The 142,567-nt window shown below is 42.8% G+C and overlaps 6 protein-coding genes, 1 long non-coding RNA gene and 9 other non-coding genes across 17 annotated transcripts; 2 read left to right on the plus strand and 14 right to left on the minus strand.

Annotated features, from left to right (window-relative positions):
• Positions 1 to 586: 586 nt before the first annotated feature.
• Positions 587 to 658, minus strand: trnaq-cug (transfer RNA glutamine (anticodon CUG)). Its single transcript has one exon. It is a non-coding gene; the product is annotated as a tRNA-Gln (tRNA).
• A 4,979-nt stretch (positions 659 to 5,637) lies between these two features.
• On the minus strand, positions 5,638 to 62,007 carry megf11 (multiple EGF-like-domains 11). Its single transcript, XM_069685994.1, has 23 exons — positions 61,952 to 62,007; positions 61,410 to 61,510; positions 57,057 to 57,149; positions 30,421 to 30,667; positions 30,177 to 30,297; positions 29,622 to 29,758; positions 26,699 to 26,911; positions 26,051 to 26,225; positions 20,446 to 20,566; positions 19,814 to 19,977; positions 19,620 to 19,722; positions 16,823 to 16,969; positions 15,343 to 15,477; positions 11,875 to 12,003; positions 11,147 to 11,275; positions 10,393 to 10,521; positions 10,105 to 10,233; positions 9,765 to 10,001; positions 9,475 to 9,647; positions 9,325 to 9,388; positions 6,932 to 6,976; positions 6,059 to 6,265; positions 5,638 to 5,831 (listed from the first exon to the last, which is right to left on the minus strand). Exons 2-23 carry the CDS (start codon positions 61,468 to 61,470, stop codon positions 5,656 to 5,658), a joined length of 3,135 nt encoding a protein of 1,044 aa, XP_069542095.1. The 5' UTR covers positions 61,471 to 61,510; positions 61,952 to 62,007; the 3' UTR covers positions 5,638 to 5,655.
• A 28,713-nt stretch (positions 62,008 to 90,720) lies between these two features.
• Positions 90,721 to 99,612, plus strand: map2k1 (mitogen-activated protein kinase kinase 1). Its single transcript, XM_069685717.1, has 11 exons — positions 90,721 to 90,960; positions 95,825 to 96,035; positions 97,084 to 97,230; positions 97,346 to 97,423; positions 97,594 to 97,645; positions 97,822 to 97,946; positions 98,291 to 98,498; positions 98,678 to 98,742; positions 98,853 to 98,911; positions 99,032 to 99,077; positions 99,161 to 99,612. Exons 1-11 carry the CDS (start codon positions 90,878 to 90,880, stop codon positions 99,272 to 99,274), a joined length of 1,188 nt encoding a protein of 395 aa, XP_069541818.1. The 5' UTR covers positions 90,721 to 90,877; the 3' UTR covers positions 99,275 to 99,612.
• A 9-nt stretch (positions 99,613 to 99,621) lies between these two features.
• LOC138612463 (uncharacterized) lies at positions 99,622 to 100,620 on the minus strand. The gene is made up of 3 exons (XR_011309708.1): positions 100,187 to 100,620; positions 99,927 to 100,000; positions 99,622 to 99,748 (listed from the first exon to the last, which is right to left on the minus strand). It is a non-coding gene; the product is annotated as an uncharacterized lncRNA (long non-coding RNA).
• LOC138613705 (small nucleolar RNA SNORD18) lies at positions 99,820 to 99,886 on the minus strand. Its single transcript, XR_011309838.1, has one exon. It is a non-coding gene; the product is annotated as a small nucleolar RNA SNORD18 (small nucleolar RNA).
• LOC138613703 (small nucleolar RNA SNORD18) lies at positions 100,070 to 100,139 on the minus strand. Its single transcript, XR_011309837.1, has one exon. It is a non-coding gene; the product is annotated as a small nucleolar RNA SNORD18 (small nucleolar RNA).
• Positions 100,621 to 101,175: 555 nt separating the features above from the next.
• On the minus strand, positions 101,176 to 101,242 carry LOC138613706 (small nucleolar RNA SNORD18). The gene has a single exon (XR_011309839.1). It is a non-coding gene; the product is annotated as a small nucleolar RNA SNORD18 (small nucleolar RNA).
• Positions 101,243 to 101,433: 191 nt separating this feature from the next.
• On the minus strand, positions 101,434 to 101,503 carry LOC138613702 (small nucleolar RNA SNORD18). The gene has a single exon (XR_011309836.1). It is a non-coding gene; the product is annotated as a small nucleolar RNA SNORD18 (small nucleolar RNA).
• Positions 101,504 to 102,339: 836 nt separating this feature from the next.
• Positions 102,340 to 106,485, minus strand: rpl4 (ribosomal protein L4). The gene is made up of 10 exons (XM_069685718.1): positions 106,412 to 106,485; positions 105,511 to 105,682; positions 105,305 to 105,411; positions 104,916 to 105,054; positions 104,522 to 104,646; positions 104,143 to 104,272; positions 103,138 to 103,294; positions 102,858 to 102,941; positions 102,551 to 102,671; positions 102,340 to 102,462 (listed from the first exon to the last, which is right to left on the minus strand). Exons 1-10 carry the CDS (start codon positions 106,412 to 106,414, stop codon positions 102,391 to 102,393), a joined length of 1,110 nt encoding a protein of 369 aa, XP_069541819.1. The 5' UTR covers positions 106,415 to 106,485; the 3' UTR covers positions 102,340 to 102,390.
• Positions 102,745 to 102,811, minus strand: LOC138613707 (small nucleolar RNA SNORD18). Its single transcript, XR_011309840.1, has one exon. It is a non-coding gene; the product is annotated as a small nucleolar RNA SNORD18 (small nucleolar RNA).
• Positions 103,021 to 103,090, minus strand: LOC138613701 (small nucleolar RNA SNORD18). The gene has a single exon (XR_011309835.1). It is a non-coding gene; the product is annotated as a small nucleolar RNA SNORD18 (small nucleolar RNA).
• LOC138613709 (small nucleolar RNA SNORD16) lies at positions 104,722 to 104,821 on the minus strand. The gene has a single exon (XR_011309842.1). It is a non-coding gene; the product is annotated as a small nucleolar RNA SNORD16 (small nucleolar RNA).
• On the minus strand, positions 105,118 to 105,217 carry LOC138613708 (small nucleolar RNA SNORD16). Its single transcript, XR_011309841.1, has one exon. It is a non-coding gene; the product is annotated as a small nucleolar RNA SNORD16 (small nucleolar RNA).
• A 562-nt stretch (positions 106,486 to 107,047) lies between the features above and the next one.
• zwilch (zwilch kinetochore protein) lies at positions 107,048 to 111,572 on the plus strand. The gene is made up of 18 exons (XM_069686055.1): positions 107,048 to 107,097; positions 107,294 to 107,336; positions 107,432 to 107,524; positions 107,899 to 108,041; positions 108,153 to 108,343; positions 108,474 to 108,553; positions 108,630 to 108,785; positions 108,927 to 108,998; positions 109,087 to 109,180; positions 109,273 to 109,325; positions 109,421 to 109,523; positions 109,618 to 109,697; positions 109,799 to 109,955; positions 110,090 to 110,118; positions 110,201 to 110,337; positions 110,432 to 110,527; positions 111,149 to 111,264; positions 111,364 to 111,572. The coding sequence occupies exons 1-18, from the start codon at positions 107,048 to 107,050 to the stop codon at positions 111,450 to 111,452; spliced, it is 1,782 nt and encodes a 593-aa protein (XP_069542156.1). The 3' UTR covers positions 111,453 to 111,572.
• Positions 111,573 to 112,077: 505 nt separating this feature from the next.
• Positions 112,078 to 115,744, minus strand: lctlb (lactase-like b). 2 transcript variants are annotated; one of them, XM_069685757.1, is made up of 13 exons: positions 115,657 to 115,744; positions 115,402 to 115,562; positions 115,221 to 115,308; positions 115,015 to 115,124; positions 114,794 to 114,922; positions 114,611 to 114,706; positions 114,466 to 114,520; positions 114,197 to 114,358; positions 113,849 to 114,126; positions 113,632 to 113,758; positions 113,340 to 113,539; positions 113,166 to 113,229; positions 112,078 to 112,193 (listed from the first exon to the last, which is right to left on the minus strand). In XM_069685757.1, exons 1-13 carry the CDS (start codon positions 115,742 to 115,744, stop codon positions 112,078 to 112,080), a joined length of 1,674 nt encoding a protein of 557 aa, XP_069541858.1. The 2 variants fall into 2 exon arrangements, with proteins under 2 accessions (XP_069541858.1, XP_069541859.1); XM_069685758.1 differs by lacking the exons at positions 113,166 to 113,229; positions 113,340 to 113,539; positions 114,611 to 114,706; ... (2 more) ...; positions 115,402 to 115,562; positions 115,657 to 115,744 and having other exon boundaries at positions 114,794 to 114,883.
• Positions 115,745 to 117,110: 1,366 nt separating this feature from the next.
• snapc5 (small nuclear RNA activating complex, polypeptide 5) lies at positions 117,111 to 119,634 on the minus strand. Its single transcript, XM_069685759.1, has 4 exons — positions 119,463 to 119,634; positions 118,896 to 119,023; positions 118,723 to 118,803; positions 117,111 to 117,725 (listed from the first exon to the last, which is right to left on the minus strand). The coding sequence occupies exons 2-4, from the start codon at positions 118,983 to 118,985 to the stop codon at positions 117,534 to 117,536; spliced, it is 363 nt and encodes a 120-aa protein (XP_069541860.1). The 5' UTR covers positions 118,986 to 119,023; positions 119,463 to 119,634; the 3' UTR covers positions 117,111 to 117,533.
• Between the last annotated feature and the right edge of the window lie 22,933 nt (positions 119,635 to 142,567).

Consider the following 142,567-nt stretch of genomic DNA (forward strand, 5'->3'; position numbering starts at 1 on the left):
GAGACAGCCTGTTATGAATGATGAGGGATATATGAAAATGATTGAGTGAGATTGAGTCAATATCCCTGCTAACAAATGCAGATAAAATTACTTTAAAATGAAAAAATGTTGAGCCTAAAAAACTCTAAAAGTAAAGTTGGTCATATGGTATGTCAGCTTATAGACTGATCCCATATGGGTCACCATTAAACAAATAAAATTAAAAAAAATCAAGCTGTAACATCCATTAAATGTTAAATGATTAAATGATGTCATTCTCGTATCATCAAACTTCTAAAATGTTTCTTTACTAGTTCAGTCACATGATTCAGAATTTATCTAAATACAATTAAACTTTGCCAGTGTGTGGACTCAGTAGATGTTGGCCTACTTGTTTGGTAGTAAACCTGCATTTGCACTGAAATAAATGAAGCAATCGAAGTTATGTCAGAGGCATTAGTCGATGACAGACAAATGAAAATTGCTGCTTATTATGAAGTTCTTATAAGCGTCTGTAGCAGTCATGTAGAGTGTGATTTCTTCAACGAGAGTGACCTTATCCAAAGCACTGCGTGTGTCAGGTCACTAGTAGTAAATACAAACAGTAAGGTCCCACCGAGATTTGAATTCGGATCGCTGGATTCAGAGTCCAGAGTGCTAACCATTACACCATGGAACCTATTCACTTCACTTAAGTCAACAATACGTCACACTCCAGTTGCAATTTCCATTGCTTTATATCAATCATTTTATCTATTTCAGTCTTAGAAATAGGGAGGTCCCCTAAAGCAAGGAAACCTACCGTAACTCGCCAAAAGTGACATAACTTGAGCCTCTCTCAGACACGCGGTCACCATGTCTGCCCCCTGGTGGTGAATGGGAGTTACAGCGGCGTTCATTGCAACATCTTTTCCCGTTTTCTTCTGCTTCAGCTAATGAAAAAAGATAATTAAAAGTCTGCCGGAATAATTCAGTTTTGAGCAGTGCAGGGTAAGTGAATAATGTGAATGTGAATGTGAAGTGAATGAAATAAGCAGTCTAGTAACACAGATTCCTCCTGAACTCTCTTATCACACTGATTTAAGTAAGTATTTTATCCATGTGATACATGTTCCAGGCGTACTTTGTAAAACAGCTTATTTGTGTAGGGTAATGTGTGTCAATGTACATTTTGATCTGAATTCTGGAGCAGCTGTAGACACAGAGGAGGTGAAAATGATCAGCCTGTCTGGGATGAATACTGATTATGCATTAAGAATGGCTAAGTAAAGATCCAGGCTCTGGTCTGATGGATCCTCACAGTTTCCTGAAGCAGGACGTGACCACAATAAAGAGCTGCAGCTGAGCTCAGCTTACCCACAGCAGAGCAGTCAAATGGTAAACGTTTAAATAAAAGCACTGTTACAGAGCATTGATTGAAGTCTTGATACATTGTGACAGTACCGAGTTAAACACAGGTGCTCAGTCATTTGCCAGGTATTATAAAATTGTTTTATGTTCACTCAATTTTCCCTCACCCCACATAAACCTCCCTCCCCGGCCCGGATGTCAAACCGAATTGGAAGTGACAGGTTATCCAGCAGCAGTGTGGTCAGCATCCAGGTGCAGCCTCGTGAGAATAAATCCAAGGTGCAACTCTGTCAGAGCATTTAGAGGTAGAGCCTTTTCCCGGTGGCAGCTTTGGTGGAAAACAGCTTGGGCTGAAAGATGCCGCTGACAGGCTGAGTGCAGCAGAGAGGATTATGCCTGAGGCCTGCATTATAAGGTGGAAGTCCCCACAGCTCGCCTCAGCATTATTTAACATATTAATAATCAGCAGAGACAGTCATACTTCCAATGAATACGTCGTACGGGTTATTTCTTTCAATGTGTTGCACCTTAGAAATGTGTGCTATTTTTGGTCATGTCGGTCACTGCAATTTGATATCATCTGTTGCTTTAGTAGACATGAATATGTGCAAGTACTAATTTCACTGCAGTCTTACCAAGCTGTTTGGGAATACAAAACATCAAGTTCTGTGCAATGTTTCGTGTGCTTCAATTACAAGTAGAATGAGGTTATTGATCTGTAGTGTGCAGATTCACACTATTCCCTAAGCTAGGTTATGTCAATACAGTGGATGCAGGGTTTGCCGTCTTTGCTTGAGGGGTGTTTCTGCATGCTGTCTTCTTGTTCGTGCTTTAACTTGTATTTTATTCATTATATTCTTCTGTACATGTAACTTATGCATTTCAAAAATAAAGCATATTGAGGTAACTTAATGAAATGTGCTGGGAAAATAATATGTTTTATTTAGTAATAGGTTATGGGTTGAATTAGGTATTTTTCAACTGGGAAGATTTGCAAATTGTGTTGTAGTTTTTACACCAGACAGCTTCCCAGAATCAGTCGTCTTTCATTCAGAAGGTCGGTGGTTCGATCCCCAGCTCCCTTGGGCAAGATACTGAACCCCAAATTGCACCTGGTGGCACAGCCAACGGTGTGTGAATGCCTCCGCCAACAGTGTGTGGAAGGGTGAATGTGACATGTAGTGTACAAGCCCTTTGAGTAGTTGCATGACTAGAAAAGCGCTATATAAATACAGTCCATTGACCATTTGCAACATTTTGTTTTACTAAAATGCAGTTTGTAAATAGTGAATTAAGTGAAAATATGCAACAAACTCTGAGTAAGTGAAGTATATAATTTATCAGACTAAAGTTGGCAGAGGAACAGAAGGAAGGTGTTTTATACCTAAAATGAGAAAGAAAGGGAAACAAACGACTTCTCTCACAGCTGGAGCGGCTGAGATGATTGAGTACAGGTGTGCACAGATGTGTCAGTGAAAATCATACTTTCAGCTGTGGAGGGAATACAAGTTTACAATTACAGTTTAAATGGAAACTAGCATTGAAAGCTATTCCACACTGATTCAGAACGGCTGTCCAGCAAGTGAAGGCTCAAGAAATCCTTCTTCTATTACAATCAGTCAGCCAAAGAAGGAGCAGCAGCTCTCCAGTAGCAGTTATCATACTTGATTTTGAACACAGTGGTTTCAGCCCTTTCAAGTAGGATGTCATGCTTGGAGACATTTGATTTTCACACAGTTTGAACTTGAACTATCTGGCCCATTCTCAAATCGACCTTTAATTTGTCCTGTCTGTTTTGATGCCGTCTGTACCTCTGCCCCCTCTGAGCTGAGGGAAATCACTTGTCTGTGCGTTGAGAGGATATTCAACAAACTGCAAAATAGAAATCTCTCCTAAGTGCTGATCTCTCTGTAATGTGACCCCGTCTTTTCATGCTTCTCTTTTTTTTATTCTAGCTCTCTCTGAAGTACCTGTTTGTATTTAGTCCATTAGCTTCTTGACTTCCTGGCTGCATTTCCTTTCAGCGGGGCATCGCGCAGGTCTGGGCTGTCAGCCGGGCGGCATGTCCATCATCTGTGGAGCTCAGGAAACCTTCATTTAGACTCCAACATTCATAAAAATAGATCCCAGGTTTGAAGATACCGGAGTAACCCTTTAAATGTCTTTATAAGTTATGCAAACAGTCAGAACGAATTACCTACAGATGCAACATCAGCAAGCAAAATTTAACAGTGCAGAAACACAGAACTTTAAGTACACATCATGTGTTCAAATGAATCAGCAAAATTAACTTAATATGCCCCCTATAATATATTCATGTACTATATAATATACAAGCAGCTCATTCATGTTACAGTCAAGTTGGAAATCATTTCAACTACTTTATATATGACTACATAGAAATCTAAACTATGAAGGAATGCATACTATTTTTATTCATCATCTTATAATTCATATTAAAATGTTGTCTCTAATCTAAAGAATAGCTTAGAGCCTGTTGAACATGAGCATTTTCACATCCCTATTCATGAAGATAGAATATGTTTACCAAATTAAGCAGCCATTATTTTGATCCACCACAGACATTTGGTGACTTTGTAATGCAGGCAGAAGCAGGTCGGAGACTGTAAGCAGTGTAACCCAGGAACAGACTTAAGTAACATATCTGTTAAAGAGGACACTGTGCACCGTGTTGTGAAAGGTTTCCCCTCTAACACTCGACATGAGAAGTGACTGAGACGTGTTTCTGATGGCAGAATAGGCTTTTAATTTGAAACTTATTTACCAAAACAACAAGCAGCGTTGATATGACAGCAACTGGGAAAAACCTTACTCAGAGGAAAAACAGTCACATAGAATATGATCCACTGTCACCACACTGGTCAAAGATGGCGTAATGTCCAGCACTAATGAGACGCTGTCTGGGCATCGATTGTCAACATGTTATTGCTTCTACAGAGGGTGAAATGGAATTCACACAGTGAATGAATTAATTTAATTTTATATAGAAATAAGTTAGCCTGATACAAACATAAAATAGATTAGAGTTGGACTTTTTACACAGAGTGACCTTTGTAAATGCTGCACAGGGTATTTGTGGGTCTGGTCAGATGAAACCTTGTTTTTAATTTACAACCTGACAGCGAGAGCGAGAAAGAACATTTGAAATAACTTCAAAAACGGTTCACAGAATGACACTGATCATCTCACAAGAAGATAAAGTGTGTGTTATCTACATCGGTGGGTATCCATTATCTGATCATGCTTATCTTTTTTTTATTCTAGTGTCACATTGATAGAAAATTCACCATCACTCATATAAATAAATAAATAAATAAATTAGCTTCATAAATACCAAACATAAAAGGTCAAAGCAATCCTTTCTTAACACCCAATACTTAAAAAATGTAAACTAAGACATCTGCAAGGAAAAAAAGCTTTCACATAGAAAACAAACACAAGATCTGATCACTTCATCAGTGTGGGGGGAAATCTGAAGACTTATACTGCATGTGAGCGTGAAACACCGGCTTCCTTTACACTGACACTTACAGGAAGCCACACAGGGATCACCTTAGTGCTTACTGTGTGTGATCAGTACTGGATAACAATGAATTAGGACCTTTATGATACTTGAAAATGTGTCCATGCTTCATCAGACTTCACTCTTTTCACATTTAATACTTAGAATATAAAGTTTTCTAATATTTGCGTGAACTGTCTGTCGCTTCAGAGCAGAAGATCATCGCCAGCTGCTGCACACAGCGGCGATTCAAACGCTCTGATGTCTGTTTGTAGTAAAGCCTCACCTGTTGTGAAATAATCGAGGCTGCTATACCGTCCTCCCTGCGGAGAAAATCACTTCTGTTTAGGGGACATTATAAACACTTGGCCGCCCTTGAACAGTAAACCTATATCACGGGCTAAAAATGAGCGTGATGATAGCTCTCTCCCTGTAAATAATCCGTCCAGCCAACCCCTGTACGCCGCCCTCAGCGCTGCTTGGAATCACTGTGTTCCACTTCAGGAGGTCCATAAAGCGGCCGGGCAGCCGTTTGAGCGATCAGTTTTATAAGAAAATAAAATGGGTGAATGGTCGCTGGTGTGTGGGACACTCTTTCCTCCCCCCTCCCTCCATCAGGGCCACAGAAAGGGTGCGAGTAAGGGAGCCAAAGAGCCGAGGCTTTCCCTCCATCTCGACATCTCAGTATCTAAATCGAACACACACGGAGACAGAGGGAGGGCCGTTGCTGAAACGTTGGCTGAACGTCGCCCGGATGCTGGCACGCTGTCAGAGCCAGGCAGGCGGTGGGTGTGTGTGCCCCTCTAGAGGAGGGAGCTGGGGCTCTCTGGGGGTGGCGGCGGTGTGTGTGTGGGGCTGTGACGCATGGGAAGTATGTCGTAGTGACTGGGGATGTGGCTGCTGCGGGGAAGGTCATAGGGGCTCTGGGAGAAGCCGGTGGCCATTCCATTGGGTCCCTGCAGGACGCTCACTGTTGGCTCTGTGAGAGTTGGGGAAGAAGGACGGGGAAAAGTAGGAGAGAGAGGTGAGACACACTGAGGTGGAAAGTAAAAGGAAAAAAGGTGCATGCAACAGCGAGGAAGCTCTCATTTCCTCTTATCATGCTTTCAAAGTCTGCACCGGCTCACACCGGGGGGACATGACCAGAGAGGGCATAAGCTGCAGGACCCCGCAGAGCTCCACACACCCGAACAACAACACACTCACCGACATCATAGACATTCCTGCTCGCGCTGCCCAAGAGGGTGGCGGTGCCTCCAAAGGGCACTTCACGATGGGAGGGGGACTTCATCTCCACGTAGCTGCTTTCCGTGTGCTTGCAGGCCAGCCCTGGAGGGTCTCTAATGGTGGCGTATGGATTCTCACTGTTCAGGGAGCAGGAGCTGTTGCTGCACATGGTTCCTTTGATGTAGTCTGCAGAAGCCACGAGACAAGGACGCAGCTAGAATGATTACACTGTAACTGACTATCTTAGATTTAAACAGACATCAGAGTGTGGCCAGGTGAATTGTAAGGAAATTGGTTGCGATTCTGAGGAAGTTGTACTTCTTTCGTCTTCGACAGGTGACTAATGGAGGTATATAGTAATCTGAGTACAAAGGGGAGAGAGTGGAAGGCTCATCTCATCCATAACAGTCTCATCAGTCTGATAAGAGGGCTCATTAGAGACCGCAGCAGAGCTCCTTCAGACCACTCTTCGCACCCCTGGGTCCCTCACATTCACCAGCGACTGCACAGTGTGCGAGACAAAATGACGTATCGGGCACCAAGCCACAGAGAGCAATTACCGTTTGGAACAAAAACCTCAGCCCACCATGATCTCGTCCAAAGTGTGGAGAGTTTTCACATAAATCATGGAGAATATAAGGAGACGGGATTTTTAGGTCACTGAAATAGCACTCTCCCAGGGGAAGAGAAACCAAGAGGGGGAATTGATACATGGGTTGTTGAGCATAAAAGGATTTTGTAATATCGATGCTGGTGAAGCTGAGAACACACACACACACACACACACACACACACACACACACACACACACACACACAGTAGCACTGTTTAATTACACCATTAATTATTTACCTTTACTGGAGCCTCTCTGTGTCTGTGTCTCCCCCTGTTGAACATCTGCAACACATGTCAAATCATCAAAGTCAAACATCTCACATGAATCCTCCGCAAGTGAAAGGAAATATCTCATTAAAGAACAACGATGAGAGTATTTCTGAAGAAGAATATGTGGAATGTAAAAGTGAGGAGCTACTGTACGTTTCACCCTGAGGCCTCTAAGCTCAAATCATCAGCATCATAGTCAGAGTGGTAGATTTGCCAGACAACAGCACATGATGAAGAGAAGACAAGGGGTTTAAAGTCGCCATCAATCTCTGACAAAAGTGAATAAAGATGGACGCCCAAGACTCTTTTTGGAGAGGTCTGTTAGATTGATCGTCGTGTACTGAGATTATATTTTTATGCCTTTATTGAGAGAGAGAGAGAGGACAGTGGATAGTGGTTGAAACAAGAGAGAGTGGGGAGGACACGCGGCAAAAGGCAGAGGGTGGGAGTCGAATCCAGGCCGCCACATTGAGGACAGTGACCTCTGTATACAGGACATGAGATGTAACAGCTGAGCTAATCCAGCGCCCCTGATCTTTGTGTTTTAATTAGGGATGCATATTATCGGCACATTATCGGTATTGTCAGATAATGGATTGAAATTGACATATCGGCATCGACAGATATGTAATTTGTCAGCTGACATTAACTCTCTTCTCTTCAAGCGTGAAGAAGGGTGCAAGATGTCTGCGGTATGGCAGTTTTTCAAAGAAACGGACAGCAATGTTGATATGTAAAATTTGCCCTAGTTGTGGCTCTTGTCAGGATTGTCTCAGGGAGAGCTTCATCCAAGCCTGTCTAAGTGGTATGAATGTTACAGTTTTATTTGAAAGAAAATGTTACATACAAATAAATCTGGCATTTTGTACATAACCTAAGTTTAAGCACTTTTCTTATATTGCTCAGTGAATGTGAACATTTTAAAAAGCACTGTGTTATTTCTGCATCTGCCAGTGGGCCACCGCAATAAGAGTAGGCATGATATCAATTCCACCACAGGGGAGACTTGATGTTTGATGCAATTAGGTGGAAAAAAAACTTGGAGAATAACAGTATATTGGATATTGGCAAAATGTGCAGATATGTTTATCCGACTTTAAGTCAGGCATGACAGAGTGAATCATACATGTTTATATTTTTTGCTCACTTGACGAGCACTTATGAGCCTGTTATAAATGCACTGCAGAGTTTGCAGACTAGCAATACAGTATTAAACAGTCTCATTCAGTTTGCACAATATACTATGAAGTAAATATCCCTTATTAAGCAAGTAAAAACACAATATGAACATTGAGTTTATAACACACTAAAATGTAGTAATAAGCAGATATGGACATTTTAAAGCTCCTGTGAGGAACTTTCAGTTTGTGTTGATTTAGGCGCCCCCTGTAGACGGAGCCTCTTATCTCTTTGCTGATTTTGTCCTGTACGTGCTTAAGTGGTGGTGTTTAACAAAAGTCTCACCCTGCTTTCATGAACAGTCATATGATTCACTCACTTTAAATTTTTGCCCTGAAAAATGTAAACAAGGGCAGCGTGCAGTTAATCGTTTCGTCTGACACCTACTCCCCTGCCAGCGGCTTCAGGCATTAAAAATAACTATATAGAAATAATCAATCTTGTCGCTTTTGTAGCTCATATAGAGACATCAAAATTTATTTCAGTCTGTTTCATAACCAGCAGAAAACTCCTCACAGCAGCTTCAAGTGGTGATTTATAGACAGCAGAAGCCCTAAATTCTCCTTTAAAGACATATTTTGCATTACACAATTTATGTCTAACTATTCATTCATTCATTATTGAGTGCCGAAAGGAGGAGTTATAGTTGTGGACAAATGCAAGAAACTTTAACATCTGCTTAAAACTCTATTAAAATGTGTTATAAATTGATGTAAAATTTCAAATAAATCATGTATTAAATGTTTTGTACTGCTTATAAATTCTAAAAGACGTGTATTTGAACCAAATATTTAAGCTGTTATTAAGTATTTTTCTGTCAGGCTTCATTTCCTATACTTCACAGCCTGAGCGTGGAGAGTATCCGACCTAATGTTAGCCATCATATAGTAATGTGCCACACGGGGAAGTGAAAGAGGACTAATGAGCCCACAGTGACCTCTCTCACCTCTGCACGGCTGCTTCCTCTGTCCCAGCCGCATATCTGATCACCATCAGAGCAAAGGTTATGTTTAACAAGAAACCTCGGGTTCATCTTCATTCACGGCGGGGAGCCTTGTGTCAGGGATCATGCCTATATGAGGTTTGACCTGCCGACACATGCTTCCCTGCCCTTGAACCTATAATACTGCAGTACAAATAAAAAGGGTGTATGTGTTGTGGCGAGAGAGAGGAATACTGACCTATATCATTGAGGTTGCAGTAGGCTCTCCACTCTGAGCCGTTTCTGTTTTTCAGGGTGCTCGACTGTGAAAGGAAGAGCACAGTTTGTTGTTGCTCTCAGACTGTTGATTGTGTCTGTATCTAAAAACACACTTGGAGAGCGGCCGTACCTTGAGGGTCAGAGTGCCGTCCAGGTTGCTGGAGATGGTCGAGACCACGTTACACTGGGCCACAGTGTGGTAGCTCGGGTTGGAGAAGCACTGACCGCTGCTGCTGCCGCTGCCGCCCGCGCTCTGATTGACCTCCGCAGCACTCGTCCTCATGGCGACAGTGCTGCCACACTCTGAGGGTTCAAACAACAAGTTTAAATAAGCTCCTAAGTTTGTTAATATTTTGGTCTACTTGATTCAAAGTACCAATAGGCGAGCACATATTTTGAATAGTCTTTTATATATCTCACCAGACAGGGAATAGTCGGTGTTGGTGATGTGCATGGCCTGTGTGTAGGACACACTGGGCTGGATCTCGTGGCCTTTGTCCCTCTGCCTCTGCCGGTACCACACAAACAGACTCAGCATGGCCATGATGATGAGGAGCAGAAAGATGATGCCCATGACGGCTCCCGCGGACTGTCGCTCTGAGCCTCGCGCCGGGCTAATCTTTGTGTACGGGTTCAGCTCCTCCATCATCAAAGCTGCTACAGGGAAAAGACCGAACATGGGCTGTGTTAACACTGTGCATACATCTGCGTCGGAGTGATGATACAGAGGAGAGCTTCGATCATCCCGATCACCTCTCACCTTGATCACAGCGGATGCCTTTGTACCCGGGGCTGCAGTAGCATGTTCCCGTCACATAGTCACAGGTAGCATTGTTCAGGCACTCACACAGCTGTTGGCATCCATATCCAAATGTACCCGCAGGACACTCTGCATGGGAGAGAGCTGCATTACTACATCCATCAAAATTAAAGCACTTAGAGAGTGGGAGCCAAAGTGTTTATAGAACACACACACACACACGTTTATACACACACTCATCCACAGGATCATTTTGCTCAGAGCTAAAATGTGCTGTTCCTACTCAACTCTGCTCGCAGCTCGTCCCAATGAAGCCCGTTCGACAGGCACACTGGCCGTTGATGTGGTCACAGTCTGCACCGTTTTGGCAGCGGCAGACTTCAGAGCAGTCCCTGCCGTAGAACCCTGAAGGACAGCCTGGGACAGAGATGTATAAAATGTAAGGAGGTGGGGGGAAGACAGAGAGGGGGAGGTGGGCAACATAAAGAGTCAAGGTTATATTGCAGGGGAACAGGAAAATCAATACCATTCAATGTCTCTGCAGCATACTCAATAAGGGACAATGTGAGTGGATGGAAATGAAACATTTCCTGCTTCAGCAGAAAATCTGGTTATGGTGATAAAAACACATAGAGGTGGAAATACTGAAGAGTGCACAGGACAAAGTTAGAATCTATGTGAGAAAAAGGGGCAAAGCTGCTAAAACAAATGCTATTTTCATGCAAAAGAGCACGACACACAAAAAGGACTGAATAAACCCCTCGGGGTGATGGATAATGGAATTCAAATTGGTGGACTGATGTTGATGAACTGCACTATCCCTGCGTGAATGACTGGAATGTATAATAAGCAAATTAATGAAGTGACCATTAGTGTTATTTGGATTTTGCTCTGTACAAAAAAAAAACCGTGAATGAAAATCTAATATCATCCAGTTGTTTTAAAAAAAATAAAAAGTCTTTGTTCCTATCATGTGCTGCAGTTCTGCTGGTCTGCCAGTAGAGGTCACTGTGTGTCTACTAACTGGACGGGAGACACTCACGCTGCGTGCAGTAGAGTCCAGTCCAGCCGGGGCTGCACCTGCACTCCCCATCGTAGGCACTGCACTGGGCTCCGTTGTGACAGTTACACGAGTTGAGACAATCAGGGCCCCAGTGCCCAGAGGGACAGGCTGCAGACGCCAGAGACACAGTCAAGCTCATCGTCACACACACATAATGTATGTTAGGCATGCATACATGCAGCACAAAACACACATGATGGAGGAATAATATCCCCCAGTCATAGACAGATCCCACGGTAACTAAACGCAGAGTCTTGCAGAAAATCCAGAGTGATCAAGCTGCAAAGGCTATAATTAGGAATATGATGATCAGAGAGATGTGTCAGGCTGAATAACCAAAGTAAAGCTCTGCTAATGTAACATCCATCTAATCATAAGTTATTTTACTTCAGGTAGTTAATGCAATAAAAACTACCACACATCAATTTCCCGTAGCAGGACGTCTCAAAGCTCTACTAATGATCTTAGGCCTACAGAGCTCTAACTCAAAGAGCATAATGTATTACAACAATCATTTTAGCAAGCTATCTGCTTTACATACGCTGAGGGTGAGGGTGAGGATTGGAATGTGTAGGGCCGTGAAAATGATGAATGTGTATGAAGGTAAACATTAGGGAGAAATCAGGAGTGGAGACAGTCAATGAGAGGGGGGAAATGTGAGAGAATAAGGACATTAAAGACACAGCGAAGGAGAGGAGAGGCCGTACCATGAGAGCAATCCTCTCCGATCCAGCCGGGGAAGCACTGGCAGGAGCCGTCGATGGGGTTGCAGGTGCCGTTGTTGGTGCAGAGGCAGATCTCAGCGCAGGCCCTCCCAAACCTGCCGCTTGAACAGACTGCAAAAAACCCCCCAAAAAACACAAACCATAATTGTACAAAACAACCCTGATCTGCATATTATCACTCACACGCAAAGACGAGTAAAATCCATTAACATTATGACACCAAACTTAGTGTGAGTGCGTTCATACAAACAAACTCATTCCGTGAGAGGTTGTGTAAACACGTTCCTCTAATGGATGATATTGTTCTATTTGAGTGGACATGAAGTGATCTGTTTAAACAAAAGGAGGAGTCAATCACTGCCTCCAGTGGCACAACTGCCCCATTTCCACTCACAAGAGTGGAATGAGTGATGTGCCACAGAATTAAAATAGACCATGTACACAGACCACTGTATACATTTTTTATGAAATTAATATTTAAATGCTCTCTGGCACTCGTCAATAAAAGATGTCATTTCCAATGAAACCTCCATTGTGTTTTCTTGTTGGGCTGCGAGACAAATTGAACCAAGGTGTTTCTAAGCGTCAGGATCAGGGAGCGGCAGCAGCAGCAGCAGATACATCAAAGGTCTCAGATAAAGAGAATAGCCCGGCGTCAGAAATATCAGATAAGGCAGCTGGCTGTGAGAGAGATGGGTCTGACTCATTTTCATGTGGGGTGATTTTAATGATTACATTTCAACTGGCTTTCCCCTCTTCTTGAGAGCTCTTTCAAGCTCCTTGAAGCAGGTTGTCATTAGGCCACGAGGTTGGCTCCCCCATACTGCCGCTTCAGGGGATTCAAGCCTCAGCACACCGGGAGAGCTTCATTAAGCCGGGACTTTGTGTGCTGGACGGAGGACAAGTGAGGACGCCAACGGGGCTCAACAAGAGGAGAATGTTCATGTTGTTGGCCACCTTCGTCCCTCGCGGCCTAACGCCTGCTCACCAGTAATTATAGTCTGACAAATTAGGACTGGCTCTCCTTTTCTTCCTTTTTCCTCTTCCTTCAGCGAAACCTATTAAACTTTTATTTTGTAAGACATTGCTCAAAGGCATGAAAGAGAATTCAAAAACTCCCCACTGTGATTCTGTAATTTATTAAAATAAAGGTAAATTATTAGAAGTAAAATCTACAGCTCAGTCGTACGTCTTCCTCAACAGCGATGGAGCTACTGCAACCACCGACACGCGCAGCATGGTCACACAACACTCAAACATGAGTCAATATTGGAACAGTTTACTTTACTGTTAAAAAGCTGAGTGTGAGGGGACAAAAAAGTAACATGATAATTAGACTTTTAGCTCGTTGACCCAAATGTTTTACACGCAGTCTCTTTAAAAGTTTCTTTTTGAATGTTCATGGCTTTAACGCACCTGACATACAACAAGACTACACGCTGCGGCATAATAACACGCTTATATTTTAATCTAAACATTTTCAGTGAAGCACTTAAACTGTCAAAGCAGGATGTGATAATCAATCAATCAACCTTTATTTATACTCGAGATATCATTAAGGGACAACCCTCTTTTACAATGATATCGAGTCCTTTACTTTTTTTTAATTTAACCTTTATTTAACCAGGAAGTCCCTTGAGATAAAATCTCTTCTCCGAGGGAGACCTGGCCAAGACAGCATACGAGTTACAGATCCAATAAAGATAAAACAATAACAAACAAGAAATACGATCATCAAATACACAAGGAAAGGATTAAGACCGGCTCAAATGAATGGGCTTTTAACATGCGTTTAACATGGCTTTACAGAAGCAATTAAAAGACAGACAACAAAGCGTTAAAAGAATAAGATGAGAGATGGCTAAAAGGTTGTTTAAATCACTGAAAGGGGGACTTTAACAAAAAGATAAGACAATTAAAAGACAACAGGTGTGTAAGAAAACACTAAAATTTACTAAAATAATTAAAGCTCCTGTGAGGAACTTTCAGTTTGTGTGCGTTTGGCGCCCCCTGTGGACAAAGCCGTACCTCTGATCTCTTTACTGATTTTCTCCTGTACGTGCTTAAGTGGTGGTTTTTAACAACAAATCTCATCCTGCTTTCTTTAACAGTCACATGTGTCACTCACTTTAAATGTTTGCCCTGGAAAATGTAAACAAAGGCAGCGTGCAGTTAATTGCTTCTTCTGACACCTACCCCCCCCCCAGGTATTAAAAATAACAATATAGAAATAATCAATCTTGTCGCTGATGGTCTGGTTTGCTTTTGTAGCTCATATAGAGACATCAGAATTAATTTCAGTCAGTTTCATAACCAGCAAAAAACTCCTCACAGGAGCTTTAAGTTGATAATTAAAATTTAAAATACACTTTGGGAGGTTTAAAATCAGATTTCTAAAATGTCCAAAAGGTAAAAATGTGCTAAGTTCAAGGAGATGTTGGAGATTGTTCCAGGAGTCAGGCACACTGTAACTAAAAGCACTCTCCAAGTTCTGTCCTAACTCGAGGAACATGAAGCAGTAACCGGTTAGAAGAGCGTGTCTGATAAAGCCCAACCGAGAGGTGAAGGGCTTCTGTGAGCTAACATGCTAATTGTCCAATAACGGCTTTATAGACCAAAAGGTGGAAATTAAAGTCTCTCCTGGAGAGGAGACCATCCAACCTTGTCATACAAGACACAATGATGTGTATCATAGGCATCGCCGGTAATAAATCTCAACACATAATAAATATTTAAGAGCTAAACTGTCAACATGTGAAGGTTGTCTACAGCCTGAAATCTCGGCCTGATATGTACGCATGCTGCAAACTTTTTCCTGTTCTTCCTACGTGCTTCAAAAAACATCTTTGAGGCAATAAACAAAGAAAAGGTTATCTTGGTTGCCTGCAAATTAAACCTAACAAGAAGAACAGGCGAGAAGATGTGTTGCTTCTTTCACATGCAGCTTCTCTTTTAGGAAGAGGAACACCAACATTTACATGACATATTCTTTGTCTTAAAAAAGTGCGCCTCAGCAATATTCAGGATCCTGTTGAAGGTTGATTTTTTTTTTTTCTGTGTGGTCTGGAGTGCACTGATAATAGCTATTATTCAGAGTTTGAGGGCTAAGATGCCTGTGGGAGAGGCAGCAGGTCATCCGTTGATCCTATTAGAGCCACTAAGCACAGCGAGGTGAAACCGTACAGGTGTCCTCTCAAAATGCTGCGACAGGAGTTTATTGCAATACAAATTTACCCTCAAGTATTTAGATATATTTTTTTAGTAATCAGTGTTTTTTTCCTCACCATTTAAAAGCATATTTTCTCCGACCTGTCAAGACAAATGCCAGGACATATTCCCATATAAACTGTATTTATTTTCTGGTTGTATCGACTAAAACTTCACAGTGAATTAATCTTATAGTAACTGAAACGGTGGGAAAAGGTCAAAAAGAGTCCGAGGGCTACTTGCCTTGGTTGCACAGAGAGCCAGAGAAGCCGGACAGGCACTCACAGTGGCCCGTGACATGATGGCACGGCCCGGTGCTGTGCACACACTGCGGGCACGACTGGCTGCAGCGGTGCCCGTAGAACCCCGGAGAGCAGACTGCAGAGCATGGCGGGAGAGGAGAGGGAATCAGTCGACAATGTTAGATGGAACAAGAGGCGTATATAATAATGAAACCGAGCATGACGAGAGTGATCAAGGGAGTACAGTAAAATCAAGGCTGGAAGAATTAAAACAGAAGACGCGGAGAGACAGCAGAGGGAGGGAGAAAGCAGGGAAGTCGGCCTTTATTGTAATCACTCCCATTTCATCTGCTGCCAGAGACTGAATAGTAAAATAGTTGGAGAATCGTGAAAGTCTGTTTTATGTAGAGGCTCGAGAGCTGCTTGATGATCTATAAATGTCAGGAAACGCACAACCGAGTGTTAATAATGCGGATTTTATTGAAAGAATGGGAACCGTAAAGAGATACTCAAGGTGGTAGAAAGGTAATTAGAATAATATTTTAAACAAAGAGCACTAACTGTGCAAGCCTGATAGGAGATTCCAACTTATATTAAAAAACATTACATACTTCAGAACATGGAGAGTCTTAAAAACATTATGTTCCCATTTTCACAGCCGGCGATTTTAGAAGTCTCCTTCTCTTATATCACAGCCCTCAGGCGGCAATCAGGTATTTACAGAACAAGAAGCCTTTCAGGGACGGACACAAGCAGCCTGGTTAATGTCTGACAACCATGCAATGTTAAGACTAGACTAGACTAGAAGGTATAAAGCAGCAGGTGTGATACACCTTTATCAGCCTCTGGAGACGCATGTAATCCTCCAATTAAATTTTCTGCAGGTAAAAAGCAAAACTGCAGTTATGAGGGTTTTTTGTCTGTGTAAACATCAGGATGAGTAATGACTTCCCCTCTCTAACGCACACACGCTCACACCGCTTGTTTAAGTCTCTCAACTCACTCGCTCAAATTGATGTTTACACGTTTGTGACTTTAAGTTTCACTCCCAATCAGTAGGCTCATCACTCGAGAGCGGCCGCAGACAGACCCCATTCAGAAAGCAGAGCTCGCACTCCCAGCGAGCTCACCCTCTGATGAGCCTCGGCCGAGGACTGCGAGTCTCCCACTGCGAGTTGGTTGTCGAGGACGGGCAAGAGGGGGCGAGGAGCGAGTGTGTGTTTGTCTGAGGGGGCCGCTGTCGGGGTAAAGACACTGTGATTAAGTGATAGCTGTGATGAAGGGTTCACACTCGAGGAGTTTTGACCGACAACTGAGTGCTTCCCCCTCAGCCGGAAAAAACCCTTCAACAAATCTCCAAAGATCAAAGCAAGGTCAGCGCTGTGATGGAGTTCCTGCACAGCTCTCTGTGTCATGCTTTTATTTCGTAAGGGTTTGAACAAAGAGAGGTTGCAGGGAGAAAGATAAGGAAGGAGGCTCACTTCTTTTGCAGGAGGTCCCTCTGTATCCAGGTGCACACACACACGTGCCGTCCTCTGGAGAGCAGGAGCCTCCGTTCTGACAGGAGCAGCTGACCGAACAGTTTGGTCCCCAGAAGCCTTGCGGGCACACGTTATCACAGTGGATTCCTGCAGACACATCACAATGACCAACAATCAGAGAATGCACACTAAGAAGGCAAAGACCGGTATGTGGAAATTTTCTAAATAGGCTGCCATCTTTAAAATTACATCATCAGAGGACGGCGAACACAATGCCTGATGACAGTGGATCAGTGGAGGGTTATTCACCCAGCGTGGATGCGCAATTGATTTGAGTCCTAAATGAAGAAGCTGCAGTTTGGAGCGTTTTTTTTTTAGTTCGGCTCATCCTTTCAGAGTCTATTTCTCCTTTCAGAATGTATTTTATTTTTGATCAGACCGAGGCTCCCTGCCAGTGCTCTGTGTTGATTAACAGGGTTGAGTCTCCAGACAGGCCCAGCTTGTCTCCCATTCTCTTTCAGCACAGTTTGGGTAGCCGAAAAAGGAAGTACTGAGGCTACAAGAGCTCAGTGTGGAAGTGTCTGTGTCTTTGGTGCAGCTCTGCATTAACTAAGTCAAACGCAGCATCCATACAGGGCCCTCACTGTGCACATGAACGCTTTAGCACATCCGTGACAGCGTCATGTAAACTCTAAGCCATGCTAAGGGACAAAATCACATGTACTGTACATACACACCCGTTAGAGTCACACACAAACTCGGTAACCTCTCGAGCACAAGCCCTTAGTTTGAAGCCTCATTTTAAATTTCCTTTGAGTGAGAATATCTAAGAATGGTGCGGCCATTAAAGCAGCACAAGAGCAGTACCTTTGAATTAAACCTGGACTAAACTCTGGGGACTAATGTTATACAGTAATCAGGGCGCCTTAGGACTGGAACGGAGGTGCAAAGGAGAGGAAATGTTGGTGCTGATGAGGAGGGGGCACAGAGGCAGTGATTTAGTCAGAAGCCAAGCCATGAACTTCAAAAGGAGGGCAAGGCTTGTGCGAGTGTGTTTGAGGTTCTGCTAGGCCAGGAAGAAAAAACACTGCGACTGCCTTTACTGTCAGAAAATGAATGCGGACAGAGAATCACATTTTTCAGTCTAATGGTGACAAACAGAGGGGCTTTGGCTGCCTAGTGAGCGAGGAGAAGAAGAAAGAGTGAGAGAAGCCCGAGCTGAAGTGTCTTCAAAGGAAGCTTTTCGCCGAGAAGTGCCAGAGGTCTCACTATCCAATTTGTACAGAGCGAGCCGAGAAAAGCAAACCTCTCCCTGTCAGTGCATGTAAACACACACTCGCATTACCTGCTCTATGACACGGAGCCTCTTCAGAAATAAAAGGTGAAGCCTTCTTTAACAGGGACCAGCATCAAGTGTCTGGTCACAGCTTTACATCTTTGTGGGCTGATGTCAGGCTTACGACAGTTAAGCAACAACGGCGCGGGTCAAAGACGACGTAGCAGTGCACACACTTCGAGAGTCAGGCTTCTTGACAGTTTGAGTAAAACCCGAAGCAAGTTGACAGCAAGGTAGGACGGCGTATAAACTCTGGAGCTAGCGCGCTCGGTGATGTGACAATGTTTACGGCAAAAAATAGCTCCAGTGTTTCTGTAAATAGACATTTTATTCCATCCTTGACTTTGTCCTGTGATAAACCCACATCTTCATCTCTCTGGGTGCTCCTTCCTTCAGAGAGCCAATTGATAAGCCTCCACGAGTCGAGGATGTGTGCGCGTGTGTGTGTTTGTCTGGCCCACTGGGCTGCACGTTGCCCCCAGCCCTGCACCCCTGTGACTCAATTACGGCTGACAGATGGTCCCGACCTGTGCAGGATTCAGAGCATGAGAGGCCCGTTTTGCCGCCTCCGTTCTTGCAGATAATAAAACCCACATTGTTTCCCAGAATAAATGCCCTAAGCTCAGGAGGCTGAATGGAGTGGGCTGCTGAGAGCCCACAGGCTTGACCTTTCCTGCTGAAATCTGTTCCCTCCCTGACTGCACCTCTCCACCCAGGCTCAGAGTCCAGGTCCTCCGCCTAGCCCCCTTTATTTGACATTCAGATGCCACGCTTCATTTTTCGAGCATAATGATCCCCACCCTCGCTGTGACATTCACACTTTCCTACCTCCTTGTCTTTTCCCTGTAAGCAAATATTTGAAATGACAAGAAACACAAAAAGCAAACATATGTTCAAGTTAAACTAAGAATGTGAGTCTGGAGGGGATCGGAGTTGAAACGGAGAGCCTATACGACTACGACTGAATCCCCGGTGAATAAATACAGCAGTTAGTTCAGTCAGATTTCACAACAACCTGGAAGTTAAAATAATCACCCGAGCCAGAATAAAAACATCATAGGCGGTGTTTAGGACTCCTGAGAGCGTCCTGGCCTGATGATTTGATTCTGTCTCCAAATATTTATCTTGCGAGTCACTTGCGGATGCTGTGTATAACCCATAATGGATGCAATATAAGCATGATTGCATACCAGCTTCCAGTTTGTTAGCCAGAGAATTCATTTACACACATTTCACATTCACACACCCCGCCGGCTCAGAAGCAAAACAAATTGAACATTTAATTAACAAAAACACTGCTTAGACATTCTGTAAACATACTGTAAAACACAAACCACAATTGCCCGAAAGCATTTTTTCCTGTTTGGTAAATAAGAATGTCTGACTCGCATTTGATGTCTTTGATTTTTCAGCTGAGCAGCTACAGTTTAGACCTCAGCTCTAAGTAGCGTCAATACTGACCTGTCCAGCCGGGGTAGCAGCGGCAGTAGCCACTCACCGGATCGCAGCCATCAGCGTGGCTGCAGTCACACCGCTCACGGCACTCCAACCCATAGGTGCCGTCCTGACGACGATAAAAACTCACTGTTATCCCCTTAAAACTCTACACCGGGCACCACAAAATGAGTAGCGCTGCAAAAAGGTTCAAGACTTACGGGGCAGGACTCGCCGCAGTGCTCTCCCCTCCACCCGGGAGAGCATGTGCAGGTGCCGTCTACGGGGTCGCACGCGGCACCGTTGGCACATAAGCACGTCCGATTACAGCCCAGGCCCCAGGTGCCGCTGGAGCAGAGGATGGAGCAGTCCACACCCTGCCAGCCTGGGGTCAGAGAGAGCAGAGATACAGCTTATATTTAAGCACATAAACAACCTAAATTATGTTATAGCAAGCACAAAATCACAGCACAAAAACCCTGTATATATTTGTGGCGCTAAAAAAGTGATTGATTGATTTATCTATGAACAGAATGCACAATAATAATTACAATGTGATGACTATCTGATCCCCACAAGAACATAATTTATTTAGATAAGCTTATTTGATATATAATTCATTAAAGAGATAACTAAACACAGCAAACAATGATTAAATGAAGGGCAGGGGTCATCTGGCAGTCGTGTATTAAACACTATGTAAATGAAAACTACAGTCTCAGGCACTGAATGTAAGAGGATTCAGTACCTTATGTTAGACTGTGTACTCCTTAATCACACACTCACAGTGTAGCATTTTGTACAAAGCTCAGGAGCCGCTCTGATCCTTCATCATGAGTCAGTTATACCGTACCTTCCCGGCAGACGCAGGAGCCGTCGACAGGAGAGCAGGATGCGTGATTGTGGCAGGAGCAGGTGGACATGCAGCTCGGCCCGTAAAGACCAGGAGGACACACCGTAGCGCAGTCCTCCCCCTGAGGTGGAGATATTACAAAAACATGAGGCGAAGAGTCAGCATGGAAATAAAAGCTGACCCTGGCAGACTTGGTAGGAATAATATAGCCTGAAAAGATGGTTCCCTGCACCGCTCTAAAGCTTACTGACTGTTTATTGAGACCAGTTATACTGTATTTGTATACAGGATAAGGAGCAGAAAAAAGGGATGATGTTAGAGAGGAAGTAACTCACTTGAACCCACTAAGCTCATCCTCCCAGCCTCCACTTATGCTCTCAATGTATTCTGACAGCACCTGCTTCTAGCAAAGCACCATTTTTCACAACCATGCTCCACCCCATGTCTCCACTTCTCTCTTTTTAAGCCTCATAGGTGGTCTCCACTTTTATTTGTGGAGACTGGCAGGACTCCAAGGCTACAGCCTCCGGCACCTGCACTCCAACCAAGCAATTACCCTATCTGGCCCTCTGTCCAACCAGCTTTTGTAAATAATAGAAATTATTTGTGGGGTTTTTTCTGCAAAATAATGCAGAGATGTTTTAAAGAAGCAAGTGAATGAGACCTCAAGAGCAATAATGCTCCAGGGTGCAGTGATCAGTGATCATAAGTCTCCCCACAACCCCGAAGTTTAGAGTACAATCCTCACTTTTGTCCCGGAGTGTTTAGTGTGGACATATCTTAGCAATGCAATCAATCTTCTATTCTTCTAATGTGTTTTTGAATCACGTTGGTAAAGTTTGTTTAGTTTTAAGAATTGTATACATATTTTAAATTCATTATTTTTCAGAGCCTCTCCTTCCTCCTGAAACGAACAAGCCGTTTTTCCATTCAAAGGTCAGACCTTATCCACGATTGGCTGACTGTATATGGAGTGACGCGTAGCCCCGCCCCCACGTGTGCGATCCCACGTGAGGGAGCGGCCACACCGCACTGTCACTCCAAAGTTGTAGAAAACATGGCTGCTCTAGGAATCTTTATTCAACCTTAAAGCCAGAATCGCCAGGAGGTATCAGAGTGGTAAGCTGAAACCTTGACAACAACTTGACTACAAGCTAGTGCAAGAAGGCCGCCTGAGGCGAATGACGGTGAATGATGATTGGTTGAATTCAGCCAAAGCAAGGTTCTGCGTAGAAAACAAATTGAATTCTGGAAAAACAGAATTCTGCAGTTTTCACTTTTTCACTGTGAACAATAAACACCAGAAAATGTGAAACCAATGCAAAATATGAGAACATCCATTTAAAAGATATGGCTCCTTTAAGGATCATGTCCTTTTCCCCCCAACTAGCAGAAAGGGGATAATAACTAAGGAGAATATTGTACACCTCCTAATGAAGCTCTTTATGAAGCAGCTGGCGACACCATGCGAATCAGAGGAAGCACATGGCTTGGTACACCCTCCTCAGGCCAGCAGTGGGAGTTAGCGGTGCAAAGAATGGATGGAAAATGACAAAACCAAACTGTGGAGGAAAAAAAGGGGTTTATGCAAAACTCCCAAAATAAAGTCCATGGTGAACTGGGTCGAGAGGGAAACAGCAGGATCCTGCAGACATCCCTGACAGACTGTGGCAGATTCTCAATCTACTATTAATAAGCGCACCAATGGCAGTCTCTCTGTCCCTTACCTTTGCATTAGCATGAAACACTTGGTAGAGGACATAGAATATACCCCGTCCCTGTCCTCTGCAGCCTAAGGTCATTAGAATCTCCCTGCTTTAAAGGCTGAGCACAGCCCACCTCCACTCGTCCCGTCCCTCCCTGCGCTGGAGATCACAGCCAGTCTGCGGATCCTCACACCCTCCTTGCCAAACCCCGGCTTTGAGTGACAGGTGACACAATGATTTAGAGTTCCAATTAGCGGCCCAGAGGAGTCCTGAGTGGCTCTTGCTTCGCTCACCAGAGCACCGGGGGACTGCTGGCTGCTCGCTGCTCTCATTATCATTTTGAACTCAGTTTAAACAGGAGGCAGGAGGAGATGTGCCAATGGACGCCGGGGGCAGAACACACATCTTAAAACATCTCTCCTCCCCGTACACCACATGAAAGCGCCCGTCTGTGAATGAAATTTTTATCAATCGGTTGCAATAACCTTTGTTCTGCTGAAAATGACAGCTTCAAGACTGCTAACAATAGCAGTTCACTTACAGTTGTTAAGTGTGGAGAGAAGTTCGACCAGCCGGGGGGGCCGGCGGGGGTAAGGGTGGGCGGGGGGCGGAGGGGGTTCAGCCTGTCTTCAGAGCAGAGGCAATTTACTGGTGACTGGACTCATGGATAAAACGTCATGCAGCCACAAATGACCACATGGATTTTGCTGCATCCTTGGCTGCGTCACATTCCACTTGGTTTCACCCTCATGGTGCAGAGACCGGTGGTTGGTCTGCTCTCAAGAGGGGAAAGGCAGCTCTCTCATTAGCCGACTGATTCATATTCCTTCTGAGCTGCGAAGGAAAGAAGTCTGTATGTGGAGAATCATTATTAATACACGGGCTGTCAGTCCATCGCACGAGAGCAGTAGGACCTTACATAACTACACAGCCGACGGAGGCAGCAACCAGACCTGAGCCGCCCAGCGGCAGCCAGGTCGTCCTTGGCCGAGGCACCAAATTCATACCTATTAGTATCTTAATGTAATTGGAGAGCGTTTTTTTTTCCAGATAGCCTCACGCTGACACAACATTGATCAGCCTGGTATCCACTGAGACTAGATGCAAATGGCACCACTAATTACCAATCAGTCTCACTCCCTAACAGTTCATCTAACTGCTGGATGAGTGACTGCAGTTTAAAATTCATGCAGCAAGACAGAAAATGAACCTCTGGACCTTTTGATGAGGCTGGGAAGCCCTGAGAGATGGGGAAATGATTTGTTTTCACCACCTACAAAGGCAGGCTGGAATCCATGTCTAATGCAGTCATATTTTAGACGGAGCAGCATCTACCGAATCTGCAGAAACTACAACGCTACTGTGAGTGCACGCTGCAGATTGCGAGGGACAATGCCTGAATAGGTAACATGTAATCACTTTGTCCCTGTCAAAAAGAGCATGTCCAATTACTAGAGCTAAATCAAGCGTGCAGGCTCCAACACTTTGCTTGGTTTGCCCCCCAATGGGAGTCCCGAACAAAGATGCAGCAGGGAGGCTTAGCCCTATCAGCTGTCCCCTGGGGAAGTGACTTCGCCAGCAATCACACCCTCAATGCCATCATCAGCCATGTTTTAAAAGCCTGACTGCGTTAAAACGATGATGCGCTACGCATATGACAAAACGCTTCACACTTACAGGTAACAGTCATGATCTCAGCTCTACGTTTCTTTGCTGTCTGCACAGCAGCAGCTTTGTTAAAAGTATCAAAAACTACCTTGAGTATTCACCCCTGCCGCTCCCTTCAACACACACACACACAAACACACCAATCCTCAATATGAGGTGTGTCTGCTCCCATCTGACTGCCTCCTTTTCTATCTAGCTCTCCTGCCCTCTAGGTCTGTTTAATGGATCTGGCAGCCCTTCCCAGCAGCCGCCAAAGAGAACAGGTGGAGCAAATTAAGACACAGTCTGCGGCCCCGCTCGGAAGCTCAATTCACCACAGTGGCCCGCTGTAAGACACAGGCAATTTCCACTGAAATGTAATGTTGGCAGAAATGTACCCTCTCGGTCTCTGTTGCTGTGTAACTCCAGATTGCGAGACAAGAAATACAATGGGGAAACTGATTGAAGTTAGCCAACTAATTTGACAGTTGTAAAAGGCGACGATATGGCTGCACAAAACCTACTCAAACGGAAAAGTATATAGGTCAAAGATTAGACTCTCACCCAATTTGTCTGGAAATATAGAGCCAAAGTTTCTCTCTACTTTCAAATGCAACAAGTTCTGGATATTCCCCGTCTTTGTAAAACATGCTCAACTGATTATTAATGTCTACAAAGTTCTGGACCAGAGAATGAATCATTCTGCAAGGAGCTTCTTGGGGTGCAATAGCGCACAATCCATAATAAAGCAATAATAAAATATCTCACCTTGCTTCTGCCCGGCTGTGTACAAAAAGCTTCTAAAGTGATACTGGGAGCACTTCCAGAACTTTACAACCACGGTGACGCAAACATTTTTACTACACCCACAAATAACAGGAAATATAAATCAAAGCAACAACCTTCACAAGTAACGTGGAAGGATTAACTATTTCACAGCATGTGGCGGGAGTTATATTACAGACAATACAACAGGCCTCATATATGGATCTGCTTTTATCATGTAGTGAAAGGACAGGTTTCTGTAAGTATAACCGAAGATTAGGAGGAGCAAGGTTACAAAGACAATTAACCTATGGCAGCTTCATGAAAAATGAAAGTAACCAATGGCATAATTATGAGTTGACACTCCGTAATTATAGCAGTGATTAAATTAAAATAGAGAGCTGAGTGGCAACATGTTAAATGATGATGGAGGGTTTTAATGAGTTTTAAATGTGTTTTGTGATTTTTCCTTCTTTTTTGTTTTCTGTGCTGCAAATCTTTCTAAATCGTCCTCTTCTTCTGTCTCTTTCTTTACTTGTTTTCTCTCAGAGAATGCTAACTGTGTTTGCTTGTGTAATTTAAATTTTTTTTCGCATATTTGCTCCCTTAAAGTGGAAATTTAAGTGAAATAGAAATAAAATACATAATTATACATCTATAAAATGTGTAATATCTAAAATAACAATAAAAGTAGGGATGCACGATATTATCGGCATGTTATCGGTATCTGCAGATTATGTCTTTAAAATAACATATCGACATCTGTAGATATGTCAATTTTCTGCTGATATTTTCCACCGATAATACAATGATTTAATTCTGCCTAATGGCTCGATGATTCCCTTAAAAAGCTTGACGTAATGCTACGACATTTACTCGGCACGACTGTGCGTGCACACTGCCTGCACCACGCCTCTTCCATCAAGCGTGAAGAAGGGTGCAAGATGTCGGCTGTATGGCAGTTTTTCAAAGAAACGGACAGCAGGGTTGATTTCATTTTATGCATTTGTTCTGTGCGACAGGTAAAATTTGCCCTAGTTGTGGCTCTTGTCAGGATTGTCTCAGGGAGAGCTTCATCCAAGCCTGTCTAAGTGGTATTAATGTTACAATTTTATTTGAAAGAAAATGTTGCATACAAATAAATCTGGCATTTTGTACATAACCTAAGTTTAAGCACTTTTCTTATATTGCTCAGTGAATGTGTACATTTTAAAAGCACTGTATTATGTTATTTCTGCATCTGCCAGTGGACCACTACAATAAGAGTAGGCATGATATCAATTCCACTACAGGGGAGACTTGATGTTTGATGCAATTAGGTGAAAAGAAACATGTTCCTAATATATCGGCATCAAAATCGTTGGAAAATATCGGCATATCAAATATTGGCAAAAAATCCAATATCATGCATCCCTAAATAAAACATTACTATAAAAGCATCCACTGACGTATGCACAATTATAGCAGTGAGAGTGTCTGCTACTCACCATGAACCCAGGGGCACATATACAGGCACCTGTGACAGGATGGCAGTCCGCTCCGTTGGTGCAGCTGCAAGACAGCATGCATCCCTCTCCATAGTATCCAGGCGGGCAGGTCTCATTACAGTAGAGCCCCGTCCATCCGCCAGAGCAGGTGCATTCACCAGAGAGCGGGTGGCAGCTACAACATAATGAGAAAAAACAGGACAACAACAGGAAGAAAACGAGTGAGGCGAAGTTTCGGTATCAACACTTCGTTGGTGAGCAGGGTCAAAGTGGGAAGTCGGCGCCAACAGCAATTCATCCATCTGTGTGTCTACGTGCTTGTTTCAGATAGATGAGGTGTCTCTTTTCTCCTTCGGTCTGTAATGACTTCTACGGTCGGTGCCCAACTCCAGCCGGAATCAGAGCATTAACATTGCATTAACTATGAATGCAGCTGAGAAATTATGAATGAAGCAAAGGTCGCGATTAAAAGCTAACTGGATGACATGGCGGTGGTGTCCAGACTTTAGAATGAGGCCTGGCTTAGAAATAGGATGAAGAAAAACCGGGCTGGAGATGAGTTTATTCATATGGAGCTGCAGGGGGGCTTTGCTGCAGGGCTCGGGCAGAGGGAGACTGTGTGTGGTATTGCACTGATGTCTCACTTACCTCACGGTGTTGCTGGTATTACAGGGGCAGTACTTGTCACAGATGAGGCCGTAGAGGCCCGGAGGACAGAATCTCTCTTGGCAATTAGGGCCTTTAAAGCCCGTTTCACACAGACAGGCTCCATTGATATGGTGACACTTGGCTCCATTCTGACACTCACACTTCTGGTTACACTGCGGACCGAAGGTGCCCACAGGACAGTCATCCTGACACCTGGGGGAGAATTACACTGTCTTTTAAATTGGTGCAAAATGTCAGAAGCATTAAAAAATTGAGTAAGAATGGTTACAGGAAATTCAGATATTACAAAGGTTAAAACGGCTCTACAGGCTATACACTGAGACTATGAGAGCTGAAAGAATGAGTCGATAAATCAAGTAGCAAAGTGACAGAAAATAAAATAACAGGAATCGTAATTATAGATTAAGTGTTAGGCTTCCTAATGGGGCTGAAATTGTCAGTACGTGCCGTTCAGCTGTTACAAATTTACGATAATAAATCTGACTATTTTTAGGGGAAACATTTTTCACTTGATTCTAATTTAACTTTCATATCAAAATCAGCTCAGTGGTCGGCCCTGGCTTCTTCCACCTTACCTCTCTTGCACTTGCAAGATTTGGAGACCAACTACCCTCTCACCTCCACTACTGAAACTCTCTCTGTAGCAGTCAGTCAGTGAGCCCTCTCTAGCCTGCAGCTGTTTCAAAATGCAGCAGCAAAGACCAAGAAGAGAGACCACATCTCCCCTTCACTAACCTTTCACTAGTTAGCAGTGGAGTAAAGAAATTATTTAATAAGGTTCTTCTTGTTGTTTTTAAAGCACTGCATGGACTGACTCCAAGTTATACCTTTGCAGCAAGCTTTTTTTAGTTGTTGGCCCTAAATTGTGGAAGAAGAATTCGATATTCTCCCTCAGTTTTTATTATTAAACCTTGTCTTAAGATCCATCTCTTTCCTTTAGCCTTTATTTATAGGACAGCTGAAGAGAGACAGGAAATGTGGGGAGGAGAGAGTGGGGGATGACATGCACCGAATGATCGGCAGACCGGGAGTCGAGCCTGAGATCAGTGTTGACGAGGACTGTAGCCTCTGTACATGAGGCACCTGCTCCACCAACTGAGCCAAACCAGCACCCCTTCCGTTAGCCGTCATCATGGAGACATGCCTGTCCGAGCGCTAGCTTTTATTTACTTGTGTAGGAGCCATAATGTGCTTTATTCCTATGTTGATTATCATCCTCCTTTTATGGTTAATCACTTCTGGTAATTGGCACCTGGGTGTGGTTACACCTGCTCAGCCGTGTGGCAGGAGGCAGACACAGAGGGCGAAAGGGTTTGGAAATTTTCTGTCACCGCCATCGTCATCGTCATCATTGTTTATAAGTGTTTTTTTGCTTTTCATTTAATTATCTTTTGATAGTCTTTTGTTTAATAAAAACAGCAACTTCTGTGGATTGTTGTTTGGAACGATACGCGTCGCAGTAACAAGCCCAAGCGGCATTTTTCAATCATAGTCGCTTTAATAACTTGTATTTAGTTTTTTAGCTTGTGGAAAGTTTTTTGTGTTTCCACTTTATGAGTTAATTGCTTTTGAATCCTTAATTTTTTTTTAAAATCCAGTCTCACTATAACTGGAATGAGTGTAACTGTGCACATTAAAACAATCATTTTGTCAAAAGCAAGGTTTGCAGAATTATTAGAAAATAGCAGCTATGTCATTTTGGAGTAAAATTCCTCAGCTCCTTCTGTAATATGTTACAAATCTTATATTATTAATAGTGTTTTTACTTCATAATTTAAATTCTGAATATTTCACTTGAAAATAAGAAATTAAAGCCAGGCTGATGTGGTCAAATCTGAAGTGGTACATGACAGGGCGGTCTAAAAGCGGCGCCCTGCTGACAGGACTTCAGTATCTCTGCAGGGGCTGAAAAGAATTAGTAATCGTCATCAACCACAGAAATTAGACTTGCTGGAGTTTCTCCATATGAAGCACTGAAGCATACAGAAAATGGATTTTTCCTTCACTTAAACATACTGACTTAACTCTACAGTCCTGGTGGAGTATCAATCTCAAGAGCCTAACAAAGCTATTACAAATAGCTCAATTACATTATAAAACCGGCGAGTTATGTTTCGTTTAAATTACCCCGCCTTTAGTTTTATCAGGGGACAATGGTATTATTATAGCAGACAGCAGAGGGTGTGGGCTAACACAATCTCAGATTATTCCTGGCAGGTTAATTCACCTGCCACTGACAAAATGAATGAGGGTAATTTTGCAAAATAATAAAGTAAAGGAGAGGTCCTGTCGAGGAAGTGTTTCTATCCAGAGACAATTGCTTTAGCTGAACTAATAAACCCGGGCTGCTCTGGGCTGCTCTGCCAGGCATGGGGAACTGAAAAGATCTGTGGATTTCAATGAGACCTTAATATAAGCCCATTACTTATAATTAATGAGCAGGATCCAAACAGCGTGTAGCCCATGGTGAGATCAATGGACAGGCTGGGGGAGGAGGAGGATGAAGGCTGAAGACATGAAACCTCGCTGGCCGGCATGAAGTTCAAGATTAATTAAACATAAACACGACTATTAAAAGCTTCAAATCCACCTTCAAATGGACTAATGGGAAATTCTTAAATGCTTATTCCTCCGGAGTGTGAGATTATTCAGATATTTTCTTTTTCTTCAAGAACAGCCAGGTTCGCGTCTAATTGGACGTCAACAAAGAGAATAGGTCAATGAGTGACTTTTTAATGCGTATGTGTCTGCGTGAAACAATACGTTTTCATTAATATCAATAAATCATGCTATTGTCTGACCCAATTCCAAAACGAGGAATGCAACATTTCTCAGAAGTTCACAATAAAGGCTTCAGTGCGTAATGATAGAGCAGTGTGTGCCAGAGGTGTCTGCCGTGTACCTGCGTCCGCTGAAGCCCGCCGCACACTTGCACTGCCCGGTGACGTGGTCGCACAGCCCGCCGTTACGACAGGAGCAGTCCTTGCTGCAGTTGATGCCGTGCTTGCCGAGAGGGCACGGCTGGGCACAAACCGAACCCTTTGAGAAACAGCCGGCGGAGAAATATATGAGAAACCTAAATGACCTAACAGCTCTTTAAGAGTAACAAGTTATTATCGCTGTGCTCAGATGCACACATGTGGGAGTCACAGTCAGAAAGCCTGAACCAAACCAGGAACATCACCGTAAAACACTAATCCACAAAGACACTTTGTATTGATGACTGCATGCTCACTTGACATCACTTTGTGAACTGGGGTTTCAAAAAGCATGCACAACCTCTCCACTAGGATATTTAAGTTGTTTCTCATTTATAATTGAACACAGCATATTGATCCTCGGGACCATGCTCTCAACATGTCAGTTTTTTTACAGATATAAACGCTTTTCCAAGACCTCCAGCAGTACTCAACCCTTTCTCTCTCATTTCCTTCCCACCTTTGCGTGCGTGACCTACCGTCCACCCGGCCGGGCAAGAGCAATCTCCGGTGATGTGATGGCAGGTTCCTCCGTTCTGACAGGGGCAGCGCTGCTCACACTGAGGCCCGTGACTCCCCGAGGGGCAGCGCTCTCCACAGCTGTCACCACACACGTCAAGAGTCAGATGTGTCAGACACATAACTTGTGTTCGCCTGCAGTTGTTTGCATCAACCAAGACAGGCGAAGTTGAAAAGGAGTGAATTTGTCGCAGCTATACTCACAATGCCCCGGAGTATCCCGCTGCACAGATGCACTCTCCTGTCTCGTGGTCGCAGGTGGCACCGTTGAGACACTGGCAGGGCAGTTGGCATGCCTTGCCATAGTATCCCTGCTCGCAGAGCTCCTCACAACGCCATCCTTGGTACCCATCAGTGCAGACACAGGCACCTGTGATGGGGTTACACTTGGCCTCGTTCTGGCACTGGCAGCGATTACTGCAATGGGGTCCCCAGTAGTCGCTCTCACAGCCTGCAGGCACACAGAGACGTGGCATCAGACTGAGCCGAGCAGGATTTATCCTTGAAAACGTCTGCAATCATATGTCACGTAAATGCACGCGTGACATAATTACCCATAAACAGATTCCTTTAATACGTGGAAGAGTTCATCAAGAATATTGAACGTCCCTGGAAATTACTGCTCACGAATAATAACAAAGAAAACTTTCCCACAGAGCTCCATAAGCTTGATTTTCTTGTCATTCTTCTTCAGCAATCTTGCATGAATTCATTTCAAGAATGTAGCTGAAATCAAGTCTCAGGATATGTTTTTAAGTCTGTCTGTTCAGCCAAAGCCTGATGTTGCTTGTTCCTTGGTGCCACTGAGCTCCGACGTCGTCCAAAAACTATTAAAACCTCATCAATGTGCCACACTGTTGCACTCGTTCGATGATTCCACATCACCAAGAACATTGGCAGTGTGTATTTGGAGTTAATACGGCATATCAAGTCTGCTGTAGCTAAATAGCTCACTAGTGCTCAAAGAAAGAGGCTGAATTCTAGTTTTAGCGTATAATGCTATTAGCTAACATGCCCAGCTGCTTTAGCCATGTCTCAATTAGCCTATTTACAGTTTCCATAGGAAGTAAAGAGTTGGAGTTTAAATGTACGAACAAATTGTTATGTTGGTGTTTTTGTGGCATTCTCGTTCTCATGAATAAATCCAGAGTACCAGCAGCCTTATCTTTTAAATTCCTTAACTGTCTTCTCTCTGCTTTTAGCTCAGGGCATGCTTAGATACATTTGCAGCCCATGACCCAAAGCAGGACACCGTCCACGGCTGGCCGTCTATCACAGAGCTTACATTGTCAGACAATCATTTCCACATTCAGAGTAACAGACACAAAAACACAGGAAAATATGCAAAGTCCAAGCAGAAAGGACCTGAGAGAGAAATCAAAATGTGTGTGTGTGTGTGTGTGTGTGTGTGTGTCTGTTTCACACCTATAAACACTCCTCTGATGGGAGCAAAGCTTCTGTAAGACAAATTTGAAGCCAGCAACACGGCACGACAAAATTCATATCTCCTGTCAATATGATCCTTCCAAAGCATTCATCAAACTGTAACCAAGTGACTAAAGAAACTTCTGGCTGAAAAATACACCAAATGCAGAGCTGACAAGCATTACAGCTGCCTCACTCACAGGCTGCTAAATCAAATTAAGTCTTTAAAAACAAACATTTGTCTTTATTTAGGTCACTAAATAGATGTATTGGACGTGTCAGTGTAAACAATATCAAATTAGAGAGATAAAGGTTTATCACGTATCCGTCTTATTACAGTTTGAGGCGATGTAATGAAGTATTAAAACTCTGGAAGAGAACAAAACAAGCGAACAGATACACAGTGTGTCGTTACAACCACGTGTAGCTAATGTATTAGCATGAATATGAGTACTGTGGTTGACATGAAGCAACATTAGCATTCACTTACTAGCATTCAGAGTTGCTGTTCTTGTCTTTAAAGATATCATCTCTAAGATTTTCATGTAAATAAATGTCTGTTAAGTCACCATCTATCCCCGAATGATGATTGAGCCTATGGCCACTGATGAAAGCCTTTGCATTTGCAGTATATAGTATTATTACAGACTGGGTGTCTGTGGCAACATTTGCGGTAAAAAAATCACAAGCGGCGCCCAGTTAGTGACGCGTTTTCCATCAGCCAGCAGTGGTTCGTCTGCCAGAGAGGGTAGGCGGAGCTAAGCGGCTGCTTTTCCGGTCTCTGAAAGTGTTGCGAGTAAACAGTAATCTACTATGGCTGAACAAACAAAGAAAAGATTGATGACTACAGATACAACTTCAACAATAAGAGAAAATCCAAAGAAAAAGAAACAAATTGGACGCTCAGATGAAGTCGAACAGTCTAAAAAGGAAAGCGACCGTCAGCGAGGAAAATTAAGAGTTAGAACCGTAACAAAGGGAGCCAACCGTGGACGTCTGGTTATCTGGGACGTTAGCGCCCACTATTGTCTTTTATCGCCACCAAATACAATAAACTGAGAACTTCGAGATTATACCTTAAAGATAATTTTTCTTTTGGTCTCCAAATAACCTTTGAACATTTGAATCTTTAGAACTTAGACAGCTTACTTTGATGCTATCCTGTATGCGCTAGCTAACCTTAGCTAGCTCTGCCTTTTATTCAGTGGTTAACAGTTAGCATACAATGAGTTAGCTGAGCCTGTCTGCTTAAAACAATTGTCTGAATGTGATACAGAGACTAAATATTGTCATTGTCAGCTTAGCTGCATATTATTGCCTGAATTAATAGTTTGGTTTACCAGGAAATAGTGAAAAATGAATATCACAACCTGAGAGATATTCTACTCAATAATAAGTAACACAGAATTTTTCCCTTTTAAAAGGGGTAAAAAATGATTTGGGACATTTTTGCTTAAAGAACACAAACAAACTGATAATGACAATGAATGTATTATTAAAATCCAAATTTAACTACTAATAATTTCCACGCAGATTAAACCATATGGTAAAGTCAATGTAAAACAATATGCAAAAAGAGGCCAAAAAGTTCTGTATAGTGTGTTGAAGCTTAGCGACTTTGGCGCTGTATAAGCAACATTTTTCACATTACACATTGAGTAATAAGATTCAGAGTTAATATGAGAAATATTTGTGCAGTTTTAACATGTTTTCACTCACACAGGAGGATCATTTCCTGGTTGCAGGGCGACTTAAACTCTGTAGAAAAATTAAAGCTCAAACAGGCGTGAAATACACCCCAGTTCAGTCCCTAAGGAACTGTTGAAGACGTATACTGAAGAGGATGAAGTATATGTGATGGGAACATACCACAGCTATCATTAAAAGGCCTTAATAACACCTTGAAATTCATCTGCACAGAGGGAACCAAATGTGCAAGCTGTTCACACCTCCGAGGGACGGGAGGGAAGAGCACAAGAGGATGCAAAGATTAAGAACACAAGCAAGGAGAGATATTTCATAAGTAACAGTTTGTTACTTCTATGTCTTTTAACACCTTTTTTTAAGGTGCAACTTCTGCAGTCAGCTGTCAAAAACAGCCAGTGGGAGAGATCTTAAGGAGCTGGAGGTATGCTGTTTTTCTACTGACAAAACGCTCAGTTTTCAAACGCTAAATGTACTTTAAAGTGACTAATTGTATTGAACTTAGAGTAATAGTGCAGAGAGGTTCAATTAGATGGAAAGAACCCTTGAATGAGACAATGTTCATCCTCTGTGACGACTCTGCAAATACAGAAGCCCCAGAGGTGTCGTCTCTCAACACAAGCAGCAAAATTAGCTTTCCCCGCTGTGTTGTAACATTGTAACTCAAGAAAATTGGTTAGGTTATATAACATAGCTGCTCTACATGGGTACATTTAAATGGCAAAGTCATGTTACTAAGTGGTACCTAAGGGAATGATGTAAAACAAGCAATTCCCACATTCCTCAGGGGATAGCACGGTGTAAAAACACTCAATATGTCCCATAAAGTGCAGGCAAATAGCTAATCCTCAAGGTTAAATGAACAAGCAGCTTTTATGTGAAGAACAATCGGCAGTGATCCGGGGTGGTAGGCAGTCTTCACTCTCACCAGGGTAATTGTTCTTCCGAGGATCTGGAGGTGATTTAAGTGATTGGTGAGGCCTCATGTCTCTCCAGCAGCAGCAGCAGCAGCGGCAGCACTTGTACCGCCTCACATAAAAGCCCAGCTTGAGGTCCAGGCCGGCCGAGCAGCCAGGACGCTGAATATTCCACTATTGATTCTCACATCATCGCAGAGTGAGTTGTGAATGTAAAGACACTACGCCCCCTCCTTGTATGCTCGCTCTACCAGAGCTGTGATCAGCCCGAGCGGGAGCTTAATGAAGCCTGTTCCAAGGCCGGCACTGAAGCCTGTTTTTCCAGGTACACAGCAGGAAGATGATCAGCCCGGCGTTGGTACAGACAGGTCTGCCCTGAAGGGGGTCTTGAAACACTTGGCTGTTGCAGTATTACTTCTGTGGCTGGACAGACTAGAGGCCACATTACAGGGCTCATATTGATTTGATCTAATCTGCTCCTGGCCTCCAGTCTGGCATGAATGAGTTCCCTGAAGGTTGAGCTGCTGCCACGCAAACGACCCTGGCACATTAAATGTGAGGTGTGTGCGGGCGGCCGAGGTAATGGATGAGCAGTTTAGCTGGAACTTGGTTTAGCACTCTATAAGCACTCATCAGACCTCCCTCGTCTCCCAGTGATCCCTCAGCACAGTGCAAAAACAGCCACTCTGTGTATTACTGCAGGCACCATCACCTCTAGTTTCAGCTCCGAGTATTGACCGCGCTAATACAGAATGCATTTTATACATGTTTAACTGAAAATGTGATGTCAGTAAAATACCCAGAGCGGCAGAGAAAAACTGAAATAAACCAAAATCTATCCAGCGCTTAATTTGCAGACTTTTCTGCTGCTTAGGATGCTGTTACCATTTGAAGTTTTAAACCTTCTTTAGCTTGCAGTTAGAGGCCTCAGCACATTGAGAGCAAAGCCCATTATCCTGCTGTCTCTCTCCTGCACAGAGGTTTCTCAAACTTTACCCAGCAGTCTCTCACTTCTCCGCTCCGACAGCGTTTAACTGTGATTAAGGAGTCAGAGTTCGTGATGAGCTGCGGGCAAAAAACAGAGAGGAACAGTAGAAGAGAGTCGTACGTAGCATGAAGGCTGCAGCTTGTCGAGTATACAGCTAAATTGCGTGAGGTGATGAGGACCCCCTGTGGGTTGTGGTGTGTGGGCTGTGAATCCCACACAAGTCTGAAGCTGCGATCCAGCCTATTAACTGGACCGGCCTGGGTCAGCGAGCCTAACCAGAGGACACATACACCAGCCAGCGCCGACTCTCAGAGCTCATAATGCATAACAGTTGCAATGTGGATAACCTCACACACAGGGAAAGGTCCAATCCCAAGGTGCTGAGTATAATCCCCTCGGCTAGAACAAAACAGATCACAACGAGGGGGAAACTTCTGAAGGTGAAGTCCAAAGAACTGGCGGAGAGAGCCACGATGGCGGTGCTGAGCTTTGAAGTGTGCTCAGGAGTTTGCATGATCAGGGACCGGCTGCAACAGGATTAAATCTAAACAGCTTTCATGCAGAAGTTCTCCTGAACGTGGCCTCTTCTGCAGAGCGTTTGTCACCGTTCCCTGTTTGAGGGGAGCCTGCCACAGAAAGCTTCTCTAAATGAGGGCCTGAGTCGAGCTCTTTAAAAACAGAATATCCCCTTTTATACTTATGCTGCTTTATTCGGTGGGATGCAGGGGGAAAAAAAGTAAATTGGAATCACAGCTGGACTGGTTTAAACGCAGGCCACTCGAGGTGTTTTGTGCAGACAGACGCTTGCTTCTTTGCCAGCTCTTACTTTGAAAACCACATTATTGCAATTGGAATATTTGGCACGCAGCCACATTTCACTCCCCGGTGCCCGAGTCGCGGGCTGTCACATAACTATTATTAACACACGCTGTTGACACTTGAGGAATAACTTAACTCGTACAGAGAAATTATAAGGGAAAACGCTCCGGCTCCCAAGATGCTTTTAGTCCTCGCTTACTCTTCAGCAGAGCTGGTGGCGAAGCAAAGCTGCGTGACTCATTGTCTTTACGAGACTCCCGCGTTGCCTCATGAGAAGAGTGCACCTCAGAGTTTCATACTGTCTGATCCGCACTTTGTACCAGCTGCTTTGTTCTTTTTTCCTTGACAGATCTGAATTTTCAAATTACACTCCATGACCAGAATTAATATCAGCAAGTCACTATTTCAAAACGGGATAAAGAGACGGGCTTTAAACTGTTATAATGATAATTTTTTAAAAGGAACAATGAAACAATTCTGCCTACAATTTAGCTGACACAAGCCGGCGTTATATTCTGCTCTTCAGTCAAAATGAGCTATTTGTAAAGGGAGTTATTCAATAAAAGCGCGACTCAACATTCAGCTATTCATCACGGCTCCCTGACTCAATGACGCAGACTAATAGAGTGAAAAGCAGACAGGACTGGTACCCGGGTCTGCAGGGAAAGTGATGATTGTTGTGTAAAGTGGTGAATTTGCATTGAGTGATAAATGTCTCTCAGCTTTGTGAAACTTGCAGCAGTAAAAGCTGCCAATATGCAACCAGACAGGCCCCGATGTGCTCACCATGTTCTGCTGACACCTCTTACACTGTTATTTATTCCCCCTCAGAAAACCCAGGCACGACAAGTAAACAGTTTAGGTACATCCCTGTGAGCTTGACAAATCATTTTCTAAATATACAGAAGAATCTGCCAATAGTCATGGGGGCAGTTTTGCTGAAATGGAATAACAGCGTGCTGCAGATTGTGTAGCTGGGCGTGTCGTTTGTCCTGCACTAATTCATCTTAGCCGAGCCGTCGTGTGTTCACGTTCTCCCTCGGGGGGGGAGAGAGCAGCTCAGGGCCGAACCCGCAACACCACACAGAGACAATTCACTATAATGCACCACATGCTCCCTCCTGATAGCCCCGTGCAGCTGGATAAGAGGTAACAAGATCTGACTGTTGCCTGTTTGGAACCAGCAAACTAATGAGTGAATAGCTTAATTCTTTTAGGACTATGCATTACTGATTAAAAAGACCGGCCTGGTTGTTCATCCCGAGGAGGATCTGATCATTTGTCTAACTTCTATCCAGGATGTGAACCCGGATCGATACGGCTCCTCTGCAGCACAGCTCTAACCGGGTTAACAGGGCCGCTGGTCGAACAGGACAGACAAGGCCGAGTCGTCTCACACTCTAGTCTAAACAAGCACTTAAGAGTGATGCGTCTTAAAAAGGGGGCGGCCCTCCCTCGCTGATAAAAGCGGCCGTGTGGAGCGGCAGTGCGAGCAGGCTGTGAGCGATGCCTTCGCCTCGGCGCAGTAAACCAGTCACTTGTTCAACAGAACCTGACACGGCTCATGAAAGCTTCTGGATCAGCAAATTGTTACACAGCCCACTGCTCCTTCCAATTAATAATTTACCCTTCACCCTGTCCTGCAGAAAACAAACCCTCGCTCTGTAGCCACAGGACAGCAACAAAAAAGCAATCAGAGCAGAAGTGGACGTTTATCTACAGTACACACTGATGCGCAGTGACTGGAGAATAAATAAAGCCATGATTGTACTGCGACACAGACATACTAACACACAACAGCAGGAGAGTCACGTGCAACAACATCGCAGCTCAGAAACAATGTCAACCCGATACAATCGACTGTTACCACACTTAATTTGGACACATTGATTTCCTATATTCAATTATTAATTCTAATTAGGATGAAGTACAACGTGCCATAGGGCCGCGGCAGTCGATGTGAAGGGCGCTGTCACACAGTGGAGACTGATGCACTTTCATACAATAACAATGGGGACAACCCCATCAGCATCATGACAAAGTCAGAGAGTCCACTGGGCGGTGTTTCATGAAAGTTTGCTGTGTTGTTGCAGCTGTGTGCGTAAAAAATTCAGATTCTCTGTGCACAGACATTTTCAATAACCAGGGATGGAGAGGGGCATTTACTTTGACTGCAACTTAAAATACTTGTACATAAGTTTAGTCTCTCTTTTTGATGCTTTCAGGGCCTAAGATTGTACATTCATATCAAAGCTGTAGTTACCTTTCAGACGGAGATTGTACCTATAAAACATGATCACGTATTAAAGTATGATGCATCGTTACAGACAGAAATATCAAGCAGTATGTGAAGCAGTTTGTATCTGCTAAACCTCATTCTACTACAATATTAAAGGAAAGCTTTTATTGTAATAATTATGATCCAATAATGCCACACCAGAAGGGGCCTGTCTGCACAATGTGTTCTTCTAACTTTGACACTTTAATAAATGCACTCTTAGTGATCTTGAAGGCAGGACTTTTACTTGTAACAGAGCATTTCTAAAGCATGAAGTCACTGCTTTTACTAGAGTAAATGATCTGAATCTACTGCAGGTAATGGGTTAGCAAAAAGGTAACAAACTACAAAATCTTTAAAGGGATGCTTTTCTTTATGATAAAACAATTACTTGAGGAAATAGAAAATTAACTTAAAGATCAAATGAAGATAAGATAAAAATTCGGTGACACTGCAAACCCTCTCGGCCTCTCCTGTGCTCGGCTCTCTCAGGAGAGTGCAAGCCTGCCTGCAGTGTGAGGCGCCTTTGTTGTGCCTCAGGTATCCTAATAAGAGGACAGTGACTGATCTGTGGTCTAAACCCATGGTTCTCAAACGGTGGGTCGGGACCCAAAAGTGGGTCGCAGATATGTGGTTGAATAAAAAAAGTTGTGGTCTATACTGCGCTTTTATTTTGAAGGACATGAGTTTCCTGTAACGTGCGTGCAGTAGAAGTGTAGTGTATTCACCCTAGGACTGGGTGATCTTAACTACAGTTACATTTACATTCTTGAAACTTGATGAGTCCGACAGTAGTTGCACTTATGTTGCACTTTTTTTAGTTTATTCTGTTGATAAAAGGCTGCTAATTGATTGAATTATAAAGCGAATATGTTCTTCTCATGCACTGCCACCTATTATACTGTTGTGTTTTATACATACTGTGATGTTTCTTTCCGCCTCAGGTCCAAACTGCACAGATTTTGATTAAATAAATTTGAGTGGTTAAAAAATGTGGGTCCCAATTCGTCATTAAGGAGCTGTCTGGTCCTGAGGAGAGACCAGTTGAGACGCACCGGTCTAAACAATACATATCTGTAGCTGATACGTAGTGCAACTCTACGTGCACAATATGACTTCTGTCATCATTCAGCAGAGATGTAGAAAACTCAACCCAGCCCAGTGAGAGAATGTGATTTATTATAAATACGACTGTATTCATGTGGAACTAACCATACAAGTGAGTTTCTCTCCAGACGGAGGAGACAGAGGCAGTCACAGGTGAATCTGGGACTCACTAGCAGGGATTGCAGGCTTGAAAGAGATTTTTTAAACCAGTTTGTTTTAACATCAACATGACATCAATTATCCATGTGTGTGCCAGGCTGCTGTGCTGAAAATAGCAGGTTACAAAAGCAGGTTTTGTTTGGTGATGCACCACAACAAAACCACAAAAAAATTAGCACTTGTACATAATGTCACACGATGCAGACAATAACATGGCATTCTGCAGCTGTGGAGCTGAAGTCTGAAGTGTCAGAACAAAAATGAAAAACATGTATCTGATATAACTGACCATTATGCATAACTTATATTGTTTATAAAGCCATGTATATAAATATTTTAAAAGGATAACATATCGTTTTATTTATTTAAGATTTTAAGTTTCAAAGATTCCAACTGACCTGCCTGCAACCTGAATTTAGTCACCAAACATCTTGTGATGTCAGACTCATTTAAGACTTCAAACTTCACAAACAGAAAATGTCCCATTGTACGAAAACAAAGCCAAAATAGCCCCGTGATAGGCGCTGCCTTGCGATGGTGACGCCATATGGAGCCAGAGTCTACGCAGTAGAGATCGGCGGGTGGTGCCGCCATAGCCACTTTTGCTAACCAAAACGCACACTTAACTTACCGAAAAAACAGCAAGGATCTCGCTCGCCGGCGTGTTTAACAGCAGAACAGCTTCTTGTGTTGGTCTGAGGTTAACGTTCACAGGTATGTAAACTTCAATGACTGTAGTGATTGTTTTTGTTACGTTTCCACTCGTCGTTCGTCCTCTACTCTGCTAATCCTGAACTGATCGGATGCAGGAGCCGTATTTGTCAACAGAGCTGTCAATCATCATTTTGACAGCATCAAATAACTAATTAAAAGTAAACTTGTCAGAAAAATGAACACTTGGACATAAATCAGCATGATAAGAGCTAACTATAATGACAGAAACCATGTTTGAGAAAAAATTATTTGGCGTGTATTTTGATTTTATAGTTTGACTCATGTCCCATCTGTTAACATGGAGGAGGCAGGCTTTATGACCTATACAGCAGCCAGTCAGCAGGGGGGCGCTCCAAATGTTTTGGCTTCACTTCATCACTGTCATGTCTTCCATCTATTTAAACAGTCTTTGGTCGTGACTGGCGCGTATCTCGCCGGCTCAAACGCCGAAAATGTAGAGAATAGGATGCTCGCCTATTTTTACAGCGAGCCGCGTGCGGTACTCGGTCTAATTACACGTAAAACTGCACTAAAGACGTAGTACTGTTGTCGTCTGCTAGAAATTAATACAAAAATATCTATTAATGAAATTTCAATGTGACTTATTCAAACCTGTCAATTAATGTTTAACAACATTAATCCTGTAGGTCAGCTCAAGCAATCATGTAGAGGATATCGACACTTTTCAATCATTCACAACTAAAATCCTGCATACAGGATTGAGTTAAAGGCTTTTATATCAACAGGAGGCGCTGACACAGTATGCAGTACTGTATGTGCCATGACTTCCTTTTAATTTACTTCCCTCAGTATTAATAGCCTAAAGCCTTTTCAGTATCAGATATTCAGCCATTCAGCTTGAAACACACAGCTATTACAAATTGGCACTTTAACCCGTCATAGAGAACAGTGGTCAGTTTGAATTCCTGACAGTTGTATTGTGCTGTGAGTGAGACAAGTTTCTTAAAGCAACATAGTTTCGATTCATAGCCGACTAAAAGAGTATCAGTATGTTGCAAACACATATTTTGGCACATTTCTCGCCTTTGTGTTGAGCTTCTTGCAGTTTATTGTTGGCAAAACAATAGAATCAGTGGATTTGGCGAAATTTTGAACCTATCTAAAAAGCAGTCAACAGAAGCTGGCTGTGCTGCCCGAGAGAGAAATTAGAGGTTTCTTTTCCAAAACTGAAAACTTGGATTCATCATAACTGACATGAATCCAAGCTAAACAGCTGCAATATGTGAAGGACTATACTCTATAATACACTTTGCGCGGTTACCTCTCAGACTGAATGATGTCAGGACAGAGCAAAGATAGCAGGAAGGAAGGAGGTGGTTTTATTGCTGCTCTTTAGGTTGTAAAGTTTGGTGTTTAAAGCCACATAAAACTTTAAAAAATAAATCTAATATATAACCTTCAACACTCGTAACCAAACGTGCAAAAAAAAAAAAAAAAAAGATTAGTTTAAAAGGAGATGGTTTAACACTCAAAAACTCTTCACACCCACTTCATCAGGACTGTGGGGGTGTGATTTGGTAGATTTGATGCATAACAAAACAAACCCATTGGATTTTCAGCCCAGCCCACTTTCACTTTTATCTCACAACGGACAAAAGAAAACAAACAAAAACATCTCGTGAAGTATCTACATTTTTCAGACTTTGGAAACTAATATGCTTTGAGGGCCGTAAACAGGTTTGGTGAGTCAGTTGTGACCATAGACTGTATAAAAAGATGGACGACATGACAGCTCCCTAAGAGTGAAAACAAAACATCTCTATCGCCCCCTGCTGACTGGCTGCAGTATAGGGCATAAAGCCCGCCTCCTCCATGTTAAAGGGCCAGTTGGCCGATTTTCAACCTCACTCCTATCGTGCTATTATGTGGAGCTAATGTCATTATGGTAGGAATGTTTTTTCCGCTCTGTGCCTTTAAAGGACGCTATCCGCTTCTCCAATGGGCTCTGGACAAGCTCCACCAGACTACGTAAAGCACGTCATCTTGCGGATTCCAGGGAGCTCGCTAAGCTACACTTCCTCAATCTAGGACGCCCGCCTCTGATGTCATGCCTCGTTCAAAATCGTCAGGTTTGAAATGTAGTCTGCAGACCTGAAGATTTTTTATACGATCCACCAGTATTTTCTCGTTGTATTTCAGATGCTGTACCGCTCTGAGCCGTTGCCTGCAGCAAAAATGATAGTATTTCACTCCAGCGTCTCTCTCTGGAAGGTTCTTTCAGAGGGTGGGGTGCAATGCACGCTGGGCGAAACCACGAGCTGTTTGTACAACTTTCTCCACAGTTATGGCGCCAATTAAAAAAATTATTGCTTCTATCGATTACAGAGAACATCAGCTTTGACTGACAAGTGGCTTTTTCTAGGGGCAAATTGCTCCATGTTAACAGATGGGGCATGAGTCAAACTATAAAATTAAAAATTCATGCCAATACATTTTTCTCAAACATGGTTTGTGTCATTATAGTTAGCTCTTATCATGCTGATTTACATCCAGGTGTTCATTTTTATGACAAGTTTAGTTTTAATTAGTTATTTGATGCTGTAAAAAAGATGATTGACAGCTCTGTCGACAAATATGGCTGCTGCAGCCGATCATCTGGATAAGAAGAGTAGAGGAGTAGAGGAGGATACGCTGACGTGCGGGATCTTTGCCAGGTTGTTTTCTAAGTTAAATGTGTGTTTTGGTTAGCGGAAGGTTGTTGTTACCACCACTCAACCTGCCGATTTCTACTGCACTGACTCTGGCTCCAAACGACGTCACCAGTGTAAGATGGCAGCGCCCGTCCCAGGGGTATTTCAGCTTCAAGAGTACAATGAGAGTAGATGGAGACGTGTCATCCATCTTTATATACAGTCATCAACTGTGACTGAGGTAAAAGTTAAACAATGAAACAAGTGATGCTGGAATTATAAATAAATCTTTGTATAATTGTTGATAACTTTACTTGTAATAATAAATCTCAGGCTGGAAGTTTCTTAGCAAACTGCATATTTAGAGTGAGAATAAACTAAAATTAACTGAAACCTGACATTAAAAGTAATAACAAATTAGAATTATTAATAATAAACGTTTTACCCTGGGCTGAAAGGACGAGAAAAAAAGCCATTCATTTTGTTTATTGCTTTACATGTTGACATGTCGTATTTTTTGCAGTGGATTGTTATAGGCTGACCAGTCATTGAAAAAAACCTCTATTTGAACATGGACTTGAGCTGTACCTGTGCAGTGAGTAATAAAGCAATGAAATTGGAGTCAAAGAGCAAAAAGAGGAGGATGAATGTAAATGAAGTGCAAGTTTTTTTTCCTGCTCGCACGTCAAAGCAAACAGCGCTCGTCAGCTGTTTACCCCAACCAGCGATTTGACGTGTCTAACATGTCACAGCGCACGGATCCGTCCCTCGCTGTAATCACAAACATGATTTAGCGTAAAGACGGACGCTCGGCGCGCTTATCCACCTACAAAATTAATCCCAAACTATACAGGAAGACACGCGCGCGTGCACAAACAAGAGGATAATTGCTTTTTAATGATCTCACATTATGCAAATGCTCATTATGAAGCCATAAATCTTTGGCCGAGTTTCTACCTGCCTGACCAGCAGTAATGCCAACAGACTGACGTGTTTAGTGCACGAGGAAAGACTGGACTCAAACGTCTTATCTGTTTAATAATAAAGACAAAATCTGCTATTTAAATGATCTAAACTGTCAGAAAAAAAGGCCAAAAATAGAGGAAATATATATTTTTATGTTTTCTAACTTTTGCTTGATCGTGCTATTATCTATAAATTAGGCAAATTTAGCAAACAGTCTGAAAATATAACATTTATGCAGTAAAATAGAACTGGATCCTGTGAAATATTGGAATATGTGAAAAATAGAAGTTTGAAAACCACAGCAGAGCGTAAAGCTCAATTAGGACAGAAGAGCAGCGGCACTGGATGGATAGATCACGTCTACAATATGAAAGGGCAGAGGCAGCAAAACATCTCCAGCCTTTGATTAACACAGAAAAACTGTAGATTAAAGGTTTTCCCTTTATACCACCATCTCTCCAGGATAATGCGGACCCTTTGGAGACTCCTCCAAAAAAGAAAGGGGGGAAAAAAAGAAATCCTGGAGTTCAGCTCAAATGAACTGCTGGCTCTGAAAGCAGTGTTGTTCCTTCACTCTCTGAAACTCGCTATAGGCCCATGAATTATTCTCCCCGATTCTCAAAGTCAAAGTGAAGTGAAAAGTATACAACAGCAACTTAGGGAGTATTGTATGAGTGTGTGTGTGGGAGCGGCAGAGAGAGTGAGCGAGAGGGAAAGAGTGTCTGAAAGGGGGCAGAGAGGAAGAGAGATACTGTAAAAGTAAAGAGGCAGCTAAGAAATGAATCGAGCCATCTGGGACGAGCAGAAGGTTCCAGCACCTGCCAGCGTGGGGCATAAATCCTGAATCCTCCATCCGCATGACGTTTACTACGAGTGACAGAAGAGCGGTTCAAATATTTAAAACAAGCACAACAATAGATTTAATCACTGGTCGCTTCTCATTAAGTTGAAGTCATCTAGTTTAAAAGGACAAACCGGAGATACAAGAGACAGAACATTTCCATCCAAAATCTTATTTCAGAGTCGAGACAAGGACCAGTGGTATCGATCCGCGCTCTTCAGCCCTGTTTTTCCTGTTCTGTGGTGGAGGGCGAGTTTGTCATTCATACTACAGTATGCCTGGAATAGAAGAGAGAGTCCCAGGAACATGTCCCAGAATCATAATACAAGCTAATGTTTAAAGTGCCAGGCTGAGCCAATCACATGGTGTCAAGTTTCTTTGCAAATCTAATTTCTCAGGGGGGGATTCATCACTTTGAGGATGCCTGAACCTGTAAGTCAGCACTTTCTGTCTTTTATCCATCGAAACTCAATTGAAAGGTCTTAATGAAGCGTACGCTACAGGACATGATGAACTCCTGTAGGCCTGCGCTTCTGCTCGCACGTCACATCTGTCGGCCGGCGACGCCGACGCGCCCGTCTGCGCTGTGCAAAAAGACTATTTCAGTGGCATTGACCTTGTTTTTTTTTTCACTTTTACAGCTCATATTGGATCACTTTCTGCATAACACAGATTGGATCCTCATGAATGCATCGCTGTGTTTGGTAATGATTACATTCCCTCTAAAACTTCCTTTGATCCTTATCATCCAGATGCCCTTTTGTCGATTTTAAGATCCCAAGCTACATCTCTTTGTTCCACTTAGTGCGCCCTAGCTCTGCGATAGCGCCTCTTCATGTTTTGTCCTTTTCCCTTTTTTCCCTCTGTGGCAAAAGCCACCAATTTAATTGAATTTCTGGGCTTTTAATGTCTGCATTACCCTAATCAGAGAAGAAGAGAGGGGAGTTGTTTATCTCGACCTTGGTAGAATTAGCAGAGGGTATTTGTGGAGATGTTAATGCTTTGGAGAAAAAAGCACAAACTATTGTGCGAGATGGTAACCTGAGTTTATATCGATCAGCGAGTCACAGATGCTTTCAGACACTGCAGACAGCGACGTGCACCTCGGGGAGAAAGCATGTTCTGGTGACAAAACGCTGTAAAGTCACACCAAAGATACACAACACTCCTGTGATTCTCTCCACAGACCAAAGTTCTGTCTTTTAGATAAAACAATGCCACTGTGGGCACATAAATTTTATATGAGCTGACCCAGCTTCCTCGTCCTTTTCTGCTTTTGTGACTGTATAATATTAGGATGCTAGCGCTGGATGTTTCATAGGGCTGCCGTTAAAGTCCAAGCTTCCCGCTATCTCACACAAACAACATGCAATATAACCTTCTGAGAGGGTGGCACGACTGCAGGCGAGGCAGAACACAGTGGAATGCAAAATACAACCCCAAATACCCTGGGGCCCGGAGGCAAATTTGATTAAAAGTTTGTTTTTCTTCACTCTCAACAAACGGAGGAGCTCGTCGATGCGGCACTGACAGTTAATTGGACTTGGCAGGGCCACGGGTTCATTCGTCAGCATTGTGTGGGGCTTGCCTAGGAGGAGCAGGACAATCGATGTCCCTCAGGACGGCCTGTAATCACTGCAACACTCCAATGAAGTCCAGGGTTAAACATCAGGAGATTGCAGGTGCACCAGAGGATCTGAGAAAGACTGCTAATATGCTCCTGCTGCTCCCGAAGCAAGCCAAGGACACTGCAACACAGCACCCAGAGGACTGCGATGATCCCTGAGAACAGAGTTACATCTCAAGCTATTATTCGGACCAGAATTATCATGAACACAAGGTCCTGAGAGGTGACACGAGGGTCCAAAATAACAAATATAATAGTATATGAGACTCAGTGCATGTAAGTAGTCGGGATCAGCGGGTGGAGATGCACAAGAGGGGGCAGATTTGATCTGAGGGGTCAGGAGATGATAAAACAGGATATTATAGCAGGAGACAAATGTGAAGATTTAAAATTTAAAGAAGGAAAAAGTTTTTAGTGACTTTGACCATCATTACACTCTCCATTAGCTCTCCATTAGCACCGCACTGGTGTTGTGCATTTTACTCACTTGATTATTTACCTGAAACCAGTCGATTTTTTGTTGGGGGCTAATAAAGCTATCAGATCAGTGCATTGACTGTCGTACTGGACAATAGCGGATACCACATTTAAGGCAGTATCGAAAAAACTCTAGTAGCCTTATGCAACCGATTAACCTACCATTTGTATGCGACATTAACTACTTTTAAGTTCATTTTATACTGACGCACTAGCAGATTTAGAAAGTTTCATATAAGCAGCCATCTTGGTTGTTTACATAAGCTGTGTCCCACTCCAGGGGCTGCAGCCGTCGAAGGCCACATTTGAAGGCCGATTGCGTCACAGCAGCGCGTCGAAGGCTGTCCCAATTCGAAGGCTCCTTCAGCTGCGGCCGACAAATGCGTCCACAAAGGGTCCATCGGGTGCATCTTTTGCGGTCCAACATATCCCAAGATCCACTGCCCGCCAATTCAAACGAGATGGCGGACTCTTACAGGGCAGAGGAATAAGGACGTTTTTGGTTTCAACTCAATCAAATAGCTGCGTTACACATGTTAAAAACAACAAAAGGGGCCTTAAAAAAAAAAACAACTTTAAAATAATGGGTTGAGTGACATAATGTTAGTTATGCTAGCTAGTTAGCCTGCTAGCTTCCTGTTGCTAGGCGACAAGAGCAACATTTAGTGACGCAAGGGTAAGGTTGGGAACAGCTGGTGACGCAAACAGGAACTCCTTGTAGACCAGACCGTCTCATTTCAGTTCAGCTTTAACGGTCTACGCAGGCTACGAATGACTCATCCTCCGTAGGCCGCCTCCTTCGAAGGCTGCAGCCCCTGGATTGGGACACATCTATGACGCCACATTGGCCTACAGTAGTTGTTTTTATTCCCAGCCCATATTATATCACATATCTGATTGGCCCGACCTGAATCAGGTCTGATGGAAATCTGCATGAACTGGAGGGAGACCAGAGGAACCAGCCAGAGCGAAGAAAACATGAGCGAGCAGATTAGTGCCGTTTCAAGGCCACTGGTCTAGATCGATGTTTTATATCTGGGCATCGGGACTCAATAGAAGTCTGAGGGGCTGCGAGATGATTATTAAGGATTTAAAAAATGACTTTTTCTCCAACACAAATTAGGTGTTTTCTCCAGTTTCTCTCTCCACTGTAAAATAATGAGTACCTCTTCAGGCCTCTGAAATCTTCTAACAAGAAGACACTGCTTTGCTTTAAAGGGTCACAAACTAAAAAGGATGTGCTACTGGGTCAAAAAAGAAATATTTATGACAGTAAAAAGATTTGGCACTTGAGAGACTTCATAAGACAAAACCCGAGCGGGCTAAATCAGAAGTATGGAACTGTGTCTACGTCGCACTGAACTGTAGAAAGGTCGTCATAAGCAAAGATCAATAAAAGCCAATTGAATCTTTGGAAACAAACTTCATAAACACGGCAAAGGGCCACAAAATCAAGTGTGACTTATAGACTGTGAAATGAGCCTTAAACAGCTTTGTTCTACATTAGTATTCAGGAGATATCTTATCTCTCTAAACTGTTATCATAGCATTTCAGCTATTTTAGACACAGTGACCTTCTCTTAAGGACAGGAGATAAGGCTTTTTAATGTCCTTATTAAATCAAGCCATCTATGCAGACTCTCAGAGATGGTGCTGTGTTCCAGTGGCTCTTAACTCTCTCTCTCTCTCTCTCTCTCTCTCTGACGGGCTAATAAGCATCACCTTGATAATGACCAGTGGGACTGGATGTTGTACCCTCTCTGTTCAAAATTACTGTATCGCGCTAACCATCACCACTTTAAGTCATGAGATCTACCTGCTTTCGGTTCTGAAGTTATACGTGTAGAAAGAAAGCACACACAAACACACACACACATTTTAGGCAGCCTCCCAAAGGTAATGGAGCAGTGAGCTCTTGGGGAACAATAAATCCTGCTTAATGGGATGGTACAAAAAAACCTCCAGAGCCGGGCAAAGTCAATCTGCATACCGGTCCAATGAGGCTTGTATGCACAGAAAATGTTAGAGGCATGTGCGTTTCTTGTGTGTCAAACCAGCTGAAGCATGATGCTAATGCAAAATCTCTCCAATAGATCGCACTTTCTACTTTCAGTGGGAATACTTGAATAATATTTATCTAATTTATTGTGCGAGTGTGTGTGTTGAGACGAAGGCTGCAGGCAGCTTCAAGCGCGTGTGCCACAATTCATTGGATGGACTCGCCATCAGTCAGTGGATGTCTCGGCACGGTGATTTACAGCACACATAAGTCACTGGGAAACATGTGAGGGGAGATCTGAGAGGCACGCTGCCACATCCTGAAACGTCTCTGTCAGAGCCTCGGCAGTGACAGCCGCACGGTTCAATTGGTTCTGCTCAACAGACAACACCAGTTTCTCAACCGCACATAACCAGTGCTTTCCTTAGCTCTAAGTAACAATGAGTGGTGACGTGTGAACTTACAATGTTGAACACTGTTAGTTGAATCAATGTCTCTTAAGTCACTGTGTTTGATGAATGAGTTAACTCAATGGTGACACTGATTAAAGCTCTTGCATTGGCTGTCCATCACCCAGTGGCGGTCGCGCCAGGTGGTGGTTTGTACCCAGTAGGGCTGCGCGATACGGCCAAAATCCTATATCACGATATAGCATGCTTTCTGTTAACAAATAATTAGTCTGTATGAAATAGTCACATTGTAAAGCTTATTTTTGGATAATCCTGTGTGAATTAAATACTTGAGAAATATAAAGTATTGAGTTTCTGTTTTCGCTTGGGCTGAGCCGGAGTTCTTTTCTGGACCGGATTGTGAGGATTAGAGCGTAAAGCAGTTCAGCCGCTGGTTTCGTGACATCACCATAGAGACGATATAGAAAAACATATACAGTAGACATTTTCATATTGTTTTAACAATGTATATTGTCATATTGCCCAGCTTCAGTACCCAGTAGTGGTTGAAAAAAATGTTGTCTCTTGTCTCTTGTGAGTTGTGCAAGTAAACTATATATCATGGCAAAAAAAGATTATTCACTAAAGAGTATAAAACTTAAAAAAACAATGCAAATTCAATGAAAAAGAACCAGTGTGCAATTAAAGTGAAGACAAACTGTCCAAACCAGCAGCGAGCAGGCTATTTGGTTCAAAACAGAGAGGAGGTCCAAAACACTCCAGCAATTATCGGTGCTGCCAAGGAGAACATTATGAAAAGACATTTTTTTAAAGTAGCAAAGACTTTAGTATTTGTAAATCTGCGGCCAGAAATCATTTGTGCTGAGTACAAAAGAAAACTTTCAACAGTGTAATCAGGGAGTCACCTCAGCGTCACGAATCGAAACAGGAAGTTTCAGGGTGGTGAACAATAAAGGTGCCTTGTTTTTTCCTTGTAAACAAACAAAAGTTGGGTTGTTGTAATGTTGTTTGCATCCACATTTACAATACGGCAGTCTCATTCTTCACTCACTTTAGAAGAAAATTGTTACGTGTCTTTAGCTCGGGGACCAGACGGATCTGAGAGCTCATGTTCTTTCCTCTCTGGCAGATGTTTCTCTTTCCTTCCTATTAACACAGATTTACATCTGACCAGCTTCAGGTCAGGCCAATCACAACTGTTTATCTAAAATGGGGCTGGTTAATGCGAACGCGAATCAGAATCGGGTTTATTACCACGTAGGTTTACACGTGCAAGGAATTTGTCTTGGTGTTTTGGGGCAAAACACTGAACATAGAAATAGAATAAAAACAATTAAAAAGCTGGTAAACAGAAGTACTCCTTGAATCCGCCATAATGTCGGTTTACAAACAAACAGTAAGTGTTGGCTACTAAATCGTGTCATACAAAAGGTTTTAGTATTACCAAATGAACTGCTGTTAAAGCAAGCTTCTTAGACTAGCAGCCTACTGCTACATCATAACTTTGCATTGCTCTGACTGGTTGTAGCGTACAGAAGCATTTTGGTCTGTGCCTGTTGAAAATCAACTACAACATTCAAAAGTTATTTAGATATGTGAACAGGTCCGGTGCGGCCAGGCTAATGTTTCCTGGCACATTAATGACACCAACTGCCAATCACACGACAGCAGCCGGAAGGGGCATGCGTGTACAAAGGAAACGAAACGGGGATCTACACATTACAACATTTCCCAACAGCACTACTATCAGACAAAAAACTCTGTTTAATAGTGATTAAATATGTTTTTAAATAATGAATGAAACTTCTCCCAAAAATGACACTAAACACCTAATTTATTAGTCTATTAATCTAGCAAGCTGACGTTAACTTTGTCTATTGGTTTGGTCCATTACTAAACAATTAGATCATAATCATATTTGAATAAATATTGAATTGGAACGCATTGCATAACTCATTTTTATTAAGTATTGTAAGTTTTGCGTGAAGCACAAGTTCAGAGCGACTTTGCCCCTGCATGAAAAACGCAGCCTCCTCTTTCATGTCAATGACAGCGACACAGTGGGGTCTGACAAAAACGTCTAGCTAGGCTAAACTTCTGTTGGACTGAAGCACCCTGTCAGATGATGTCGCACTGCTGTCTGGCAAAAGCTCAGCCAGGCTCAACAACTTCAAATAAAGCAATCAGATATGTTTAAGCGCAAGTTCCTGGTCATTACTTTGAAACGTGAATGCCATATTTTACATGCAGTTGTTAACTTTCCAGACCTGTTAAATGCTCTCTCAGTGTACTTATGCAAAGTTTTGATGTCTAATAAGCCTTGAAACTCATTGATTTGTCCCTGGTTTATTTAAAGCGTTCGTTTCATTCAGCTGCTGTTTGTGCATTAAAACACTTTATTGCGAGTGCTGACACCTTTATGTTTGAGTCGGCACCGTTAATCCTTTTGCAGTTTTTGAGTTGAGCACACCAGCTTTTTTCTTAGTTTTGCTGGTTAATGTAAAACAGCTGGTTTCTAACTTAACATTCAGGTTGGCCTTGCAAATGAGCTTTATCTTGCTGTGGGCTTATTATAATAAAGACTCCCCAGGAAATGTTAATATACAGAGCCCTTGAAGTCCCATAAGGTGATCATTTTGTGCGCACAAGATAATTATCTCGTAGGAACAAGTTATTTCGGTTGCGCACAAGATAAATAACTTGTTCCATATAATAATTATCTTGTGCGCACAAGATCATCATAATTTGGAACAAGTTATATATGTTGGGAACAAGTTATTATCTTGTACGCACAAGATAATAACTTGTGGAAACAAGATGATGTATGCACAAGATAACTTTTTCCCACAATATAACAACTTGTGTGCACGTGATAATTATCTTGTTCTTACATGATAATTATCATGTGCACACAAGATAATAACTTGTTCACACTAAATAAAATGTATCACCTTATGGGCCTTCAGGGGCTCCGTATTAATAACTGAAGCATAATCAACAAAATGACTAATGCAAAGAGACAAAACTGTTAGCTTCATGCTGAATTGGTTTTATGAAAGGTAGTTAAACTATGTTAGCAAATATTACTGTTATTAATCTGACATAGCAACAAATACATCACCTCCTTGTTATGCATCCTGCAAACAGCTGTGTTTAAAAAAGAAAAATATTATCCATAACAAGTTGTGTCTGTATCTCACTTTTAAACAAATGCAAAAGGTAGCCGGATCAAGATCTTTACAACACCAGGCGTATTGCTTTTGTCCACCGGGGACGCCAAAATCGACACAAAATGAAAGTTCCTCACAGCTGCTCTGAGGTTGAACTGAAGAAAACCCTTTCTCTAGTTCATCAGCACGTTATGGAGTCAGACAAGACGTGATATCTCAATAAGAATGAACTCTGTGCAGTAGAGAAATAAATAACACTGTCACATACTTGGCAGTATATAAACTGGCTGCAACACTCCCCGGGAGCCCTGTGAACTATACGAAAACAAAGCTCTGTCAAGGCAGGAGGGCTTCATGGATACACACAAACACAAACATACAGAGTGTAAAGTGTGTTCCACCAGGCGCTATAGATCGGTCCATCCTCTGTCCCCTCGAGAAATACCGGTCTGTACCGCTTTGATCTACCAAAATGAATGAGGCAGTTGGCATCGACTGATACAAGAGGCGAGGAACCCCTTTCAGAATAATGGAATATTTATGCTTCTTCAGAAACGTCTCTTTTTACATGGTTGTGTAACGAGGAAGTCAATCGATTTGGACTTCTGGAAAAGTGAGATTTGATCTGCACACGACCTTTTAAACAAGGTCTTTCTGTTGATCTGCTGCCACCATGTCAAAGACAGCGACTTGTTGCCTATAGATTTAATAGGCACACAAACATGATCACACGCGCCCAGGAGCACGCGCGCCTACCGAATTAATGAGGGGAGAAGTTTCGAGAGAAAAGTGGAGATATTTGGAGTGATGTGCAAAGCCGCAGTCAATCTGTGTGTGCATCTCTGTCCTGTTCACTGTAATTCACAGTCTCTTGGTCTTTGACAGCGCTGCATGTCAATGTCCTGCTGCTGTGGGATCGGAGAGGAACCATCTGGCACCGATGCACTTTTGAGAATAATGTGTAAATACTGAGCCAGAGGGAGTCTTCACCAGGGTGTTTTTCAAGCCAAAAATAAAGTTAGACTTCAGCCTTGGTCTGGTAACTCATTCATATTGCATCTGTGCTGGTCTGGCTGTAGTGTAATCTATTTTAAAATAAGCCAATGAAGCTAAAAGTCTAAATGATTTTAAAGCAATAAGTTCAACATGTGTTAAAGCTGATTAAAAGCCTTAATAATGAATAATCTCAGTGTTTTAGTGACAATTAACATAAAATAAGTAGCATGTAACCCCCCTGTCTGCTGCAATATCCCCCAAACAAGTGTTCATAGGCCACATTCATCAATTAACCATGTGTAAAGCACCCGCAGCAGTGGCTGCCTTCCCATTTGAATACATTAGGGCGGAATATGTTACCTCATGGACCGCGGCTGACCAACCGCATTAGATTTGGCTATTAAGTGTGATAGATTTCTCCTCAGAACACAGAGGATGCTGTGTGGTTAACAAAGCTAAACTACCCCTCGGACTTCTCAGACAGGAAGCTGGGTAGCATTGATTTTTAGAATCTCTGCACGGGCATGTGAACATTTCCTCCACTATAAGGACGGAGATGCAAACTCCGAGAAGAAACACCGTAAGCTCTCTATCCATGCACATGTCTCCTCCCTGCAGAACATATCATTATCTGACTGAAGCACATGAAATCAATGATAGTGCTTCATTGCACCCATTATTTTACAAGTGATGGCAGTCACGGCTTAAATACACCTTGTACATACAGCATCTATCTTTATCTTCTCTTTATTTGAAAGGTGTTATTACTGCAGCAAAAAGTGACCCTGTGTGACAGACTCATCAAGAGGGATTAAATCACAAGTGCTGAAAAGTACGCGGGAACTGAGGCAAAGAGACGGGGTCATTTCTTTGCTTTAAAGAAAGTCTGCTTTAAACCCGAGAAACTCATAAGATTCTGTAGTTTTCCATCGATATAATCATAATCTTCTACAAAGATTTCATTTCATCTCCCGCTGCAGCATTGTCTCTGCAGCAGAATACTGTATATTTGTTGCAAACTACAACCAATAATGTAATTTCTTCAGCAAATCCTGGCACTTCACTTCAGTAAACTAAAATGACTAAAGACATACTGTTCGCTCCCATAAGCCGAGCTCCATCTATCTCAATTGCTTTAGAAAAAAAATTGCTGCTCTCCTCGTTTTATTGAGTCTAATATTTTTTCTTTACTTACACGGTGGAAATCCTACTGAGAGCAATATTGTTTTTCAAGACAACAACTACTGACAAAACAAAGTGTTCACAGTGGCAGAGCAGAAAGAAGAAAGCACAGAGCATTTGAATATAAAGAGAGAGAGAGGGAGGAACAGCAGCAGACAACACAAGCACGACAGAGAGACACAGATTAAAAAGAGGAGATTAACGGGGACACGTCACCTTAAAAGTCCCGAGCTTGAAATCAAAAATACTTTCATGACATGTGATCAGAGAAACATGTTCAACAGCACGATCCACAAACACAACACACAGGCATTAGAGAGAAATCACACCGACCAGCATCCACCATTAATCATTCATCACTCTTATGGGAAAACACAGCCTCAACGCAGAATGCTCCAAATCCACATGTGAAAGATGTAGAACGAGACAACGCGTGCAAACAACAGTCGGCGGCAAATATCCTGTTTTTGCCGTTTTATCTCTTGCGTGTCCTTGAGAGGAATCTGAGACACCCCAGGACTGCAGGCGGGTCACAGAGCAGGTCTGATCTCAGTGGGACCATCGCCTCGGGCCGGGGAAGAGGATGAAATGTTTTCTGGCTACAGCAGGTGGACACCAGCGGGTGAAAAACAGACGATATCTTCACTGCTCCCTACACAACTTACTGAGCCCCCCACCACCACCACCACCACCACCACCTGACTGCTTCTCGTCTCTGGACACAAACTCTTTTATTTTCACCACCTGACCCATATACAAAACTGCTTCCTGGTGGGTGCTGCTCCAGAAACGAGGTCCAAGCCTTTGATCGAGCTCCAGATCGGTGGCTGAAAGGCTGTCACTTCAGCTTTAGGCCGCTCTGCATCCCACGGCAGCGCTTCATCTCCAAGCCGGGGCGACACACTTTGTGTTTTTTTTTTTTTATCACATTCACACATCCTTCGTCACGTGACCGGCTCGCTCTGCCCCCTCGCCAGCTATCAAATCTGGAACTGGCTTTCATGTGAGCACAAGTGCCTCAACTCAAACATAATAGCTGTAAAATAAACAGCAAATAAAGCACGACACTGGTGGTGTTGGAGCTGAATAGACGCTACTGTGTGTGTTTCAGCCCGCGGGAGCCTTAGCGTGACGGTGGCAACCACTTACAGGAAGAAAACTTAACTCCCATCACCTTTCTGAGCTGGTTGAAAGTTAAATTTACAGTAAAAAGACAAAAAAAAACCATGCTGAACCATTTACAAGAAGGAAAAAAGGGGGCAGATTTAATTTAAAAATTGGCACGCATTCCTCATTTCTACAGATGAAAGCTCGTAAATGAAAAAGCCTGGAATCATGCCTGGTATGGAAATCTAAAGTTATGAATAATGCCTCTGTCTCAATCATCAAGTCTGTTTTAATAAGGTGGATTAGCCCAGCACCTGCAGGCTGTAAGGCACACACGGCTGCACGCCTAACCAAGCAGGAGAGGGACAGGAGTCCCCTGGGGGCCCTGAACCTCACGTCGTCCCCGCCGGACCCTTCCGCAGTCTGAAGGAGCGAGCTCCAGCAAACAGCTCCGGCTTGTCATCTACGCCCATGAATCCACCTCCATCGGGCCGGCGCTGCAGCGAGAGCAGCTGATTTACACACTGTTGCTAATCAGGGAATGGCTCTCTTGCTAATGAAAACTCATAGATCCATACAATAACACTACTGATATGATTTTAGCTCCCATTACTCATTCCTGAATGTGCAACAGGCCATAACAGTTAAATGCTGCAGGGAGCGGACAGTCGGAGGTAAGGATTCGGGGTCAGAAATGTTGATGCAGAATTGGTGAGTGGGGTCACTGCGATCTGGGAATGAGAGCCTCCTGTATGCACATTTTCTATTTCTCTGCAGACATAAATATCACAAAGGGGTAAATAGATTCCTTCCTCCTCTCTGGCCGTCAGCATTTAGCTGATTGCAGGATGGATTTGCTCGACTCCACCCTCCCGGCCCCTGCTGGAGTCCAGCTCTGGGAAACTACGGTAAACACAATGGTTTGTTTCAGCCTGGCATTGATTCCTCATTCCACTGAACAAGTCATGGGCACCGGTCTAATCATGATTAAGATTATAACAGAAAGCTCGCTAGACACAAGGGGGGGGGTGCAACCATCCATCCATCCATCCGCTATATTCATCAAGCAAATCACTTCCACTTCCAGCAAATGAGAATGAATTCATTGGGACTTACCTGTTCCATTGGCTGTGTTTGCTAAGAAGAGAGGATACAAAGCTGAGCAGCTTTGAGATAGACGCACATTGAGGCAAAACAGATTCACAGGAAATTTGTAAAAAGGACTAACTGGCTGTGAAAGCCATTTAGGAAATAAATGAGTCTAAATGACTAATTGTAGGCTGAGGAGGAAAAGTGCACTCACCACTGGAGCAGTCCAGTCCGCCCCATCCGGGCTCACACTGGCATGTATCGGGAGACACGCAGCGGCCGTGGACGCACTCTTCCGTACACAGAGCTGAAACACAGACAGGCCCTCATCAGTGTGGTTTGTAATTGAGTTAGCGCGCACACAAGCAGAGTGTAAAACATCATTAAACCACCAATAAACAGCATAATGAAAACCACCCAGATAACAGCTGAAAGAAAATGGCCCATAAAATTGAACACTCAATATCCCCCTAATACCATCAGGGGACTAAATCAGAGCCGTGGCACTCATATTCAGCATCAATCTCGTCTAGTTGACACAGGGCTAAATGATTTCTTAGGAGATTGAGTCCTTGGTCAACATCTCTATTTATTACATAGCTTTACTTCCCACAATGAGCTGTTATCAGCAGGCAGAGCCGTGAAGGAACAAGTTGTAAATCCCTTCTAATTTGATCAGCCGGCGCTTTGTCATATAGTGATGCTTTAATGTAGCAGGTCCAGGCACCGCAGTGTTTACTAAGCGTGCAGTTTTCTTGATCATTCATATTGAGCAACACGGCACCCGATTGATTGGGGCGGCATCAGTATGCCTGGCAGCGCGTTCGCAGGAGTCGGAGGTTTGGTTCGGCTGGATAATAAAGTGACCTACATGGAGTTTTTTTTTTTTTTCTTTTGTGCCATTTTTTTGTGTGAAGCCAAAAAAGAAATGCCTCACAAAAATAGGCACTTAGCATGAATAAATCTGTGGCAGCCAAGGTCATCTGACCAGCAGGGTTAAGACATGCAGGCTCTTATCTGAGGAATGAGACAGTCAGGCCGGTAAGAGAGAGAAACCCCGCCTGATGGGAATCAGCAGTCCACTAACACGGCCTGTGGAGGGATGATACACAATCCAAGGACAGCAGAACAGACAGACCATCGCTTTAACTGATCAAACCTCAGAAAAAAAACACTTCATCCAAGTTTTGCTTCTTTTATTCTTCTGTTTTTCTCGTTTGATGATCAAAAGGTGGAAAAAGGGCAGGAGGACAGCATATGTGGGTTTTTTATAAACAACATAAGCCCTGGGGCGGTTTTCTTGCTCTGTTTCTAACACTATGGCGCTGCAGGCAGAGGGGTCAGCACAGAGCTGGCTGCAAGCCTGAACAGTGCTGCTATAGATTATCACTCAATCAGGCTTCGATTAGGATCCACCGCCAGCAGGAGAGATGCAGCGGGAGAGGAGAAAAGGAAGTGAATCCCAAACACCCACGAGCCGGTGCTAATCGCAGAAATGCTCCCAAGGCAAAAATGGTAAACCAGAGATTGAAAGATAATTTAGGGCAGATTTCTGAGCTTCAGTACTCTGGCAGAAAACTGTCTAATTACAGTAAGCCAGCAGGAAGAAAAGAGGGAGGGGGGGGGGCTTCAAGATTTGTGCTGACGAAGGTGGGAGAGTGACTACATGTGATCAATGAGTCCAGCGTCTGCAGAGTATTCAAAGAGGAAAGGAGACGAATTCAATGTCACCATGATGACTTGATTTCGTTTACTTTCAATCAGCAAATTCTGATCAGCGAGAGAGAACAGGGAAATGCAAATGTGTCACATCCTTTGGAGAAAAAAAAGAAATATGGAAATGAAGTTTTGAATATGGGAGAAAGGATAAAGCGCACCCTTCTCCTGAGATCTGATCCGGTGTACTGAAGGGATGGCATAATAAAGTAGGAGGTAGGTCTTTCATTTTAATTGAAATTCATGAATCACTCTGCCTAACTCATGTCTAAGGAATCTGTTGGAAAATTGAGTCTTTCATCTAGATAAAAGGCTAATCTTACTCATTATGCAGAGGTGTTATCAGAACAGGGAACAATGGAGCTAATTGGTGATTGTCATGCAGTGTTAATACATTTAATATTCCTGTCCATTCAAAGTACCATCTTTTAAAATACATCTGTGTAGCATTTAACTGCGGTATTCCTCTTGTTGCTGGAGAGTCAGGAGAACAGACCTACAGTATAAGCCTGTTAGTTTGTGGTTTTGTAGTAGTTTTGTAATAAACGTGTGAAAATGAACGACAGAGGAGCCGAGCCTTGTGATGAAGCTGATGGATAACTCGATGAAAGGGATATGCCTACAGAACATATCAAACAACTTCTTCCATCCACATGCCCGCCATCTCGCCACAGAGATGATTTATTTTAAATCTACGTCTTTGAAGCATTAAAAAATGCAACAAAGCCAAAATGAAAATGAAATCAAAGGCGCCGAATCTCTTTCTGCAGGAAAAATCTCATCATCTTCCCGATCATCAAAACCCCCAAATGTGGAGTGTGCGAGAGTATTGCTGCCTGAAAGTTTCACAAAACCCGACTAATTCTGCCGCCAAAGTCATTTTTAGAATTATGCTTCAGCGCCGGACAGAGAAGAGTCACGCAGGAGTCATCTGGCCTAAATACTCTGCAAAAAAAAAAAAGAGAAGGACTCACAGCCCTGCAGAGCCTGCGAGCCTCTGAAGATATTACGAGCTGTTGTCATTAGCGAGTCCCCCTCACTTCCTCGTGCGCAACTGTAATAATCATGCTTATTAGGAGGGGAATGAGTTCCTCACATCCTCTTCATAGGCTAGTCACAGATTAAGGTAATGACTTGCGACAGATCAAAGGTCACAGAATTAATAAAGACCTCTAGTCGGAAACTTCAAGCGCTAATTGAAGCAAGCAGATCAAAGTTCAACTTATAGCGTGGAGCTGTGGAGGAAATTAACTTCCAACAGACATGATGAAACAAAAGAACAAATAAGGAAAAACATCCTTAAAGATAATGTTGCCGATTTCGTGTCAGAAGTATTCTCCCTTTGTGTGTTTTTGTGATAATTTTGTTTCATGCAAGGTCCTCGCATCCCCAGGTTCATTTAGCCGCCTCTCACTGCAGCTAATGCGAGCGTTGATGTGGAGCTATACGACAAAATAAAAAACAGGATTAAAAAGGAAAAAACGGCTCTTGAAGTATTTCTGTTTTGCTAATGAAACTCTTCATGGAGAAAACTACAGTCAACTTTCAATTCACAGGAGGGACTGTTTTGCGTTCAGTAAACAACATCGTGTCCCGAAATAGACAACTTGAGTTAATTTTCGGTCGATTTACTCTATAATGCCCCCTTTTGTCACTGCATGCAAAACAGCTCGGGGAGTACAAATCTCTTAATCCTGGTAGTGAGAGTGCTGGGATTAAAAGGGGTGGAGGAGTTTGCAAAGGCAGCAGAAAGCAAAAACTGCCCTCTCAACCCCATCAACTCAGTCTCCCCACCTCACCGAAAGAGGGTCAAACAGGGGGCTGTTTCTTTAATGCTCAGGCTGACATATGAAATAGAAACCTTTAGATTTTAGAAGCAGCTCCACAGTGCGCAGATTCACCTGGTTAACACCCTGAAAAGATGTTAATGAATAAATAGTTCCATTGTCAGTCAAATGGTTAATGAATACATTATTGATCAGGCTGCACCTCCCTCCTCTAAAGACCCCCAGATAATCACACCGGCTCTTATTCTTTGCTGGCTGGCTTCCCAGGTCTCTCTGCTGCCCCGAGGCGAGCAGAGCCCAGACAAGGACGAGCCCCGGCCGCGGTCAAAGAGCAGACCCACACGGCTGCAGCCGCTGTAGCAGAAGCTCCATCATGATGCAAAAGATCGAGGAAAATATTAAAGTGTGATTCTAAGCTTATTTAAAAGGGAATAAAACATTAGGTAAGGCGGGGATATCAAAAACTTAACTCTCAGAAGCTATATGTTCTGTCTTTATTTGGCCAACATGCAAGAATATTCACTTTGATGTGCGAGAACAAAAATAGAAATCAATGCACATTAATGAAGCTGTGAAAATGACAGTGAGGGATTGTTATCAGCATATTGCTACAGTCCAATTTCCACGGCTTCGGCTCTTTTATGTTATTGAACTCCGCTGTGGTTTTATCGGGGGTGCTGTACCTACTCAGACTGTAACCTGGACCCTTTTGGCTCGTTAATTTTTCACATTGTTATACAACTTCAATTAAATTACTCTGGCTGGAGGAGCAGTCTGCGGTGTAAAATACTGTGCCTTCTTGTTAAATCATGCTCAATCATCTGAAACTTAGTAAATTCACTCGGATGGCTGCATGCTGACTGAGGAGGTGGTGGCGGCGTATTATTGGGCGTTCGAGAAAAGAGGATCAGACTGCAGTGGGGGCGTCAGAGGCGACGGGGCGGCAGCGAGCCACCCACAGCACCGATCAATCCTACTATTTCCTCCGTTTCTCTAAATGTCTAGCAGACATAGTCTGAAAATGTCATCATGGAGGACAAAGGGGAATAAAAAAGGATACTCACGAACACACAAGTCTCCACTCTCAAAGTAACCAGGGCAACACTGCGAGCGGCGCCTATACATGGTCCTCACTCCCCGTCGGTAAGCCGTCTTATAGCTGATCCTGGAAAAACAGACACAAGGAGGCCGCCACGTGAGGTAAAGAGAGACCCTTTCTGGGGTCAGGTTTACATAGAGATGGCAAAAATAAGCTGCACCATGACTTCTGTTGTCATTGGCAAGTTTTCAGAGAACAACAAGGATAAAAAAGTAAAAGCAGGTGAAATTTGGCGTAAAACACAAGCTGCATAAAAGTCAGAATTCGGGAGGTGACTGTGTACTTACTTCGTCAGATGCCCACTATAAACCTTAATGGAGTAATTAAATCATTTACTGCGACATGATTACAGTCAAAGGCATCCTGGCTGCGAACACTTCACTGTCAGTCACATTAACAAGGACGTTTACTGTGGCCTTCATAGACTTGGCTCAGATTTTGGGGGACAGTAAAGGGCGCTGATGACACAAATATTGGGGACAAATAAGGAGACTCCTCTACACGAACCTGTGCCGCGTGCATTTGAACCAGTTGAGGATGTCGGTGCATCTGGTGTAATAGATCTGGTCGAACGGGTGAGCGTAGGACTCCTGGACAGTCACAGCGTAGCTGAAAGACAGAATGAACACCAGGGGATAAAAGAAGTCCTCTTTGTGCTACTTTATACTTATAGTCAGAACTTTTGAGAGGAAAATATTGTACATTTTACTTTACATTTATCTGACAGCTATAATTACTAGTATGTTTTCAGATTAAGACTTTACATTTTAAGAAATCTGTGTTTTTAACATTTCTAGCTTGTGAGCACTTACAAAAAAAAAAAACAGTGTTTACTTTGGGCCCCTTGTTTATCCAAAGAGACATTACCTCCCTAAATAGTTCGAGGTCCAAGGAAGTAAAGGTATCCGATGTTTCAACATTATTAAAAAAAACTCCTTCCAGCACATTTAATCATTTCAAAACACCTGAGATTCAGTTTTTGAGGGAGAGCAACCTATGGATTGGAAATCGCTGGTCTAAGGGATAATGTAAAGTGTGCAGGTTGTTATAGCTGAATGGAGCCTCTGAGGGGTTTTGACTTACCCTGAGACAAGCCTCTAATTACACAGCTATTTACTGACAAAATTAATATTTTTACACAAAATATAGATTTTTGAAATTATTATATTTCAGTTTTCTGTTTAAAAACAGTCTGTTACACTCACAGCGAGAGCTGCAGTCAGAGCAACGGTGAACTCTATAGCCTTCTTAAAAAGCATCCATAGCAACAGTCCAATATCGAGAAATAGCAGACTTCGGAATGCCATAATTAACCAATCAGAATCAAGTAAGACAGCCATGTAATTATAAGTTACATAGAGTGGTTGAAAGCAGCTCAGCTCTAGCAACAACAGTAAAATACTGCTTACACATTCATACACGAGTATTAACAATTTAATATAATAATATGAATCAGGTAAAAGAGACTTTTGTTTTGGATAACATATACTTTTATTACTTTTATAACTGGTATTATTTTTACTACTTTAAATATAGTTAGTTTGTGCTTTTACTTCAGTAACAGTTTAAATTCAGGACATTTACTCGTGATGGGATATTTCTACATTTTTGTTCTGTTGAAGGATCTGAATACATCTTTCATTCGTTAAAGACGCTGCTGGGAACATAGATTTCATTTTCCTGAGAGAAAAAAAAATAACAACAGCGTACAGGTCATGTCAATGGATACAGTCCCGGTGGAAGTAATACAATAACTGTGATATGCAAAGAAAGGACTGGAAGGAGCTCTTAGGTGATTCATGCTGTTGATATATTCAGCCAGAGGCAGTGTGAGGATATTGGAGGACCTCAAAGCCATGAACACAGCTCGCCTAAAGAATTCATTTCGATGCCAACAAGGTGGAACCACGATCCCTAAGTACCTTCACCTTGGTCAGGCAATAATCCAGATAATATATCTTCACAGCTTTCTTTCCTCCCCTCTGCATTGAGGGCAGAAATTATTCCTGCTTATTTCTCATAAGTGACACTGCCCAGCACAACTGATAATTATTCAGGCTCCATGGCTGTCTTGATTGATTGGGATGAGAGTACACTGATCAATTTGCCTGCGTATTTCATTTGAAGCTGCAGCTCCTCCCATCTCTCAGCTGCCTGGCGACCTGAGCTGTGTGGGATCGATGCTGCTGTATGGACTTTGAAAATAGATCTGGAACTTTAGTTAAGAGCGTTTGTAACAGGAACATCAAGAGTTCAGGGATCGACAACGTCAGACCTGGGAGCTGGTGCTGCTGAAAAAGAGCAGTTTGTCTTCCAACATAAATTTCAATGTGCTGTGGTAAACACAAGAGGCTAATGCTCACCTCTCCCAGTGGCTGCAGACATTGGGGTCATCCGGGTTCAGACTCCATACACATGTGGTCAAGCCAAGAACAAGCAGAAGGGTCGGCAGGGCGACAGATGACCCCATTCTTCACTCTGCGTCGGGGGGAAAAGAAGAAAGAAACATGGCTGTAGTTGAAGTGTAGCTTTGATCAGTTTGACATATTAGCTTATCTAACTTATTTGAAGCTGACTTTGAAGAGGCAGCTAAAGTAATGTAATCACTTTTGAAGTAGTTTTTGAAATAAGACCAGATTTAGTTCATAGTTAGATTAGTTAATGTTTACTTAGAAGGGACAGACGCAATATGCAAGGAGAATCACACAATTATCCCTTGCATAGTACCAAAGCCTTTAGAGCTACCACTCACTTCCATAGCCTTTAAAACAGAAGATGATAATAGTGGATATAAGGTTACTTGCTTTATTGTTAAACGTAAGATAAGAAAATTGATACCAAAGATCTTTGTGTTGAAAATAATCTACAGTTAGCAGCCTGTTAGCTTAGTTTAGCTTAGCATACAAGTTGAAAAAGCTAGTCTGACTGTCCAAAACAATCAAAATACAACTGCAAAAACCTGTTAAACTCATTCATTTACCCTCCTGTCGTGTTCAGGTCAAATCTAACCGATTTACAACTTTCATCAATCATATATATTGTGTTTTACATTTGATTGCCTCAAGGTCTTATGATATCGTCCACACTAGGCATTTGAACACATCAAATTGCTGATCACCACTTTCATCAAATTTGAATGGGAACACCAAAGTAAGGGGGGAGAAACAAACAGGAGGGTTAACTTACACTGTCCGTTTAACCTGTACAAAAAAACTGTAAAAGACAACAAGTTATAGTGATGAAACTGCAAACAAAGTAAAAGAAAAGTGGGCACCAAGCGAGCTAAAGCAAATGTTTGCTAATGTTTTGCAAATGTTTTAACATTAGTGAAAAATGCTCCTGCCACTTTTTTCCAAGAGACAAGAGGAGACAGAAGAAAGACAGAAAGAGTTCTGAATGAGGTCTGGGATATGTTAAGAGGCTGTGCTGTGCAAAAATGTACACAAGGCTGGTGTTTATGTTGCTAGCTAGCTTACAGCTAATGTACTGTATGTTGAGTCATTAAAATGGATGTTGGGGAAAAAAACATTTGCTAGAAATAATACATGGCAGAAATACGCTTTGTTCTAAGTAGAAAGGCAATGTTAGAGGTAATGGTAAGTTGATTTTGTTAACCCTGGAGAGCGTGAGAAAGCTAAGTTGGTTCCAGTCTTTTAGCTAAGTTAAGCTAGCTAGCTTTTCGTGCAACTCCCGCCCAAAAAGCGTCCAACTTCTCCTTTTTCTTCTGAATGCTGCTGAGATTTTGTCTGTTTGGTTTTTGTTTTTATGTGACTCTGTAGGCTGTAAAACTGAACTGCACCTCTGGGATAAATAAAGTTGTCTCAAACTCCTGAATAGTTTTCCAGCCGTAATTGTTCGAAAACATGGCCATGCTTCTTTAACATGTGCCCCTGCACTTTCCTCCGTCAGTAAGACCTTCAAAAAGGTGAAACCTTGATGTGACAGTGACAGAGATGCTGATTTGCTCCGACCAGCAGGATATTTCATTAGATGTATGGGAAGAAGAAGAGCGCATATGATCAACAGACATGACAGTGATGGATTCGCCACATGTGCAGGTCTTACCTTTGCAAATAGCTACACCGAAGATAAAGGATGTATATATGACACATGTGTGACTGACACAACATACCTCATACTTAAAGGTTACTGCGTGGATGCCATTAGCGGTGACATATCTGTATCTTGTGTGTGTGTGGTGACCTGTTTATGTGACTCCTAACATATGGCCTCTTGATAATAAAAACACAGGTTGTATTATAAACAACAAATACATGAAAATAAAAACATAGACCCGACTTGTCTTCGCATCTCCGTACATGATAGTATGTCTGCTGTATACATCAGGTTGTGTCTGCTCTGCATATGCTTTGGTGTGTTACAAGGCGTGTGTTCAATATTTCTGAGTGACTGTATCCAATAACACAGGCATTCACATGTTCAGCTAATCTTCTGCATTGATAGCAGCGTGTAGTTCACTCACATGTGAAGGAAAATCAATCAGACCTCCACTTCCTCTAAGTAGCAGTTCATCTGAACAGGCAGGGGTTAAAGTCATGTTCATTTCCTTAACAGGATGATTAATCAAGATACGCACATGTTTTAAAGGGCTACAGCTGCTTTCATATTCAGGCCCTTCTCCGGCACAATCCTGTTAAATACTACAGGGACTCCGCTTGATTGACTTGAAAGCTTTTACTGCTCCTGTGATTAGACCAGCACCTTCAGTCATTTCTCCAAATCGAAAATGGTAAAGTGGAATACCTCAAAACCTTGCATGTCACATTTCTCCCCTGTAAGCTTGCAGCAGCAGGCCAAGAGGTGATAAAATTAGGGTTTTCTTGAATATGTTGCAGGATGACCAGAGCAAGCAGCCAGAGGCATGTGACCTTAAGCTCACCTAATCTTTCAGCCTGTGGTCCCTAGGGTTCTTCTTCTGAGAGGCTGAGGGGGCTCTGGGAGCACAAAGTGACAGAAGTGCCGCTGTGCCCAGACCCGCACACACTCGCTGCGAGAGGTGATGACAAGTCGCAGATCTGTGGGAGAGAAGAAAAATAATGAGCTTATGATGACACACAGAAGACACATGCTTCCATGCTCGCTCGCGCACGCATGCGCGCATACAAACTCATACATTTCTTATGGGATCAAGAATCTCAACAGGGGTAGAGTTCACAAAAGCTGCTCTTGAAAGGCCAATTTACTCTGCACAGCCTCCGCATCCGACCACACAGTTTTCATCCAATTTTTCAGAGTCCCTCCTACCTGGTATCCACAGACGCAATGAAGTTACACACAGGAATAAAAGCCTACATTAACTCAAGAGGGCCGGATACAATGAACTCCGTACACACTTCAAACGCTACAAGTGGCTTGTCCACAATGTGACTAGATCACGTTATCTGTACTCATTAACTAAGCCTACACGAGGGTTATTGCAATGATAATGCAGGCGTGAACAGCACATTGATGTGTTTGTCATCTCTCTCACCACACTGCTCTTAATGATTCCTGGGGAAGGTCAGAGGGCGGGTTTGAGATTCTTCTGCCCTTCATCTGCTGTGAATTCTGAATTAAGATGTAACACAAGCGCACCGAAATGATATGGCTGCTTTTGTCCTCGGCCGGATAAATTATTCAACGTTATTTTTTTGCATGTAAACTGTTGCAGAGGCCCCCGCTGGGTGGACGCTGCGACAGATGCCTGGAGATTTTCTCATTATGTTTATTGCACTTGCAAATAAGAACGGGTATTTCTGTTTGGTTATCACAACTGAATTTAAAACAGAACAGTAGAAGTTTGCATTTTGCTTGCCCTAATTTTTGTTTACCTTAAACCTCTATGTAATGACTTCCATAATAAACCAGTTTTCCAATTAACCTCTAAGGGAGAGCAATTTAACTTAATATTAGACTCTCCAGGAAAGTTTTTTTCTTTTGTAGTGAGCCGGGGTTTAGTTTAAATATAAATCAAAAAATGTAGCTTCAATTCTGATCTGAAATAAAGGCCGACAGGACGACACTAAGGTGCGATGTTATCACAGAAAGATTTAATCCCAGTTACATCTGGACACAATGTACTTCCACTGAGGTATTTGTGTGCAGCGCAGCATGTGTCAGTGAAACAGAGCTGAATGTCAAGGACAAGAAACTCTCTGATATTCCGTCATGCCTGAACAGATCCCCGCCATGTCCTTTAGAGGTGCGGATGTTAGCATTTGAGTCATAATGGTACACCGGGTCTCAGAGACCTCCTGTTCAATATTTATTCTGCATACAGCGAGTGTGAACAAAGAGCACTGCATAAGACACACACGTCAGATCAATATGACACTCATCACTTGGGGCTCACCTGAACGCCTCCACCCCGTCTCTGCCGACGTCCTAGAAAACAGTTTGTTTGCTTTTGACTTCAAATGTCTTTATTTACACCAAACTAAACGTTCTTCAGAGACTGTATTCCCCTTAAATTAATTCATCTTCGTTCCTCACCACCTTGAATTCTGAGGCTGCGAAAGCCTCTCAATCGCTGCGATCCAATCCTGCTGACAAACTGCTGAAAAAGCAATAACTTAGCTTATTGATAGAGACAAGAGAGCAAAGGACGAGACGGAGAGTTTAGTGTGGAGGTGTATGCGAGGAGAAGGACTTCTGAATCTCGAATGCATTAAAATGAATCTCAGGTGTCCGATGGAGACGTTGGCATTAATGAGCCAAAGACACCCATGTCCCGAGCACTGCCCATCGGAGGAGACATCTGCATGATTAAAGCCGTGTGTCTTCAGTGTGTGACTTATTAAGTAGCAATGCAATTAAGCCCCCTGTCCCCTGGCTGACCAGCACCTGCACTCTGCCATGAATGATGCTCAGCAGGCATGACTGACTGGCACGAGTCAGGCGCTCACCTCCCATCTATAGATCCCAGCTGCCTCTCAGGGCTCATCGCAGTGAACTATGCGCTCATTTATCACAATGCTCAGTTTGGTCTTGCTTCTGTTAATTTACATCTGCATAATGGAAACCAGTCAACGGAAACATGGCTTGCTGTTGCAATCTCGTCTGGAGCAGCAGAGAGAATGCCTGATCAGTTGTGGGCTTCTGTGTGCAACATGTCTTTGCACTATCAGCCTATTATCCCTCCTCTAAATTCAAGCAGAGGCCTCACATACAATTTTTATGAGAATTCTTCTGGCCACTTGATCTGTTTTGTAATCACTACTGAAGGATTCCCGGCGCAGCCTAATTTGGAGTGATCTAAAGGTTACAGGTGTAAGCGCGCAGCACAGAGTGCCAATGAGATAAGCCCCACTGCTGGCCGTGGCTGTCTGCTGCTGCGGGCTGTGAGTCATTAAGAGTCAGGCCTCATTAGAGAGGCCATGGTGTGGTGCATCATAGACACTGCGTCCCCTGGCTTCAGCCACATACCTGAGAGTCTGATGTGTTAGAGGCCAGGAGGAGCGGACGACGACATGTCAGGGGACGTGCTGGTTTCTGACAAGTGGGGCAACGAAATGGCACAAAACGAAAACCTGCTGCTACAGGCTGCAGAAACTGTTTTAGATGCTTCTTGGAAGTATGTTACCTAAGATTAAAGTGTGCTCAGTGGTTCAAAGTACTGTAGACAAGTAGAATTTGGAATGTTTATGCATGGTAGTATTTTTACACTAAAGTACCATTTATCACCGAGTAAGTCTGCGCTGCCCTCAAGAAATCTAGTTGTTGATTTGACTTCCTTTCTGTTGATTCCTTCGACACATCCCTTTCAGGGAGGCTACACACATGAATTGACACCAAGCGTATTGAAGGCATAAAGCCCGAGCGAGCGTTTGTCGCTGCATTTATGGGACTTTCAGTAACGCTGACAGCAGGAAGTGCAGCCGAGGCAGCAAAGTCTCACACCTGATCTCAGTAAAAATGCACTCCTTGGTACTTCACTTTTTATTACACCTGAATAATTCGGGATGCCGGCTCGAGATGATCCAGCTAAGGATTAACTCCGCAATCTCTCAATCTCAGACTGGACACTGTGTGACTCCAACGGCGCTTAGTTATGGTCGTGCACATTAGCTGTTCGATTCATTTCTAAGGACGGAGGACAGAGCGAGTTCATATTAGTTTATATAAGACAGGAAGTAGATTCAATCCTCCTTGAGACCTGGGATTTTGATTATAATTTCCCAGGCAGAGTGTGAAGATGGACAGGAAGGACAGATATATTCATATTATTAGCAAGATATTCATACGTATGAGGTGTTCAGTTTCCCAGACGTATTGGTGTACCCATCCGCCACAGCTCTTCACAATACATCGAGAATCTCATTGTGCATTCTACTAAAAAAATAGATACTGTGCAGTAATATTATTTGAAGTCTGAATCTTGAGTGTTGCAGGTGGTCACTACAAATCGCAGCATTGATTGCCTGTTCCTTCACACAATCAGTCTTCAAATAAGCCCTGGCAGTGTCAGAGACAAGAAATAGTGCATGTGTCAGGTTCAAACTAAGCTGCTAACAATAGTCTGTCGATTGATTCATTGATTCATTAGTGAAGCAATTTTTCTTGCATTTTTAGGATACAGCTTCTCGATTGCGGAGATTCACAGCTTTTCTGTTTTAAATCATTATACACTGAATATTTTTGAGTTGGTCGGACTAATTAGATAGTCAATCTGTCCTCGTCGTGGGTTTCAGGAAATCTTTATGGGCATGTTTCACTATTTTCAGGCAATTCATAGAGCAGATGATTGACAGATCAGCAGATTCATCAATAACGGAAATCCTCTTTGGTTCAGTCCTAATACGTCATAAAAAGAAGGACACTTATAAACACAAAAATTATGTTTTAGAAAGTGAATAATGTATTGAATAAATTATGGGATGCATAATTTAAGTCTCCAAACCTTCTTAACTTTGGTTGCATCGCCCTTTTGTGTTGCTTGTTTTAAGTCAGTCATGAACTTCTGAGCGTCCAGCCTTCAGCTGACAGCACAGGTAACCCCGAGGGAATCATCAGCAATTAGGAAACTCCTCAGAGGAGATTTAAAACCAGTATCTCCTCAGCCGGGCCCCGGTCATTCATGAACGAGCTACAACACAACATCAACAACACAACTTTCACGACTGATTTCCACTCGGAGGTGGGGGCACCTGGGAAAATGCTGTGCGTCGTTTAACAGGAGCTTAATTCTGGCCACATGGTTTATTCATGTGGCGACCGCCGATATCACGACTCTCATAAATCACGCAGTGCGGCATGCTGGACGTCCACGCGCGCAGGCAGGGCTCACTAATCTCAACACCATCTTTCATCTGAATAACCTTGCCTTACCGCGGGGCAGGCCAACACCAGACACAGCCCATTGGAGGGAGGCTCTCCTCATAGTTTTATTCCTTTCACTCTGGGCACAAAGAGTTTTTCTGCAGCCTGCCGGAGCAGACAAACACTGTCCTGTGCGCTCCCAGGCAGCAGTCTACCCACTCGCAACCACAGGCAATAATGAGAACTCGCTTCACGGACATCAGAGGAACTAATCTAGTCTAACATTAGCTTTATGAATGTAGAATCAGACACAGGGGAGGAGAGCAGCGGAGCTGGCCGAGCCATCTGTTCAGAAGTGCTTCAAAGAAAGAGCAGGAAATTTAAAACTAATGCGAGTAAACATGATCATCAAATATAGATAATAGAAGAGGGCATACAGCAACTCTGCCCTCGTTTCATTATGAGTTTTTCTACACGCCAAACATTATCACTTTTTCTGTAATTAATTAGATTTGGGTTCCTATCCACATAACGGGCGCGTGATCTACAGTCATAAACATGTCACCAATTACCAGCTTCAGGCCCACGTTTTCTGTAGGAAAAACTAATTAGTGAAACAACACCACTTAATGAACCCGAATAGCAGTGTTCCTGATGTCACATCGCTCTGCCTGCTGCTGAGAAGAGTCACTATGTTTCCCCCCATGCCTTTAATAACAAACCCCAGGCATCACAATGGCGGCCAAATTTGTTTCGATGCCCTCTGCGCTACGTCTGTCCTCTCTCCGGCCTCCTGCTGCCTCCAGGAGGAAGCTCCGCTCAGGCTCCACCTTCCTCCTTCCCCACGCAGACAATTAGCCACCCTGTGACTGATTGCGAGTAATGAGAGCTGCTGGAGAACAGTTGGACTTCTACGGACAAATTAATGTGAAAATATTAGCCCGTAGAACCTTCTGCTCCCTCCCACCGAGAGAGCAAAACTGAAATACTTTGTTACTCTGCATCTCTGGTCATGAAGCACAAGCGTGCATACTAATCGCCGAGGTGGCGATTACAGTATTTTAGAAAGTTACGGCGGGAAGGCCAAACTCAGCAGACGCACGGTGTGGACAGAAAAACAAATGAAAAAAGGTGGAGGGAAGAAGGCACCGAGCAGCCGAGTATAGGGACGCTAGCAGAGCAGCTCTCCATGAAATGCTGAAACAACAGCACGGCTGCCAGGGCAATTTTACAGCCCAATAGCTTCACACCTCAGCCACCAACCCCTTCCAACTCTGAACCTTGTGTCTTCTTTGTGTCTTCATTTATTTTGTGTCACTGTCCAAGATGCGAGAAGCCAAGCAGTGAGAAACTCGTCCCAAATGTCGCAGGGTAAGCGGTGTGTGAAGTAGACGAGGGGAGGGGGAGAGAGGAAGAGAAAAGCCACTGCGCCTGGATGCACCTTGATTTCTGCGAAGACAATGCTCAGAGATCTCACATGGGGAGGGGGAGGGGGGGTTCAAGAGACTGAAGTTGACATTATTCATACACTCAGGGAAACACAATTATATACCGATCACTATATGTACTATAGTCTTGAAGGAAGCGCTCAGGCACTTTGATAAAAGTACACTGATCTAAAAATACTCCATTACAAAATATAGTCCCGCACTGCACTTACAATCCTTCTTCACTATAGCTGATGAGCATTAATGCAAGACAGCTCAAAGTATCAAAGTGAATTTCCTGCTTCTGCACATTTGCCCTGTAACAGATATATTGTTGTTTATGAGACTGTTAATACTGTGGCATCACTGTGTAAGCAGTATGCATCTGTTGGATCCCGTGGGGTTAAAGTAAGTTGTCACTACTTCATATACAACGATGATTCCCACTCAGTGGTAGAGTTGGTCGTCTCTTAAGTTGGGGGTTCGATCCCTGACTGCTACAGTCACCTGTTAAAGTGTGCTTGTGGCAAGACACCGAAACACAAATTGCTTCAGTGCCTATGAATGTCCATAGACCCTATTTGGAAATTTGCCATCAGTGTGTGAATGGGTGAATGTGACATGTAATGTAATGTTGCTTTAAAGAGGGGGTATTATGCCGTTTCACATTTTAAGACATATATAGAATGTTACAATGTTGGATGTCCAGACTAAACGTGGGTCAAGTTTCAAATCTGTAGGTAAAAGTATGTTGGGGTAATCCCCAGGCTTCTCAGCTTGGTCTGCAGGCTGCTGTGAACGCCAGGTTTCACACAGTTTCTTCTACACGCTGCATTTTGTGACGTCACAGCAGGCTTCAGAGAGCTGGCCAATCAGAAGAAGGTGGGCTTGTAAGGGATAGAGCTGAGGGCAGGTTTCTGAGGGCAGCTAAGGGCAGGGTTTCTTAAAGGGATAGAGCTGACTGAGTCGTTTCAGGCTGAGGCTGTATGAGGGCCTGCACAGAGCACCAGTGTGAGAAAAATGATGAGGTTCCTAAAATTCTTAAATTATAGAGGTCGACCGATTGATCGTTTTCGCTGTTTAATCGGCACCGATAGGACTTATTACAAACTATCCTCAGCGGCGGATCTGGGCTCCGAAAGTGGCCGATGGCTGTGCAGCCTCAGGCGGGGAAGTACATCGCGTGCATTGGCCTTTTTAATGGAGTCTCCTTACGTGACATACAGGTAATGCAGGTACCTGCGATAACTAATGAAAGTTAACTTTCTAACACAGCTTTATTCACAAATTATGATCATGATAAGGTTGTTGTTCATAGAATTGCATTATTAATTAATTAGACTATCGTTAACTTTAACTGCTTTTCTGCCGAGCTCATGCTGCTGTCTCTGTTTAGCTAGCAAGCTCGCTATAATTTTGGCTAGCAGTGAGTGCAAGCCTCGCACAACTAATGGGATCATATCTGATCATTTGAGGGGCACTTTTGCTGAAAATATAAGTTTACGTGTGCAACTCCCGAGGATACTCTTAACAACTGTTAGAAAACCATGAAATGTCACTCGTACGTGGAGACCGTGAGAGGGGTGGGTGGGGGCTGAACCTTTGCTGTACGGGAGAACAGCTGACAAGTGGTACGTGATTCATATTATATCTGACTCGTTTCAGTTCATTTCTCCCCACAAAAGTTATCTCTGGAATACAACGCAACAATATCAGCGCTCCACGATACAAGACAGGCAGACAGGGAGGAAAATAAATCATTCAACTGTTACTTATATGACTTACCAATTTGGCGTTCTCTCTTCTAATTAATCCAACCACGTCAACTGTCCATTCATGACATGAAATCACACTTTGTATGATCCTCCTCACTCACACACCAATGGTTTGTGAGAGTGGTATTTATAAATGTGACGGGACGCGCAGCATCTGACCTGATATACGCCATGGGAGAGCGCAACGACATGTAAACAAATCCAACATGTTTCCATTTGAACAGGTATTGAAATTAAGCCGTCTGAAAAGTTTTGAGGGGTAAATGTCTCTTCGGTGGACGTACCAACAGCTCATTGACGCAGCAGGGCTGGTTTTTATTAGGGGTCACTGTTTAAACCGTTTGCTGGCTCTTACTCACATTATTCCCTCCTGTCTAGATCCTTGCTTGTGTTGTATTAACTCTGAGATGTACGTCTCGTTGGACAAAAGGGTCTGCTTAATAAATATGTTACATTGTAATTGTATAAAGGTTAGAAGCACCCGTTTAACCTTTAACAGTTTGCTGTGTTTATGTGTTGCAGTAAAACGTACAATAGGCAAATATTGTACGTTTTATTGCAACACGTTTAACACCAGGAAAAGTAGCTCAGTGGAAGAATAAAGTAGCAGTAAACAGGCAAACTTGTTCTAACGTACATTTCTTAGTAATAAACTTGAGTATTATTCACCTATGATTCAATGTAGTTTTAACAATCAAGCCAATTTGCAGATGTTAAAGTTGCTGTTGGGTCTTTCATTAGATGAAGATGAATTTCATATTTAAATATAACCAAGTGAAATATTTACTCCGACATCTCCCACAATCCTCTCTGGGTCAATGGTTCCCCTCTCACTGCTGCTCTAGCGCATTAACCTTCCGGATCAAGTCTAGTCAATGACTGGGAGAGGAAAGACTTCCCATCATGAGTATTAAATCGGAGAATGAGCTCCTGCAGCGTGTCACGCTCCGCCATCGTGCAAACAGGTGATCTCAATTTAGTGAGAGGAGAGCTCCCATCAACTGGATTCGCATTAAAGATGCATGCCCAATTTTTTGCCACCGCGACCTTTTAAATGTCCTTGAATCCACTCGAGCAAAATACGCCTACTTAGGCTGAATGCATTAAAAAAAAAGGATAAAAGAGGGGAGGGCTTGTGGCTCTGTTCAGGCTGCATGATGAATATATGAGGCCTGTTTTCAATCACTTACTGGACAGATTTGACTAAAAACACCTAAAATAAACTTACATTTTACGTACAATCATTAAAAAACTGAATAGAAGCAGCAGGCTGGAGAAACAAAGCACAAACATGTTTACAACATAAATCATCTCCCTCATTAGAGGTTCACAAAACTGATACTGTATTTCTCTGTCTCAATTCATTAGAATACAAATATCACCATGCAGCAGCACTCAGAATAAAGACTCTCAAACTTTCTGCAACATTATCAGTGCAAACAACCTCTCTCCTATCTCATCCTACAGCCTTCTGCTGCATGTAGAGATACAATGTAAGATCCTAAATCATTGCTGCACATGTGGCTACGTTTCCTCTGCTTCCTCGCGGCCCCTTCTCGCTTCACTTTCAGCCCCCTATTATTCTCGTCACTCTCCCGTGGCAGTAGCAGCAGCTTTAGCAGGCAGGGGCCGGATGCTGCTGCTGCTGCCGGGGTGCCAAACGCCCCGACCCCCATGCTCTCTGGACAGGTCTGAGTGCGAACGCATCGCCTGTGAGGGGCCAAACGAGATGGGACACTCGGCAGGGCCGCGTGTATTATTCATGAGTCGCCCCTGTTGAGTGGGCAGTTATTCAGCATCCAAATCCCAGATGTGGTTCAATCTGTGCTCCATTCACTGTCCTGACTGCTGGCCATTGATCACAAGCAAAGGTACCCGGGTGCTGAATAAGCGCAGGGGCTTTATGTTATAGGGCTCAAAGCGCCTCACTGATAGCACAAAGATCCATCACTATAGACACTGGAAACGGGCCAGAGTTTGCTGGCTGGAGCTGATCGGACAGGCAGGGAGGAGATGCATCTACAACGTTTATTAAACAGGAGGAGCACAGCATGTGGCAGAGATGTGGAGGCGATACTTTATACGTCAGGAGTGCATGCAAGTAAGCACCTTTGCTTCTGTACAAATCAGCTGCACTTACATTACACACAGATAGGAAACACTGTGTGAAAGGTGCCAGAGGCAAGGTATCACACTCTAATAGGCATCAGGCTGTTAATGGACAGTTGAGCACACTGAATCATTCGTCCACTTTAACCATCAATCACACAAACAGGCAGCCCAATGTGGCACGACCACAACTCTTCCCCTGTCTGCATTTGTCAGAGTGACGATCAACCCTCATTGATCATGCTCTGAATTACTGTGTAATATGAAATGTGAATAATAAGTGCAGCGTCGGCCCGCTGAGACGTTCAGGACTCACCTTTGTTGTTAGTGAAACACGTGTGTGACACTTTTAGGGCCTCAGGTCGGCTATTATTTCACCTTTCAAACCTCCCACTGCATCTTTGCTCTGTTGGCGTCATTTTGGATTAAATAGTGTTTGAAAATGAGCAAAAATATCAAGTTTCATCAGAGTTTGAACACATGCACAGTTCACACTGCAGGATTCTGGGATATTGTTTGACCTCTGTTGAGCTGGAATGTGTTTTTTTAGCCTTTTTTAGATCAAAGTCTTGAATCATCCACTTCATTTTTTGGGACTTTTATACAAAGCATCATTTTTAACCGATTTTAAAAGTGCCTCTCAGCACCTTCCCGACTCTCTCAAATTGATATTAAATATTCAATTTTCTGCCTGTTTCAGAGAACCATGATTCAATTCTCCACTTCCTCTCAACAACCTCCAAAGAAAAGATTAGCCTACATTTAATATGCTCGCTGAGCGTCCTCAGTTTTCCACAGTCTAAACAAGTGATTAAATCGTTTTCAGACTCCACAGTAATTAGGAATAAAAGCCCGGACAACTGTGCAAACGTACAGCAGTGAGTAAACTGCATAAGGAGCGTATATGCCCGAGATGGAGAGTGGGCTTTTTGCTGTCTAAGGCATAATGATGAATAATAGCCTTATCAACAAAGCCCAACACATCCCAACACGCTGAGATCTTATCACTGCTCATTTCCTCAGCTCGTGTGTTTCCTGTATCTCCGTGTGCTTCCCTGCACTGTACCTGACAGGCTTGTCATGTCAAAAGACTCAGGCTTTATGGCAAGCGGTCCTTGCACAAGACAAGAAGGGAGACAAAAAAAAAAAAAAAGTGGCAGGTGTAAGCAGATGCATCAGCAGTATTTGCAAAAAGTCACCAGACTCCCACCAGGGACAGGCTTGTCATTAAAACAAACAAGAAAAGAACTGATGAGTGCATTAATCAGAGAGCGGCCAAGCATCGATGGGGAGCTGTTGTCCGTGGCGTTTCCTCCCCAGGAGCGCTTGCACCTGAGGGAGGGGGGATTAAAGCAGCTCCACGCTGCCGCTCCTGTATCTGAAATCTGCCTGAGCTCATCGTTTCTGCTCCTCACTAAGAGGCTGTGGCTGGATATCAGGCGCAGGAAATCTATTCCCCTGCAGAGCGCTGGCTGACCGACATCAATGCCGCGCATTGTCGAATTATTAATTAAATGCATGCAAGCATAATCAGATGCAGACATGGCCAGACCTTTGGGACGGCTCACATAGAATTGAAGCCCAATCTAAATTGCAGATTCCTTCTTAATTCTCAATGCCGGCTTGCTTTGCTGTTTTAGAAGCAAAAGCTTGTGGCCTTAAAAATTTAGCATCACTTTGCACTTTGTTGTGATGCAAAACATGCACGGCCATGATTTGACTCCACAATGCAGACTCACAGGAAGAGAGAGTGCTCGACAAAAAGGAGTTGAACAAGTCTGCGTTTGCCTTCGCAGTCACATAACAGAGTACAGGGAGCAGCAGAAACCTGTTTACATACACACACACACAGGAGATAAGAGGTGGGTTTATGCTGTTACTGTTGTTTTCCTCCTCTCTCCACAGACGAGTTAGATGTAAATGCCACAGCTTTCAGAAGTAAAACAAAGTCCAGGTCCTGCCTCTATAGATTTCATTAACTTCTGTTAATGTAGTTGCTATGGCTCCGGGGTATTTGCTCAATGCTCAGCGCACTTTTGCTGAAATAATAAGATCTATCAGTCAGCGTGTAGCAAAAACAGCTTCATTTGCAGAATAAAGGTCATTGGAGCTGTTACTTTTGAGGCGCTGTGACAGCAAACAGCGCAGGAAAACAACAAACTCTGGGAGAAAGTCTGCCTTGAAATATTACAGTGTGGAGATGTGTTCGCATGTAGCGCTCAGAGGTTCAGAACGCTGAGCTGATGATGATCATTTGCCCTCCTGAACTGGACCTAACCCTTTTATTATGTTACAGCAGACGGTGCGTAATGCATACTGCGATTAAACAACACATCCGGCCTGTGGGAGAAATTAGTGTTCAGTATATGAGCTGATGGATCCTTCCAAATCTTTTAATTCTCATGTGATTAAGAGATTATTGAGCATGCATGGGCGCAAACCAGCCGCTCATCAAGCCTAATTGCATTTATTGAACAGTTAAAGAACCAACAAATCAAACAGAAATTTTAATTGTACTTTAACATGAACCTAATGTACTCTTTCATTATATTTAGTCTACGTTGCAAGTGGCTATTTCTAATTAATAGTTGAGTTAACTCCGATTCCTTCCATGGAAAGCAGTTTCTCCCCGTTTGCCAGAGAACGTGCCCTTGTGCAGCGAGGAAGCCGGCAGCCCTGCACAGCCACACGCTTTCATTAATCAGCACTAATTAAACGTATTGACTGAGCCAAACATCAGGATTTCCTCTTGAAGGGTTTACTAGACTGTAAAGCACACACACACACACACACACACACACAAACACGCAACAACAACAACAAAAAAAAATGCCAAAGCCACTTATGTGCCCTTGAAAGATCGGTCGCCTTGGAGGAGCTCAGGAAATGAGACAAAGATGTGTCTGCTCGCTTCTCGTTAAATAACGTGAGAATTCGCTGTGGCAAATGGCGTCCTTGGCTCGACTCGGAGCCGAAGCCACTGGAGTCGAACTGAGTATCAATTTGTTTTCTGGCTGCATGGCTGCTCATCGCAGGGAAAAGTTATAAGGAATCACAGCTTGATACAACCACTAACCCTGAGGACCACCACATGGTATACAACACCCACCTACAGATCACAAGTTTCAATAATGGACTCTTTAGAGGAACTTTGAAGCTCAGTGAACATGTTACAGCTACTTCCAAGTGCACGACAGACTGACGCTATGTGCGTCCAATAGGAACAAGGCCTTTTGATCACATAGAAATGGAAAATAAACTTATTTAAAACAAATTAGAAAAGTTCTGTAAATTCGAATGGGACAAAATCACTTTCTAACCTCATTAACCAGCTAATATGCATCTCCAAATGTGTTGATTTTCAACTGATGAGATAAACTGAAGGATTAAGAAAAATATCGGACTTTGTAGGCTGAATAAACAGTTTAAAAAATCATTAGGGTTTGCTGCTAAATTAACTGTCACAAAACAGTAAAAAAAAAAAAAGTTGTTCATGCTTAGAGAGAGCTGACATTAAGGAGATACAAAGTCAGCAGCCGAAATAACAGAGATATAGAAGACATAATTAGAAGCAAATGTGAGAAATATAAGTCTGCATTTTCTGATGTGGTCTATGGATGGGCTCAAATCACAACTGGTGTCATTGCATTAAGTGGATTAAAAATAGTTTTGACTTTGAAACTAATCATCCCGCTTCTTAAGACAAATCCAAACACTAATTGTCATTTGAACATGAGTTTGAATGGTTGAATCATTCTTCTGCATGCGTGAGGATGTGCTGTGTTTACGCAGCTATAAGAGGGAAAACACGCAGAAGCATATGAGTGGGTTAAAGAGCCATTATACATCCCCAAGTAACAGGACTTAAAGAAATAAAGTCATCAAACGACAAGGAGATCTTCTGAGCATGGTCTTAGTGTAAACAAAGTGTCAGACTCGGGGTCAGAACAGGATCTGCGGCGCTCTAGTGCCATGGTACATTTATGATAAATGACTTTATGACAAATTGCTATAATGCGGGGAAGCCATGCAGAGCGGGGGCTACAATGTATGCAGCTCCAGCAGAGCAAAACAACTGCATCTACTGTGGGGCTCCGGCTGGTTCAAATGAGACAGGGTGTGTGTGCGCGTGTGTGTGTGTGTGTGTGTGTGTGTGTCACCTAATGTATCTGCCAGAGACTTGATAAAAAAAATCATTGATTCTACAAAAAGCCCTCTCGGTCTGTTTATTTCTGCACAAAGGAAATCAACAGCAGTAATGATTTCATTAACAAGCCGTGCTGCAGCTCTGCTCATTGACTAATACTCCAATGCAAGTTTAATCACTTGCTTTAGCCTGCACTCTGTTGCCATCTAGCGGCTGAGACGTGACACAACACGCTGCATTGATCAGGACTGAATCAAATTTGTTCATCAAAGCTGCTGGATTTCTTCCTCATCTTTGACTTTAAAAGGAGATCAAACGATCTTTAATGCTTGTTGAGAAATTATTTTCAGACTGAGCAACAAATTGTGACACAGCAGCTGCAGAAAGGCATCACTTAAACTAATATTAGTGTCAAATGCAACAACACAGGCATAAAGGGAGCTAGAAATTAAAGACCAGGATCCAGTCCAGCAACCAAACTTATCAGAAACAGGGAAACCACTGCTATAATTTCTGACAACTTTAAAATTCAATGCATCCTTTAACACACCGTAAATCACTGCATCACAATCTGAAAATAATAGTTTGCCAGGCAGAATATACTGAATACAAAGCGTGTAAAAACATAAATACACGGCTGCAGGGGATTATAAAACTCTCCGGGATGATACAGCCCTTTTCTTTGGCACAGCACGCACATTTCCACGGGATAGACTCGCCAATAGCCTAATTAAATAGAAAGCACAATTTGTCACATCAACCAGCCAACAGCAGCGCTTTCTAAACGGCAGCACACTGCCTGCACCCTGAGTTACAGCGGGCCGCTTCAAAACACATAAACACAAATAAAACAAAGGCAGTATTTGTCCTTTAATAAACATCTGCAAAGCTGTTTAGCACCACAGACAGAGTGGATATTGATAGCATGCTAGCCGCAGATTCATAAGCCTCCTTTGAAGATTAAATTAAGCCCGTTTTTGTTGGTTTTCCGGTAAAATATTATTTTCACTCACCCCTCACGAGACTTGTGGTTCAAAGTTATCGCCCTCAGCAAAGCAGCGTTCAGCGGGTCCACGGCTCGACACGGTCTCCCATGTTAAATACGCGTGAAAAGTGAAAATGCAGGCAGGTAACAGAGCAGGTAGTTTGTGGAGTTCACCCCGGCGAGTGTCAACACACAGCGAAGTCAGGTGTGTGTGAGAGCAAGCGCCGCCTGCGTCCTCCCTCTTCTCTCTCCTCGACTTCACTGGGTGAAGCGCGGCCCACTTTAAACTCTGGTGACGTCATGGGCGCTGAGGCTGAGGCTCCCCCCATCTCTATTCCCCCATACACCTCTACACAAACGCAATGTCTTTTCCATCATTATAATCTTACAATATTACTGTAACTATTTGTTAAATGTTCCGCTTGTAATGACACCATGAACAGGTATGCAACCTGTAGGACACTTACAGTGTACAGTGTCCCTTTTCAGTGTTCTGTCCACGTGCCATGGCTGAAACATTGAGAATGATATGAAATGAAACTAAATTGCCTGGAACATGGGTAATTGTTATAATTAGATCCTACATTTTTCTGCAACAGTGAACACTTCAGTTATCCCCTCAGCCAGATCAGGTGGAATGAGCGCTTCCTTCAGTATGCACATGATTGCTGCAGACCCACCTGTACTGACACATATCACCTGCCAGTGGAAGATTTATGCTCCACTTTAGAGATGAAGTTGATTAATGATTGATGCCAGAAAGTTTGTGCATTTCTGCATCTGAGCAACTTCACGCTTTGTAATCCTCGTGTTTCCCAGGACAGACAAGATTCCTCTTTTGTTTTTCTTCCACTTGGAAGATGTGGAAACATATCACTAAATGTTCTGTCTTTAAATGGCATTTAACAGAGGGCTTTGTGTCCTAGTGGGACCACGGCATTTCAGTTAAGTACTGTTGATGCCTGAAAAACAATCCTTTCAAAAGATAGATCTGACAGTATTCTGTGTTTCCTTGTTGTCAACAAATCCAATGGAAAAAAAACAACAATAAACTGATCCTACAACAAGTATTGTCTTAAGCCTCGCCTGTATATTAGAGTGGATGTAGCCTCTTGGTTCTAGAAGTGCTGTCTACAGGAAAGTGCCTTAGACCTGCACTCTTTCTAATGGCCAGCAGGGGGCAGAAATAAGAAGTACTATTATGTTTAAATGGGCTGCGTGGTGGTTAGCGCTGTCGCCTTGCTGCTAGAAGGTTCCTGGTTCCTGGTTCGAATCCCGGCTCAGATTTAGGGGACCTTTCTGTGTGGAGTGTGCCTGTGCATGCGTGGGTTCCCTCCTAGTGCTCTGGCTTCCTCCCACAGTCCAAAGACATGCTCGTTAGGTTCATTGGTGATTCTAAATTGCCAGTAGGTGTGAATGTAAGTGTGATATGTTGTCTGTCAGCCCCTTGATTGACTGGTGATCAGTCTAGGGTGTACCCTGACTCTTGCCCAATGGCAGCTGGCTCCAGCAGCCCACAACCCTGAACACGATAAGCTGTATAGATGATGGATTACATATGAGTTTACCAGACAAACACCTTCCTTGCCACTTGATTTATTACCACAAAAATGACTTTATGGTTTTATCTCTAGTTTCAAGCCTACTTAAATACAACATGATGTTCATTTTAAAAATGATGCTCCCATTTAGAGTAAAAAAGATAATGAAGTAAGCTATGCTTTAGGGAGATTGACAAGTTGCTTTCACTGTGATCTGTCAATCAGGATAGATTCATGCAAAGCATATTCATCCTCAAGTCCAAATATGGTCACTTCTAGTTCCAGAAACCCAAAGATGGCAGCTGGCAAAATGCTGAGCTGGAGGCCTCATAGCGGTTGTCCTCAAACAAATGGATGACATCACTTTGGCTTTTAGGACAGTCTGTGATCCAAAGCCTGATGTAGCTTTTCTCCTCCGTGCCTCAGACTGTTTTTCTGTATTTCATGTTCCTTCATTACATTGATCCGGGGAACTTTGAATCAATCCAACATACACTGTCGTTCTGCTGTTAGTACTCACGAGTGCACCAAATGTATATTCATCCGCGCCTGAAAATAGGCCCTAATAGATGCTCCATTTACAACAGAACTACAGTATCAACCTGTTTTAGAAAAGTACTAAACCTTTAAAGAAAATGTTTAATTATTAAATTATATTTGTTCGGCTTTAAAAAATTTGTGTCTTCAACAGGAACCCATGGAGCACCGACATGGTCGGGAATTCAGAGAGAGCGGAGAGACGGACTGAGGCATTGTTGATATAAAGGATTTAATGGGATCAAATTATAATTAGAAAAGTCAAGTAAAAGACTTTAATTATCCTTAAATCAATTGCAAATTAAGAATGTGTTCAAGAGAAGATACAAGAAACATATGACAAGACAAGTAAGGAAGCATGACACATACAGCCCACAGCTTTAATTACAAATACTCAGGACAAGAAGAGCACACGTGCAGCACAGCTCTCTACACTGATCAGATCAGTAGTCACCTACACCACCAATCAACACCTCTGCAGCCACTCACATCTTGTTATTTGCTTCTACAAAAACTCTGCTGAGCCACTCGACTGTTTCAAAAAATGCTTTTTAAAAAGTTTTCACAGCAAATTAGTTTCCAAGCTATCAGCTAAACGCCATGTGCCTTTTTACTGTGTTCCCAATGCTTCTGTGCAATGTGAAGCACCAAGAACTTAACAACAAAATCTTATGTTCGCATATCTGATTTTACACATAATTGCACAACTCGTTCTGCAGAAAAATTACCCCCGTGACTTTTACACGTTTAAAATATCATTAAATTATTCCACTTGATGCATTAATCTGTATACAACATTCTGCTGTTAGAGTGTTTTGTCGTGCTTTCAACAAATGATTATTTATTTTTATGATTTGATTTATTTTTTTAATGTTTGGTCTGTGTTACGCCCCACCCTAAGGCGGCCATATGGAGCTAACGACTATCCACAATCTGACCCAAAGGAACCACGTGGAACACCTTAAAACACTCAAATACATGGGATTTATTAAAGGACAATAAAACACATTGTCCAAATCATTAAGTGAAGACTAACAAAAACACTAAAACAAAATCTGTACTGAGAGGCAGACCCACAGCAGTCACCACTCAAGAAGCCTCGCTTCTGCAGATCTCATGACTGGGGTTTTAAGCATCTAAGACCAGGTGAACCTCGTTGTGCAATCACCTGGGAAGAGCTGGGAAAACACAACAGAACAGGGAAACAAACAGCCATAACAGTCAGGCTGTATTTGAAATGCCATACTATATACTACATACTATATACTGCTTACTGCTTTGCGGTAGTATGTAGTATGGAGGATCTTTTCAAATTCATTTTGCAGTTTGCTATGCCAGGCGGATGTAAACAATACCCGCCTTTTCTTTAGCTGTAGCGCCCCCTTCTGCTGGAATGCTGCTGCTGTCCGTCATTTCCTGCCGCTGTGACGTTCCAGCGCTTTGCATTGTGGGATACAGTAGGCGAGGTAGACTGGTCCGATGCAGTCATTGGGCCCGATGCATACTGGAGATTTTTTCCAAGTCAGTAGGACATCCGAGTATTTTTGGCAAACTGCAAATTTAGCTTTTAATTGCATACTGCAGTACTATACGCTGGTATAGTATGGCGTTTCGATCACAGCATCTAATAATGATACACTTTAACCAGAGCTCAGACTGATGTTTATGTCCCCATGTTCATTTTGCTTGTTTTGTCCAGCCTGTTCTTGAAACCCAGAAATAATCCAGTTTACTGTTCCAAGATGGCCGACGTCCAAAATGCCCTATGGAGGTTTAAAGTCGAGCTGAAACAGCATTTCGAGAGTATCTAGCTTCCGTATCGTGACGTATTTCCGAGTGAAACAGGACGTGCAGGCGGGACATATCATTAGAGGGATTTGATTTGATGGTTGAGAAGTGGGCGTAGACAGACGTTCTCCACAGCGCAGTAGCTAGCTAACTGACCGAGCGTTCTTGGTGCTCTGCGGCTAAATGTTGCAGATTGATTGGTTGAAATTGGTTGGTCCTAGCTTACGTCGGCACATGTGATATTTTGTTTTACAGGAAGAAAAAATGATCGGATTTTGATATGAGAATACGAGGTATTACCGGGGATGTGATCTTAAAGGATTAAAACATTTTTCATTTCACCTCGACTTTAAACACAGTGTCTCGCCTGTCACTTCATTACATTGATCTTGGGCATTTACTTTGTTTTGAGTCGATCCCACGTACACTGCTGTAAATACTCACTAGCACACCAAATGTTTATTCATCCGCGGCTGAAAATAGTCCCCAACAGAATGCTCCATTTACTCTACTGCTACATTATCAATCTGTGTCAGAAGAGTACTCAACCTTGAGAGAATAAAGCAGTGAATCGTCACATCTGAGAAATGATCATTTGTGATTGTAGCTGCAGATGTATTTTAAATTTAATGTCTGAAGAAGTAGAAGTTTAAAGTAGATTAAATAGACGTTATTAAGTGGAGTGGCTCAAATTTGCACTTAAGTACAGTAATAGTTGAGTAAATGTATCTCTCAGTCTGTGTATATTTGCCATGAACTTGTGCAGTTCAACATAGCCCATCCCTTCAAACCATCCCCACTGTATTCCCAGCAGTGCGCCCCTCTTGTGAATGCATTCCTGTCTCTATTGTTTACGAGCACTTGTTCTGCCTCAGTTCAGCCGAGTGTCGCACTTTATTTTTCTCTACTTTTATCAGAAATGTGTTTGCAGTCACATCCAGCGCATGCGGCCCCTCTGTGTGCCGTCTTTGGCTCGCCTCCAGATGAACCAACATCTGCCTAAAAGTAAAAGAAGACACAGTTGCGTTTTGCGTCCGTATTAACACGCTGAGTTATCTTACCCGAACAGAAGGGCCCGGCTCCACCTTCCCATGGCTGCCGGCTGAGGGGGCATTGTGCTCTGTGTGAAACATGAAAATCCAACACAACACTCAAGGATCTGCACACAAATCCTGAAAAATCCTCTCCTGAAGTCATTTCTTTCTCTCCTTTTGTTTCCTTTTGATCACTAATACGCGGTTTATTATCTTTTTTTAAGATTCGCCTCCATCTATGTTGTGATGAGCCAAGAAAAGACATACTTACTTTAAGCACAATGTAGAGCTCAGACTTCTGGGGAAGCAGTCTGCTTTAGTCTGCACCTGGGTGGACTCCAGCCTGTCCCAGGTGGAGGTCACTGAAGAGGAAGGAATCAGAGGTATGATTTTCACTCTGCAAAAATGACTAAATGGACCAACACCTGAAAATTAAGCTCAAGTGTTGCAGCTGATTTCCTTGAATGTGACTCGCAGAGGGAATCTCAACCACTCCAAACGAGATTCAAACACTCAGTATTCCTGGAGCTGAGCGCGCACACGTCTGTCCCTTCCTGTTTCTACATTTCTGTCTTAGTCATTGGACAGATTTGCAAGTTTGGGACCCCGACAGTTGGCCTCTCTTCCCAGTCAGAGCGACTGGCTGCTGTTATCGGCTGCTTCAGAAGCTGCCTTTGCGGCCTGCTGTAATCCCTGACCACAAATCCCAAACTCCCCAAACAAAGTGGTGGTGGATGAGGCAACAAATCCACAGCATCAAACAGGACGTAGCGTGTTCTGGGTTTTCTCTGCCGCTGCTGCTTGTCCTCCACCAGTGCGTCTGAGCTTGTGCCTTTCATGTCTCATCTGCCGTCTCCTTGTGAAACAGCTCTGTCTGCTGGTTTAATGCTGATGGGCTGAAACTGTGGAGGTGTGAGTTGGTGGTCACCCAAATCTTCTAATGGTTGAAGTTTATTTCCCTCTTTTGTTTTTGATAAGATTTAAAGTTTATTCAGCTTTTGTTTAAGCGTTCAATTTAGAGCAGCCTCTGCTATTGACTTAGATAAGCATGCATCCATCATTAGCTACACACAGTCTGTTGTGTCTTTTTTCACACAGGTAATAACAAAAACAAAACACTAAATCCAAACCCAACGCAGTGTGACGCTGTGCAGCTCGTGTTTATTTCTAGTCTAACAGCAACGTGATTACCTCTCAGACACTGAGGCAAAGTCTGATCGAGTTTGAGGCGGGGAGCACAGATAAATAAAGAAATGTCGTAGATTAAGTAAAGCTCTGGTTTTATCGTCCCGTGGTTTTCACATATCTGTATCTGAGGTTTCTTCCGCCGCTATTAAAATGTCATTTCATTCACAGCTTTGAGGAACAACATTCAGCAGCAACATATTCAGAGCAACATCAACCGTCCCTGTTTGTCTGGGTAAACCGCAGACCTCACAGTCAACAGCCTCCCGTTGTAAAAGCTGTTATACTACAAAAACAGCCGACAGTGAGGTCCTTGGAGCATCAGAGATTCAGCGGGAAAAAAAAAAGGTTGCTGCTGAATTTTTTAAACATCCCCTCCAGACATGTTGAGATGTATTAAAAACATTCAGTTTGAATAACAATGTTGGCTTGAAGTTCAATTCTTAAAAAATAATATAATTGAAACATTACATCTGCTTCTTCTCCCGTGTTAAATGTCCAGAATGATTATATCTCATATGAAAGGTTAAACCACTTCACCGTGCAGTTCACTCTCACTGTATTCTGACTTTGTACTTGTGCTTTCAAGTTTCAACATCACATCAGACAAACAGTTTCCAACCGGTGTCCGAAAATCATAGTGAATGTGTCATAAGTCTCACATAAACACGAACAGGTGTTTCAGTGGCTGTGGGTGGCAGTTAAAATAAGAAAGGCTCACTTATAAGTGGAGGGGGGAGGGGGGAGGGGGCTGTGTTTTTTATGTTTAGAGCAGCACACATGGGGAAATCTCAGAGACAGATTATTCCAAAAACTCAGTCAATAAAACCCAAAGGATCTGCATGATTTAGCAGTAAGTTGCTGTGGAATACTTTCATTTATCAGATATAATCATGACGTAGAGTAGTGTTATTTAAAGATGGTTCAAACTCAAATTTATTGTGGATGTAAAGGTTTATTAATGTTACATTTACCCACATGGGGTTGTGTGGAGGGGCTGCTGGATAATCCAGTCACAGCAGATGGCTGTCCACCAATGAGTCTGGTTCTGCTTGGAAGAAAAGGAAGCTTTTTCTAAACACTGTTGCCAAATGTTGCCAAGCACTTGCTCGTGGTGGATTCATGTGGGTCACTGTCAAGTGTCCTGAGATAACTTTAGTCATGATGTGGTATTAAATATTGTAATAATCTCAAAGATCTTTTCATCTGTTTCATCTATCGCTGAATGAAGTAACACAATGGTGATCCATCTTTTCTTTGTTTGTTCAGCCATAGTAGATTACTGTTTACTCGCAGCACTTGCAGAGACCGGAGAAGCAGCCGCTTAGCTCCGCCTACCCTCTCTGGCAGACCAACCACTGCTGGGTGATGGAAAACGCATCACTAACTGGGCGCCGCTTGAGATTTGTTCCAAGAAAGTCGCAGCACACACCCAGTCTGTAATACTGCAAATGCAGCAGCTTTCATCAGTGGGCCATAGGCTCAATCAACATTATGTTACCTCATTCGGCGATAGATAGTGACTTAACAGACATTTATTTAAATGAATGCAATGTGTGGTGCAATGGTTACCGCTGTCACCTCAGAGCTACAAGGTTCCTGGTTCAAATCCCGGTACAGACATGGTGGGCCTGTTTGCATGTTTGCATGTTCTCCCTGTGCATGCGTGGGATCCCTCCGGGTACTCCGGCTTCCTCCCACAGTCAGACATGCTCGTTAGGTTCATTGGTGGCTCTAAATTACCCGTAGGTGTGAGTGTGAAAGGTTGTCTCTCTCTGTGTGTCAGCCCTGTGATTGACTGGCGATCAGTCCAGGGTGTACCCCGCCTCTCGCCCACTGACAGCTGGGATAAGCTCCAGCCCCCTGCGAACCTGTAGAAGATAAGCGGTATAATCAAACACAGAGCAGAATGAACTTTAAAGGTATTATGAGGTCACCTCTGTGTACTGTCATTATTTTTTATGTAATTACGATTCATGTTTTGAAAATCTGAGAATTTAAGTGAAAAAATATTTCTGTTTCCAATAATGCGACACCCTTTATTGAGCCAGGTAGGCCCCTTGCATTGCCACAGTTAAACTACAGTAAAAAAGACATTTGAAAAAAGCACCAAACTCTAGTGACAACTTGAGGGCACCCGACCCCAGAGATGAAAACCACTGGTGTAGATGTTTCACGGCTCATGTGGGAGACCAGCATCGTAGTCAGGTCCGACGTGCTCGAGCGGCCACAACCCAATTTGTCAAAACTTAGAATTCACACGGTTCCTGTGCATGAGCTGCAGATAGGACACGACCAATCTCTCCTCTCTGTCAGTCCTGCTATATGGAGAAAAGGATGATTTTGGTAAACCAGGCACGGCTCAGCGGCCTTGTGTCTGTCAGAGCGCAGTGTAAAGACTTCAGAGCAGATTGAAGAAATGGCAGCTGGTTTCAAGTTGTGCCTGATGTCTAATCTACATGGTACATGAGGCTGACAGCTGACACATCAGTAACTGCAGCAGGTGATGCGCTCCTGTCTAACAGGTGAAAACTTGCATGGTAGTTCTGATTCATTTCTCTCACAGAGGTCAAACAGCCTGACTGAGAAAGAAACAAATCAGTTTCCATTTTGTGATCTATCAAGAGGAACAGGTCGGAAAGTTGATAAATAGTCAGGAAGTATTCAGACTTTAATTTCAGTTTCAAACATTAATAGAATTCTTTGGTTTTTAAAAAAGCTGTTAAAGATTTGATATTTTTGCGGGTGTTCGACCGCAAGCAGGGCTTTGTTAGAAATCTGAGGTCTTTTAAACATAAGTGTGGGCTCATGAGAAATTCAGAGCTCTTGTAAAATTCAAGAAGAATCAACAGCTTCTTTTCATCTTCTCAGCGGCTGCAGAGAGCGTTAACAATAATTAAAGATAGCAAATGTCTGAGGGGAAGTATGAAAGAAGGGAGGGTATTGCTGTGGATGAAATCAGACTGTGAATCCTCAGTGAGTGCGGGCTGAAATAAAACACAGAGGCAGAACATGTAGAGAACATTTCACTGGGTTCGTGGGAGGATGATGATAATCTGGTTGAATTATTTACTGTCTTTAAATGAGAGGACAGCTTACAAACCAAACCAAACAAACATTCTGGAGCTTTAAAGTAATGTCAGCGCAAGACAAAACTGGGAATAGTATATGAAGTACAGAGCAGCCTATTAAATCCGTAAATAAGGCATTTTTTATGGCTTAGTTGAAATACAAAATAATGTCATAATAATTAATAATTCTAATCGTTATTATTATTGTAATTATTATTATAATTATAAGGTTAGTATGATGACATAAATGTCAGCCTCAGCTCTGCTCCCTCTGTATTCTGAATGAAACAGTTACAGTCACGTACCACTCATCACCAGCAGAGGGCGCGCTGTCCCACAAACAGCCACGCTGTCCGGAAGACGAATGTAAATATTTTTGTGACGTTTCATCCTCAGAATCATTCATATCCACCCATTAAGAAGAATATCAGTCCCCACAGCTCCAGCCTGCTCTGCCGTGTGTTTGTTTGCTTCTGTCAGTCCCTGCCTGCCCCTCTTTGATACCACAGCTCCTTTTCCCGCTGCTTTTCATCCTTATTCTAACTGCAGCTCGTGCGGCTTTCTTGTGAGGGCAACATGCAGAAGAGAAGGAAGCCAGAGCCGATCCAACTCAACCCAATCCCCGATGGAAACACAATCAACGGCACCGGAGCCACAGAGTGAGTGTCAGCATCCACAATAACCAATATACACACAGGTCAATGAGGGATATTGATTGTCTATTGGTTTTATGCTTAAAGTCAGACTCATAATCAATATGCTTACAGGCTCATGACAACTGTTGTAACATATCTACAACTAAATAGCCCCTTTACACTGTATGTTAACTTATTCCATAGGTCTGTTAACATGTGTGGGGGGTGGGTGTGTGAGTTATTATGATAATGATGATAAATTATCTAGTTTGCGATACATTTGTCAGTTATTAGTCAAATCAAGCCGAACCCCATTCAAAAAAGCTCATATTTTAGCAGCTTCCTCCAGAAGGTTTTTTGTATTCTGCTTATTAATACCAACAATTGGTGATAATCAATATTGTGGTTTATTTTTTTTGTATTGATCAATTCATTGTTTTGTGCACATAAATATTATTGCTGCCAAAACCTTCATAACACCCTTTTAGCTCACTTTTTAGTGCATAAATGATGACAATTACAGTTTTTGTAATCAGAGACAGTCTAATTGTTATTGTCAGTAAAGCTTCTTTTTTTTTTGTACAGCAGACACATTGGCCTCTCATACAGTGTAAATGGATTAATTAATATCACTATATATAACTGCATTCTATTTAACTAAGCTAGTTACAGGGTTCATTTTCCTCATGATGTCATTCATGAGCAGGTGGCTCTAACAGCTTAAACAGTGGTAGGTCAGATTGATCACTGCAGGGAATCAGTGTGTAGAATAATATTTCTGTGCGTGCAGGAAGTTTTGTGTAGGTCCGGTCCCTCCGCCGTTTAAGACAGTAATGGAGATGTTAAACTGTTGTGACACCGTGCTCTAGTTCAAGCTCGCAGAGAGACGCTCGGTCAGTCCGGCAACAAGCTGGATCAGTGGAGAGGAGAGTTACATAACATGTCGTCCCTCGTGATGGCTGTTCTTGTATGTGTTGAAGAGGTGGAATATTTCATTGTCTCATCTTTATGTCATACATCTGAAGGACATTTGAGTCTTTTATCGCCAATTTCTTAATAGGCAACGACTTTTCTTTACCCCTCCCAGCTTTTTATACAAATTCATAAGGCTGCAACCAACAATTATTTCCAGTTAATCTGCCAGGTATCTTGTAGATTGATTGATGCATTAACCTTCTTTTGATGTGTAATAGGGAAGTAGTGCCTTGGCTTTGCTCATGACATAACATTTGGAGATGAAGAAGAGGTTCATCACTCTCTTGCTCTTGAGGCAGAGGAGCAACATGTCACGATGCAGCCAAAAATCAGGAGCTCTGACTGTGAGCTTTGGAAGTGTGCGTCGTGGAGGGATCCCACTTCCCATCAAACAAGGAGCTCCCAATGTGTGTGTACAGTCACACCGTGTTGTGACAGAAATCAGTCAAGCCTTGTGACACTCGGGCTGTTCTTTTCCATAAAAAGACAGTGTTACCTCTGAGGAAAAGCAAAATCCTGTTTCAGGCCGCTGATGGTGGATGACGAGTCTGCAGAAACACATCTGTCCCTCTCACTGTGCACACACTTTGTTCTTTTTAACACTGCGTGAAACTCAACTCCTGAACACCCACGTGAAAAAGGGAAAAGGAAAGAAACAGCACTGCAGTTACATTTTATTTATCTAATAATGTACCTGCATGTTCTCAGACGACACGAGGACCTAGAGGACGGGATCGCAGTCTGAATACGCTGAAAACGATGGAGACAAATCCATTAAACCCAGACTTAGACTAATTGCTTAAAACTTCATTAAAGCTCAAATGAAATTTAAGCGATTTCTATATCTGAGTGTTGGTTTTAAAGGGTGGGAAATAGCTAAATCAAAAATATAATATCTCATGATTTCCTTAATATATAACTGCAAGGGCATCAAAATGCTGGAGCTATTCCAACATTTGCAGACGAGTGAAAGGGAGGACTGAATTTAAGGACTACTTTGCTCCACATGGGTGTTTACGTTTGGGGCTATTATAGTTGTGATGTGATAAATTGAAGGTAGTTGCCTGTGTGTGTTCTTTCAAGAGAGGTTTGTAACTTGCCAGGACTCTTGGTCCTTGTTATTCCTTTAAGTATAAAGCCAATAATGCAAAATATAATGTCTTATTACATGTCCATATTGCAGGAAGTGAAAGGCCCTAATTGCCCGCCACCACAGGTGTTTTCTATTGAGGCTAATTAAACCCTTTCTCAGTGCACACTCCTGCCATTCTTATTGACTTTACTCTGACTTTAATGACCTCATGCAGAGTGCATTCACCTGCTCTTTAGATGGTGCCGTTTGGAAATTGTTCTTTCGCCTTCAGTGCATCCGTGAGCTTTATGGGGACAGCATGGACAAATGTGTATTATTTATTTACTCAGAGCGTCTAAACAAACCTGTGCACAATAATTCTGTGACTATGCAAGTATGCTGGAACAGTTTGAAGTTGTATATTAGTGGTTGTGGGCCAGACTTGTTGCTGCACCAGTACATAGCCTAAAACCACTAGAATAAAGCTTCACCTGACTTGTTATCCACCTGACTTGAGGGGGTGTTCACATGAGATTTTCCCAACAGAGGTTTGACTTATCAAAGTAGAAAAAGCACAGGTGTTACATAAAACATTGTCAATGTCTCTGTTGAGTTATGACCCTGAATCTGATGCAGGAAAACGTAATTCATTCACCGTTAATTTTATTATCTACATCTGTTCTTTTTCTCCTGACTGATACAGTAGATGTGTTCAGCGGGAAAGGCCTGTATGAGGGTATTGGATAGCAATAATTCCAGATGACATCTAGTCTCATACATTATTAATGTTGTAGCTGGAAACAAAGGTAGAAGGGAGACAATGCTCATGTTTCAAAGCAGACACGTAAAGATTAGGACATTTTTTGGGGCCTAATTTGGAGCAGCACGCTCTCACCAGCAGCGGCACAGGTGTTGTATATTGGGTGCAGATGATGCCTAATGCAATCGATGAGCCTCTTATTGAAACCAGACCATTTCACTCTGGTGGAAAGGAATTGCCATTACCGCCCGCCAAAAGCTTTCTCAGCGTGAAATGGCTGGCAGCCATGGGAGAGCTGCACTGAGTGGCCAACATGATGGCAGCCAAGCATGTAATATTATCAGAGGAGATCTGAGAACAAATAACAACAACCTGTTCTGCACAGGCCTCTGCAGGCAGCCAGCTATTGCTAAAAATATGGACTAGATCTACTATCACATGCTGTTACTGCAGACTTACTGAAGTACTGTATTGTTTGGGGAGTTTTTAATTGCTCTGTTATACATAAACATGTTGTTTTTAGTTCTTTTTATAGGCCTAATTTGTGTGTGTAAAGGACGTGATTAACCCTTTCAGCAGCTATAGTTTGTAGCGCTGATTCTTCGTTGGTTTAAGATGTATAACACAGACGAATTGCTTTTTGTTTTGAAGAGCTAAAGTCTATCAGGCTTCATTTATGTCAATAAACTAACGCAATGTTTCATAAAATGTTTTACAGTTCTGTAACATCCCATTGATTTTTTACTCTGAAGTTAAAGTAGAGGCGACCTCAGTCACAAGGCAACACCAACAGTGCTTCACAAACACATTTTTAGAAGTGGCGATGCCTCCATCCTTCATCTTTCCAGCACTTCATAACGAGCTGCAGCCATATTACGTCTTTTGCATTCATGTTCTTGCTGCATGGCCTTGGACATTGTGTGGACGGAGCACAAAAGGCCGGTGTCGTGCTCACTTCCTCCCGCAGCGGGAGGAGGGAGGAGGGAGGGTGCAGTGTGCAGCCTCTGTTTTCCCTCCCACATTGATATTGTGTGGAGTGTGTTTCAGGCTGCTCCTCTTCTCAGTATCTCCTCGCCTCCTCCTCCACCTCCAGCTCTTGTCGACAAAACGCCCACGCTACCCACAGCAAACTCTAACTCAGTACCTCGTCTCCATGGATATGCAGGCCCACGGTCGAAAATAAAAGCACTTAACCCTCTCGCTGCCGTGAGAGCGAGTGAGAGGAGCGCGCTGCCGTGCTCTGACCTGCCCTCCACTGAGTCGTGATTAAGTGGAGATGAAACAAAGTGTAATTACCACTGAGATGAAGAAAACCAATCTTATTACCATCGGATCAGCGTTTTATAATGCAGATATAAAGCACGAGCACTTGTTTGAGGCTGAAGATGTAACAGTCGAGTGTACCTTGCTAATGCTGCATGCTTTTGTTTTATTCTTTCTTCTTATTCTCACCAAAAAACACACAAAAAAAGCTAATTAGTGCATGTTTCCATTAGCCTGCATGAATCTACACTCTAGGGGCTTACATGACAATTAATCAGTTTGCAGACCAGCTCTCTGACATCTAATTAAAAAAAGGAAAACGCTCATTACTCTTCCCTTCTTATTCAACATCAAAGCATGCGCTGGCTTTGTGTTGCAGTGCGTACAGTGTTTTGAAACAGTGTTTTGGGCGGGGAAGGAGAGGTCAAAGAGCAGCAGATCACAAGAGTTCATTCAACAATTGATTTCTCAAGGAAATGCATCACCAGAGGCTGAGACGAGGCGTCAGCGCTCCAAGGAACTCTGTGCTTCCTCACATTGGGGCATGCGACCTTTCTGTCTCCCATGCTGGCTCTTTGGTCGGTTGCCATTGTTCCCAGAGGCCCATGCAAGCTCTGCTTTTGCTCCCAGGTTTTAATTATATAACGAATACAGCAGATGTGGATTATTGCTTCCTGAGACTGCAGGTACTTCCGGGACAGAACATCTGCAATAGTTCTGTCTGAATACGCCCAATGAGCTTTTATTAGGGGGAGAATTCATTAATAATGCATTAAATACTCCTCCCTCTCTCTGTCTCACGTTATCTTCTTTCGAAGAACAAACTTGGAGGCTCTGCAGAAGAAGCTGGAGGAGCTCGAGCTGGACGAGCAGCAGAGGAAACGCCTGGAGGCCTTTCTGACACAGAAGCAGAAGGTGGGGGAGCTGAAGGACGATGACTTTGAGAAGATTTGTGAGCTGGGCGCCGGCAACGGAGGAGTCGTCTTCAAGGTCTCCCACCGACCCTCAGGTCTGATTATGGCGAGGAAGGTAAGCTGTAGCGCTGAGGGCTGGTTGTACTGCTGCAAAGGCTTCAGTGAAGACTGTGCAGAGAGAAACTCTTGAACAAGCCTTAACTGTACCTTGTAGAGATCTCAACACTGGGTTTTTTCCTTTTTTGTTTTCATTATATTTTTAACAGCATCATTACTTTTGGTGGAGAGAGTGTACCTTTGGGTGTCTGTCATTTGTCAGTGCTTTGTGCACAACATAAAATGTGGGTTAAAGGGACAAAAACGACTTTGTTTTTCTCTCTTGGCAGCTCTGACTGACTAGGATTATTTATGTATTTCAGTCAGTGTACCTGTTTCCTTCTTTTTCCTTTATATGATTAAATTTAAGAAGTTTAAAGGGGGGGTATTGTGCTAATTTAAAGCTTCATATTTCACTCTGTGACACCTGTTGATTAGCTTCGCATAATTTACAGCTAAAAAACCTCCAAATTTTTCTCACACTGGTGCTCTGTGCAGACCCTCATACAGCCTCTACCTGAAACGACTCAGTCAACTTTTGTCCCTTTAAGAAACCCCGCAACCTACAAGCCCATTTTCTTCTGACTGGCCAGCTCTCCGAAGCTTGCCAAGGCTGCATTTTGTGACATCACAAAGTGCAGCATGTAGAAAAAACTGTGTGAAACCTGGCGTTCACAGCAGCCTGCAGACTGAGCTGAGATGCCAGGGGATTACTCCAACATATTTTTACCTACAGATTTAAAACTTCACCCACGTTTAGTCTGAACATCCAACATTATAACATTATATAAATGTCTTAAAATGTGAAACAGCATAATACCCCCTCTTTAACTTTTACTGCTCATATTTATTAGTTATATTTGAGTTGTATGTGCTGTCTATGTAAGAAATCTGTTTAAAAAAAGTTATGCTCGCTTGGCTAAAAAGATCAAAATGTAATGACTATAAGATGTAAGGTATACAACGTTATTGTGCAAGCATGCAAAAAAGGAGAATTGGATCTCCTGGTTTTTATGTTCTGTGTGCTGTGAGATTATAAATAAACCCGGACTTCTCGTGTGTTGCAGCTGATCCACCTGGAGATCAAACCGGCCATCAGGAACCAGATCATCAGGGAGCTGCAGGTGCTACACGAGTGCAACTCCCCCTACATCGTGGGCTTTTATGGAGCTTTCTACAGCGACGGAGAAATCAGCATCTGCATGGAGCATATGGTACTTATCATTATAATGTTATTGCTGCTGGTGTGTTTACACAGCATTGAGTGCTGCTTTTACAGATGGTGCTAAGAAAAAAAAAGCCATGTTTTCCTTACCCGCTTGGCTGTAGGACGGCGGCTCACTGGACCAGTCGCTGAAGAAGGCAGGCAAGATCCCCGAGCAGATCCTTGGCAAAGTCAGCATCGCTGTGGGTAGCTCCAACACTTCTCCTACCAGTTTCATGCTCTGGTTGTCACACTGCTGCTATATTTGTTCTTGGATACAAAACTGTTATCACTGATGCACGTGTACATTTACTTTGCTCTACAAAATTATCTGTATCCTTACTGAGCTGATACGCAACATTTTACTTTGCAGGTCATTAAAGGGCTGTCGTACCTGAGGGAGAAACACAAGATCATGCACAGAGGTCAATCTCTATTTGATAAAGATGTGTGATTTATGCCGCACTCGCTTTGATATGACCACTGAAATGTTAACACACAGCCTTTGCAGAGGCTTTTTTCTTGTTGTGCTGCTTTCTGTTCCCAGTTGAGCACTTGCCCGACATGTCCTCCTCCTAAATATTGCATGTCCCTCTTTCAGATGTCAAGCCCTCCAACATCCTGGTCAATTCCCGCGGTGAGATCAAGCTGTGTGACTTTGGAGTGAGCGGGCAGCTCATAGACTCCATGGCCAACTCCTTTGTGGGCACTCGCTCTTACATGTCTGTGAGTGAAGCTGGACACGCTCCTCCTTCCCTGCTGCTCTCGTTCACACATTAGCCTTTGGGATTCCTGTTACAACTGAAGACTCAGATTTAGATGTGTATGCAGTTAGAGTCCCCTGATCAGACTCAATTCACGATTCAGATGACTCACCAATCAGCTGGGACCGGTGTAATATTTATGTAGTTCATGGCGACGTGGCAAATCCTTTTTACAGCATCAGTTATGTTAAAAGTAACCCTCATCTAACTATGTAATTAAATTCAGATTTGCTTAGCTGCTGTCTTATGTGCCTTTATCTAATTATTGTTATAGTAGTGATATATATTTGTATGTCCGTTGTGCAGCCGGAGCGTTTGCAGGGCACCCATTACTCTGTTCAGTCGGACATCTGGAGCATGGGTCTGTCCCTGGTTGAAATGGCCATTGGACGCTTCCCCATCCCACCGCCTGATGCTAAAGAACTTGAACAGATTTTTGGCTTCGCAGTGGAAGGGGAGGCCGCCGCCAGCGAGTCCTCCCCGAAGCCACAGCCCCCTGGACGACCCGGCAGCTGTAAGTCTTACATGACACAAGTTCATCCCGTTACACTGTGGAGTGTTTTGACTGAATATTTTCAGTCTGTTAAAATGGTTAACCAAATAATCACAGCATAAAGTGGAATCTATTTGTGACCTTGAGTTAGTATTATTGCAGAAGACATTGAATTGTATATCATTTATTTATCCCTCCAGCATACGGACCTGACAGCAGACCACCGATGGCTATATTTGAGCTGCTTGATTACATCGTCAATGAGGTGAGTGTGCCCTGACATCCTGATATAAATGTACCTGTATAGAAAGGTGTTCAGTGTGGTCCTTTGTTAAATTAGACACATTAGGTTCAGACTCAGTTTTTATTTTTCAGCCTCCACCAAAGCTACCCGGGATCTTCAGCTCTGAATTCCAAGAGTTTGTGAATAAATGGTATGTAGGAGAAATGTTTGAAACTGGCATCAAACACAGATTGAATCTGCACATCAGACCTTACACCACCTAGTGGTGATAAAATGCACTGCACTCTGAGATGTGTTGTCTTTATTGCAGTCTGATCAAGAACCCAGCAGAGAGAGCAGACCTGAAACAGTTAATGGTCAGTGTGTATAGTTAGTATTTTCATCACCTTAATTCCCACCCATCTTTTAAGCCATCTTACACACTCGTTTGTTTCCTCAGGTGCATGCTTTCATCAAACAGTCTGAGGCGGAGCAGGTCGACTTTGCTGGCTGGTTGTGCAGCACCATCGGACTCAATCAGCCTGTGACACCCACGCATGGTACAGCAATGTGAGACCTGTCAAACCCACAACCCAAGGTCCTCCTTTGACGATTTGTATGAAGAGTGAAAACATCTTTATACCGAGTACTAAATGTAATTAAAAGCTGTGCAATCAATAGATGTATATTTAGTGTTTAAACCAACATGCCAAGTGAAATCTCTTTATTGAACAGATCTTTGGGCTACATTGAAGGCCTGCCTGATAAGCCATGTTTTATAATGATTGAATTATTTAATCATAAATGCTGCTCAACCTGTGTGCTTGATATTCCTCTCTGCCTTGTGTCCTTACAGCGCCAGATTCTTATCTTTGCTAGCTTTGTGAAATAAAATTGTCTTGTGAATGAAAATATGGAACAGGTGTGACTCATGTTTGAAACAATTTATTAAATCACTAAACACAAGTTAGACTGGATATTTAGTTTGAGCTTTAACCTGATGATCTTCAGAGGATTCTTCTTCAGCACTCTGCGGTTGATCTTCTTGCTGTAAGGACAAAATAACAGTCTTAACAAGGTGACCTTCTGCTGAACTCTAAGTGTGTAATACAATCGGTGTTGCTCAGGACTTCCGTAAAATCAGGGTTCAGAAACACGGACCTGAAGTGGAACATCATCATGGCTGACGAGCTAAGACACAAGTCATGAACTGAAGTCGTGCTTACTTTGCAGTATGAAGGGCTCCTCACTCTTTAGGACACCGCTCAGGTCTGTGTAGGTCATCTTGTTCACGGGCAGGCTGCAACACAAAGAACTTACTGTTACATTTCAATGATGTAAAAGGTAAACTAACAATCGTTTGAGGCTCAAACTCAGAACTTCGTTAATATCACAGAGTTTCAAAAACACGGACCTGAAGTGGAAGCTCATCACTGATCAACACCTGTCTATTGCACTAGAGTTCAACTGCTCCCTGAATACTCACTTGTAGGTTTATGCCCGGTGCTGTACAGCTCATCCAACTTGTGGAAAGCACTCTCAGTCCAGATGCAGAAGTTTCCAACATGACCACCAGGAGGAAGCCTCAGGAGGTTCTGGCCTTAGAACAAAGCACAATTAAATCCTTGTTCATGTTGTTGCCTCTTTAAAGTCACCTGAGTTCATGCTTTCATTTGTGTCTATGAAGTTGCTAAAGCCCTTTACATGTTTACTGCACATGCTTGGTATCAAACAGACATGAATAAGACAAAGTTCTGATCCATTTCAACTCACCTGGGACGTTTCTGTAGGCTCAGGCAACAAGCATCTTTGTGGTAGATGATCGATGATCCTCACATTAGATCGACTGCAGTTCTTCATTTTACCCCTACCAGCAGCATTCCCGGTCATATTTCACTCAGCCATTGCGGCGGCCATTTTTAAAATAGATTTTTCAGGATAACCAGATCCATTGAACTCTCATTAAACCCACCTGTGGTACAGCAATGCAAAATCTTTTCTTCCTTTAAAAAAAACCCCACATCCCATTGTAGACATCAAGGTTAAAATGCATCTTTATCTCAAGTACTTTGTGGATACGAGTTGTGAAATCAATAGTGTATTGTACAAACCTGAATGTCTTTTTCTAATCATCTTGTTTATTCACGCCAAATGCTGCTCATCCAGCGTGCATCATATTCCTTTTTACCTTGTGTCCTTACAGCGCCAGAATCTTATCTTTGCTAGCTTTGTGAAATAAAATTGTCTTGTGAATGAAAATATGGAACAGGCGTGACTCATGTTTGAAACAATGAATTTATTAAATCACACAACACAAGTCTGTTAGACTGGATATTTAGTTTGAGCTTTAACCTGATGATCTTCAGAGGATTCTTCTTCAGCACTCTGCGGTTGATCTTCTAGCTGTAAGGACAAAATAAACAGTCTTAACAAGGTGACCTTCTGCTGAACTCTAAGTGTGTAATACAATCTGTGTTGCTCAGGACTTCCGTAAAATCAGGGTTCAGAAACACGGACCTGAAGTGGAACATCATCATGGCTGACGAGCTAAAACACAAGTCATGAACTGAAATGAGTCGTGCTTACTTTGCAGTATGAAGGGCTCCTCACTCTTTAGGGCACCGCTCAGGTCTGTAGGTCATCCTGTTCACGGGCAGGCTGCAACACAAATAATTTACCGTTACATTTCTATTTAAATGATGTAAAAGGTAAACTAACAATTGTTTGATGCTCAAACTCAGAACTTCGTTAATATCACAGAGTTTCAAAAACACGGACCTGAAGTGGAAGCTCATCACTGATAAACACCTGTCTATTGTGCCAGAGTTCAACTGCTTCTTGAATACTCACTTGTAGGTTTACACCCGGTGCTGTACAGCTCATCCAACTTGTGGAAAGCACTCTCAGTCCAGATGCAGAAGTTTCCAACATGACCACCAGGAGGACGTGTCAGGAGGTTCCGGCCTTAGAACAAAGCACAATTAAATCCTTGTTCATGTTGTTGCCTCTTTAAAGTCACCCAAGTTCATGCTGCCATTTGTGTCTATGAAGTTGCTAAAGCCCTTAACATGTTTACTGCACATGCTTGGTATCAAACAAAGACATGAATAAGACAAAGTTCTGATCCATTTGTCAGACAGCATAATTAGATTTGACATTCGACTCACCTGGGATGTTTCTGAAGGCTTAGGCAACAAGCATCTTTGTGGTAGATGATCGATGATCCTCACATCAGATCGACTGCAGTTCTTCATTTTACCCCTACCAGCAGCTTTCCTGGTCATATTTCACTCAGCCATTGCGGCGGCCATTTTTAAAATAGATTTTTCATGTTAACCAGACCCATTGAACTCTCCTTAAACCCACCTGTGGTACAGCAATGCAAGATCTTTTCTTCCTTAAAAAAACCCACATCCCATCGTAGACATGCATCAAGGTTAAAATGCATCTTTATGTCAAGTACTTCATGGATACGAGTTGTGAAATCAATAGTGTATTGTACAAACCTGAATGTCTTTTCTAATCATCTTGTTTATTCACACTAAATGCTGCTCATCCAGCGTGCATCATATTCCTTTTTACCTTGTGTTGTCAAAGCGCCAATGGACTCAATTCTCAATGATGGGTCTGACTCAAGTATTTGAAAGAGCTGATTTATTTATCACTGAACTCCAATCTGTAAGTATAAATTTATGCCTTGGGTTTGGCAGGTGCTCCCTTCTTTCCGGGCCTCTTCTTGGGTTTCAGCATCTTGGCCTTGATCTACAGAAACAACAAAATGTCAGAACTCACAACAAGTCATTTAAAGGCTATAATCTTTGTTACTAGCTTGAATTGTTTCAGTTCTTACAGTAGGGTCGTGCTTGAGGATAGCATGACGTCTTGCTGTCTTGGCGTAGGGGTTCAGTTTGAGCATTATCCTCAGGTTCTTCAGAGGATTCTTCTTCAGCACTCTGCGGTTGATCTTCTTGCTGTGAAGGCAAAATAAACAAGTCTTAACAAGGTGAACTCCTGCTAAACTCCAAGTTTGTAATTAAATCTGTGTCGCTCAGGACTTCCGTAAAATCAGGGTTCAGAAACACGGACCTGAAGTGGAACATCATCATGGTTGACGAGCTAAAACACAATTCAAGAACTTAAAATTGAAGTGTGCTTACTTAGGTGTGCGAAGGGCTTTCTGGATCTCCTCACTCTTCAGGATCCTGCTCAGGTCTGTGTTGGTCATCTTGTGCATGGGCAGGCTGAAACAAATACCAAATTAATAACTAAAAGTCTTCATACTGTAAACTATAAAGAGTAAACTCAAATCGTTTCATACTCAAACTCAGAACTTCGATAATATCACAGAGTTTCAAAAACACGGACCTGAAGTGGAAGCTCATCATAGTGATATGATCAACACGTGTGCTGCAGTGCGACCCCCCTCGAAATACTCACTTGTAGCCGACCTTCAGGGTAGAAGCTTTACGTCCGGTGCCGTACAGCTCATCCAACTTGCGGAAAGCACTCTCGGTCCAGATGCAGAAGCGTCCAACATGACCACCAGGGGCAAGCCTCAGGAGGTTCAGTTTGTTCACGTTCTGCAGGGTGATGCCTTAACAAACAAAAGTAAATTTAGTTACCTTGTTGCTTCCATCAATTTATTTCAAATGTAATTCAAAACAATAATTGCTAAGCCAGCAGATTCATGACAATAGACATCTGCATGAATGCAGTGCAAAGCATGTCAAAGTTGGCTTAACGCTACAGCCTGTCATAACATTTCCCCTAATCATTTAAGTTTGTAAAAAACACTTTGATCAATACAACATGGCTTTAAATATAAATTCTAAATCTTAAATAGACATCAAAAAGATTTTTTACATGTTCCGAGACCAGACAAAAATGGACTCTACTGAGGCTGCACGAGATTGGAAAATAGACTTTGGAATTACTCTGTTCTTCGATATCAATTTTTTTGAGAAACTATACCAGACAAATGCAGTGTGCTTTCATGTACATACCTACAATACACAATCAATTTACATTATTTGGGACTTATTTAGCCCTAATACATATAGTCTTGGTAGCTGAGAAACTATAACGCACCTGCAGCCCACATCTTTAACAGTGCTGAAATGCATGTAATCTGTGCCATCAGGCCAGTGGCAGTAACTTTTTGAGATGAAAGCTTACTGTATCCTACACAACCTGACGCCTTGTGTGTGCTGCACATTATAAGTAAATGCTCTGCAGCACATCTACTCCCTGAACAGTCCATTTCAGTAGCCAGAGTTAACCAGCACTGGCACGAAGTGCTGACGACTCTTGTAGGCAAGTCACGGTAAATAAGAAACCACTGAGTTTTTGTTATGCACCAAGCCAAAGAAAAGTGTCAGCTTTATGCGTTTCAGTCAATTTACTTCATTAGCTCTAGATTATACAGTTGAACACATAACACACCTGGGATGTTTCTGAAGGCTTTGGTGACACCAGCGTCTTGGTTGAAGATGATGCACGGCCCTCTGCGTTGGATCCGTCTGCGATTCCTCATCTTACCCTTACCAGCGCGCATGCGCTGAGAGGCGTAGACCTGAGAATATAAGGTTTATAATTTAATTTCAAATTGCCATTTAACAATATGAAATATTGTAGTTATGCCTACTATGTATATACACACACACACTAGACTTAAGCAGTTACTCCAGGAAGAGAAACTCAACTACAGCTACCAAAACAGCCTAGTGCGGTCTGAGGTTTAAAAGCTATGCTCCATATCAAAACTATACATCACATAACAAATGCTCAAGAAAATGTGAATATTTTGTATAATGTAGATTACCTTCTTGATGTCATTCCAGGCCTTCAGCTTCTTCAGCAGAAGCACTGCCTCCTTGGTCTTCTTGTAGCCCTCAACTTTGTCTTCGACGACCAGTGGGACCTCAGGGATTTCCTCAATACGATGTCCTAACGGACGAGACCAGTATGTCAAACAAAGATACACACAGCCTGCTGACGACTGTCTAACAGTGTTTGCAATCTTGCTCAGAATTTCACACACATCAATACCATGTGACAGCATAGAGACAGCAGGCAACTGTCACTGTTCACAGGATCAGACGCAAATTACACCATCATGGCAAGTTCTAATTATATTTTCAAATAGAAATATTCTTCAAAACTAATTTCATTTAAAGCCTATTTTGCCAACTACAAATATTGGTTCTTGATTTTACCTTTAGACATCACAAGTGCAGGGATGGCAGAGGCAGCCACAGCAGAGCAGATGGCATAGCGCTTCTGGGTTGTGTTGATCCTGCGGTGCCAGCGGCGCCAAGTTTTGGTGGGGGCAAACATGCGACCTCCGCGACACATCTAGACCAAAGTCAAGGAGGTTTAACAACTACTGAAGTAACAGCTACTTTAGTTACAAATACCTGCTCAGACTCAAATGTTCGTCAGCCGTCTGTGCCAGCATATGACAGTAGGCATTCTGTCACTGATCACAGAGTCAGACGCAAATTACACCATCACTGCAAGTCTTTGATTTCTTTTTCAATTACCATTACACATGGGGCATTAAAAAGTAGAAAATGTAGAGCTTCAAGTCTGGTAATAAGGATACATTTCCAAAAGCACCCTGGCCAGAGCGGTGGGTACCACCCCCTCTCACACGAGGGATACGGGCCACAGCTCTTCCTGTTCCCCAGGACTCTGCACTGGTCTGGTGACCTGAAATTAACAGTACATAAAATGTGAATACAGTGGCTTAATCATCATTGCACAACTTAATCTTGATAGAACACATTGAAGTCAAACATTTATACACACCTGCCAGTTCACTGACTGCATATGGCTGGCGGCTGTTCTTGCGCATGTTGGTGTGAACAAAATTCACAACATCAGGGCGAATTGGAGCCTTGAACACAGCAGGCATGACAACATTCTTGCCTGCGGATTCTCCTTTCTCGGAGTAAACCGAGATCAGGGGTCGGGCACAGGCCTGGGAAGAAAAGTGTACAACACTGATTTAACAGATTTTTAATGTTGCATCTGAATATGTTATGCAAGTTAAAACCTACAGTGGCTGAGAGAGAAGCTGAATTCTAGACGATAACGTGTCTTGAGAACAAGCCGAGGCTTATAGCATTTGCGTTCGGACAGTGTACTAACTTCACCGTCAGAGCTAAACTCTGTGCACCACGTATGTAAAATAACCAAGTGCTTGCTTAACAGAGTTGCTACGTGGGCTTCTCATTATTACATGTTAATCTCAGTAACATTTTTGACAATTTCAGAGAAATCTGCGGCCCTAGCTTAGCTTAATTCTGCTAACGTGACCTAGCAAGCCAGTCTTAAAAGTATCTTGACCACACATTGAAGACAGTATTATTAACGTTGAGGGTATAAATAAACTCGAATGCTACGAGTAGTTCTCAGAGCATGCAAAATGAAGATACCATTTAAGTGAGGACACCTGCTAAATCTTCATGATCTACTACTGAAACGACAACCACACGTGTCACTGGGTTGAACTACTGAGGCTGCTCGTCCAAAATGGCTCCTCGTGTTAGCTTCGCTAGCCGAGAGCATTTAAACTATCTGCTCTAATAAAGCGTCATTTAAGCTTCCCACTGATAAAAAACACAAGCCTAATTGTAAAATACAATCATTGTGATCGTCATCTTGTATATTATAGCATGTTCAGAAGAATATAAGTGTAATTTCCTACCATTTTCAGTAATTATCTTTCGGCTCGCCGGGAACCACGCTCCACTCGCTATGGCGGCCACAGTAAAAAGGAAGTTGGTACTCCACCCCATATGTTTTATGCCTCCGCCTCGACGAATATCACTTCCGTCGACATATATATTTCTACTAATGTTTCTTAAACCGCAAAAAGACACAATAGAGTGCATTTATATTAATATAATAAACATTTAAGTTTGTATTTCAATAAAATCTTAACGTATGAAGAAACCCCTACATTACGTTTGTTTCTACAGCTGGGACTATTTGTTTACGCCATGTCTGCGCATTATAAACGTTAAGGCCGAACTACTTTTTAAATAATAGTTTTTCTGTAAGAGAAATATTGAAAATGTTTAAGTTTCTAATTTACATTTTGTAAGATTATCAAACAACATGCTGACTTTATTTAGTATTTTATATTTGTAAACTTAAAACGATAAAGTGGTGACCTTTTACCTCATGACGTCACCACCCGAGTGAGCGCGCGACTGTCAAAATATCAACAGTAGAAGCCCCAACTTTACACTCACAGTAGTCCGTTAAACTCTGTTAACCTCGCTTGTCTTTTCTCCACGTCATTCACTCCGTGGCAAGAGAACTGCTGAAACATTTTGAAATGTGCTCAAAGGTGATATGTGATGCTAAGGAGTTTTTCAATACTCTTCGGTGAGTTAACTTTTGAATGCTTAACGGTAGTATAACTAGCTTTTTAGCTAACGTCAAATAACGCAGGGCAGTGGGTGTTTTCTTTAATCCTATTGCTTTTTTATGATGTTCAATGTTTGACTGCTACACCAACAAAATACTATACCTCCCCTTACGCTATGTTTTTCATGTGCCATTGTGTTGTGCCGTTATGAAGGTCCTTTCAGGAAGAGAAAAGCACTGATCCATTTACATATGAGGTAATTTAATTTTACCTAAAGTGAAATCTGTCGTAACTGGGTGCATCTATCTACTTTATGGTAATGATTTTTATATTGTATCTGTTTTGTTTCAGGAGGAGATCCAAATGTTAAAGAGGAACGCAGACAGGATCCCTGTGCTTAATATGTTCTGTGGCAACCAGCAAGTCCTCATCTGTGAAAAAACTGTGGGTAATATTAATGTTGTGGCTCTTTAAATATATTCAAGTTGTTGGCAAGCCCCAGACAAGTATAACAGCTAACATGAAAACTGAATTAATGAACAAATTTGCAGTGTTCTATATTTTAGAAATGTAGTTTCTTCCAGTAAATCACCTGTTGCTTCAGATGTTTTACATGCTTATGTTGGTAAGAGATGGTGCAAATTAAAGTCAATAGCGTAAAAAGGAATTAGTATACTCCACTGGCCTTAAATTCTGGTTTAACTGCAACCATCTTGAGATACCTGCCGATACTTTATTTTTCCTAGTCTTTTTAAACGTCTCATTAAACACCACAATTAGACGTTGTTTTTAATGTTTTTAATTCTTTACTTCACAAGGTTCCAAAAATAGATGAATGCTGTATTCAACAAATGACTGAAACATCAGATTGCGCTGACAATGATGCTGCTGATGATGATGATAATACCAACACACTCCAGACAGAATTGGGACCACAGCCAATTTCCATCATGAAAGCAAGGTAACCAGTGCTTTAAGACTTTTTTTCAAATGATGTAATTGCTAGTCGTAGTGTATGATCCGTGTATCTTGTAATGAAACCAAATACTGTATTTTCTTTCTCTTTTTATAGGCAGTTGCTGTCTTGGTATACATTATCTCAAAATGCTAATGTATCAGCTCTGGACAACAACCCGGCCTTACTCCCTCTGTGGCTGCGATGTGACATGTCTGATCCAGCTGGAACAACCTGGTTTGGAGCTGAAACTGTCTGCATGGGGAGTAAAGTGTCTGGTGTCAAATTATACTCTGTTACATGCAAAGGTATCTGTCAAATGATTGAATGAACGCACCCTTGAAAAATTATAAACACAGCGTTTTTTTGCTTCTTATTAACTCCAGTGTGACTTTAATTATTCTGACTTTTATTGTATTCCAACACAAATGTTGTTAGGCTCATCTGTGGACAAAAGCTCTCTATTAACCTTGGATGAGCTGAAACGGGAGCACAAGAAAAGGCACCACCCATCCTCGGTAAGTGAGAGCGCATCCTTCTTGTAAGTCGGTGTGTGTGAATGTTCCATTCTCTTATATCTGTCTATGCTTCCAGATGGTGATTAAAGGCAGTGCCAGGTTCAGCTTGTTTGGCTCCACTGTTGTTGAAAACACCACAATAGAGTCACTGAGTAGTGTGACAGTGGATTTCAAATGGAGCCATGTGGAGAGTATCCTTGAGACGCCACCCCTGTCCTCTACAGCAAACCTGGTAAACCGCAGTTGTTCAAACTCAAAACATTGTCTCTCTTTGCTATTAATGCTGACTTTTTGTATGTATTTAGTAGAATGTTGATGTTATAATGCAATTCAGAGTACAAAATAAAGTGGTCTTTTGTTTCTCTCTATACAGAACATCAAAGTTGCAAGCGGGGACATGAGGAGCCCGATGTACGAGATGTACAGGGAGCTAGAGTTTCTTCAGGTTTGCATCCTACAGTTATGTGAGATGAATAAATATCAATATCAATATACAATAAACAACTAAATATATCAGATTCTTGTTATTTCAGACCCTTGCTGATGGTTTGAGAACGGGTGAAACTGAATGGATGGAACCTTTGGAAAGCACGTCAGCTGTAAATCTGACCAAGACCTTCCTAGAAGGTATCTGCTTTGTTAAATCAGTTTCACCTTGACCATGATATAATAAAAACGCTTCTGAAGAATATAAAGTACTTTGTTTAATCTCCATTCAGAGCTTCAGAACACTGCAAAGACGCTACAGGAACAGGCTGCAAAACCAGCAGAGGTATGATGCTGTTATGATGGAGATACTTTTCATGAAGCCAATAATTTTAGAGTAAACATGGCAGCTTTCTTGCTCTCTCATTATTTTCCTTAAAGACCACAAAGCTGACAACAGAGACAGACACTCCTATTTACAACTCTCTCTTGGAACGAGGTGATCTGGATTTTGTGGAGCAGCTGTGGGTCCGGATGAGAAAGAGTGAGTCAGTTCCCCCGTTAAGGAGACTAGGATTCATTTGAATTAGCATCACAAACAGAGAGAACCATTTTCCTCATCGTGTTTTCTATTACAGGTGTGACTTCATATCAAGACATCGGAGACTGCCTGAAAATGGTCATTGACGCTCTCAGATACGGCGACATCAAACCCTGGGTACGAAACGATGCTGCCGCTGAAAACTGTTTATCCCTGGAAAAAAGATTTAAGGTTATTGTGTGAGTAGTTTCATGTTTTTTTGGTTTCACTTTTTACAGATTCACAGAGACAGCAGCAGCTCCCTCAGCAAGCTCATCCTGCAGTCCTACCACCAGCAGATCGATCATGTGTCTCTCACAGGTGTCACCCCTGTCCACATGCTGCTAGAGATGGGTCTGGACAAAATGAGAAAGGATTACATTAACTACCTCATTGGTAACTTCATCACTCTAAAACTCTGTGTAACTCTTGTCTTTACATTTGTGTCTAAGTTCTCACTACATGTGGATTATTAAGCACTGAATTTGCTTTGATATTCAACTATTTGCAACTGTTATTTGTTTTGTCAGGTGAAGAGTTGACAACCCTCAACCATTTGGTAAGCTTAAGCCTATTTTACTGACAAATGTATGCAAATGACTGTCAAAGAATATTCTGAGTTTGAATATTTTCCTCTGTAGTGTTACTTCCTGAGCACGGAGGTCGATCTGCAGGAGCAAGTGATCCGACTCAGAAAACTGCACCATCTGCTGGAAATCATACTGACCTGCAGTACTTTCCTGGGTTTGCCCTACGACAGACTCTTCCTCCTCACCCAGTAAATCCTTTTGCCTTTTTTACAGTGATGTATAAATGTTCAAAATGTACTTTCCAGAAGGTGACATTAAAACAGACCATTTCTTTTCTCATAGATCATGCTTGCAGCACTACAAAACATACCCCTATGACGAGGAGCATGAATTCAAACTGCAAATCAAACCAGCACTGATCAGCCATTTCTACCAGAAGTAAGAAATACAACCCTTTGCACATTAACCTTTCATTACCTTCATAGACAATAGTACACTATGTAGATATAACTATAGATTATGTTTTTATTCATTTGTTTTTTTCAACTTGAAAAAGTGTCAAGAACTTCTGTGATTGGATTTGTGATTAACAGAAGAATATCCACTCTGTTGAGAAGTGTTCTTGGGTTTGGCTGTGCTCAGCATTGTTACAAACACATTTGCTTTCACACTGTTTTCTAATGCGCTCTCACGCGCCTTCCTGTCTCAGAATGAAACTGTAGTGATTCAAACCCACTGTTTCCTGCTTTTTTGACGCATTAAAGGGCCAGTTCACCGATTTTCAATCTCAGTCCTATCATGTATGCACGCTTGGTGTTGTAGGAACATAGAATGGGCAACTTTCTCCACAGCTATGGCGCCAATTTCAAATATTATTGCTTCTATCGATTACAGAGAACACCAGCTTTGACTGACAGTGGCTTTTTCCAGGGGCCAATTGCTCCTGTAACAACAGTATTAGGAGCTGCTCTCTTGTGATCAGACATGTATTGAAATGCAAACTACACAGTTTTAACCAGGTCTGTTGTGTCATCCCTCATGTTTGCTTGTGTCCCACAGAGAGCACCCAGTGGTGTGGGGCGTGGAGGTGTCCAGTGGCAACGGTCCCCGTGAGGTCAGGACATCCTTACAGCTCAGTGACAGACCGCTGGTTGATCATGTCATCTTTGACACAGGTGATTTCTCCACATAAAGTACATTTCATATAGTTACAGGTGGTCGTAATCCCATTAAATGCGAATTAAAGTTTCCTTTTTTTACTGCTTTGTCTTTAGATTACCCAAATGAAACCGTGAATGGGGACAGCGAGGACCCGGCCTTCTTCTCCACCATGGTGTGCTGCAGTCTCGTCAACTTTGCATGAGTTAACGCAGAGAACAGGTGAACAACAAGGGAGATGTTTATTGTCATTTTTGATATTCTCATCATCATAAACACATCTTTAAATGCCACAAGAACTATGACTATAATCTGTATCACAAAGTATAAATGACCCTCAGTCTGGTTTCCTGTTAATATAATGTATTTTTATCAAATATTTAAAATAACAAACTTCATGTTTTCTGTATGTATGTTCTGTTACACTGTCATGGGTTTTCTAATCATATCTTTGGTATCACTTTGCTGTTTATTTTCTGTTAGAGCGTTTAAAAGAGATTTTGAAGAAGATTTAAAAAAAACTCCCAGTTGTAACAAAATGAAAACACAGAGTTCAGCTGTTTGCAATGGTAATATTCCACAGCAATGTTTAATAAGAAATCCAACATGTTGCAGGGCTCTCCAAACCGTTTGACTGTCTAGTGCTAAATAGGCCAAGCCAATGTTTTTACAGCAAGAACTGTATGCACATCAAGTTAATGAAGTCAAAAAATCTCTTAAAAATAAGTTCAAATAATGTCTTTATGTTCACACATGATTAAAGTAATGATGCACTTACAGTATGAGTGTGTGTTAAGGTTTGTAAACATACACACTGCGAGAGCTTCTTTCTAGTTCCGCCTCCGCAGCAGGAACATGAGGAAGATAGCACTGAGCAGAATGGAGAGCGTGCACACGGTGGGAACAACGATCTCAGTTACCATCTCCATGTGGCTGGTCAAAGGGTCTGCGAAGCACACACAAACACACGTCAACAACTCTCCGGCACTATTATGTAGTTCACACACTGCTCGGGAAGCGAGTAATGATGCTTAAGCACAGCACTCAAAGGGTTAATATTGTTTCCCTAAATCAAATCATCCTTTATCTTGTTTATAGTGAGCGTGAGTGATTCCTTACCATGTATAAGTCTTAGAATATTGGCAGCAGTACTCCGCTGTTCCTCTAACAAAAAGAAGAAAGTACTCAGTGTTGATTAACGGCATTTTAACCCTTTGAGGACTGCATGCAGCTACTGAGGAGTATTTCAGAAAGCAGCATTTGCACGGTGGTCGGATCACTTTCAAATCTGCTGTTACATTATGTGGGTCATTTTCTGATCCTGCTTTGTGAAATACCCAGTGGGCACAAGACACAGGTGAGCGTCATGCTCACTGAGTCCATGTCAAAGCTGCTGTGAAATCAAAAGGGCTGCTCTTAGTTGCAAATTGGATTGAAGCACACAAGAAAAACTTCTGAACACACGGCACAAGATGTACAAGCTTGTTTCACAGGCAGGTCTTGGTGTTAAACTGCAGAAGCTTAAATCTGTTAGTCTGCAAAACCACAAAGCAACAACAACAACAAAATGACTTTAAAAGAAGACATATACCCTCAAGTTCTACACTTCATCATGCACTGGCCAAACCTTTGCCATTTCTGCATGTTCCATGGACTTTCTTCTAGCTGGAGGGGCAAACAAAGAAGATATCTCTCTGTTAGAGATGTTTATTATGTTTTACATCAGTCTTATTTCACTAATAATTCATGTGTTTTCTGCGGTGCTGAAAGTACAGCAACACATTAAAGTCAAATTATCATTTTGATGTTTTTATTTGAAAAAACTATCGGCACATTAGAATCTTTATTTGTTACCCCAGCTAGTTTTTCACATCTGATCACTGATACACATGTTCAGGGATGTTATAGACAAACTGACCTGCAGCGAGGAGCTGGTTGCTGGAAGAGCAGGTCTCGACAGCCTTCCTCCTCCAGTTCTCAACCTGTGCGGCAATCGCATATCATTAATGAAATTATTTACATTTTAATGTAAGAAGAATATCTGGAAAGGATCAGAAGCAGGGCTTTGTAGTGACCACAATGTGTCTCATACCTCTCTCTGATTGGGAAATCCATTGGAGCTGATGATGCGTTTGTAAAACTGAACAGAAGCTTTGGGATAGCGAGGCTTGTTTTTGTTCCTGAAGTCCACGTAGTACAAGCCAAACCTCTCGGAGTAGCCTTCATCCCACTCAAACTTATCCAGCAGGGACCAGGCAGTGTAGCCCTTCACATTGACTCCGTCTTTGATAGCTGAGGGGACACCACAGGGAACAGAGGGTGAGTTGATTCAATTTGTTCCTAACTTCAAAACAAAGGAGGTGGAGAGCTGCTAAAACTTGTACCTTTCAGCATCTCATTGATGTAGTCTTTATAATACTGTATCCTCCAGTCGTCACACAGCTCTGTGCACAACATCTTCTCAGAGACGCCATTCTCCGTCACATAAACCATTGGGTTCCCATACTGAGTCTAGAAAGGAACAAATCAATATCAAGTGTTATAAGTCGTCTCGATGTATTTAAACCGTGTGCTCAGATCATTTCAGGTCTCTTTATTCACCTTGACAAAATTGAGCAGACGTCTGAATCCCCAGGGCACAGAGTAGAGCCACTCAGACCCGGGGTCAGGCCACCGGGGGTCAACCAGCTCAGCCAGGTCGCGGTCGGTGAAGTAGCTGCTGGTGCTGCGACCTGACGGGTAGTTCTTTTGGGTGATGTAGCGGGTGGTGAAGTGGCCGATGCCAAGGAAGTCACAGGTGCCTTTGATGTAACTTTTTTCTTGGGGGGAAAATGTGGGCAGGCGAGACGTGCCGAGACCCTGTTGGACACTTTTCCTTCCTGCACAAGAAGCAGTCATTAGAAAACTCCCCTCTGAGCTTAAAAACCCCAGGATTTACCGTTTACCTACCAATGAAGTCTTTCATCACTTGAGGGTAGTCTCCATGAAAGACAGGTGTGGCAAACCAGCCCAGGTAGAACTGAACATATCGCTCAGCCGCTTCTATGTCCTTCTGGTTGCTGAGATCCACCGGCTCTCCCCAGTCTCCAGACAGAGAGATGCCAACCAGACCTGCAGATGTGAACAGCAGCTCTCAACACTAAGACAGACAGTAATGTTGAGAGGCCAGTACTGAATTCAGTCTATATGTTAGTATGTTAGAGTTTGGCCTTGTTTACCTTTTTGTTTTGCCCTCCATTGTGAGTCATAAGTGTGCCAAACTCTAGCATGTGCCTGTGGAAAAGTTTAAATGACGCATGTTTAATTTAAAGTGACACATTATTCGCTAAGTTTGTCTGATTGCTGAATATATATTCAGACTACCTTAATTATGTGATGGGCAGCTTTGTACGCCCCGGTTCCTCTCAGCCTCAGTCCAGGAGCATGCTCACCTGTCTCATAGCCTTCAACTGCTACAGACTGGAGCAGACAGCAGGTGTAATAGTGAAATAATTAATTTTAATTAATTTGAATGTAAAACCTTCAACTCCTTTATGTTGAACCTACCCATGGGTTGTTGAAAGTGATCCAGTACTTGACTCTGTTGCCGAATCTTTCAAAGCACAGGTTGGCGAATTCATTGAAATGATTGACCATGCTTATATTCTGCCATCCACCATATTTCTCTTGTAAGACCTAGAAAAACAATAAGTGCAATAGCTCCATAAAGAATAGTGCTGTAATGTGAGGAGGATAAAGTTAGAGATAATCGACATGTTGATGCCAACCTGTGGAAGATCCCAGTGATAGAGAGTAACAATGGGAGTGATCTTGTTCTCCAGGAGGTGGTCAATCAGTTCGTCGTAGTACTGTATTCCCTTTTCATTTATATGGTCAGCTGCAAGTGGTATAAAGGTTAGTATAAGTCATCAGCTGAGACAGTTAAATGAAATCCTAAATGTGTGTTCAGTTCATATTAACAGCAGTTACTCACACTTTATGCCCGTGGGGATGAGTCGAGGCCAGGATATGGAGAAGCGATAGTGGTTAAGCTTCAGCTCCTTTATCAAAGAAACATCATCCTGACGAACACAATGAAGTGGAATGTTTAGGCTTTATTTGGTCCGTCTTTGTTCCTTCCATGTCTCAAAGGAACTCCACACCTGACCACCCACCTTCATTTTGTGGTAGCCCTCACAAGAAGAGTCCCCGGTTTCATTTTGTTGGATTTTGCCTTTCTTATGACTGAACACGTCCCAGATGCTCAGTCCTTTTCCATCTTTGTCCCAGGCTCCTTCTGTTTGATAGGCTGAACTGCCGGCACCCCACGAAAATCCTAAGAAATACAACATTGGATTTAGATGACGACATCCTGGAGCAATCATTTAACAAATTACTCAACAATGAGGAAAACAGGAAGTCATGTTTACCAGCTGGAAAAGTGCCATAATAGAAGGAGCCGTGGTCGTTCTTTGTCCAGTCGAAGTCCTCAGCCGAAGACAGACACAGCACCAACATAAACACATGACACACACTGAATGCACAGCGGGGCAGCATGGTACTCCTGAGCCTGCAGCACAGTCACCGTCCGGTTCTGCTCCAGTCCCTCACTGATGTCTGCACACAGATGGAGACCCACAACACATACAGCATGATAAATCCACCACACAAACACACCTCTTTTTTTTAGAGTAGATTAAAAACAGAAAAAAATATAATCACAATAAACTGTCATCGAACAGTCTGAAAGCGTCCAATGTGATGGCCTATGGGGGGTCCCGTGTGTCCCTATTGCAGAGCCAAATACCCCCTTTTCAAACTCAATGGTGTGTGAGCTCATCTAGCTGAGGCAGGCAGATCCCATACAAACTGTGGTTTCACTTATGTAAGCAAAGTTAATGTCAGAGAGGTTGATACATGTACAGGGCACAATCACATGATAGTGGATGAACCTTTTCACACCTATGAACTAAATGGAGCCTTTGATTAACCTCCATATCTGCCATTTATCAGGAAATACAGGCTATTTATGTTGACTCTACTCTCAGAAAATAACCACAATTTTCATGTGAATAATTTTAATCCAGGTGTTCAAGAGAAGGTCATCACGTTTCAGTGCTACAGACTATCAAGCCTGCAATCAGTGTGTTACATCGGATGTTTCCTGTAATGCAGTGTAATAACTTTGGGAATTTTAAATCAGTGAAAGCTAAGACATAACCTTAAAAATGTGATGTTCCTGCAAAAAGGAAGTACTAATTATAATCCACATCCCTGATCATGTTTACCTTTGTTTTTCCAGTTATATAACTTCAGCTAAATCTCTAAGCCACGAGTGCAAAATGAATAACAACTACACTGGCAGTCAAAATCACTTTAATTAACCACCAATAAGAATATAAATAAGACTTTCACTTACCTGTGTATGTTATGAAGCATTCATTTGCAGCAGGTGTGTGTGCTGAGTTCAAGTCCCCAGGTGAATGGGAGCTCTCCTGGAACAGCCGACCATGTAGAAAGCTGTATATATCTATTGGGGCACTCTCTATTGTACGTTGCCTGTTGTAGCACCACCCTTCTCCAGAGCTGTCCCTGCTGTCGGTGTGAAAGCTGGCCTTATTGTGAGGCTCACTGTATTGTTTTAGCTGTTTAGAAAATGCTGAATGGTTTGCTGGCGGAAAGTGTTTGCACTGCATTACACATTTGCGTGGGTCAGGAAGGGACAATTTTACATAGGTATATTACCTTATCTCAGTATCTGAGGAGGAAACTGTAAAAAACATTTATCCTCTAAACATTCATTAAAGCTAAAAGAAAAATTATTTATGTTGGGAAGCAAGTCGATATCAAACTAGAAGGGTACATTGTAAAAACCAGTCAGGTGAACCTTATGCAAAACATTTAATTTTGTGCTTACGGTTTTCATTTCTTACACAATGCATACACACTTTCTTCTTATATGGCCCAGCCATACATGTTAATGCAAATCCTCACAATGCACAATATGTCTAGTTAGCTATAAGCACCTAATAACACTGTGTTACGGCAATTTGGTGAGACATCTCTCACAAATTTGACACGAGTTCTAACACAATTTAAAATCCTGACAACATGCCTTAAATCAGGCAAAGGAGAGGATACTGTTAGCACCACACATCATAACACAGCAACTGTTACTCACTCCGTCCAAATAAATTAAACTTCCTAAGTGAAAGTACAAAACAAGTGAACAAATAAACAGACGTATGTTTACATGGGGTACTTCTTCAGAGGTGCAAACATTTAAGCCCCATGAACATTGAGAATCTCAGTAATCCTCATCTTCATCGTCTTCAGGCACAAACTCAAGCTCATTGTCGTTTTCTTCATCGTCCTCTTCGTCTTCGTCCTCATCATCTTCCTCCTCCTCTTCCTCCTCCTCCATGTCGTAATCTACAGCGGCGTTCAGCAGCAGTTTGGTTCGATTGATCTCGCTCTCATCGTCAAGGTTAATATGAACCTGAAACAATGAAAACAAAATAATAAAGAAGTGTAGCTGTTAATTATTTTAAATAACATCCAAGTATTAAGTTTTAAATAATACAGTAATGTCGGAGAAACAGTGTGACGCCATCTAAAATGATACATTTTGTTTACCAATGCAGTTGTACATCTCGCCATTGTTTAGAATGACTTTTTGAAACAAAAAAATCTTTTGTTGTTTTGACTTTACAATATAATTTTTCATTGACACATCTGATTGTGCTTTTAAATTTATTAGCAGCAAGTAGAATGATCAAGTCTCTTTGAAGTGAAAAAGAGGCAAAAATATTTTGAGTTTCTGATTTAGATATAAACAAATAAATACTGCAGATGGTCAGACAATACAAACCAAATCACTCTCAATGAGAGCAAAATATGTCCAGTGCAGTAAATGAATTCTGTACTAGTCTAGTATTTATTAAAGAAATCTGTGATTCACTAAAGCACACAAGCTTTTTCACAAGGCTATCGTGTCTGAGTAAAAGTAAATAATGAAAGCAAACAGCCCTCATTGCCTTTATAGGCGCTATAAATATGTGTTGATATATTATTTATTATTTAAATCATGGGATATAAAACGACCCAAAAAACTCATAAACATGGTTACTTGGAAATGCATATCTTGCTTAAACTGTATGCAAACTGGGGTTTTACAGTAATCAAATTACTGAAACACACACCTCATATTTCCCTGTGGGTTCAATAAAGTACATTTGAGTCTAAAAAATATAACCTCATTCCCTACTGAACATTATTAGTCAGAAGAACCTGTTTTGAGGAAGATGCAAATGTAATCATTGAGGTTATGCCAAACCTGTAATCTGTAGCACCCCTGGCGTGACAGTACAAACTACGAAGTAGTAGTGAAAACAAATGATTATGAATGTCAACAAGCCAGTTTAAATCATTTAACATGCACAGGGGGGAAAAAAATACTATTACAAATATCTTTTTTCTCTGGTTCAGTGATTTACCTCAGTTTCTGGGAATGAGTGTGGAGAGGCTCCTTCTTCTGTTTGAGCACTGATGATAGATTTCAAAGCTCCTTCTTCAAACTGAAACACAGAGTGAGCACATAATACATAAACTACAAGTACCACAAACAAAGATATGAACCTAAATGCACTCATACCCCCTCTCTCCTTACCTTCAACCTGTTCAGTTGGTCTTGTAGCATGACTTTGATTTTGAGGAGAGTCTCCTCTTCCTTCTTCAACTCCTGCAGACGGCTGTGCATCTTTACTGGCGCTGCTGCAGTCAGACCATTCCTCAATACTAACACAAGAGACAATAGTCAGGGATACAATGAATCCCCACAGATCATGTTGACATCAAAGAGAACGGGAATGTGTTGACCTGTTAAATTATTTCTTAAAGTATCGTTACAAAGTCGTGAGGCTAGTCCAAACTGTTTGGAATTTGACAGAGAAATCGTACTCCCTTCATTTAGATTTAACAACAAGACAACATTATCAGCTAACGTTACCACTTACTTTAGTCAACTACAAGGAACTATTGAATGGCGCAGTATAGTGGTGCATTAATAACATCTAGTTACGAAAGACTGCGAGCTAAATGGCTAATGGTTATGTTAGTGTTTGCTAACGTACAGAAAAACAATTTGGCCAAATAGCGGTAATGTTACCCCAAAATAACAGTTAGCTGCCAAACCTGCATCCTAAACCTTAAATCCAGTTTGATTAAAAAAAATTACCTCTGGATTATATTCTGCCAGAGTTTCTGGCTACAGCTCCATGTCAGCGTCGAAATCGGAGATACAAAAGAAAACGTGCTTTTGACACCGCTGCTTTAATTTCAAATACTGATATGTTAGCTGTTGTGCTACAACTCATGCTACATCTACAAGCTGTAGTTTGTGTCCTGTTGTTATGCGGTCATTTCCGGGATTATTGTAGCCTTTAATGTTGTAGGAAATTTCCAAATGTAGTCTCGAGAACGAAAAATTTGTCACATGGGAGTGTCAGAGCAGAGGTCTAGAAGCAAAAGTTATCTACTTAAATCCATAGTTTTGTGAAAATCATTCATTACAAACGTCTGACAGTGAATGTTAATTGCTCTCCGAAAATATGTAAAAACTTCCAACTGCCAGATAAAACAACAGTACGGGAAGCACCTAAACGCAGCATTGAAAGCAGGGGAACGTTGAATTTGGCGACACTTTGTGGCCAATGACGCTAATGACTCCCTGCTATTTAGGTGAGGGTGAATTTGTTTGATGATTATTTAAACAAATGTGGCGTTTAAAGGGAAAAACCTAGCAGTTTTTTAAATAATGTCCTGCAGTTGAATAAAAAAAATGTATAACAAACTACATTAGTTATTTTACAAGTTACGGTTTAATTAATAACTATATACTTGCTAACCTGTCAGCAATTTGAGCAGGTAGACACGAGGTAGCTAGCCTAACGTTAGCCAATTAACGTGAATTAATGCAGCTAAGCTAACGCCTAACGGTAGGCTTATTTCTTTCTGGTTGGTTATCACTGTCTACCCTCCCTTCCAAAAAAAGGTTTGAAGTGGCAGGTGTCAACTTTACGGCACTAGGAGGCATAATTTGTAACAAATGTAGTTCATGGTGTTAGTCTTCCTCATAAAACATGAGGGTCGCACCTTGGGAAGGCAAATAGGCCTTAAAGCGAGGACTGCTTGCTACTTTGCCAGACTTAATGCTGGGCGTAACTGAGCCAATATGCAAGGTGTAAATTTGCCTTTCATGCTGGCGAGACTGCAAAAAGTGGTTATGATTAGCAAGACTTAAGTGAAATATACTTGAACAATTAGATGACATGTATTGAGCATAGATGTGTTGGAAAGGTAGATGAGTGTCAGAGTGTGTAAGGGTTTTTAATCTGCATGCATGTTTAGAAGAAGCTGGTGTTTGTGGTACCAAAACACAATTTCCAGCTTAATTTAAAAGTGATGGAGCAGCCCTTCGTGTTTATTCAAGTTCCTGACCTGCACCATAAACAAATATTCAGCAGATTTACCCACAGCCTGTTCAAGTCTACCCCAAACCCCCCCACAACCCCCACTACACTGAAACAGAGCAACGTAGATAACACATTCAGTAAAAACTTAAATAGATCACAGATGGAACTCATTCATGTGAACAAGATCTGAAACGGCTCTTAATCAGTCTTCAAAAAATGTTAGAAGAGACCATTAGGTTCTTTATAGGATTCCTTGACTAAATCCATCCAGATGTGTGCATTGATAATCACAGCACGCAGGCACGACTGGAGACTAACAATGGAGCCCAGCCAAAAGGAGAGAGAGACATACCTGTCTCTGTTCACACACATAAAACACTAGACTGTTGTAGGTTTTCTGAACCAGATGATAATTTCAAAAGCAAATTTAACAATGCATTTTATCCTACACACAGATTGTTTGGAAACATTTAGTCAAGATAATGTCCTTACTTATGTTGTATGTTGTCTGTGCTTCAGGTGAAAAGCAGCAGCAGTACAGTGCGACGTAGTGCCACCCCTGAGCAGCTCACCCAGCAGCTGATGAGTGAGTGTCCATGTGTCTCTGATACAGATGATCAAATATTTCTGTCAATACTGCTCTGAGCTGTGCTTCTCTGAGCTACGCTGCAAGATGGTGTGTGAATATTATGGTTTTATAGTACAATTATTTTTACCAAAATGTTTGCATTATAACCTACTGTGTCATACTGTCTAATAATGTCTGAATTATTTAAACTTAAAGGAGCAATTGCCCATAAAGCCACTGTCAGTCAAAGCTGCTGTTCTCTGTAATTGATAGAAGCAATAATAATAATTCGCTAATTTGAATTTATCGCCATAGCTGTGGAGAAAGCTGTATAAACAGCTTGTGGTTTCGCCCATTTCTACATTCCTACAACACCCAGCGTGCATTGCGCCCCTCCCTCTGAAAGGAACGGCCCAGCGACAGACGCTGAAGTGAAATACTACTGTTTCACCGCAGGCAATGGCTCAGAGCGGTACAGAGTCTGATACATATATATAATATACCGGTGGATCGTCTAAAAAATCTTCAGGTCTGCAGTCTACATTTCAAACCTGAAGATTTTGAACGAGACATGACATCAGAGGTGGCTGTCCTAGATTGAGGAAGTGGATTGTAGGAGGTGTAATTTAGCGAGCTCCCTGGGCTCCGCCAGATGACGTGTTTTACATAGTCTGCCGGAGGTTTTCCAGGGCCCATTGGAGAAGCGGAAAGCATCCTCCAAAGGCACAGAGCAAAATAGCATTTTTTTCCTACCATAACAGCCTAGCATGATAGGACAGAGTTTGAAAATCAGCAAATTGGCCCTTTAACTTTTTCTACAAAACACAAAGTGCATCAGTGATTTATAAGGTAAATGTATCATAATGGATTTTAAAATAGTTTTAATGACTGTACAACAGAATATTGTACATTGTATTCAATTGTGAATTCAAACATTTTTGCTTCCCTTTAGAACAAATGCTAATATTTCAACCCTGTACCCAGGAGTCATGATCTCTGCATTAGACAAGTCATCAGTGGTGTTTCAGATGTCTTCTGCTAATGATAGAGCTGCAGGAGGGAAAAAGTCAAGGTTAGAACCTGTTCAATTTGTGTTGGCCAACTAATGGAGTAATGACTGTTCATTACAACACTGTATATTTGCTATGTTGTGGTATGTGACCATGTACAAGAACATTATTGTAGTAAGAGCCCAGCACATAGGCAGCCTTGGGAGGGTGAAACCGGAGCTGTGTGTCAGTGTACTTGAGACCTTAAGGATTTGCGGGTCAGACGAAAAGGTGCTCTGCGGCCTGCGCCCCACTATCACAGCTGCCAGCCCCCCAGTGCAGACACGAGAGGCCCCACTTTGGCATGAGGGTTTTACTTGGAGCTGGTTTCAGCAGCTCGGAGGTGGCTAATGCTGTACAGTTATCACTCTGCTCCTTGAGAGCCACAGTTGCTTTTTCCTTGTCATCACACAGACTCTGTTGCTGCTACATTGCAGTTTCTCCCCAATCAAAGCCCTCCTTGGCAGGACTTGAGCCTGGTGCTGAGGCCTGGTGGCAGCTGAAGCCGGAGGGCTGAGTCGCCCTGCGTGCCGCTGCGAGTGGTGGTCTGCTATGCTTGTGCAGCGTTTGAAGGTACTCCCACCGCCTGTGGAATGCAGTGCTGGGCGTGTTGGATGAGGGGCCTCTCAAAAGGGAGAGGAGGAAGGGGGGCGGGGAACATAGAGAAAAAGAGGGGGGGGGGGGGGGGGGATTGACCTTTGAGCAGTGCCGTCAGGAAGTTATGACTCAATTTTCAGTCGTGGCTGTAAAACAGAGTAAGAGCATGGAAACAGAGCAGAGATGAAAGATGGAGACAGACAGGGAGCGGGAGGGAGATACAGATTGTAAGGTGAGGCCCAGAGATAAGATTGTAAAACCACAGTGAGGGGTTTGGGCAGTCGCTGGAGTCAGCGAGTCCCTGTGGAATCATGGGTTCACTTGCAATCATCACTGAGGTAAACCAGATCATGACCAGCATTGATCTTCATTTGTTTCTTGAACAGGAACAAGGAAGGCACCCAGATCTTTATACTCAAATCTGCTTGTGTTACAAACATTTTTAGTTTATGTTTTAAATGACAGGTCAAGTCATCTATAGAAGGTGAGGGGAAAAAGTGGGGGTGGGAGCCGCAGGATGTCCCCTCTTAAGCATTATAGTGATATGTACAGGAGCCTTGGGCGCCTACAGTATGAAAGGAAAGGACTCATGCGGAGATGCGGAGATGTGGAGGAGCCTTTGTTTCCAAAGAACCCCCTCAACCTTTACCTTTCCTGTCTTGAATTCCCACCAAACATATTCATGTAATTCAGCACGCGTACACACAGTGGGACAAATCTATAAGAGTGCATTCATTGTAATCAGCCCAATCTTCTGCACGTACACAGAGCCACAGAGGTATGGATGGATACTGTGGTTGTGTATGTGTGCTGCTACAGATCCATGAAAGCACGTTTAATGTTTAATAACACTTCCTTTGCATGCAGTGTACAGCACCAGGAGAGGAGTATGCAGCATGTGTTCATGCAGTATTTAATTTGATGTAAGTATTGCAATAAGTAGGAATCATGTCCATTTACGTGAAGCTGTAAAATATGGGTAATGATATTGAAACCTTGTACACTAAATCAATCAGCTGCCTCTTCCCAGTGGGCTAGTTGTCACTGCATTACAGAAGATGATTTATTACAGTGTTAATCACGAGATTCACAACAGTAGTTGGGTATCATACACTGTGTGCTTTTTGTCTATCAACACTCATATGTGTTTTTGTATGTGTGTAAGTGTATGGTAACTAGCGAGGTGCCACTGTATCTATGATGCTGTCACCAAGCGGGTGTTATAAAGGTCAAGTGCCACTCCCATGTCCAACTTAAAAATCTGACCTTGCGTGCCAGACAGTTTTTTGGTGGCCTGTTCAAGACATGCTCGGGAAAGCATATTCGTCCCCATGATCAGGCTCGGTTTCAATCTGCTTGTGTGGCTCCTACGGTTACCCTGATCTGTCCAGAGAGGTTAAAGTGCGTGCCGTGAAATTGGAAAGGATGTGCAGCATGTTGAGATCCTAGGGAAGTGAAAAAGCAGAGTGACAGAGCGGTGGAGGTCTGCTTCTCTAAAGTGCGTCAGACGCACGGAAAACTGAAAAGGGGGCTAAAAGCGCTGGCAGATCCTGCATGTAAACCAATCCAATGTAACCACAGTAAAAGACTGTTGGTTTAGGTTGGGCTGAATCAAGTTAGCGTCTTTATGTCGCAGCCCGGGGAATGCTTTAGATCACGGCATGAGGTTTGCTCCCTGATATGATGTGGTTTGGTCCGGGCCGGCAGGAGGGAGTTCGGGGCTCGGGCTGAGGAGATTGCCTCTGTCACAGCTGAAATTTGTAAACTAATTGACCACCCGTACACAGCATTCCTGTTCCTTAGGCCTTTCTCTAAGGACCCACAAACAAACCCAGAACTCAAGAACACCTCCAGCAAACCAGGCCCACTGACTGTAGTGTGATTAATTACATTTCCTTTTTCTCCCTCCCTCCTTGTCTTTCTTTCGTGCACACTCTCCTGCTCTCCTGAGCTTGGTGTATTGGTCTGTATAGTTCACCTCCCTTGGTACCTTTAGTTAAACATCTTGTAATGTCAGACCAGCCAGAAGGAAATCCACCTTGTTTTCCTTTTCTGCTGTCATTTTTTCTTTTCATAATGATTCATTATTAGTACGTTTGCAGGCTCGTTTTTCTCTTTAAGTGAGCCTTTTCAATCTCAAATATCTGACCACCTGAGTGCGAAATGTGGTGAGAGATGTTTTGGAGAAAGGGGAACATAAACAGATCCTTTTGACCTTATTCACTACAACCCAAAAGAGTGAAATATGACAGGGGTGTAAAATAATGCTCAGTTCAGCGCTGGGCAAAGGGAAGTCTGAGGTGCTCATGCCAAGGACAAAGGTCGAATGAAAGCACACGGTCGGATTTCTCCCATGGGACTTGCTGTGTGATCATGACATCAGCTAGGTTACAGGGTGCAATCAGTGTTTGTCTGCTCGGGACAATGTTTAAACCAAGGCAAACTTTTAGCTGGATAATTTGCAGGTCAGAATGCGTTTTATTTTTGGCTGGCATCCCAGTTGTAGTTGGTGAGAGACCAAGCTGTTCTTATCATTTCATCAAAGCAAATATTGACTACAGAAGTTTGGGCATTCCTCACATTCCTCATGGAAACACCATATCACAGCTACTCCATTCCTGCCTTCTCTCCTGATTTCCTCACTCTCAAGCCCCTTTCCCACTGATCAAAAAACCCACCAACACCTGCTAACAACCAGATTTTTTGCTTAGTGGGAAAGGTTAAAATCAGCATTCAGATCTGACTCTGCAGTAGACCCGGGTAATTATCGCCTCAGCTCCGATCGCCAATGATGGGAACACAAAACCCAGGTCGACACGCTAATCTCCCTGCCCCCTTTCTGGCGCGAGGCTAAGTTCCTGCAGCTGTCGCGTAAATACAGAAGAACATACAACTGCGAATTTCTTCTTTGTTTCGTGCAAGATGCAGCAATACTGACAAGACAGCGAGGCGAGAGAGCGTCTTCTGATCCAAGGGGAAGTTTGTTGTTCGCCCCTGTCTCCGGCATGTTTGCGACGTCAGCAATGACGCAGCAAAAAAGAGACCGAAAGGAGTATACATTTATATGTGGGTCTTCCCGGGTCTGAAAAACCTGCGTCAACGCGCTTATTTTGGTTGGAAAAGGGTATCATTAACACATTCATGGCATAGTCTTTTTCTTTCCAAGAGTTAGACAGGAGTTAATATTGACTGATGTTTGATAACAAGAAGCTACAGCAAAAAGACAGTTAGCATAGCTTAGCATCAACACGAGCAAAGGGGGGAAATAGCATGATTCTCTCTTAACTGATAAAAATCCACCTACCAGCACTTATAGAGCTTAACATGTTATACAGTATATTGTGGGTTTTATCTATACAAAAAAATGTTGTGCTTATACTAGGAGTAATGTACTAGACTATTTCTTGGCTGCGAGCTTTAGCCACCTGTTTAACAAACAAATGAGGGGAATCAATCATGTCATTACCGAGAGTAAAAAAGCCATGAAGCCTATTTTCCTAATCCAAAACATTATGACCTAAACTAAAGGCTGTTTTATGTTATCTAAACAATGGTAGTATGCTGTGGGTATAATTTTTTCTGCCTTTGTGGAGTCCATGTGTATGTAATGAGTCGATGTCAGCAGTCAGCTGCGAGGATGCCAGCCTATGCTAATAGAGGTGTAAGCCGGAGCAGAACCATTGGTTGGAGGAATGTGTGAACACAGTGACAAAACCATTTATTTACAGGCACTTCCACCGTGAGGTCTAGCACCCGCAGCCCAAGTGCAACCTTGGGAAAGACACAGCTGCGTGTGAACGCTGTAGCGCCAGCCCCGCTCCCTTTGATCGCCCGACACGAGAGCGGCCCTGATCTCTAGGAACACCACCCATCTTGTCTGATATTCTGAGTGCACAAACTGAGACATTCCAGACGTGCGAACTGCCCGTGACAAATGATCGCCCTTTGGGTTTTCAGCTTTCGCATGCTGTGGGCTTCTTGGCACGGTGAAGTGGATCCAGGGGCCGAGAGTTTTCCCCACTCTCCAGTAACTAGAGTAGCACCACAGAATGTGAACAAGTTCTGGTGCGGATTGTTTTGTTAGAAAGAGCCTTCAGGGTGGGGCTATGATTTAATATTGACCTTTTTCAACACGGGGCAGCCTGCACTCAAACACTGACAGGACTGTGGGGACTCTGCTTGTCATTTAGTGGACTTTTGACAGGATTAAATCTACTTGAATAATACAGATAAAAACCATAACAAAAGTTTTTAGTTTAGTGCCACAACCTCAAGAAGAGAGCAGTGAAATAACATCTATTACTGCCAGATTACTCACTGCGTATTAGGAGGTGATGTTGGTTTTGATTGGGTTCCAACTCTTGCTCATATTTCTTCTGTGGTCGTCTGACATATGTCCTTTTTGTAATTCACAACTGGAGTCTCGAGGTGTACTCCATGTTTTCAAGGCGCTATAGAAGCCCTTTGATTTCTCCATTTCATTAAACTGGCCTTGCACTCTGCCATAACTGATGTCATTTTCCCGCTCAGGCCCTTCTCCAAAGTCCATCCGGTCAAACCCTGACATGATTGATTCTTTTACACTTCATTTGTAGCGTTCATCAAAATTCCATTGAATCATGAAGTTTTGGCCGACTACTGTTCCAAAGTAATCTAACCGCAGCAAAAGAAACGCCTGGCCCTCTCGGGACGTAGATTTACCCAATGAACTGATGACATTTGGTTATACAAAGAGAACAGAAATACTGCATCGTTAGAGTTTGTCCTGCCTCATGCAGTAAGATTCTCATTATGCAAAACTAATCCCACATTGGCAGGACTGTTTGGACAAAGAACATCGGCCTGTGAACATGGATTCTGCACTATTGTATTTTCTTCCCGTGCCCAGTTTCTGGTCCAGGATTCCAGTTGAAGTCACAAGCAGTATATGCATGAAGTAACCCCCCCCCCACACTCCTACTTTTGCCACACTCTGGTGCAAATGGAGATTACTGCCAGAAAACGTCGGCATCAGATTTAGCAAGAATGCGTTCAAGATCTTAACTGTTCCTGTGCGTGTGAGGAAGCTCGCATATGTTCATGTCTGCACCATTTTTGTGCTCGAGTGTTTTTGGCAATCGTCATGATTAAAATCCAGTTGTTCCTGATTAAAATCCAGTCACACACCTTGACCTCAATTCTCTTCTTTGGTTGCAGCGGCTCACATAATAAAGGTAGAAGTGATTTCATGTAAAAGCACACTGGGAGATAGTGACGAATCAGGGTAGTGATATAATGATATTTGGTGTACATTGAAAAAATGATGCATCACAGCCATCTAACTACCTGTTGCCTTTTGAAGAGGAGAGTTAGCAGCGTATCAAACTATTTATCCGTAGCGGGACTGTGGAAGTAGTCCTCCATGACTGCGGGTTACATTGTGGGACCAGGGAGGAAGTGTTGTGGAGGGCCTGTGAGGGCGTCGCTTGGCAACAGGGTGGGCAACTTGGCGTAATGAGCGCAGGGCTCAGGAGCTGTCTGCTCAGTGTTCCAGGTCCTGACAAGAACAGACAGGCTGGCCTGGGACGGCCTGCATGGAGCTGCCACCACGGCCACCTGCTCACAGCAATCATCACCAGCGCTCCAGCCAGCCACCGATACAGCATACAGACCCAATTAAGAGCCCTGCATGTCCCCCTCCAGCCAGCCATCACTAACACTCCTGCAAGTCTGACAAGGCTGCCTTTTTTCCCCTTAGCAAATCTCTAATTAACAGCGTTGGTAGTGGTGAGGCTGGGCTGTACAGAGCTGCTGAAAGGGGCTGGGACTCTGCTCGGGTAATCAGCTTAAATACAGGTTTATTTCCTGCCCCCTGTGCCTTAGTACTTCCAGCAGAGATTGCATTCTTTTATCTGTTTATCTCCAATTTCCTCTGACTTGTAACGTGTCTCCTAGACACACTGTCACCTCCACTTAGGGCCAGACTGGCTGCTTCTGCGATCAGATGGTTTCAGAGCAGTGATCAGAGTTGGTTTTGGCAGGACTCAGCTCTCAACAACATCTCTGTCCGTTCCATTACTGCCTTACCACCTCCCCTCCCTCCATTCCCACCTCATTGAAGGCCTCTGGTCTTAGCTGCAGAAAAGCTACTGAACAACTCAAAGATTCTCATTTGGAAACTCTCACCCAGGTTATATATGATCATAAAGTATCAAATATATAGCTCATCTCAAAGTTGTTTTTCCTGTAACTGCAAAGACCAGATTTCACTTTGTTAAGATGAATAAAAAAGAAGAGAGAAAATGATATTGTGCTTTGACCTCATTACCAGAGCCGGATTAAGAGAGTTGTGTGTTCCAGCCGAGAGCAGAGGAGGCAGAGGAATTTCCTTTCAGTGTGGAGGTGTTATTGTTGGAGCCCTGTGCAGAGAGGCTGGATGAAATATCCTCCTCCCCAGTTTGGGTTTGACTCCTGATACATAACCGCCACTCTTGATTGTAGTAAATTACACCTAATTATCTGATTTGAGCAATTCAGACAAAAATAATATGAAGTGATTTGCACTAAAATGAGAAATGTAAAGTAGAATACATTTGCCGTTGCATTTACATTTTCATCCAGACATGATAAAACGTCTGTCTCACGGAATTTAATGATGATATTAATAACATTTGGTTTTCTTTTACAATCCCCCAGAATTACACTTTATATGACAACACTTATGACAGAAACGTCTGGCAGCTTTTGCTGTGTTTTTTTCTCTATGGAGGAACACATGAAGGTTTTCTTTTTTGCTTGTAATGACAAGCTTTAAATCATCTTGTGTGGTAATGTATAGTTACAGCTTATAGAAAATCTTCTTTTGTTCGCAAAAAACATTTCAAACCATTGCTTTCAATCATTCCCACAGTGACTTACCTTTAACACACCTTAGCTAATGGATGCAAATGTAAGTGTGAATGTCTTTTCCTCTGTCTATAAGTGTTAGCACTGTGAGCTGTTGACTTGTTTAGAGTTCTCACCCAGTGCATTCTGGGATAGTCTCTCAACCTCTTGGGCCCTATCCCAATCTCCACACTCATGGACTCACTGACTTTGAGACGCGTTCCCAGTAAGTGTGTGAGTGCTTAGTGCTGTCCCACTGTCAAATCATCGAGTGCACGAGGGCTCTGATGCAGACTTTTCTGTGAGTCCGCATATCTGCAGACTTTCCTGTAGGACTTACCCAGAGTTCATAGCAAACTTGGTGACGTATACAATTGGGATTGTCCAGCCCCCCCTCTAAATGTAAACACATGTTTGTACATTGAAGTAGTATTCAATAAAGTTTGATGAAAAATAAATACATTTAAACAATACAAGCGTGGACAATGACGGAACATCAAATATGTTTATCTGTAAAACCGCTGGTCAAAAAACCCACTAACACACGGCTTTTTTGCTTAATGGGAAAGGTTACAATCGGCATTCAGACCCGGGTCAAATGACTGCAGTAGACCTGGGTAATTATCGCCTCAGCTCCGATCGGCATTGATGGAACACAAGACCTGGGTCGACACGCTAATCTCTGCCGCCTTTCCAGCGTGATGCTATGCTCCATCGGTAACTCTAACTGCGACTCCTTGTCATCTCGGCTATAAATTCTGCCTGTCTCTGTCCGAGCAGCGCTCTAACATCGTTACGAATTTGTTGGCGGCGAGTTTGATAAACAGACTGAATAAGTAATAGATACAATGAAGACCTAACCACCGTAACATCTTCACTGTTTACTAACTGTCTCAGGCGCGTTTGTGACGTCAGAAGGTGACGCAGCAGAAAAGAGACCGACAGGACGATACTCCACTGGCAATGGGAACAGAGACAATCGGCATTTATAAGCGGGTCTTCCCGGTTCTTAAAATCCTGCGTCAACACGCTAAATTAAGGTGGGAAAGGGTATAAGTGACAACAAAAAGGCCTTTCTGACTTTTGATAGTTTGTTAAAACATGTGAACACTGTAAGACACAAATACACGCTGGAGGTTGACTTTTTTTCTTATTAGATTTAATGCTCATCTGGTTTCCAGGCAACGTGTGATGCCATGATAGTCTCCCATTCCTCCTTTATAAGCAGCCCTCACAGACTCACGCACTGCACACCTGACTCCATTAAAGTGTGTGAGGGTTCAGTGCTCAGGCTTTAGGGTGGAGATTGGGATTGGGCCTCAACGCTGTATTAGAAGTGGATGGATAGTTCAGAGGCGAAGCAGCAGAGGGTGCTGTTCATCAAAAGGGGTAAACCCTTTACTGCAATGGATTGAAATAGCAGACATGTTTTTACATTTTAGTGATCAGAGTTATTTGTTATAATGTTTGGCATTATTTTTGTAACTATTCCATCCAGTATCTCTTCCTCAATATTGTTATTTTTTAAGGTAATTCAACAATCATGAGTCACCTGTCTTCATGCTGCTGTGCCACACATTCAGTAGAGGTGTCACTGTGGTGGCTGATGTATTAATACAAGCTTGGTAAACATATGGCAGCTTAGGTGTTAGCTGACAATTTTTAGGGGGCTACTTAAGATAAAACACTTGAGCAGCACCTGGAAACACCTGGAAGATGAGACACCATGCAAACACACTACTTCCTGTTCCAGTGAAACACGCAAGCAGCCTGCGTGCACGCCATCATCTTCCATCGTGTCTTTGTTTTGTTCACTTATAGCATTTTCCATCTCCTAATGTTGATTTATGAGTAAAAATCTTTAATGTGTTTTTTCTGCTATGATGTTGAAAATTGCCTAACACCCAATCTGCTCCTGTGCAGGCAGTGGTTTCTGTGCAGGAGGTTCAACAAATACCTATAAGGGGAAATTTGGGTGTGGGGCTTAAGAGAAGGGGGCAGTGTAGCTCCAAGCCTCTCCCTCTACCTGCATTAGGTCATAGGCTGAAAAAGGGGGAGGGCATCACTCAATGCCTGTAACCCCCTGCGCGCTGTTTGCCCCTCCATGACTGATCGCTCGCTGAATTTGTAGTACCAAGTTCTTTCGCCGGGCTGTGAAAAGAGGAGGGGGGAGAAGGTAGGAATGATAGAGGGGGGGGCTGTCGTTGCTCTGGCTGACCCTGGACTGGCAGGGTCTGCTCTGGTGAGACTGGTCTCCAGAGCCCTCGTCTCACTTAGCCCCTCAATATCCCTCTTTCTCTCCGTGGGGCCGGGCCTGCTCTGGATGAAATTTCAGCAGCGGGATGAGGGAATGCTTCATGGAGTTGAGCACCGTCTTTAACATTGGCAAAATAAATGACTTCTGCTAATGCTCTAATTGGTGGCAGTTTGATGATCAGGTATCGCTGGCCTTTAGGGCTGAAGCGCCTCGTTGTTTTACTGCAGCTCGCTGAAAGAGCCAGTCTGTACCTGTTGCTTCTGACTTTTTTTTTTTTTTTTCAAGCAAGGAGAGAAAATGCTCAGTAGCATGTGGCCCGTCGGGTCCTCTGAACTGTCTTTTTTTCCATGAAGTCAAAGCAGAGCATTTGACATTTTAAGTTAAGCCTGGCTACTGATCTCTTCTCCTCAAAATCCCTGCCCCCTGGCTGGGATCTGCGTGTGAATTGTGAATCAAATGAGTGGCTTAAATATGATTCAGCCTCTGTCTCTCTCACTCTCACCCTCTCTCCCTTACTATCTCGCTCTGTTTAGTGTCTGTTAAGGCTCTTTTATACAGAAACAAACATACAAAAAAACAAGAGACAGAAGTAGACCGAAGCGTGTATAATCTTTAAATGCACACTCAATTTTGTGTCTTGTTTACCTTCACAGATGTGAGGCAAAGTCAGATACCCCTTTCCCACCAAAATCAGCGCGTTGACGCAGTTCTTTCAGACGCAGGAAGACCCGATGCCGATTGTATCTGTTCCCATTGCCAGTGAAGTATACTCCTGTCGGTCTCTTTTCTGCTGCGTAAACAGTCTAGTGAACAGTGAAGATGTTGCTCTATTACTCATTCAGTCTGTGTATCAAAACGATGTTCGAATGCTACTCGGACAGAGGCGGGCAGAATTTGTAGCAGAGAGGAGTCGCAGAATTTGCAGACGGAGCATAGCATCGTGCCGGAAAGGGGGCAGAGATTGGCGTGTCAACCCGGGTTTTGTGTTCCCATCATTCCCGATCTGCCGAGGCGATAATTACCCGGGTCTACTGCAGAGTCATTTGAGTCGGAATGCTGATTGTAACCTTTCCCACTAAGCAAAAAAGCCGGGTGTTTTAACCAGTGGGAAAGGCGCTTGAGTTAGACCCCTGGTTCTGCTGCACCAACAGCCAGCCCTGCGCTGACCAACTCAGTGTGTGTGTGCTTAGCCTCATTGATCAATTTGTCTAGCCTATGAGACTACATCAAAAAATATCCATCACTCTGCAAATAGCTGAGCGGGCTGAATGAGATGTGAGCCAGATTTTGATGTCACTGATGTTACAGGTTTGTTAACTCCTTTCTTCCCGTCTGTGGAAGACATAATTCCCGTGACTTGTTTCACTGCCATTTGCGTAAAAAACAGGGTGAGCGAACCGAATGAATGACCAATGAATAGTCATTTCACACAGGCTGGATCTGTGGCTTAAAAGAACTGTATACTTATTATCTGTGATAAAGAACTAAAGAAAAGTGTACAGTCGGCTCTAAGAGGAAGCAGCCAGCTTCATGGTCAGTGAAGGGTTGCATGTTGCAGACTCGTCAAAGACTGCAAAGTGAGCAGTCCACTTTGTCATCTGTGCTTCATGAGGGGGTCACAGGGAAGTTTGGGAAGTTTTAGTCAGAGACTTTGTCCACATTGTTTTGTTGCTTGCTGTTTGCAGGGCAGTTTTTGACAGTTGGCAGCGTGAGGTAAAACCTTTACATGAGAAGTGAAGGGCAGTGGATAGTGGTCGAGTGGTGTCAGTTTGTTATTGTACTGCATGCCTCATGGCTGCAGCATGTCACTTTCCATCACTTTCCCAGGTTAGCCCTGTGTAAGGCCTTAGGCTGGCCCGCTGTTTACAATACCTCCCATTCAGCCTGCTGCTCCTCAATGAAATTTCTATTTTTAGAGGCCACTGGCGTGCAGAGAGTCATCTGCTTGTTCTGAATGAGGTCTGGTGGTTTTGACAAGGTTAGCTGGATTAAAGCTCTGGAGGGGGGGAGGGGGGGAGGGGCTGAAGGACAGGTCACAGGGGCCTGTCGGGGTGAGAAGGCCACCAGGAGAAGACTGGCTGCCTTTATTGTATGTGATGGTCAATGTCAGCACACTGTTTAGTTAAATGCTGGGCATGTGATGAAACTGAGTTAGACAAACATTTACTCAAAACCCGAACTCCAGTTTTATCCCTTTAATGTGGCGCTTGTGTCCGCCCTTCTCCCTCACTGACACACAGGATGCACAGATTTCTGTCCTTATGATGGGAAGTCAACATAAAGTAAGAGCTGTTACTGCCAGTCAGCAGTGTCATGCACATTGATGTCATATTTTTGACAACACTGCCCTATAGATGGCCTTTACAGCCACACCCAATCGCCCAACCAATAGCTCTCTGAGAACGAGGCGTTCTCCAATCAGACGCCAGCTTTTGTAAAAGGGAGTTCCTGAAAAATATTTTTGCCTGAATACAAAATGTTTTTGACTGACAGGACCTTAATATATCACTAGTGTGCTGTTATGAGTTTTCTTTAGATTTCAACGTGGCAAAATAGAACGGGAAAAAAAATCAATCCAGAGTTTTTTCCCCTTCTGTGTCTTTGTTTTGGTTTCTTGGTGTGTGATGGTGTTTCCCACACAGTGGTGCTGCAGCAGCCTTGCCCTGGTCCATTGTGCTGCTGGCCTCTCTTTGAACCTGTGCAGCTATAAACATGGCTAAGTGCTTTCCATCAGAAGCAGGCTTGCATGCGGACAACACTGTGACAGGAATGTACTGTACACTGTCCCCAACCACGCACTGGAGTAAAAGCGAGAGGGAGACAAGAGCATGGATGAGACACTTGAACACATCTCAGTCACTACAACCCCTGACCCTCGAGACACATCTAAGCGTAGACGTCTGTCAGGTTGGAGGAAACGATCCCAAAACGTACATCATCCGCCTCCTATGTTCAAACCTCAGGCTGTTATGTCCTCCTTGAGTTCGGCCAAACCTAAACAGAAAGCTGATCTTTCTCTCTCTTTTAATATCGAAATGGAGCCTCTTGCTGATCTCTGTAAGCTGCTGATTTGGTTTCAAAGATTTGGCCAGCTATCTCCCCAGTATCTCCCAGAAAAACATTGTCAATGTGTGGTCAGGATAAGCCGTGTTGGGATAAAGTGCAAATGAATGCCAGTGTGGTCGTGTTTGGACAATTTAGCAAGGCTGCAGAGGAAAAACCCTCAAAGTCATCTAAACATGGAAACTTCTAAACCTCCCGGTCTCTCACGGTCTCGAATGAGTGGCTGGATGATAGACGGTCTCTGAGATGACTTAAGGGGGATTCTATTCCAGAGCAGTGGACAGCTTTGAATAGTTGATGCCGTACAAATCAGAACTTATTTCCTCTCTTGAAAAGCCTGTAGTGTTTCTTTGTCTTTCAGTACGCTGAGTGCCCTGTTTGTCTCTCACGTGTGTATTTTTGTAGTGCCCCTGCCCTGAGCTCCTCCTCTAAAGCCACAGCTCGCTCTGAGCGGAGAACCTGCCACCCACACAGTTCAGATACAATCTAGTGCATACACACAACCTAAAGGTGTCTCTCTGACACACATATGAATATATGCACAATTGCTGGAAGATGTTGTAACTTCATTAATCCTTTATTATGTATCAGGTCCTGCACACGTTGATTTTACACACAGCCCCGAAAGCAGCTATTCTGCTTCTAAGTTCGGGTTGAGAGCTTCCCAGTCAGAGCAAGGTTTACTCAGATCAGAGACAGTTTCATTCAAGACTTCAATTAAGGCCTCAACCCTTGACTCATTTTCCACTCTCTAATTTTTCTAATGGCTGGGACAGGAGGCTGGGAGCAGCACAGCCAGCTCTGCACTGCTCATTAGCTCCAGCACCGCCGCCCGTGCTGCATTTAACTTAATAATGAGGCCAAATTAACAGCAGCCCTGGCCTTGCTCCAGGTGCATTGTGGGTGAGAGTGAGGGTTATGAGGAGCGGAGGGGGAGTACCTGGCCAGCTGAGGGAGTTTAAACAAAGCAACGCGGTAATGAGTGGAAACACAACATCTAAGGACTGCCTCCTCGCTCCCTAAATGGCTGCCGTACCCACACATTCACTCCACCCAGGATCCACTATCCAACTGCATTATTGGCTTTGTCAACATAATAATGTTGAAGCGTTTGCCCTCAGGATCGGCCAGGTGACACCAGCGTAAGGGTGGAAAGAATTGCCAGAGGAGGGGGTGGGAAAGGTTTAGTGTTGAAGGGTGGAGAAGGCATGTCCTCATCTCCTGTTGTGCGGAGGTTGCACGGCCGTGGTCATCCTCCAGCTAGACCCAGTGCCAGAGTGGGTGCTGCCAAGGGCTATGTGTTAATGAATCCAGGGAGCCTGGGAAAGAGTACAAAGAAACACGGCCCTGCATGACAGACACCTTCTTTAGTCAATAAACACCCTCAATGAGGATTCAGTTTTCTGTTCCTCGTCATGCTTAAGCTGCTGTTTGCTGCATTCAGAGGAAATGACACTAAATTCAGGCAAACACATGCTGCTATTCATTTTATATGATACATATTGTATTTTCTCTACTCATCCAACACAACTCAACTCAGAGAGTTGTCGTTTTATGCAGCTGTGACAAAAGAACCATCAGATTCATGCAAGTACTTGCAGCCTTGTTTTTAATGCATTATTAACATCTCTGAATCCCAGAGCTTATATTACAGTAGCCCCATTGCGTGCATCTTATGTAATACCATTACATACAAGTCACAGCTAATTATCCATAAATTAGATATTAGATATTATCAGAGATTTTCTAACCACCTGGATGCAAATATATTGAGATAAAAAATATCGATCCTTCTCCTCAGTAGCTGCTGTATTTAATGTCCAGGTTACTGAACTGACATATCTCCTTGTTAGTTTTGTTCAGTGTTTTTGTTCAAAAATATAAATGCATTATTTTATATGAAAATGTATAATCATAGAAAGTGACATCATCCATCCATAATCTATACCGCTTATCCTGATCAGGGTTGCAGGGGGGGCTGGAGCCTATCCCAGCTGTCTTTGGGTGAGAGGTGGGGCACACCCTGGACTGGTCGCCAGTCAATCACAGGACTGACACATAAAGATGGACAGAGTCACACCTACGGGCAATTCAGAGTCACGAATTAACCTATTAACAAGCATGTCTTTGGACTGTGGGAGGAAGCCAGAGTACCTGGAGGAAACCCATGTGTGCCATCTCAAACCCGCACAGAAAGGCCCACTGCGTCCAAACCAGGATTTGTGAGGCAACAGCGCTAACCACTGCACCACCATGCAGCCCAAAGTGTCATCAGTGTTAAAAAAAACAAACTAAAATAAGATAAATAAACTCAAACTTTAGAAGAAGGTAACCAACCTTCTTTGTTTGGATGAAGAAACCAAGTCTTTGTTTAATCCAATCAGAGGGTTTGTATTTTTCAGAAAAGTGGTGTTAGGCTCAGACTTACATATGATCCATGAGAGGCACACATAGTATCAAATAGTATGAGTAGTCTAATATAATTTTTTGCACAATCATACTTTTGTGTTGCTTTTTAGCACGATGTAGAAATCTCAATTAGACACATATCAACTCAGACAGCTTTTGGATTCGAGAGAAAGCACTACTCTGAAAGCAGCATTACCTCCCGCTCTGTGCCCGGCGATGACAGCATCTGCTCCCCAGAAGCTGCTGCACGTTGTCCAGAATATATTGTCAAGTGTTTGTTCACCTGCCGAAGGCCTGGCAGACAATAACCTCAAACATCAGTCGCCAGCAAGACGGTCATGTGACTTCTCTCCTCAAAGCAGACGCCTGATGTGAACCCTGACCTTGTGACGAGGCTAATGCTAATTCCCTCTGTGGGGCACTCAGGAAACATGCTCCCATTTTCTCTGTCACACTCATGACAGGATGCTGTCGTATAGAAAACCATGTAACAGCATAGTTGTTGTCATGCTTTGGCTCACTTTAATGCAGTGTAGAGGCCAGAGGTGATGCATACACCACGATCTGATTTAGTTACTGTAATTTATTCTGACTCACCTTGGTCAATAGAGAGGAAACGAACAGGCATGAATCATGTGTGTGTCTGCACACACAAACGTGAAACACACTGAATGACTGCAGAATGTCTCAGCACTGTAAACAAAAAATATTATTTTGTTCAAATGGAGAATGACAAAGCTGTTGGACTCCTTATGTAACTCTGTGGTTGTGCCTTTTCTCTGCGCTGTACATTTTCCATGACCTGTTTCTCAACTGGAAAGCAGCCTGGCACATTGTAGGTAATTGTACAATTTTCCCCTCTGGGTTGATGTTGTTTTTAACCAAAGCCTTTGATGTTCAGACTTATTTTTATTCAAGCCTTTAATGTGTCCCAACAAAATCACTCAGGAATACACTGCCAGGGACTCAAATACATTTGAATCCTTGGCCCGTGTAACATCCGGGTGTTTCTCATTACTAAGATTACTTAATGCTTGCATAAAGCAATTTGATGACTTGCTGGAAAACAACCTTCTGAATATCCTAACAGGGATAAATTCTGCTTTTGCTTCAGAGTTTTTAATCGATTCAAACCGTCATCTATACCAGCATCTATCTGTACATCTTGTGAACATTTATATATAATATAAATTAAAATGATTACATTTATGTACCTTGAATATTTCAATACTAGAAGGAGACTCGGTGCTCTTGGCCTGTCATTTCTTCACGTCTATCATCATCCCAGTGCTTCTGTGTGTATATGTACGCGTGTGCGTTTCTATGTGTTTAGAACAGAGCCCCTGGTGTTTGGACAAAGCAAACACACTATCATTACTGGCATGATTATGGGGCATTGAAAGTTTAAGCAAATATTCGAGAGGCTTTGTCTGTTTTTAGGATTTCTTGATACACATATGACCACTGACAGAGCGAAAGCGCCGGCGAGACCAAGCCAAGCACTTTGTTCGCAGTCCTGACACTGCGAAGTCGGTGCTTTGCCACGGGTACAAATAGCAAGTCAAGAGGAATTTACTCGGCATTAAAGGACTCCCCCCATCCCACTCCCAGTTAAAATAATGTTGTTCTGGATATAATCATCCAATTAGGGCGAGGGAGGAAGGACTCGGCTGGGACAAGGATCAAATTTCAAAGACTCATGTCTGCCAGCCTCTACACTGATGGTAAGATAGCCAATAGTTAGTGCTCAAGTTAGTGTGAATGCTAGGAGGAGAGAAGCAATGCTGTGTGCCTATGTATACGCATATGCAACTCCTTTAATAGTATGAAAGATAATGTGCACATTGTACCGTTCATCTTCATTTCTTTTGATGTATTAGGCGGCAAAGTGAAGGTTCCTCAAGCTTAATGACGTCTGCAATGTCTCATAGAGAGAAGTGACAATTATTTCATCATTATTATTAGCATCATCAGGGATACACCATTACAGAAAGGGAGACATTGAAGGTCTTATCTGTAATGTGTCTGTAAAGAGTGTACTCTCTTGTCTCAAAGAAAGTCTATAAGAGAGTGGAGGAGAGACATCCTGCCACTGACACGTTTACAGGCCGCCAAGCCTGCAGAGTGCTGGAGGCGTGGTCTGATGGCAGCAGCGCTGTCTGAGTAATTACAGGCTCCCTGGTGGATATTACTAAGGTCCCAGCAATCCAGACTCCACGCAAGGCCACTCTCCCACTGTAGTTAAAGCAGGGGGGAAAAATCTTAACCAGAGAAAAGTCAGTGAATGAAAAAAACAAACTGTTTCCTTCTCTCTGGTCTAATTCAACAAGTACAGCTCTGTGTTCTGTGCTGTTTAGCTTCTGCCAGAAATATGTACCCAAGTATAGGCACATTTTTATTATCCAGCAGGGCTCCTGGTATTTTGAAAATGAGGTAAGCTCAATTACCAACAAAGGGCTCCTCTCAGGGGTCTGTCATCACACGGGGGTTGAACGGGAGGGAGAGAGAGGGGAGAGAGACCCCTCTGCCGTCGCTTTGATACTACAGGATTATGGGCACAGTGGCATGAATTGTAGCCATATTTTAGCCTGCAGTGTGTGGAGACCAGATGTTGAGATGACATGCAGGGCAGGACGGAAATGAAGTGGTACTTTGAACAGCCTTTTACAATCGTAATCCTCATCTCAGCATTAAGCCCAACCTTCAGCATAAATCAACAATATTGTATTTCTCTGTGTTTTGTGAGACCGCTGGCAAAATTCAACATTTAATCCTCATTACCAGTTAAATCAATAACAATTCAAAACCTTTATGTTATAATCTCGAAGGTCTCAGTTTCGTTGTCTTTGGCAGCACCTATGGTGATAAATAGTAATTGCGGGAGCACACTCAACAGATATCCAGACAGTGCTGCATGCGTGACGTCCACGGTTGGCTCCGGTTGTAACTCCTCGCTGACAGTCGCTTTGAAGTTGTATCTGTAGTCATCGATCTTTTCTTTGTTTGTTCAGCCATAGTAGATTACTGTTGACTCAAAACACTTGCAGAGAGCGGAGAAGCAGCCGCTTAGCTCCGCCTACCCTCTCTGGCAGACCAACCACTGGGCGCTGCTTGTGATTGCGTGGACACCGTGTCCCAGTCACAAAGGTTCGTCATAAGAGTTATTTACAAATGAACAGTGTATGCAGTATTATGTCAACATATTGCACTGTTCAATTATTGCATAATTATCCAGCTTACGTACATTAAGAGTTCAGTTCAGTGCACAGTTTAAAGTGGTGTCAGTGTGTCTGACACTCAGAGGGAAGAGTTAACTAGTGATAGCCTACTATCACCAATGTCCGTATTAAATATCACTCTATTGAATAAGAAATAAAGTACATACAGTTGTTTTTCTTTTCATGAGCAGGCCTGACAACCCACGTTATGATTCATATTTATTTGTGTAACTTTTTTTCATTGTTAAATTTGAACATTATAAGAAGTGTGTGGGAGAAGAACTAAGGACCAGCTTGTGCTTCGCTGCCAGCCAGATTGGATTATTCGAGTCAAGCATTACTTTCCAAAATCTGTCATACATTTTTTCTTAGAATGATAAAACCAAAATGTGATAATGCATGGCAAATTTTTATACAGCAGACACAATGAACTACAAAAATGAAAATCAGAATATGATGAAATTAAAGAATTTAGATGGACAATGGTAGAAAAATACACTTTTAATTAACAGAGACGTAGAGATAATGATGGAACCTTGATCTGGGAATGCACACATTCATAAAATAGGCCAAAACCTCTCGTTATGTTTATAAGGTATCACTTAAATCTTGTGTCCTCTGTGAGTAAGTGGAGCTTCCCGGGGGCAGAGGGCCTCCTGCTGTGGTGACGCAGTAGGCACCAGAGCTGTTTGGGTTCCAGCCTGTCCTAGGAGGCGCCTGACGTCTCCTTGCTTCCTTATCTTAATGACCATTAACCGTTTCTGCTCTGTGTCAGCTCTGCAGCTTGAAGGAAGGGACAGGAAGAGAGGGGAGAAAAAAAAAAGGAGCAAGGGAGTCAGAATAAGAGAGAAGAGAGATAGTGAGGGAGAGAGAGAGAAAGAGGGCCTCTGATAGAAAATTCCTGACAGCTGATAAGAGGGAGAAGGAGATCCAGTTTACTGCAAAGATAGGGCAGGAATGTGTGGCCAGATGATGATGACTGGGCCCATGACTACACTGCCCCTATCTGTGCCTGCCAAGACACATCACCGCTGGCTGCCTGCATGCTAGCAAACCTCCTAGTTTCCCAGAAAAATACTGGACACGGTGTGCTCCCTCATGGCAAGGCCTTAACCAGCCTTTCTGACTTTTGCGCTGTAATATCAAGGCTCCATAATTATGTTACTGTCCGTCTAAAATCAGTGTTTTCACTGCTTTGCATCTGACAGCAGCGTCTATATGTGCAGCTTCATAATATTGCCGGAAACACATCCAGTTTCACGTGGATTATCGGTCTGCTTCAATAGCAATGCAATGGACATGAGAAGAAAAGGAAGCCGAGCGTGCAGCATGGCCCGGCAGTCAGAGAGGGCATTTTAGCGCCATGCTTTTTCAATTTATGATAAATCACAGTGAAGAGATACAAAAACAGCCTGCCGAGGCGCAGTCTCTCAGTCAGAGACAGAGAGAGAGAGAGAGAGAGAGAGAGAGAGAGCGTGGTGAAGCAGATTGGGTTAGTGGGAGTCAGAGTCGTGTGTGGATCCGACTCCAGCTCAGCTGTCTCCAGAGGAAATCAAACAGGCCTGTGTGGTTCATTATTTTGTCAGTTGACTCAGCAGCAGAGAGCACTGGCGACATGGCCATTTACTGGGAGTCTCCACTGACCCGGCTTAGCATGGCTACATTCAGAGCAGCCAGCCAGCTGGAAAAGCTAAGATTCACTGCCCTGAAGTGTTGCTGTGGATTTGTTTTAAAACAAACTGATGTTATGTTCTGTGTTTGTGAACCGATGAGGAAATTGAGTCAGGGTGATTCTATCCAACTTTCATCTTCAAGCTTTTATTGGGAATGACGAGTGAATCAC

Source organism: Semicossyphus pulcher, unplaced genomic scaffold (genome assembly GCF_022749685.1).
Source record: "Semicossyphus pulcher isolate SPU_LCO1_2020_fin unplaced genomic scaffold, fSemPul1.0.p SCAF_8, whole genome shotgun sequence".
Lineage (NCBI taxonomy): Eukaryota > Metazoa > Chordata > Actinopteri > Labriformes > Labridae > Semicossyphus > Semicossyphus pulcher.

Coding starts and splice junctions, on each gene's coding strand:
- megf11 (XM_069685994.1), bottom strand. CDS start 61,470: ATGTATAGGCGCCGCTCGCAGTGTTGCCCTGGTTACTTTGAGAGTGGA. Junction 10,522..11,146: donor TGGACTCTACTGCACGCAGC/GTGAGTGTCTCC, acceptor TCTCTGTCCCAG/GCTGTCCTTCAGGGTTCTAC. Junction 10,002..10,104: donor AGGCATCCGCTGTGATCAAG/GTGAGAGGTGAT, acceptor TTTTCCCTGTAG/CAGCTTTGATGATGGAGGAG.
- map2k1 (XM_069685717.1), top strand. CDS start 90,878: ATGCAGAAGAGAAGGAAGCCAGAGCCGATCCAACTCAACCCAATCCCC. Junction 97,231..97,345: donor GCATCTGCATGGAGCATATG/GTACTTATCATT, acceptor GCTTGGCTGTAG/GACGGCGGCTCACTGGACCA. Junction 97,947..98,290: donor GCACTCGCTCTTACATGTCT/GTGAGTGAAGCT, acceptor TCCGTTGTGCAG/CCGGAGCGTTTGCAGGGCAC.
- rpl4 (XM_069685718.1), bottom strand. Junction 104,273..104,521: donor CCTGGAATGACATCAAGAAG/GTAATCTACATT, acceptor TTATATTCTCAG/GTCTACGCCTCTCAGCGCAT. Junction 102,672..102,857: donor AAAGCCCTTCGCACACCTAA/GTAAGCACACTT, acceptor TTGCCTTCACAG/CAAGAAGATCAACCGCAGAG.
- zwilch (XM_069686055.1), top strand. CDS start 107,048: ATGTGCTCAAAGGTGATATGTGATGCTAAGGAGTTTTTCAATACTCTT. Junction 109,181..109,272: donor GACCAAGACCTTCCTAGAAG/GTATCTGCTTTG, acceptor ATCTCCATTCAG/AGCTTCAGAACACTGCAAAG. Junction 110,338..110,431: donor AGACTCTTCCTCCTCACCCA/GTAAATCCTTTT, acceptor CTTTTCTCATAG/ATCATGCTTGCAGCACTACA.
- lctlb (XM_069685757.1), bottom strand. CDS start 115,744: ATGTTGGTGCTGTGTCTGTCTTCGGCTGAGGACTTCGACTGGACAAAG. Junction 114,359..114,465: donor ATGGAGGGCAAAACAAAAAG/GTAAACAAGGCC, acceptor TCACATCTGCAG/GTCTGGTTGGCATCTCTCTG. Junction 113,540..113,631: donor CATCAATGAGATGCTGAAAG/GTACAAGTTTTA, acceptor GTGTCCCCTCAG/CTATCAAAGACGGAGTCAAT.
- snapc5 (XM_069685759.1), bottom strand. CDS start 118,985: ATGCACAGCCGTCTGCAGGAGTTGAAGAAGGAAGAGGAGACTCTCCTC. Junction 118,804..118,895: donor ACCAACTGAACAGGTTGAAG/GTAAGGAGAGAG, acceptor TCTGTGTTTCAG/TTTGAAGAAGGAGCTTTGAA. Junction 117,726..118,722: donor ACTCATTCCCAGAAACTGAG/GTAAATCACTGA, acceptor TCATTGTTTCAG/GTTCATATTAACCTTGACGA.